This window comes from Peromyscus leucopus, chromosome 4, assembly GCF_004664715.2.
Source record: "Peromyscus leucopus breed LL Stock chromosome 4, UCI_PerLeu_2.1, whole genome shotgun sequence".
In the NCBI taxonomy this organism is placed as follows: Eukaryota; Metazoa; Chordata; class Mammalia; order Rodentia; family Cricetidae; genus Peromyscus; species Peromyscus leucopus.
The window spans coordinates 145,442,696-145,563,644 of NC_051066.1; the positions used below are offsets into that span (position 1 = coordinate 145,442,696).

Sequence of the window (120,949 nt, forward strand, 5' to 3'; positions counted from 1 at the left end):
CAGAATATCCCCCATCCTACCACACTTCAAAAAACACTCTCCCCCAGACCTCCCCCATAAAGAATAAAGGAAGCTGTGGACACCCAATTTGGGCCTTTGTGTGTGCGTCCATTCACACACCCATCCATTCATTAAGGCAGGCAGGGCTGACGCAACATGTGGGCTTATATCTGCTTCTTATAAGCAATGGGTGGGGGTCTTATCTCCTAAAGACTGAAGGGATCCTGGCCACCTCCCTGCCTACCTTCCCGAAGAGTGAAAAGTCCCTGCCCCCAGCACACACACCTGATGCCTTGGCCACCTCCCTGGCCACCTCCCTTACCCACCTCCCTTACCCACCTGCCAGGCTTCTCACTTGTTCTCAGCAGGCAGCTTGATGGACAGTTGAATGATGGCTGCTTTTAAATGCTGGTTAAATTTTAAAAAATAAAATTTTGGAATTTTAGACAACAGAATTCCCCTCAAAGTTAAGAAATCTACATCCAGAATGAGGGAAAAAATGAACAGTTCTTCCTGGCTTTCACTCAAATGTCAAGTGGCCCAAGCTGAGCAGAGCTGCACTCAGATGTTAGGCAACCGAACATCATGACAGCATGATGATAACAATGATGATGATGTCACCATGAACACTTTCCAGTCTTACCTCTAGAAAAGGAGACTCAACTCAAAGCCAACAGGACCCTTTTCCCCAGCCTCAGAAGCTGCCACCCTCCTGCCTACAGAGCTGACTCCCCAACCACCTGGCTCTTTGGACCCTCGGTACTGAGCTGCACTATCACTAACCTACCTAGACTCTCTCTCTCTCTGCCTTGGGATTATAATCTGTTTCAGTTAGGTTACTATTGTGTCATGAAACACCATGACCAAAAGCAACTTGGGGAGAAGAGGGTTTTCACTCACAGTTCCATATAACTGTTCATCATCAAAAGCAGTGAGGGCAGGAACTCACACAGGGCAGGGTCCTGGAGGCAGGAGCTGGTGCAGAGGCCATGGAGGAGTGCTGCTTACTGGTTTGCTCCACATAGCTTGCTCAGCCTGCTTTCTTATAGAACCCAGGGCCAACAGCCCAAGCATGGCACCACCCACAATGGATTGGATCCTCCCCCATCATCACTAATTAGGAAAATGCTCTATAGGCTGCCCACAGTACGATCTTATGAAGGTATTTTCTCAGTGGAGGTTTCCTCCTCTCAGATGACTCAAGATCGTGTCAAGTTGACATAAATCTAGCCAGCACATAATCCCACACAGTGTTTTCTGCCACACAGGTACAGCCAGATACTGCCTTTCACCTGTCCAGCTCCCTCCATCTTCCTGCTCCTTGAAGAGAGAGTAAAGTTGCCTGCTTTGCAGGTTGAACAGATTGGGAGAGTACCCAAAGACAGGTAGAGATGAGAATTGTGTCCATTTGCTTAAATATTGGATGGGGTAGGTAGTTATATGCATGTATGTCTGGGTACACACACTCTTTATATAAATTGAAGACCCAGGGCCACTGGCTTTGGAGCCACCCTGCCCAGCACCCACTTAGATGCTTTCTGGACTGGAGTATGACCTGCCTCATCCCTTTCCTACCCCACCTCTGCTCCTTCTACCACAGTCAGGGACTCACACTCCAGCACTGCCCAGGTCACCAGGGCAGAGGCAGGGTACTGTCTACTAAAAAGTTCTCCTGCCAGAATGAAGAAAGGTCTCCAACAGAGCCTCCAGGATCTCTTCCCCCTTCTCCCAGAGTCCTCAAAGGATTTCATACCCTCAGAAGCATGTAAACCTGCTGGCATCAGCCTCCCAAATCTGCCTCGCCTTGTGGAGCCAGGAGCCCAGATCTAGGAATCTGCACTCCTAACAACTGCTCTAATGGGATTCTTCCTAAAGTCCAAGAGTCACCATATCCTCCCCAGCCTCCCATTCATTCATTCATTCATTCATTCATTCATTCACTCATTCATCCTGTCTGGCTTCCTCAGGCTGACTCCATCCCCTTTCTGATGACGGTGTGAGACTCTCCCATACCACAGAGAAGTCCTTCAACTCCATCTCACAGGCTTGGGGAACTGGCTGGCATACAGATCCAAGAACTACATAGACAGAAACACCAAAGGAATGAAACACTATTGGTGGGATTCCAGGCTGGTCACAAAAGTGAGATTCAGAGACAACCAGCATGTAGCCTTGCCCCTCACTACTACTCGTTCCACTGAACCTACAATCCTAGCAAAGCCCCTCCCAGCTCTGATCATGTGAGTGTGTCTCCCATTCTGTGCCCTGGACAGAGGAGGAGACTGCCAGCTCCATCACTATTGCTAGGCAACAGGGCAGGGCTTGGGAGCGAATCCTATGTTCTAAACACATTTGAAAGAAGAAAGAATGCCAAGCTTCCTGTGTGTACGAAGCTTCCTTCCCCAACCCTCCCTTCCCCCACCACTCCCTGCAATTATGATCTGAATTCCAGTTTTTATCAAAACACCATGGAAACCATGTCCAGGCTGAGTTTATGAAAGAACGATGCTGCGTGGAAGGAGGGGGCTGGGCAGGGAACCCGAATCAGGGGAACAGGCAAGGAGCAAGCAAGAGGCAGACAGAAGCAGAGAGGGCAAAGGTGGGCTGCCCTGGGATGCAGGAGGCTGTTGTCACCCGCTGAGTAGAGTGAAAAAGCCTCTTCAGCACAGGCATTTGTACGTACACACACACACATACACCCACACACAACCATGTACACTCATACACACACCATGCACACTCATACACACATAGAAACATTCACACACACCAGCTATACATACTGTGTGAGAATACATACTTACCTGAAAACCTAACCACACCATATGCAGATGAGAGTGCACATAATGCAGACATAAATGAATGAACCATACACACCAAAACGGGTGTAGACCTGATGTACACATATGCACACATGTATGCACACCTATTCTGTGCATGGCCTTCTGTGCACCTCATTCCTTAGTTTGGGATACCTGCTGTCTCTGGTCTTGCTGGTCCACTAATGAGATAAGCAGAAGTTCTGGGGTGCATGGGAAACCCCTAGCCAGGCCCAGAAGCACCAGATTTCAAGGGCCTGAAGCAAGAACCCCCTTAGCTTAGCCCTCAGTCTTGCTGAGGACCAGATGACAGCTAGGTCGGGTCCTTGCTAAGAGGGAAGAAGCTCAGCTCCTGACACATGACCTCCACTGCAGCCCTCACTTACACCCATTTGCAGATGGTGTCTGGAGGAGACCTACTACTTCCCTGAAAACAGTCACTCAGTACAGACCACTGGCCAGCTGTCCAGTGAGGCTGTATAGTGTACCCTGTATAAGGTACCTCCCTTCCCATGCTCTTTCCCACTTCTTTCTTCCTGAGGTCATCTCTTGAATAAATAAATCACTAATATTCAAACCTTGGTCTCAGAGCTACTTGCTGCAGGAAAATGAGACAAATACTCTACACAGCCACAAATGCATCTGTGTGAGGACGGGGTGAGGGTGGGGGACAAGTTTCAGGACCCCACCTCCCCCTACCTAGACACTGGCCTGAGGTAAAAGCAGAGAGAGAGAGATGGGAAGTGAAGAAAAAGACAGGAGGGAGCAAGAAGAGGTTAAGGCAGAAGAGAAAGCGAGAATCCAGCAAGGAGGAGAGTAAGAAAAGCTATCTGGGGATGACCTGGGAGGGCTTCATAGAGGGCTTCACGGAGGCCAGCAGGAGGAATGTTCTAGGTAGAGGGAGGGCTCCTATAATCACCCAAGAGTCTTCTGCCTCCAAGACCAGCCTCTCCGGCAGGGTCTCAAAGGCTTGGCCTCTCCTGTAGAGCTCTCACAGTCTGGGCTCAACCTTCAGGGCCTCCAGTAATCAACTCTCCTCCATATTAGAAAAGCACAAGATGGTGAGGCTTTCAGCCCTGTGTAGAATCTCTCATAATGCAAAGACTCTCTTCTACCTCTTGTGAGCATTTTACTAATAGGGAAATTGAGGCCTAGGAAGGGGAAATGGCTGGCCTAGGGTGCCAGAGATGTCAGTACTAGATCAAGGACTAAAGCCAGGGTCCTTTTCTCTACCTCGACAGGAGCTGGGTCTGAATATGCATACCTCTCTGGATGGGGCAGAGATTCTCCGCTTTCACAAACCACAGTGCTGGAGTCCCAGCAATCCAGACCCAGACAGTACACAAGAATTTGAGATGCCTGGGGCAAGAAGCCAGGCAGAAGCCAGACAGACAGACACAGAGAAGCATCGAAAGTAAGACGGACAGAAGAAAGGCAGTAAGCCCCGAGGCAATAGGTAGATAAAGAGAAACAGGCTAATTTAAGTTAAAAGAGCTGGCCGGAAACGTGCCTAAGCTACGCCGAGCATTCAAAACTAATAAGTTTCTGTCACGATTTGGGAGCTGGTTGGTGGCTTAAAAAAAAAAAAGCCTGGTCCGCAGAGGGAAGGAGGATGCCCTGGAGATCTTAAGCAAGGAAGGCCTTCTGTCCTCAGGTTCTTGGCATGTGCTCCTTAGCTCCTCATCACTCTCCTCGGGCCGGTTTAAACATGGACCCTAGGACCCAGGCTGGCCTTGGAAATGGACAGTCCCTTTCCAGAGCAATTCAGAGCACCCAGATGCCAGCAGGATATCCTATAGATAAGCTAAGCCACAAAGCTCTGAGCAGGCGGGACTGGCTGTACATAGTGGGCTTCCAGGAAATGTCCCCCAGGAACACTCAGGAACACAGACACACTCTCCTCAGACTTTATTTCCTGACATGCAAGGCCACTGGACCTCCACCTGAGATTTTAGCTCTTCACTCCCTCCTGCTCCCCACAGCCTACCCCATTTTCATGTGGTCTCAAGGGGTGCCCAAGTGGGTGGAAGGTTAACTGAAAGGGATTCTCCATTATGCAGCATTGAAGAGGTTGCCATCCACACTGCAAATAATCCCTCATCCATTCTTCTGTAAGTAAGCCCAAACAATAAACTCAATTATTTACAAGCTGGGTAAACTTGGGTGGAATCATTACTTGGTCTGTCATTGGTACGCATAGGTATGTTTTTTCTCATCTCCCCAGGAAAAGTTAATGAAACACTGCCCACAGGTAGTGACCCAGGATTTGAAGCCAGGATAGATATCATCACAGGGTCCTCAGCAGTCCATGTTGGACTAAAAAACTCCCAACTGCAGAGGCCTCTGGTGGTCTTGTCACAGTCTCTGCTGTATGCCTTGGCATTGCACTACTTAAAGAAAATTACCCTGGCCCAGGCCAAGAGCACCCACACTCAGTAGCTAATCTCAACCACAGGAAACTATTCTTAGCCTCTGTCCCACTTGAGCACTCTGCCCCATCAGCCCAGAGATTCTGCTTTCCTCTAAAGTTGACTCCCAGCACATTGCTTTGTCATTTATGTAGCATCTACAACATGCCTTCCTCCAGGGACAGAGGTACAAAGCTCAGCCCCTGACACAGAAGAGTAGCATCCCCTGAAGAGATGAACCAGGGTGCACAGAGCAGCTAGCCTCCACATCTCTGACTCCTTCTTCCCAGCTAGGCAACCAGGAAGCCCCGGGTAAGAAGCTAATAAGCTCACAGACTTCTGCCACCTAAGGCTGAGACTATGAGCAGGTATGTGGGCTTCCAGAAGCCTGTGCGGGCTCTGACCCTGACCTCAGGGCAAGGGGCCCCCAGGTATGTGGTGTAGCAGGAATCTTAAAAGTTCTTATTAATAAAATCAAATCTGAGGCGAGTTATTGGGGTCCATGCTGGTAGATCAGAGAGACAGAACAAGCCACAGCTATCTCACCTCGCCAGATCCTCAGCTGGTCTTGTCTCCTCAGACTGGAGGCCTCTGAGTCCTCATCCGGAATGGGTCTCAGCTGAATTACTGCTCAAATGCCTGAAGCTTAACCAGGCCAAATGCTTAACCAGCCAAAAACTTCTAGTTTCTGGTCCTCATGCCTTATATATCTTCCTGCTTTCTACCACCACTCCCTGGGATTAAAGGCTGGCTTTCTGGGATTAAAGGTGTGTGTCACCATGCTTGGCTATTTCCAGTGTGGCCTTGAACTCACAGAGATCCAGAGGGATTTCTATCTCTGGAATGCTAGGATTAAAGGTATGAGTGCCACCATTTTCTAGCCTTTGTATCTAGTGGCTGTCTGTTCTCTGACCCCAGATAAATTTAATAGAGTACACAATATTTTGGGGAACACAATACCACCACAATGTGGGGTGCTCTGTCAAATCCCACACGGAGGGGCTGGTACATGGGCCCTTAGTGTCCGATATCCTAAGTCCTGTCACCCTGAAGTGGAGAAGACCTGTGACCCATTGCAATAGGACCAGGTGATATTCCCAGCCCGGCACATAGTACCTGGGGGCAAGTTCAGGTTCATAGGCCTGTTCTGCATTGGACTTGTTGCCTCAGGTCAGACTGAGGGCCAACCTAGATGGAAGGAGGACACAGGAGGAAGATTTGGAGGAGGTGGCTGCAGTCCAGCAAGCCTGGCAAGGGAATGGAAACATCAGTGCCTGCGGCTTCCAGATCAGTTAGGAGGAGAGCTGGTGAGGGACATTGTAGGTGAAGTTCCAGGTCCCTTTTCTCTGTTGACCTCTTTAGGGCCCTCGATATCCCATCTCTGCGTGGATGCTCATTCCCACCCATTACATGAAGGACCTTGAAGATAAAACTGATCAACAAGGACCAGGTCCTTCCTTCCTCTGAAGCCTGCAAGAGTATGGGATGGTGTGTAAGCCAATTTCATGCAGACTAGAACAAGGCCTAGAGGAATTCCAGGAGAAAGTGGCTCAGAGCTGGGCCTCAACGGGCTGTTAAATAAGGAAATGGAAGGTCCTGGGTGGATCTTTGAGGATCCTGCTGGACTGTGGTGGCATTCAGAAAAAGAGAAATTTGGGAATGGGCTGGTGTGGGAGTCTGAGAGCTTACGGGAAAGAAGCAAAAGCAGAGAACTTGTTATACAGCAGCTCCATGGGCAGGATTTGAGAAGTCACTGCGACCCTACCCCGTGGAACAGCCTCAGTCTCTGGGTGGTGTGATGAAGGTGACAAGGTTTGGGACTGGGCTAGGGAAGGAATGAGCAGGCAGGGCAGAAACACCCCTAAGTGCCGTCCACTTCTCTGCCTGGCCAGATACTGGAGGCCAAGCCCACGCATCCACCCCTTACTTGACTTTCCAAATGAGAAGTAATACAAACATACGTGCTTAGTATATTGGCCTCCTCATCCCCGGCCACTAACCCTAGTTGAAGGATCCTCCACCTTGGAGGTCACTGTGGTATGTGTGGCTAAGGGACAAAGGCAACAGTTCACTCTTCCAAATCCTAGTTTTTTTTTTGTTTTTTGTTTGTTTTTGTTTGTTTCGGTTTTTCGAGACAGGGTTTCTCTGTGTAGCATTTGGTGGCTGTCCTGGATCTCACTCTGTAGCCCAGGCTGGCCTCGAACACCCAGAGATCCGCCTGGCTCTGCCTCCCGAGTGCTGGGATCAGAGGCGTGCGCCACCACTGCCCGGCCCAAATCCTAGTTTTGCTCTTTCATACATAGCCACCAGGTATAGCAGTGCCCTAGGGAGGTGGAGGCTTAGGAGTTCCAGGCCAGTCTTGGCTACACAGGAAGCTTGGGGCCAGCCTGGGCTACTTGAGATCCATCCTGTCTCTAAGCAAATGAAAGGTGAGGATCTGTGAGTAAAGCGACACACAAGCACAAGGACAGGAGTGGATCCCTAACACCCACTTTTTGCCAGAAGCAATGTGGCACGTGTGCGTAAGCCCAGCACTGAAGTCAGCAGAGACAGGGATCCCAGAGGCTTGCTGGCCAGCCAGCCTAGACAAAATACTGAGCTCCAGGTTCAGTGAGAGACCTTGCTACCAAAACATAGGGTGGAACGAGGTGTGCTGCATACCTTTAATCCTAGCACTCAGGAGATGAGGGTAGGTGGATCTCCATGAGTTGGAGGCCAGCCTATTCCCCACAGAGTTCAGACCAGCTAGGGCTATCCAGTAAGATCTGGTCTCAAAAAAATGCACACACATGCACACACACACACACACACACACACACACACACACACACGATGGAGGACTGGAGAGATGGTCCAGTGGTTAGAGGTATGGACTACTTTTGCAGAGGATCTAAATGCAACTCACATCATCTCCGTCAGGCGACTTACAGCCACCCGTAACTCCAGCTCCTGGAGGACCCGATGCCTCCAGCCTAGTGAGCACAGTCACTCATGCACAGACCCGCACACATACACATAAATAAAAATAATAAATCTTTTTAAAAATAAGGTGGAGACCTCTCAAGGAAGATAACACACATGAGAGAGAGAGAGAGAGAGAGAGAGAGAGAGAGAGAGAGAGAGAGAATAAAGAATTTCTCTTCTCAAGGCTGAAAGGCGGAGGCTGAAATTTGCTCCCAAATCTGCAATCTGCACAAGCGAGGTACCCTTTCATAGTCTGGGTGACAGGACGGACGATCACTCACCAAGCAGGCTGTGCTTCCTGGCTCAAGTGGCATTGGACCGGAGACAAACATGTTTCCATTACCTCTGGCTCACCTGACTTCTGAAGAGCTTGTGTAAGGAGGAGCTGAATCGAGGCAAACTTAGCCCCATTGTTGAGTGCAGCCCAGCAAAACAGCCAAGCTCCAGCTGTGATTGCTTGCAAGCAGACCAAGCAGTGCCTGATGGTACTTAATGGATACTCAGGCCTATTGATCAAATGAATGGAAGAAAGGCCACTTCCTTTGCCAGTGCTGGAGATGGAAAGGTTGGTCAGCTTAATCAATAGCTATGCCCATGCACAGCCTCGAGGTGTGTGCCTAATGTGGAATCAGCAACCAGGGAATCATAGTTCTGCTTCTGTCCCTGACATTTCCTAGGACAGGAGACAGTGGGATGCCTGGCATATGATAGAGATGAATGCAAAGCCTCCACAATGATCTCTGGATAGAGGCTTGTGTCTTTAAACGGCAGCCACCTGCACAATTCTGAGCAGAGCGGACAGCAAGGCCACGGTCAGCTACACGCTTGGATCTGGTGGCACCTGCAAAAAACCTTCTGCATGCATTCCTGCTGGGCAGCCATGCTATAGACATCTATGGACAGATCCCCAGGGCAGCAGCTGGTCTAGGTGTTCCAGTTTGGGACTAGTGGAAATAGGGGAGCAGGTAAGAGCTTAAGTTTTCTGCCCTTGGTAGTCTCTCCCCAAAGCACTGCTATACCTCAGGACACACGTTTTACCGGTTACTGCACTCGAGCCCTCCCAGTCCCCAGTTCTCAGGGACGTCAGAAGTTCCATGGCTCCTGAGCTGCTGTCTCTCAGGCTGGACAGATGCCCAGATCTCGGCTTCCTGATGTCCTCCATGACATTTTACCAGCTGTCTACTGTCTACCCCATTTCACTGAAGGCAACACTGTGCCTCATTTGTCCCCAAGGCCCATGGCTCTTCTGCAAGCTGTTGATTCTGTGGCTGTCTGTGCCAGATGCAGATACCATGGCAGAGTTTGTACTGGAGTGCCAAGTCCTTGGGATAGACTCAGACCCTCATATCCCGAAATTAAGCAGAGCAGAGAAGTTACCTGGAAATATGTGATTTCCACAGCAGCCCACAAGCAAATGTGGGATCAGAGAGAGGATCAGCAGCCCAGCTCCCTCCCCAGTGTCAACATCATAGGGGTAACTGAGGTTCAGGGCCCCAAGTCAGGGAAGGTTCCAGCTGCCCTTAAGCTATTGGTGGACTTCTCTGTGGTACGACCATACTTAAGTCATCATGTTCCTGGTAGTAACAACAAGAGACTCATTGTTCACCAAAGCAGACTTGGATAGAGGCCTGTCTTTAGTTTGTTAGTGTCTTCTCTAATATCAGTAGACATTCTTTATTTCCCTGGGCATACAACATCCCAAATATCCACTGCAGAATTATGTGCATGTGCCTGTCAGAGTCTGTAGTGAGACTCTGTAGCTCCCCTTTGAAGTTGCCAGCAGAACATTCCACCATGTTTCCTTCCCTTCCTTTTCTAGTCATCAGGAGCTCAGGAGAAACCTTGACACCTCAGACTGAGGGTTGCCTTTCCTAACATGTGTGGAGTGACCTGACACAGCACGCTTACCATGGCTGTCACGGGAGGTCAATCACATCCGCCTTCTACTGCTCAGTGGATTCCAGTCATAGATCTTCTCTCAGCCCACCCACACTGCACTGGGGACCAGAAGGGAACTAGATCATGTGTGTCACTTACTTCTTGGAAGACCCACAGTTCTGTTTGAAATAATTCCTATGCCTTCTGACTTTCAGCTCTAGGCTCTCCACCCGACCATCCAGCAAAGCCTGATGCCCTGAGGACCAGGCAGAATTGCTTCCAGTCCTTGCCCCAGAGTATCCTAGTGGGGACCCACGACTTTGAGCAGGCATTGTGGAAATACTCTGACCTGACATGGGGGAGGTCCCAGGAGGGATGAGGGCTCCAGGTGCATGGTTTGGGGCTTGGCCATGAGTTGCTATCACTGTTCCTCACAAATGGCTCCACATAGCTGCCCACCCACCACCCTCAGGCCACTCGCAGGCCTCTTCACTCTTCCTTTGGCTCACCTGCTGAGGGGTGCCCGAGTCTGTTTCCCCACCCCAGTCTTCCTCTGGCCTCCTATCTTGCTGCGTACTTTCTTGGTATCTCATAAAAGCAGTCATTCTCTGGTGAAAATGCTAAATATGCAGGAGTAAACCACACAACCAAGTCTTACTAACCCCACCCAGAGATAATCACCACTAACAGATGGGCGAGCATGCTGCCTGGCATTCTGTGCAGCTGCAGAAATGTATATATATACACACACACACATAATATCCAACTTGGGAGCAGCTCACACACTTGCTTGCCGAGGCTCAGACTGTTCCTGCCAACAGCCCCATCACAGCACAGAACACGCCTTTGTGGTGTGCACAATCATAAACCCTCATTCAGATTCTAAGGTAAAATGACTTGGTGAAGTCTGAAAGCAGAAGAACCTGTCTGGCCAGGCGTGGCAGCCACACCTTTAAGCCTGGTGCTTAGGAGGCAGGGTGGGTGGATTTCTGTGAGTTTGAGGCCATCCTGGTTCACATAGTGAGTTCCAGGTTACATAGTGAGACTCTTGTCTAAAAACACAACAAAACAAAAAGCCTGACTCAGAGGCCTCTGCAATAGAGAGAGGCCTCCTGTCCCCACGGCACCCAAGCAGAGAACTACACCTCTTTATCAGGGACATAATTTGGGGACACAGTTGAGAAGAAGGGGCACTCCATCGTGGTAGTTGGTGCATTAAGGAACAATAGGGAGGGCTGAGAAGATAGCTGTGTGGGAGGAAAACACTTGCTATGTAAGTGTGAGGACCTGAGTCCCAAACCCGGAACCCGCATAAATCTGGGTGAAAATCTGTAATCTCAGGGCTCCTAGGGTGAGATAGGAAGTGGGATTCCGAGAGGATCCCCAGAAACTTGTGGGCCAGCGAGGTGGCCAAACACAATGGTTGAGCATCAAGGTGAAGGTGAGGACTACAGTACCTGAGATTGTCCTGTGACCTCCACAGGTGCACTATGGCATGCATACATCTACATTCATATACAAACACACACACATGCACGCACATACACCACACACACCACCACCACCAAATAAAAAGGAGGTAAATCAGGAGGGGCCACCGAGATGGCTCTGTGAGACTCGTCTCTACCCGGACAACCTGAGTTCAATCCCTAGGATCCACATGACAGGAGAGAACCAGACCCAGCTGTTTCCTGACCTCCACATGCATCATGGCATGTGCACACATACAAATAAATAAGTAAATAAATAGTGGACAAATAAATAAACGTAGGCTCACCAACTGATTATCACCAAGTGTTTAGCTCTGAGATCATATACATACAAGTAACATTATACAGATTGAGCAAGTTATATTTATGTATTTAAAAATATGTATTATATATGCGTGTGTAACAATAATTAAAGAAAAGAGGACATGAGTTTGAGGGGTGCTGCATGAAAGGGGTTGGAAGGAGGGAAGGGAAGAGGTAAAATGATGTAATTATATTTAATCTCAAGAAGTATTATAGGGGGCTGGAGAGACGGCTCAGCTGTTAAGAGCACTGGCTGCTCTTCCAGAGGACCTGGGTTCAATTCCCAGCACCCACATAGCAGCTCACAACTGTCTGCAACTCCAGTTCCAGGGGATCCGACGCCCTCACACAGACAAACATGCACACAAAACACCAATGCACATAAAATAAAAATAAACTAATTATTTTTTTAAAGTATCATAATAAATATTTTTTTAAAAAAGCTTGGAGAAGGAAGAAAAGGAGACAAAGGAAGGGAAGAAACAAGCAGCTGGGCATGGGTGGCCCACACCTGTCATCCCGGGACTGGGGAGCCAAGGCACGTGATTGCCATGAATGTGAGGCCATCCCAAGCCACAAAGCAAGCAAGATCATGTCTCAAAAAAAAAAAAAAAAAAAAAAAAAAAGAAAAAAAAAGAAAAAAAAGAAAAGAAAAGAAAAGAAAAGAAAAATTAAGTAGGCTGAGTATGTGCATGTGTCTCAATTGATAGAGTAATTGACTAGCATGATCATGAACCAGGCATGGTGGCCTGTGCCTTGGGAGGTGGAGCAGGAGGAGCAGAAGCTGGAGGTCACGTTCAGTTGTAAAGGGAATTGGAGGCCAGCCTGGACTATAAGAAACTCTGTTCCCTATGTTTTTTACTTTTTAAAAATATTTTATTTACTTATTTTTACTTTATGTGTACAATTGTCTGTGTGAGGGTGTCAGATCCCCTGGAACTAGAGTTACAGACAGTTGTGAGCTGCCATGTGGGTGCTTAGAATTGAACCTGGGACCTCTGGAAGGACAGCCAGTGAGCTTAACCGCTGAGCCATCTCTCCAGCCCTGTTTTTCACTTTTTTAAAATAGCAAATGTAGCTGGGTGTAGCGGTGTATCCGTTTAACCCCAGGACTCAGGAGGCAGAGACAAGCAGATCTCTAAACTATTGGCCAGCTAGTCTGCAGAACAAGTTCCAGGACAGCCAGAGAAACCCTGTCTTGAAAAACCAAAAATAAATAACTAAATAAAAATAAAGTAACAAATGTAACTACCCACTCAGCAGGGGGAGCCAGACCTTCCATTCTTTACCCTCCCCCTCTGACAACTCTGAAAGAAAGGACTTGGGGTCAGTGTGAGGTCACTGTCTGGGTCCTATACCACGTTTCTTTTGTATGTGTTGTTTGTTTGTTGAGATTTTGAGACAAGGTTTCACTCTGTAGCCCAGACCTGCCAGGAGCATGCCATTTGGCCCAGACTGGTCTCAGACTCATGATTATCCTTATTCTTTAAGCTCCCTGAGTTCCAGGGTTACTGGTGTGAGTGACCATGCCCAGCTCACTCTATTTTTATTTTAACTTTTGTTTCATTAGTGAGACTTTGCAAATGCTGGGAAGTACCTGGTTCCGACTCACTGGCTCAGTCATCTGCTCCCCTCAGTCCTGTTACTTAGACCACAACTTCCTCTTCCTGTCAGTTGAAGAGACTTATTCACTGAACTGCTAGGCACTAGACCCTATGGGTCATGAATGAGTCAGCACAGTTCCTGCCTTGCATTTCTAAAGTGCCACAGTCTGATGGTGTCCTCTGAAGTCCAGGTCCTACCCCACACACCTGAGACTGGGATCTCATTAGAGAAAAGGCTTTGCAGATGAAAAGGGCTAGGATCTCAAGAGGACGCAGACTTCAGGGAAGTGGGGACAGCAACAGGAGAGATGACCCAGCAGCCCAGAAGCAAGGATCATGGCACCTGAAGTAGAGAGAGAAGAAGAGACACCGTATTCCTTCCCCTGCTTCCCAAAGACACTGACCCCACCAGAACCTTGATAGGGATCGCTTGCCTTCTGAACTTTAAAACTACAGTATCAGGGCCTGTAGAGGCAGCTCAGTTATTAAGAGAACTTATTGCTCTTTCAGAGGACTCGGGTTGGGTTCTCAGGACCCACATGGTTCACAACCATCCTTAACTCCAAGTCAGGGGATTAGGATCTGATGACCTCCTCTGACTTCCATAGGCCTGCATGTGATGTATGTACATGCATGCAGACAAAACACTTACATATAAAATAAAATAATGTTTTTTTAAAAAGGAAAAATAATATATTCCTGTTGTTTTAAGGCTCCCTCATCCTAGGGTCAAAAGTTCATGAATTCACTGCACCATCAAGGTGTACATAATCTACACTGCTGCCAGGGCCTGGCCATAACTGCTTCAAGAGCTCATGAGACCCAGCCCAGGTCACTGCTGACATTCAATAGTCTCTACCAGGCTGGGGCCACAGTCTCTGTGAGACAAGCCAGGCACCTCCTTGTTTGGTTCACACTGGCTTCATTTGTCATTCAAGAGCCAACCCCTCAGGCTTCCATGGCCCATGATGTCCTCCATAGCTCTGTAGACACTAGCCCTCTAGTCAGCCATGCCTCTTCCTAGTCACAGGCTACATCAGCCACCAAAGTAAAGTCCTGCTTGTGTGTTCTGGTAGCAACTCTGGGGCTCCCCTGGGCTCATCCTAGTGTATCACAGGGGCCTCTTTCCTCCATTTACAAAGCACCTTGTAGGTGTTGAAGAGATAAAGTGTATCTGACTGGTATGACCCTTTGAGCCTGGCATTCCTACTGTTCTTCGCTCAGCAAATCCCATGCTCGTCTGTAGCTAGCATTGGCACAGCATGATGCCACATCCACACCTTGGCCAGCAGATGCCAGGCAGACAGCATTCTCCAGGATGCTGGAGCAGGAGTCAGAAGGACAGTGCCAGACACATCCTCTCCTCAGAACTATGGAAGATGTCAGAAAGCTTTCAGACCGAAGGCAGGTTTGCCTAGCTAGCATCATGGCACACGCCTGTCATCCCAACACTCAGAAGTCTGAATCAAGAAGACTGCAGGTTTGAGGCCAGCCAGGGCTACATGAGACCCTGTCTGGGAGTAGAGGACTGTCTTTGTGTCCCTCTCCCGTGCCTCCCCCATTATGTATCCCAGGCTGGTCTCGAACTCAGGAGCCAAAGAGACCCTTTGCCCTGGCTTCCTGGATGCTGAGATGTCAGGCATGCACTACCTATAGTCTTTGTTCTTATTTTAGTCTTCTTTTGGGTTATATCCCTACAGGTGAAATACTCCCAGATGTGCATTGAGCAAACAGCCTTTAAATCACGTGTATAATTTATATGTTTCCATTTGGGGCCAGCAAGATGGCTCAGTGGGTAAAAGCACCTGGTGACTGCTGATAAGACAATCTGAGTTGTAATTTTAAAAAATTTTTTAAAAAGGCTCAATAATAATAGACAAAGAGTAAAAAGACACTGGTAGAATTCCATTGATCCCTTTATTATTTTAACCATTTTTGATTAATTTTCTAGGGTTGTTTTTTTTTTTTTGCTTACAAAATAATGGGTTTCATTTTGACTTTTTAAAAAAATATTTTATTTTTGTGTATTTGTATAAATGTATGTGCACCATATATATGCAGTGCCCATGGAGGCCAGAAGAGAGCATCATGTCTCTGGAACTGGAGTTACAGGTAGTTGTGAGACACCCAATATGGATGCTAGAAGCCAAACTCTGGTCCTCTAAACCACTGAGCCATCACTCCAGACTCCACATTATGACATTTTTGTTTGTTTGAGATTAAAGTTGTGTTGTATGGTATTTTGTTTGTGTTCTGACAAATAAAGCTTGCCTAAACATCAGAGGGCAGAGCTAGCCACTAGTTAACCATGGAGCCCAGGCAGTGGTGGCACACACCTTTAATCCCAGCACTTGGAAGGAGGAAGCAGGAAGATCAGGAGTTCAAGGCCACCCTGGGCTACACGAGACTGATCTAGTCTAAAAGAGAAACAGAGCCAGGCAGTGGTGGTGCACACCTTTGATCCCAGCACATGGGAGGTGGAGATAGGAATACAAGGTGGGTGGAGACAGGATCCCCCCATCATTCAGTCTGAGGATTCATAGAGGTGAGAAGTTATGCCTGCTGCCCTGCTTCTCTGATCTTTCAGCTTTCACCCTTGATATCCGACTGTGAGTTTTTATTGTTAAGGCTAATTAGGATCATACTTTTAAAGGTGTGCACTACCTTTGGCATTTTCATACACACTTTTGATAATATATTTAATTTAGCCTGATGCATCCAAAGTGTTAGTCCTTTGACATAGACTCAGTATAAGAAATGGTTATTTTTCTACTGAATCTGAAATCCATCATGTATCTTATATTTCCACACACTCAGTTTAGACACAAAATTTGCATTGGTAATACTTGATCCATATTTAGATTTTGTAAACTGCATAGCTCAGAAGATAAACTCACATATGTTGTTCCAAACAACAGTAGTTTACTGAAGTTTTCAATTACTGGATGAAGTATGGAATTTTTTTTTAATTTAAATTTTTATTATTATTTAGTATTTTATGTGTATTTCTGTTTTGCTTGGTAATTTGGTAATTTGTGGTAATTTGAATGTAATTGGTCCCCATAATCTCACAGAGAGTGGCACTATTAGGATGTGTGGCTTTGTTGGAGTGGATATGGCCTTGTTGGAGGAAGTGTGTCACTGTGGGGGTGAGCTTTGGGATTTCCTAAACCCAGGATACCTCCCAGTGTCTTAGTCAACTTCCTGTTGCCTGCAAGATGTAAGACTCTCAGCTACTACTCCAGCACCATGTCTGCCTGCATGCCACCATGCTCTCTGCATGACAATAATGTACTAAACTTCTGAAACTGTAAGTGAGCCACCCCAATTAAATGTTTTCCTTTAAAGAGTTGTGGTCATGGTGTCTCTTCACAGCAATAGAAACCCTAACTAAGACATCTGTATATATGCCCATGTACCTTGTTCATGCACTGTCCACAGAGGCAAGAAGAGGGTGTTGGATCCCTGAGACTAGGGTTACAGATGGTTGCAAGCTACTGTATAAGTGCTGGGAATCAAACCTTGGTCCTCTGGAAGAGCAGCCAGTACTTTTAAGCACTAAGTCATCGCTGCAGACCTGGCTTTTTTGTTTTTTATTTGTTTGTTTATTTGTTTGTTTACGTTTTTCTTGAGACAGGGTTTTACTCTGTGGCTGTCCCACAACTCGCTCTGTAGAGCAGGCTGGCCTCGAATTCACAGAGATCCCCTTGCCTCTGCCTCCCAAGTGCTGGGATTAAAGGCGTGTGCAACACTGCCCAGCTTTGTTCTTCTTTTAAGTTAATTTATTTAAAATAATGGTTTAGGGCCAGGCATGGTGGTACACACCATTAATCTTGGCACTTGGGAAGCAGAGGCAGGTAAATCTCTGTGAGTTCCAGGCCAGCCAGAGCTACACAGTAAGACTCTGTCTCAAAGAAAGAATAAAATCTGGAGAGGTGGCCCAGAGGTTAAGAGCACTTTCTGCTCTGAAGAGGACTCAGATTTGATTTCAAGTGGTTCACAGTTGTCTGTAACTCCAGTTCTGGGGGATCTGGTGCCCTCTCCTGGCCTCTACAGGCACTGCATACACATGGTGCCCATACAGACAAGCAGGCGCACACACACACATATGCATAAATAAAAATAATTTTTTAAATTTAAAGAATAAGGGATTCACCACACTCAGGCTGACCAACTCGGCTATTCCCTGGGCCCAGACCTGAGCTCTGAGTCGGTCCACCCCAACATCTACTCCGTCTGCAAGCTGTTGGAGTGAGGGGAGGAGCTGGTGCTACAGAACCAGATCCAGGAACAAGTTTGTCGCCATGTGAACAAAGCTCCGAAGAGCTGAGATATCCAGAGGCTCCAAGGGGAGATGCAGCGGTGACAGAGGAGTCTGTTGAGCCCACACTGTCCCTGGAAAAATGAGGGAAAGGCAGATCCATGGGAAGTCGCTTTTAAAAAGTGGACTCATGAAACTGGAAGGAAAGATGGCTGAAAAGAGCCGGATGTTCAGGGTCTGAGAATGGTGAAACTACAGACAGTGATGCTAGTGATCTTTGCTGTGTCCAGAAAACACGTGGTTGTCCATGATCCATGCTGCTGCTGACTACTAAGCAAGCAAGCTTCTTTAGCAGTGGTATGGTTGGCTGCAGACTCACACTTGAGAATGAGAGACATGGAAAGCTTTTGTGAAAAGCCTTCCCCCTTCCCTCTTCTAGACAGGAATCCATTGAAGAGAACTCTTAAAAATTGTGATAAGGATGCTGAAGTGTAGCTCTTCACAGTTGATGGCTTCTGGCGTGGGTTGGTAGGGGAAGGTCTCAGTTATCATTAAGGGGCTGGCCACTGGGAGGTTGACCATGCTGCAGTGAGTATGTGGGTAACACAAATTGGACTTGATTTTTTTTCTAAATTCTTTTCTTTGGGGGGAGGTCGTAAGGGTGGCGAGTGGACCTAGGAGGATTGGGAAGTGAATGGGATCAAGTGCATTATGTGAAATTTCTAAATAATCAATAAGAACATTAAGTTAAATTTTTAAAAAATTAAAGAATAAAGTAAAAAGTTAAAGCCAAGTTCCTCAGTTGCACAGGCCCCATTTCGAATAATCTTCATGAGGCTGGTGGACTGGCAATGCATGTGGCGTAGGATCTGGCCTGATGACGAGGCCTGTCATCCTAGCTTCTTGGGAAGCGGAGGCAGGAGAATGGCAAGGCCACAACCAGTCTGGGCAATTTAGCAAGATCTTATCTCACAACAAACAACAACGACAAAACAAAGCAACTTGTAAAAGGTGAAAAGGAGGATGGGGATATAGATCAGTGCAACAGTCTTGGCCTAGCATTTGTAAAGCCCTAGTTTTGATTCCCAATACTGTCACAAAAATCTAAATAAGACAAAGAAAGAAACAAACAACCCACAACCAAACAGATTGCCTTTAATCCCTCTCTCCTCTGGATGTCCTCTCTCTGATATGTAAAATCAAACTTTCTCTTGCCAGGTGTGGGCTCAGACCTTTAATCCCAGCACTCAGGAGGTAGAAGTAGGTGGATTTCTGTGAGTTCAAGGCCAGCCTGGTCTACAGAGTGAGTTCCAGGACAACTAGGGCTACCCAGTGAGCCCCTGTCTCGAGGGGAAACAAAAACAAAAACAAAAACATTTCCTTCCCCTTAACCATACCATGGAGTGATCTTGTCCGTTTATATACTAGGCACATGTGGGCAAGGGGGTGAAAGCATAACTTACCCCAAAAGCCACCTCTATCCCCAGTTACCCCAGACCCCGATATCACACAGGGAGCTAGCTAGTCAGTGTGGCAGCCTGTGCCACTGGCTGTTTGTCCGAGCCAGTCATTTCTCTTAAGCCCAAATTGTCCTTAATCACCTCATTCTCTGTCCGGCAGTCTGGCTCCTCCAAGTGGCCTAGTCATCCGTCTGCATTAGAGAACCATGCTTCCAGCAGCCCAAGAGAATGGAGAAAAGCACCCACTCGTCAGCTTGCTGCCACTGCAAGGCCACACTTAACTGGGATACAGAAACCTGATGCTATCCCGTAGTGTGGTCCCCAGACTGACTATTTTTGTAAACTCTAGTCTGTCTGATGATGTAGACCATGACCTGTCTGACAGACCCTGGCCAGTCTGATGGACCTTATGATAGCACACCTGCCTGTCTAATAGTATGGATTCTAGCATGTCTGATGGTATGTACTACAACCTGCCAGGGTGACCATAGTGCTGAAGAGAACAGCATGGCCCCTCCTCTAGCCACCATGAGTCCATGTATACCTGTTTCTGACTACAATCTCCTGGGTCTCTATACCTGTCCCCACAGCCATCCTATGTCTACATATCTGCTCACATCCTATGTCTACATATCTCAGTACACATTTAATGAGTACCTACCACGTGTGCAGTCAGGCAATGGACAAATGAAGAAGTCACAGAGGGTAGGCAGCAGATACCCTCAGTGCCCGTCTATGCCATGTGTCAGACTATCTCTCTGGGAGGTGGCCTACCAGCCTTCATACACAAGAGGCTCTGGCAGCTCTGGGAACTACATCCCCTGCCATCCCTTTGTAGATGGAAGGGCGGACTCACATGCCATGAGCACTTGTTCCCCAGGACCAAACTGGTAGAAGAAAGGAGACTCAGCCAGGGTCTGGGAACTGGCCCACCTCCACCCTCATGTTCTCACCTTCTGCCTTGACTCCAGACAGAGCAGCTGGGGCCACAAAAGGCCTGATCTTTTGTGAGGCAGCAACTGTGGCCAGGAGAAATGGTCACATGCAGTCACGTCATGGAGCTCCTTATGTTGACCCTGGCCTTGCCTTGCATGCTCTCCTGCCCCTAAAGACTGCCTCTACCTGGAGCCCCACTCAGTACACTCACTATGTTTAGAAATGATGGGGTGTTAGCCCCAGTCGCCTTCCAGCCATAGCTAGCATCCCCTGTGGTTGTCAGCTTCCATGGGTTCAGGGAGATCTGGTGTTGGCATTCTGCAAATGTTACCAGGAAGTATGATAAATGCACAACAGACATCAGAAAGAGAGAAATTAACTTCCCTGCTTCAGAAAGGGAGAGGCTTGCTTTCTTCTTCAGCTTTTACTCTGAATTTGTAATTGAGATGTGCTTGACATGTGTGTAAACCTTCTTAAAAGCTAAATGAGCCTCTAGTGGACGTTCAAGCTGGGAATCTTTCAGGACGATGGGGAGCCATCTATCTCTGTGAAATCAACACCAGGGAAGACGGCGCCTGCCCCACAGTCGCTGCCCGAGGAGGGGGGCCTAACTGCCTCCTGTCTGAGAAACACCCGGAAGTTTTGCTTCCCAATTAGCAAGCACAGATGGGCCCCGCAATCTCCAGGTGGGCTTGGGGTGACATGCATGTGACAAATGGTGCTGTCAAGTCCTCCCACTAGAGAAGCTGGTAACTGTTTACTCTGAAAGTATGAATGTGTTGCCTTGCCTGCCTGGATGAAGGCAGTAAGATGCTGTCATTACAGGCCGTCAGCAGTCGCCTGGGATGCACTTCGCAGCCTGGGCTAATGGTCATCAGTCATCACATGTTGTAACCATTTTTTTCTTCTGCCTTCGAGGGCAAGGGTCTCTGTGGGGCTGGAGGGCTTGTTTTTAACTATACTCACCTAATGTGCACAAGGCCCCCTCAGCTCCACATGACTTGGAAGAGGGAGGGGGAGCCCTGTAGAGACTATCAGATACTGTGTCCCTTCTGACATGTTTTCTAGCTTTTACGTGACTTTCATGCCATAGACAAAGCCACTGAGCAAGGGGAGCATGCTGGATCCAAAACACCTGTGCTTGCCCAAAAGGCAGTAGGCCCTTCTAGTGTCCACATCCCTGGCACACCCATCCCAATCCTTCTAGTGTCCACATCCCTGGCACACCCATCCCAGCCCTCCTAGTGTCCACACCCCTGGTACATGCCCATCCCAGCAGCCAGACACCCTGCCTTCTATCCACCAACCAAACATGTCTGTGATGCTGCTCCCATCCAATCAGAAGACCAGATTGATCTGTAATTTAGTGAGCAACTATTGGGGCTCAGTGATTGAGTATGTCGTGCTCTTCTGGAGATCCTGAGTTCAGTTTCTAGTACCCACAGTGGATGTCAGGTTCAAAGGAAACTCCAGTTACCCAAACTCCAAAAGCAGTCCATATATGCAGAAATTAGTTCAAACTGGACTACAGGAGGATTTATGGCAGTTAGATAAAAGCCAGCATTGCTCAGGAACTTGTGAAACTGGTTCCCATATGCCAAAAGGAGTCATTCCCCTTACTTCTGGCAGAAGGGACACATGGCTCCATTGACATGTACCTGTGGCTGCATATCAAAGCCCATGCCAGCCTCCAGGCTCCCTCAGTACTTGTTATACATTTCAAAGTCCATGTCAGCCTCCCCAGGCTCCCCTCCTCCCACATTCCCTGTGTGTGTGTGTGGGTGGGGTGGGCGTGCGCACACGTGTGTTCTCTATAACGGCAAGGTTTTCCTCTGCCCCCACCATCTCTTGCTCTCCCTGTTCTCCCTTCTCTTACAGGTATCCCTGGCCATGTGCAGTCTGCTTTCTTTTCTCTCTATTCTGGACCCTTCCAGATGCCTCTAGATATATTTTCTTTCTTATGCACAATAAAAACTTTCCATTAACCATACTTACTTATTTTTATTTTGTGTGTGTGTGTACTTGTACTGTGGGTGGCCTGTGTATGCCACAGCATGTGTGTGGAGGTCAGAAGACAATTTTCTCTCCTACTGTGTTGAACCAGGCTCTCTCTGTTGTTTCTGTCATGTTGCATACTCCAAGCTAACCAGCCCCAAACACCTGTGTCCACTTTTCATCTCACCTTAGGTATGCTGGAATGGCATATGGGTGTTACTGCATCTGGATTTTTAAATTTTTATGTGTATGGGTGCTTGGCTTGTATGTATGTCTGTGTACTGCATGTGCCCCAGGAGGGCAGAAAAAGGCCCTGGAGAGTCTCTGGGACTGGAGTTACAGAATGTTATGAGCCGCCATGTGTGTGCTGGGAATGAACCTGGGTCCTCTGGAAGAACAGCCAGTGCTCTTGACTACTGAGCCATCATTCCAGCCCCCCACCTCTAGCTTTTAAAAATACATTCTGTTTCCAAATTCAAATTCTCAGGCTTGCTACCTTTTCTATCTAGCATCCTAATTTTGAGATCCAAAAACTGATCCAGACCTCTGATTCTGGTACTCATTGACCTAGTCTATGGCCATTTGACCACATGATCTCATCCATTTGACCTAGTCCATGGCCAGGCCTTTGAAAAAGTGAGCTTGGCCTCCTGCTGTGGTTCTTTCAGACATCAGATACCGTTCTACCAGGAGACTAGACATTTTATACACAAAGTAGCTGGGAGAATCCAGAATGGAAAGAAACACCTTAAAAATTGAAAGTCAACTTGAGCATTACAGGGTCTTAGTTTTTTACTGAAGAAACACTCCAAACAGCCAAAGGTGATGCTGTCTGCAGAGCTGCTGATGTTTTTAGACATGCAGCCATATTGTGGGGACAGACAGGCTTCTGGATGGGGCATCAGGGACTCCTCCATCACATTGCCCAGGACTTAAGGAAGCTGTCCTTGGGATCCGTAAAGACCTGGACAATCACTATGAGTTTGTTGGTGATGCCCACCAACATGATGCTGTCTTCTGTTGAGACCTGCTTTACTTGAGTGTTGAATATCTGACTTTGAGATTTTAGGGTTTGAATCCCCAATAGTTACTGGTGAACCACTACTGGTCTCTGGGGGCTCTGGGAGCAGTGGAAGTGGCTGAAGTCAACATTAGCCCAGGGGTGTTGTATCTAAAATAGGTGATGTCAAAACTGCTTGTATCTCAGAGATTTTCCTACCTGTGATTGCAGCTCCAGAGGATCCAACATCCTCTTCTGGCCTCTGCAGGCATCCACACACATAGACTGAAGTTCTTCCCCTCTCACAGGCTCCCTACTGAGACCTTATCTGCATCTCTAACAGACTGCAGGGTTTCTCACTGAGAGAAGTGAGTTTACATCAAAGAGGATATTTGTGGCCACACATCCAGCTCCCCACCCTCTTCCCTGATTCCTACCTGAGAATCAGAGAGTCTGGCTACAGGTTTGTGCTGTAAACCCCATCATCATCAAAAAAGATATAAAAAGAGACCCCACTTCTGCCACAAACGCCCTGATTTCCTCTTTTCAGAGCCCACGTTATGCCTCCTCTCTCTGGTGCTGAGACCTGAACTCCCCAGAACCTCTTCCCTGCTGGTGTCTGTCAGTCTGTCCATGATGTTAATAACTCTTCTAATAAACTGCTTACCCCCAACAATCCATTCAGTGTCCTCTTGAACCCACATCAAAGACCTTTAGCTATGGCTGAGCTGGGAACCCAGGCATCCAGAATCGAACTTTGTTCCTGACCCTCCATGTCTGGAGAGTTTCTGCTCAGTGATCAACAGAAGACTAGAAATGGGAGATGTTAGGAACTGGAGGTGGGCTTCTGTTCCTAGTCAGAGTTCACAAGAACTCTGTCCAAAGTTTCCTTGAGGCTTCATTACCCCACATGTGGTCTCCACAGAGAGAGTGTCTGCTGCCTAGAAAGCCACTGGTATACAGGTGGGAACAGGTTTGATGATCTGCAGGATAAGAATGGGGAAGCAGTGGGCAGTGGCCTTGGTATCTACCGTGAGTGCACTGAGGCAGGAGGCAGGAGCCAGTGGCTGGCTTCCAGGGTGGTCTACTCTCTCTTCTGGGGCCCAGGCTGGCCCCGCACTCACACTTGCTGCTGGCTCTGCCCTGACAACGCTCTTATAAGAGGCGGTGAAGGAGATCCGTATTTGCCAGCCTCCTCTCACCCCCAGTCTGCTCAGCCTCAGGGAACAGAGGATATGTCAGCTGTCTGTTGAGATTTCATAAGCAATTGCAATGTGTGAAGCTTTGAAGGAAAACATGATAAATACTTGTAATTTTCTTCAACCAAAGAGGGAAAGCATACACCCAGGGAAGAAAAGGAAGGGGCGCAAGTCTCCTGCACCCACACTCCACAAGCTTGGGAATCTAGAGAGCATGAGAGGATCTCTTGCCCTAGATCCCAAAGCTTGGCAAAAGGCCAAGCCCTAAGAAGGCAGCCAGTGAGGTACAACCAACCAAGCAGAGAGACCTGGGATATCCCAGCTGACTGCCAAGAACAAAAGAAATTCCTGGGGGCTCTCAGTGACCCAGCTAGCCAGTCCCACTTCCCCATCTTCACTACAGCCCTGAGAGAACCAAGCGACACCAGCCTCAGTGACCAGAAACTTCATGGAAAGAAAAGCCCACCAAGGGGCCCAGCCTCGAGTCCCTGGACAAGCCAGATGGAGACAGTGCCTTTCTCAAAGCTCACAGCAGGCATTGTTCTCTAACCATCGCGTGGCTGGGAGCTATGAGAGCCCTGTGGCTCTTGGAATTAGTTTGGCCACAGTTGCAGTACCCAACAGGCATGTTTGAGCTTTTTCAGACACATCTTTGCTCCAGTTACCAACAGACCGAAGAGCTGCCTGTGTCACATGGGTTGGACAAGTGAGTAGGGCCCCTCCTTCCTGTAGGAGCCCAGGTGACTGGGGATTGTTTGTATGTATGTATGTGTGTATGTATGTATGTGTGTATGTATGTATGTGTGTATGTATGTGTGTATGTATGTATGTGTGTATGTATGTATGTGTATATGTATGCATGTGTATATGTATGTATGTGTGTATGTATGTATATCTGCTATGGGATGTCTTTCTGCATGCTGTGAATATGTGTGGCTCCCATTGGGTAATAAATAGAGCCGCATTGGCCTATGGCAGGGCAGGATAAGGTTAGGTGGTACATTCAAACTGAAGACAAGATGAAGAAGGGTGGAGTTGAGAGAGACACCAGCCCACGGAGCAACAAGATGCCCACAGACCAGTAACACCTCGACCACGTGGCAACATATAGATTAATAGGAATGGGTTAATTTAAGATGAAAGAGCTAGCTAGCAAGAAGCTTGAGCCATAGGCCATAGAGTTTGTGTTAATATAAGCCTTTTAGTGATTATTTTATAAGCAGCTGTGGGACAGTGGTGGGAGAGATTCGTCTGGACCTCGGGGCCTGGCAGGACCAGAGAAATTTCAGTCTGTATATATCCTACACCCTGAGACCCAGATGATCTGTGGTTCTGAGAGCAGAGCTCTGAGCCCCTGGCTCTCAGCCCAGGAGGGAGGGAAGGGTTTATAAGGCTGGCTGTAACTAGCTGGATCAAGGACAAGAGGTCCCTCACTCTGGAGATAGTGCTAGCTTACATCCCTGGCTTCAGGTTTGTCTGTCTATCCTTTCTCAGCCTGCTGTGCAGGGGTCACCATAGCCTGACCATGCAGATCCTAGGAAGATAAATTAATGGAGCACTTATCCCAACAGATGGCAGAGTATCTCTGCTCCAGGTCCACATGGGTCACTCTGACGACCCAAGACAAGGTGAGAGGGTAGTGCACAGTGACCAAACAGGACCGTAACTTCCAGAGCTGGAAGTCACAATCCCCATGCATAGTCAAGGGCAAGGGAATCTCAGATAGACACTCCAGAGAGTTGAGCCAGGGATATCTGCTCCTAAAAATCTGGTATTGACAGGGGTCAATTAGGGAGCCCCAGCTACAGGCCAGCCTGCCACCAGCTCACAGCTCCTAGGCTCTCAGTATTTGCAATCCACATCCCATTTTCACCAGACAGTATATCTGTCCTATGAGCCAGTGTGGCACCAAACAGGTAAGACTCAGGTCCACATCTTCCGTGGGGTTTATAGCACCATTTATAGCACCATAGCTCCTTCTTCTCCCTAGAAGCACCTCAGCTTACTTGATAAATGATTCCTTCCCCCCTGAGAACCATTGGCTGGAGTGACGGCCCCCTTATGGAGATGACAGATTTACACCTGGGCCAAAGGAACAGCTTCCAAGCCACAGGGATATGGTCCACTCCAGCCCCCTGGGGCCCCTGACGGCAGTCTCAATTCCACACACTCCACAGCCCCAGCACCCTCCAGTTGCTCCCCATTCCTCAAAGGAAGCTGGGTCTGCTTTTCTGTTTAACCACCTCAGAAACCAGAGGACTTGGTGTAGGAAGGCAAGGTATGGATGCCTCTCCAGTCAGCAGCAGCCAGCTGCCTGCATAGTCACTGTCATTGTCTGTAAGAACAGAGGGTCAAGATCTGATCTGCCCTTTAGGGCCATTGAGGAAGAACACCTGTGCTCCTTCCACCCACAACCCTGAAGAAGCAGCAACATGTCTCTACCCTAGCTCCTGGGATCCCAGAGCCACTTCCACCCAAAGGCTTCATCTCCCTGTGAACAAAGGCATCCTACAGCTAGGCAGCCCTGGGGGAGACCCCTGCTTGAGGACAACCAGATGTGATCCCTTGGAGGTGGGCTAAGGAAGGGGGTCAGCCCCATTGGGCAGATCTTCCTATATTCCTCTCTACCTTCTGCACCCCAATAGTCATAGTCTCTGCCTACAGATATTATTGGCTCAAAGTGAGAAGAAACTATTCTATTTAAGAAGCATCAGGAGACACTGGCTTCATCAGAAATTCTACTCTGTATGGTGAGAAAACCAGGGCTCAGGCTAGCCATGTATGACATTATACATGTGCCTGTTTCTTAAGAAGAAGGGACAACACCACTAGAGTGGGCTTCCATCCAATATCTCCTTTCCTTCCCACACCACACTTTTTCAATAGCTGTGTTTGTACACATGGGTACACATGTGTGAGGAATGCTCTCAGGTGCACATGCTTGATGAGCATGTGTACACCTGTGTGTGGAGGCCAGCAGACAACCTCAAGTGTCTTTCTGTAGATGCTGTATCAATGACTTTTCCTTGCCATGATAAAATACAACAATCAAGGCAACCTGCAGAGGAAGAGGTTATTTGGGCTTCTGGTTCCAGAAGGAGAGTCTATAGTGGTGGTAGAGGCATGGCAGCAAGTATCTGGAACAGGAAGCAGAGCAATCACATTTCCAACTACACACAGGAAGCAGAAATGGCAACCTAGAAGGTCACTTCCAATGATGTGACTCCTCCAGCAAGGTCACACCTCATACACGTTCTGTAACCTCCCCAAACAGCGCCACCCAAACATTTCAGCAACAGTGGGGGGGTGGGGGGGTGTGGACTACTCCAAGGAAACTACTACTCCAGGCACAACAAGGCTGATGCACATATGATGCACAGAGACTGGGACAGCACACACACACACACACACACACACACACACACACACACACACACACACACACACAAGACCTGGACAAAGTCAAGCCAGAGAATGGGAAATGGGCACAAAGTATCACGGCTTTACAATTGATAGGTGGTTGGAGAGGGGAAATCAGGTTATTTTCATGGAAGTGATGTTGGGTGTATCAATCACACTCCAGGGCAGGCCTAATGCTCAGGTGTAGTTGGCCAACACAAAACATACTCCATTTTGGTGTGTGTGTGCATTTTCTTTGTTGTATGTGTGTTTTCTTTGTTTTGTTTTCATTTTTTATAGACAGAGAACATGAAGTTGGGTGGGGGAGGAAATCTGAGAAGAGCTGAGGGAAGCAAAAGAATATGAAATATATTGCATGAAAAGCATTTTAAATAATATTTTAATTATTTTACATGATAACCCTGTACCTACAGTTTTAGATGACAAAAGACATTTACTAGGATAGAGAGGAGCATGCAGGCCCAAAGTTGACCCAGAAGAGCAATTTCTTTTCTCTCTGATCCCTTCCTTAAATATACCAAGGGTTCCCAGTGGGAATCGCTAAAAAGAAACCTTTGATTCCCTGAATCCTTATCAAAAGACGTGGACAAATAGTTTTTATTTTCTGTTCTCTTTTCATGAGACTATTCCTTTTTAAATGTCGCTCCCCCCCCACACACACACTTGTATAACACTTGCCCTCTCCGTTCTCTCTGGAATCTTTCTCCTGCACTGACCTCACTGGGAACCCTCCACTGACTTGGACCTGGTTTACCCTCATCACTTGGTTTAGAGTTGTCAACATTATCTTTGGAGAGACATCGGATCCCCTAGAACTGGAGTTACAGGCAGTTGTGAACTGCCTGGCCTGGGTGCTGGGAACTGAATCGGGCCCTTTGGACAAGCAGTCTGTCCTCTTAACCGCTGGGCCATTCCCCCGGCCCTTCTGCTTTGTTTTCTTCATCCATTTTAATATAGACCTTTGGGCCTCTCTCAATAACTCTCCTAAATTTCTGTCCTTCCAGCCTTCAGTCACAGAAGATCCTTTCTCACTATGTTTGTCCAGCTGTTAGCTACAAAATATAACTTGAGCATCCCTCCTCTTCAGGGCTCTTCTTCACCTACTCCGGGGTACTTTCTCATCTGATCCTTCAACCTTTCCAGGAACCCTACAGGCCCTTCTTCCCTTCCTTGTTGTATATCAAAGGCTCTATTCATATTCTGGGACCAGGGTACTGATTCTCTGATTCCCCCCACCCCCTTGATTGAGTCTCAAAGATCCTGAATATAGCCTCAATGAGATCTGCCTCATTATCATCCCATGTGGGTTGTGGGGTGGAGAATTTTTCATCTGCTGTCATTACACCCTACCAGGTGTTCGTTCTTCTCCTCTCTACCAGAGAAAAGAATACTCAATATAGACATCAACTTGGACCAGGAATAGAGTTGTGGTCCAAGGAATTGATCCAATTGATCAGGCTTAGGGCTGGAGAGATGGCTCAGCAATTAAGAGCGCCTGCTGTTCTTCCAGAGGTCCCGGGTTCAATTCCTAGAATCCACGTGCAGCTCATAACTGTCTAACTCCACTTCCAGAGGATCTGGCACAGACATGCATGCTGTCAATTGATTAGCCTCTCTATGTGGCTCTTCTCTCAGAGGTCTCAGAATCTGGTTAAAATTTTGGACCTGTGAATTGGAAGGATGTGGTTGACAGATCCTATCCCTCCCCACATAAGGAAATTCCCTGACTGGGAACATAAATTGAGTAAGTTCCTTTGTTGGGAAAGGAAGATTTTTAATATCCTTCTGATGTTGTTCAAATCCATATATTTTTGTTGTTGTTGTTTTTGGTTTTTCAAAACAGAGTTTTTCTTTGTAGCCCTGACTGTCCTGGAATTTGCTCTGTAAACCAAGCTGTCCTTGAACTCACAGAGATGTGCCTGCCTCTGCCTCCCAAGTTCTGGGATTAAAGGCGTGAGCCACCACCTGGCTTCCAAATTCATTTTTTAATTTTGAAAATGAGGGCTGAACAGGGGCCGGGGGCTTCAGTGGTGTCCCAGTTAGGGTTTCTATTGCTTGCTGTGGATATTGCTCTATATAAATAAAACACTGATGGCCAGTGACCAGGCAGGAAGTAGGTTGCCAGGCAGGAAGTAGGTGGGACAAGGAGAGAGGAGAAATCTGGGAAGCGGGAAGGCTGAGGGAGACACTGCAGCCACCGCCAGGACAAGCAGCATGTAAAGACTCTGGTAAGCCACCAGCCACGTGGCAAGGTATAGATTTATAAAAATGGGTTAATTTAAGATAAAAGAACAGTTAGCTTGCCACGTCCATACAGTTTATTTTTTTTATTTTTATTTTTATTTTTTTTGGTTTTTCGAGACAGGGTTTCTCTTGTGTAGCTTTGCGCCTTTCCTGGCACTCACTTGGTAGCCCAGGCTGGCCTCGAACTCACAGAGATCTGCCTGCCTCTGCCTCCCGAGTGCTGGGATTAAAGGCGTGCACCACCACCGCCCGGCTGCCATACAGTTTATAAGTGATATAAGCGTCTGAGTGATTATTTTATAAGTGGATTGTGGGACTGCGGGGCTTGGGGAACCTGGAGAGAAGCCCTCCAGCAACAGTTGCTGCTATGAAACACCGTGGCCATAAAGCAAGTTGGGGAGGAAAGGATTATTTGGCTTACACTTCAGCACTGCTGTTCATCACTGAAGGAAGTCAGGACAGGAACTCAAACAGGACAGGATCCCAGGCACAGGCCATGGAGGGAAGCTACTTACTGCTGCTTCCCATGGCTTGCTCAGCCATCTTCTTTCTCTCTTTCTTTCTTTCTTCCTTCCTTTCTTTCTTTCTTTCTTTCTTTCTTTCTTTCTTTCTTTATTTATTTATTTATTTATTTATTTATTTATTTTATTTTACAATACTATTCAGTTCTATATAACAGCCACAGATTTCCTTGTTCTCCCCCTTCCTGCCCCCCTCCCCTTCCCCCCAGTCCGCCCCCCTTTCCCACCACCTCCAGATCAAGGCCACCCCCGAGGACTGAGATCGACCTGATAGACTCAGTCCAGGCAGGTCCAGTCCCCTCCTCCCAGATTGAGCCAAGCGTTCCTGCATAAGCCCAGGTTTCAAACAGCTATCTCATGCAGCGAGCCCAGGACCTGGTACCACTGCCTAGATGCCTCCCAAACAGATCAAGCCAATCAACTGTCTCACCTATTCAGAGGGCCTGATCCAGTTGGGGGCCCCTCAGCCTTTGGTTCATAGTTCATGTGTTTCCATTCGTTTGGCTATTTATCCCTGTGCTTTATCCAACCTTGATTTCAACAATTCTCACTCATATAAACCCTCCTCTTTCTTGCTAATTAGACCCCAGCACTCCACCTGGGGCCTAGCCGTGGATGTCTGCATCCAGATTCCTCAGTACTTGGATGGGGTTTCTGGCACAACTATTAAGGTGTTTGGCCATCCCATCACCAGAGTAGGTCAGTCCCGGCTGTCTCTCGTCAGCCATCTTCTTATAGAACCCAGGACCAACAGCCCAGGGATGGCTGGGCCCTCCCCCATTGATTACTAAATGATAAAATGTCTTACAGCTGGATCTCGAGGAGGCATTTCCTCAACTACTGAGGCTCCTTTCTCTCTAATGACTCTAATTTGTGTCAAGTTGACGCACAAAACCAGCCAGTACAAGGGGAAAGAGGGAGACCCTTAGCAGGAAGGAGAGAAGCAGAGTAAATCAGAGCTGGCTTCAAATTCTTTGGGGACTGATGGTTACTTTACTTTAATCAGAACACTCATGATGTGTAGCTAGAGTTTTCCTGTCTTGCCCACAGTCAGGACAAATCTTTGTCACCAGCCAGTCCCACAGCCGCTCAGACCCAACCAAGTAAACACAGAGACTTATATTGCTTACAAACTGTATGGCGTGGCAGTTAGCTTCTTGCTAACTGTTCTTATAGCTTAAATTAATCCATTTCTATAAATCTATACCTTGCCAAGTGGCTCGTGGCTTACCGGCATTTTCACATGCGGCTTGTCATGGCGGTGGCTGGCAGTGACTCCCTCTGCCTTCCTGTTCTTTCTTTTCTCCTCTCTGTTAGTCCCGCCTATACTTCCTGCCTAACCACTGGTCAATCAGTGTTTTATTTATTGACCAATCAGAGTAATTTGACATACAGACCATCCCACAGCAATGATGCCTTTCTCCCATGTGAGATGTCAGCCTTTGGCCACAATGCCACATGGGGAGGCTGGTGACACTTCCTCATCTCCCATTCATCTCCACTTGAGTGCAGTTTGTATCCACCAAGTCAACCTATGGTCCTTAATCCTCAGATTTGCATAGGACTCACAGCAAAGCTGTGATGTCCCAGGGCTGCCTCAAGGATTTTGGGGACAGAAGAAACTTTGTTTCAGGGTGCTTCTTCTTGTAAAAAGAATGGCTCCTTCTGCAAAGAGAACACTGCCACTCTCCATGCTTGTTCTGGGAAAGAACAGAGCTAGTCTCCAGAAGCTGGATTGAGAAGAATGTGTGTGCGCACACACACCTGTTTATAAGAGAAAAAGTGTCAAGGCCAGAGGACAACCTGAGGTATTATTCCTCAGAAACCATCCAACTTGTTCTTGAAACAGGGTCTCTCACAGGTGGCCTGGAGGTCCACCACTTAGCTGAGGCTTCACCACAAAGCCCTAGGAATTTGCCTGACTCAACTTTTCCAGCCCTGGGATTACTGATCCATACCATCATTAACTTATTTATTTATTTGTTTGTTTTCAGTTATTTATTTTGAGACAGGGTTTCTCTATGTAACAACCTTGGCTGTCCTAGAACTCTCTTTGTAGACCAGGCTGTCCTCGAACTCACACAGATCCACCTGCCTCTGTGTCCTGAGTGCTGGGATTTTTTAAAATGTGGATCCTAAAGTCAAACTCAGGTCCTCACACTTGCATGGCAAGCACTGTACTGACCGAACTATCTCAGAATGATTCCTCATGTCTGTGAAGAGAATTGCTTCTACAAAGAGAACACTGGTTGTTATCTTTGTCGGTTCATAGAGAGCAGAACTGCCCTCTGAAAGCTAGATTAATGGGGACCATGTTAATCCTTTTATAGATACATTGAACCCTTCTTGGTCACACTGGATCTATTTGATATTGAAATGATTAGTAACATAGGCATAGCTCCCACAGCAGGAGTGACAGATGCATCACCGTCTTCTAGTGCTGTGGAAGTCATAATTGCTCAGGGCCCCAGGGATCTGAGATGAAAATAAAGGCACTCTGCACCAGACAACAGAAAGCCTTAATGCTACAAAAATAGGAGGGGGAGGTGCCCCATGGGCAGAGTTATTGCTGACATTTGGCTGAGTCATGAGTAATGTTCAAAGCTGACGTCAATAAACATTCTAAGATCAACGACCAGAGACCCTGAATGGCCAAAAGGAAGGCCCTTGAGACCACGAGCAGCTGCCTGCACACTGTGCTATGGTCTAATCCCAAGCTACTAGCTCCATCCCAGGCAGAACATCTTCCTGTGCGTGCTCTCTCCAGTGTAGGATACAAACCTCAATCAGCTCCCCATTGCCTTTGGCTATCCTACACCTCTCCATCCACAGGAAACCAGCAGGGCTTACTGGGGACAGAGAAAAAGGTGAGTCATCCAGACAGGAGACATGGAGAACAATTCTGACCAGGCCACTTCCAGAGTAGGGAACAGCTGGTGTTTGGGGGCACATTGTGAAACCTGCCTCCCTCACCCATTTACCCAACATTCCTGTGCCTCAGCTTCCCCATCTTCCAGAGGCCAAAGTTTAGTGACACAATACTCATTGAAAGATGCCACTGCTGGCCATGTGAGCAAAGACCCTCTTCCACATCCCTCAGCTGGCCAGGACAAAGCTGCTTGACTCCCTAAGTCACTCCTTAGCATCAGAAGGAAGGTTCTGCCAGCCAGGTGTGGTTCATAATAATGAAGGGCTGTGACAGAGGAGTTGTTGGCACACATGAAGACAGCAGACAGACAGGAAGCTCTCATCCTTCCCAAGACTAGGAAACAAAGATGGTGAGCATCAGCTGAGTCTCAACCACACCCCCACTTGGCCTTCAAAACAACCCTGCCATGGGGTGGCATGTCTCAGAGTGGTCCTGGAATCTGATCCCCTAAAACAAGTCAAACCCCAGAAAGAACACTTGCCTTCGGGGTGTCATGGCAATCCTTCATAGGCCCCTTCTGAAGAGTTGGGTTCCATTAAAACACTTGAGTGGCTCAGGGGGTGCACCTTCCCTTGGGTCTTGCTGGCAGGTTTCAGAGCTAGAATGGAGGTTTGCATCCAAAGAGTTGGTGGGCAGTGCCCCCTACAGGCAAGACTTGGCAGCCTGTCTGCAGCAGGTCCTTGCCTGATCGCCTTTGTAGGTCCAGGGAAGTCCATGACTTTCAAAGACCACAAACAGCTTTGAAAAGAATAGAAATAATCACATAGGTCCTTAATCATATCAACTTACCATGAACAGGATGATAACAGAGATGGAGATAAGCTGTGATGATCAGGCCATGGGTTTCCTACCTGGCTGCAATCCCAGTAGGAAAAGACTGGGCCTGAACTGGAAAGTCCAGGTCCTATCTGATGGCTGCTTAGTTCTAGGCTCCTTACTTCCCCAATGCTCCACAGCCTGCAGAGGACAGCATAGCTGTTCTCAGTGTTGATATGTTCAGGCGGGGTCCAGAGGACACCCAGTGCCAGTGGCCATTAGGTGAACACTAATGTGAATAGGATCCACAGGCAGATTGACTCCAGAATTTGTCCTCCAGAGTCCTGGGTCTCCAGAATTCTGTAAGGGAGCAGAGTCGGGACAGCCATGCTGTGGAAAATTTTACTACTGCAGAGATGCAGTTTGCAGGGAGACAGTGTGACCAAAGGCAGGTGGACAAAAGGTTCCTTCTGACCAGATCTTTTACAAATATTCCTCCCATTGGATCCAGTTCTTGTGACCGAGAGCTAAATGTTCCTTTGGGAGCGGGGACAGGCTCCCTCTTATTAGCAATGACCACCACCTTCCAGAGACAACATCAGATCCTCAGACCAGAAATGCCATTTGGGAGGCTAGAGATGATGTCCATTTGTAGACTGTTTTCCTAGCATGCAAGAAGTCCTGAATTCAGTCCCCAGCATACATATCAGCACGTACCTGTTAGCCTAGACTTAGGAGGTGAAAGAATGAGGATCCAAGTTCATGGTAATCTTTGGCCATATAGTGAGTTTCAGGCCAGTCTGAGATACATGAGAAGGTGAATAAATAAATGGATAAATAGAAAGAGATGACACTTAGTTAAGACCTAAAGGTGGTCTGGGGAATAGTTCATACTGGTCAAACTTATACAAGACTGGCATATAAACTATAAGGCTTGTATATTCATTAAATAAGGGAGAGCCTTTCTAGGGCCTTTATTTCTTATCTGGGTGAGGTGTAAATCTAATTAATCTTATTAATAAAAAATAGGAATCACATATGGGGTAAAAACCTGAAAGATCAGAGAAGCAGAGGAGCAGCCACCAGTGGCTTCCTACCGCTCCAGTTCCTCTGACCAAAAGGGCCAAGATCCTGTCTCTGCCCCCATCTTATCATTTCCTATCTCCTCTCTGTATAGACCTCCAGACCTCTATGGTTAACTAGTGGCTAGCTCCACCTTCTGACTCCAAGTAAGCTTTATTTGTCAGAACAGAAACAAAATATCACACATTTCCCCCTTTTTGTCTAAATGAAAGCCCTTTCACTTTTAACTAACATAGAAAAACTATATACAATAAGTACAATAACTATATACAAATCTATACAGGCAATAATTACATTAATACTCAATAAGCATTTGACAAATTCAGAGAAAATACTCCATGGTCTATCCTATCCTGTTGAGTCCAAAGTGTTGTACCTAATTCACTTTCCATCCTAACTTGCGTTACCAACCCCAAACTATCATTCTTTGTCTCTCAACTTTATATACTTTACACCTCTTTGTGAGTTTCTTTTCTGAATTTGTTAACAAGGAAAACTATAAAACTACCTAGTCTTCAACTGCATCAGAGACCTGAAAAGGATATAATATTACCTGAGTAAACAGGAAGTGCAAAGCAAACAACCTCCAAAATTAAGGAATTACAGAAACAGCTAGCTGCCTGGACAGTCACCCAGGGTTCCTCTGTAAGGTTGTGGCATTCTTCTTCAGCCTACAGGCCTAGAATATCTGACAGACTTTTCTGTGAAGCAAGATTTTTGAAGGACTGTCCCACCTTGTCTTGGCAAGGTTTGGCAGTCATTTTCCTTTATGTCCTGCTTGTCCAATTTTGGACAGCATACTGTCAGCAGTTGAGGCAAGGGCACTTTCTTGCCCAGTGGCTAGGTTTTGCCACAAAGAAAGTAAACTCCATATGGAGTTTCTTTGATGCCCATCATCTTCTCTGAAGTAGATTGGTGCTGCCATGAACAGATATATCTCATTGTCAAAAAAAAAAAAACTTATGTTATTAAAACATTTAAATGCCATAGTCTGTAGGTCTCTGAAGTGTTTGAAGGCCACTTGTCTATCTAAACTATATCTCTGTTTGACCTTGAAAACGTACCTAACATGACTACAAATTTGATTGTAATAGGTGAGTAACTACTGACTTCATTTCTTTATTATCCTAAATAGTTTGTAATAATAACTTTCAAGGAGTAGAAATTTACATTACATTGTTAAATGAGCTGTATAGGTACAATACCTTGAATAAGAGTAGAAATGGTCTATGGGTCAGGCTTCTTACTAGCTGGCTCTTATAACTTAACTCAGTCCATTTCTATTAATCTTTTTTTTTTTTTTTGTTTTTTTTTTGTTTTTTTTTTTTTGTTTTTCGAAACAGGGTTTCTCTGCGTAGTTTTGCACCTTTCCTGGAGCTCACTTGGTAGCCCAGGCTGGCCTCGAACTCACAGCGATCCGCCTGGCTCTGCCTCCCGAGTGCTGGGATTAAAGGCGTGCGCCACCACCACCCGGCCCATTTCTATTAATCTTGTATAAGGTATTTTTATATATTGATACAAACTTAAGGTTATTTTTGTTAGAACATACCATATATACATTTCTGTATGCTGTGAATATGTGTTATTCCCACTGGCTAATAAATAAAGCTGCTTTGGCTTAATGGCAGGGCAGGATGGAGCCAGGCAGGAAAGTCCAGGAGAGACAGTGAGAGGAGAAAGGAGAGTAGGGGAGACGCCAACCCATCGTCCAAGGAGTCAGATATCGGGGTAAAAACCTGAAAGATCAGAGAGGCAGGAGAGCAGCCACAGTCACTTCCTGCCTCTCCAGTTCTTCTGACCAAAAGGGCCAAGGTCTATCTCTGGTCCGCCTTATCACTTCCTGTCTCCTCTCTGTACAGACCTACAGACTTCTATGGTTAACTAATGACTAGCTCAGCCCTCTGACTTCAGGCAAGCTCTATTTGTCAAAATACAAACAAAATATCACACAACATCTGGGCCCAATCTAAACCTTCCCCCACTTCCTGATCAAAAATTCCAGCACTCACCAGGTGGTGCTGACACATGACTTTAATCACAGCACTCGGGAGGCAGAGGCAGGAGAATCTCTGTGAGTTCGAGGCCAGCCTGGTCTACTGTAGCTTGAGTTTTCCTGCCTGGCCCACAGTCAGGACAAATCTCTGTCACCTGCCAATCCCACAGCCGCTCAGACCCAACTAAGTAAACACAGAGACTTATATTGTTTAAACTGTTTGGCCTACTGGCTTAGGCTTCTAGCTATCTAGTTCTTACATCTTAAATTAATCCATTTCTATAATCTATACCTTGCCACGTGGCTCATGGCTTACCAGCATTTTCACATGCTGCTTGTCCTGGTGGTGGCTGGCAGTGTCTCCCTCCGCCTTCCTGTTCTTTCTTTTCTCCTCTCTGTTAGTCCCACCTATACTTCCTGCCTGGCCACTGGTCAATCAGTGTTTTATTTATTGACCAATCAGAGCAATTTGACATACAGACCATGCCACAGCAGTCTACAGAGTGAGATCCAGGACAGGCACCAAAACTACACAGAGAAACCCTGTCTCAGAAGAAAAAAGAGTTCTAGCACTCATACACATCTTGTAAAAGAGATTTGAGCAGCAGGGATCTCAACAAATGAGGAAAGGGTTGACCAGTTGGCTAGTGGACCCATCAGCAGCTATCACTGTCCACTTTATATGCTAACCCCATCTGGGAAAAAGGGAGCCATGCTACAAAGCAGTCCTGGCACCCTGGAACTGCCTGAAGACCTCACAGAGAAGACAAATGTGAGCAAAGCTCACCAGTAATTTTCACAACAAGTGAGTGAAGTGCTCCCCAGACACCTGCTCCAGGCCAAAGGGACTCCTCTAGCAGACTTGAATGAGCCTCTCAGCTACCAATAGGTATGAATTCACTTTGAAGCTACTTATTGGGATGACTTGTTGGACACCAGGAACCCAGGCTGCAGGAGCACACATATGATCAAGGGCTAGTAGTTTCTCTACAGCTCCTTGTTAGAAAGTAATCTCAGAAGAGCTACAAAATGAACAAGCACAGCTTCCCCTTAAATATATGGGATTGGATTCCAGATCCTACACGTGTCTAGCTCTAGCTGTCTCTCCTGTTCATGAAAATAGGAAGTCAGCTGGGTCATGAGACAGTAGACAGAGTCCTAGTTGCTGATCTCAGTGCTCAATCTCTTCCTGTTCCCTGGCATGCAGTCTGTTCTGCAGAGACCTGCTGCAGCTTCACAGAAGGAAAGAATGAAGGCATTCTCTTTCTAAAACGTTCAACCTGTCTACAGGCATCAAGTCTGATTCCCCGTCACACATTCCAGGATATGTCCAGAATGACAGTCAGGTGTCTGCAGATGTCAGGTCTGGTGGGATATCATCTGAGTGCAGTGGTACACAAAGGCCACACAGAACAGAGGATCAGCTAGGAAGGGGAGGCTGGGGGTGACACAAGGGAATTGAAAAAGGAATTGAAAGGGGTAAGAATAAGGTAAATCAGAGCCAGAAGCTGTCGGCAGCAGGGTCCCCCATGCCCCGGGTGTCCAGAGAACAACCATATTATTCTGAACACCTGTTCCTGGGTACTTAATGTGTGGTAGGTCTCAGGCTGGGAACTTGCTTTATGGCAGGTCCCAGGTGGCAGATTATGCTTCACCCCAGCTTTATAGTAATTAAGGCAAGTTCTGCATGCCAGACAGAGGCAAGGGCACAGTCTCTGTGGTATCATAACTCCCAGGTGTATTATAACTCCATATGACAGCGGTGACCTCAGCCCCCTTATGAAGTTTCATTGGGCTGCATCTTTCTTCCCATGGCACTGGAGGGGCTCTTCTCACCAGCCACACCTCCACAGTGGGAAAACTGAGGCCTGGCCACAGGCTGCTGACTGGCTCTGAGCCCTGAGTTGTCCCAGACAATGAATCTGGCCAGAGCCTGCACCCTCCATGGTGCCCTGCTCACTATTGTGAGCATTGTCTGGTTACAGGCCTGAATGAGGGGGAGGTACAGAGCCAGGACTGGCAACCAGCAGACAATTCTTATCAGTACCGAGGGTATGGGAGTAACAGTGGCTCCATGGCACACAGGGAAACACAGTCTTACAGAGGCTCTCAACCTCTCAGTCACACAGCTGAAAGAGATTCTGAAACCTAGACATGGAGGGCATAGCTGAGGGGAGAGTGAGTAGAGTAGCCTTTATGAGTGACAGGTAGAGCTCATGCACAGCTGACTGGGGTGACTGAGACTTCAAAGAGGGATCACTTTTTTTTTTTTTTTTTTTTGGCTTTTCAAGACAGGGTTTCTCTGTGTAGCTTCATGCCTTTCCTGAAACTCACTAGCCCAGGCTGGCCTTGAACTCACAGACATCTGCCTGCTTCTGCCTCCTGAGTGCTGGGTGGGATTAAAGGTGTGTGCCACCACCACCCAGCTGAGGGTTCACATGCTTAAGGCTGATAGTCTGTGTTAATCACCAACCCACTTCTGGAGGGGCTTAACTGTGGGCACAGGACGGAAGTAGAAGTAGATGCCAAGGCCGGAAGGACCCAGATTTCTGTCTTCCAATGCCAAGGAAGCCCTGGACTCTGGGTCTGTCATGAGCACCCAGGCCAAGACCACTCAAAGATAAGCAGAGTCTCGCTGCTACAAAAGCAGGCTTTTATTTTTATTTATTTATTTATGGTGTGTGTGTGTGTGTGTGTGTGTGTGTGTGTGTGTGTGTGTGCAAGCGCGCGCAAGTGTGCACATATCATGGTATGGATATAGAGGTTAGAGTCCAACTCTCAAGAGTTGGTTCTCTCCTGCCCCCTCCAGGACCCAGGAGTGGAGCTCCAGTTATCAGGCCTGTGCACAAGCATCTCTAATGGACGAGCCATCTCACTAGCCACTGGCTTTTTTTTAAACAGCTTTATTGAGATGTAATTTACATACTGTATGATTTATCACTGGCAGGGGGAGACACAGCCTGTCACTTCTGGCTATGCATCATGAGTTCTTTTCCATCAACTCAGGTGAAGCCGGGATCTTTTTTAACACATTTAACTTTGGGGCGTGTGTATCATACTATGTAGCTTTGGCTGGCTTGGAAGTCTTCAGAGATCCTCTTGCCTCTGCCTCCAGAGTGCTAAGATTAAAGGAGCATGCCACCACGCCCAGCTGGTGTTCTTTTAAAGATTTGTGCCAGCTTCCTCTCTGGACAGAGCCAGAGGCAGGGAAAGGATTGACCACCAGGGGGCGCTGCCGGCACCGGAAGCCAGTCTCTGTTGCGCCTGCGCGGACGCGGGTAAGCCGCGTTCCCGAGCCCAGCGAGCGCGCGCCCTCCACGCCGATTGCGCCTGCGCAGAGCCCGTAGCTACCCTTCTCTTGCCGGGCGCTTGTCGCTCGCCGGCGGCCATGGGGGAGGCCGAGGTGGGCGGCACGGGCGCCCCAGGCGACAAGGGCCCAGGCGAGGCAGCCCCGAGCCCTGCTGAGGAAACGGTAGTGTGGAGCCCTGAGGTGGAGGTGTGCCTCTTCCACGCCATGCTGGGCCACAAGCCTGTCGGTGAGCGCCGCACCGCGCACCCGCGTGGGGGTGGGGCGGGCTAAACCGTCGGGCGGGCGGGCGGGCGGAGCCTGCTACCTCTCCCGAGACGGGACCTCCCACTTCGGAGTAGCCTGTTAGTCCAAGACCCCATGACTTTCCTGCCCGGGAAGCCCTCTCCCTGGGCTTACCCCTGGCCTTCCTGCCCTTGAGACACTCCTACCCTAGGGAACGCCTCCACTCTCCCCGCCTCTGCAGCCCCCTTGCCCTGGACCCGCCTACTATACACCCTTGCTCCTGAAACACCCACTTGCCTTGACACCTCCACCCCTTTGACGCCTGACTCCTACGACACCCCCACCTGCCATTTCATCCTCCTGCCCCTCAACATCCATGCTCTCTGCACAGAGGTGTGCCCTAACCCTTAACCCACTGTCCTGCCTCTCAGGGGTGAATCGACACTTCCACATGATTTGTATTCGAGACAAGTTCAGCCAGAATATTGGGCGCCAGGTCCCATCCAAGGTCATCTGGGACCATCTGAGCACTATGTATGACATGCAGGCGCTGGTGAGTTGGACCGTGGCACACCCATCGTGGGCTGAAGGTGGAGACAAGTCCCGCATCCTGTCTTCCTAGGACCAGCTGTAGTACAGGACAGAGCCCACTGCTCATTGGGGTTTGCTGTGCAGAGAGCAGAGGTGATCTCAGTAGATGAGGCCCCTTCCTCAGGAAAGCTCAAGTCCTACTATGAAAAGCACAAACTAGTAATGGTCTCTGACCACTTTTCAGGGAACCTACTTTAGATTTTGGGTGGTCACAAAAAGTCTCCAGGGAAATAGTTGGGTGCTGAGATGCAGAGAGAAGTATCAGCCACAGTAGAGGTCCAGAGTGCTTTAGGTGGAAGCTGACCTTATCTGAGGTATCGAGGTGAATTTGAACACCTCTGGGAGCTTAGAGATAGCTGTGTCTGGGTGATAGATGGATAACCAGTTTGGAGAGCTGGCAGTGTCTGACAGGTATGCAGGGTAACTTAGTAACCAGGCTGGTCAGATTTGTCTATGGTGTCTGACAGGCAGTGTAGCTAGGTACCAGGACGGGTGGGGCTGTAGATGCCTGTGGTCATGTGTGCATGAGGAACATCGTCCTGGTGGGAATGCCACAGTGGTGAGCCAGGTCAGGTCCTAGTGTGGATATCGTCAGGGCTGCCATGTCTTCAGGATCCTCTCGGTGGCACAAACCTGGTCCTTTTCTCTGGCTTTGTTGGGCTGGTGCTAGCCTAGCTCTCCCTAATCATTTGAAAAGCCCAGCTGAGGTAGACTCTGCAAGCTAGAGGAAGGAGCCCCAACAGCTGGCAGCCTCCAGCCTGCTCCTGTACATCTTGGTCATCCTGTTTTCTGTTTCTTGAAAATATAAAATGCTTTGTGCCGGCAGCACGAGTCTGAGATTCTGCCATTCCCAAATCCAGAGAGGAACTTTGTCCTTCCAGATGAGATCATTCAGGAGGTCCGAGAAGGTGAGACTCGGCCACCGTCAGGGCTGGGAATAAAAAAAGCCGGACCAGGCCAAAGGTGGGGAGGTCTGGGGCCTCCAGGGAGGTGTAAGGATCCTGCTCAGACCCCGCCTCCAGTGGCACCTGGGAGGTTTTGGGAACCAAGGGCTGGGGAGAGCGGTGCTCAGAGGCAGTCTCCTGATGGATGCCATCTCGTGATGGACGCCGAGGCCTGTGTGGGCAGCGAGAATCGGAAGCAGTCATGGCCAGACCGTCCCCCAGCGCTGGCCACCACCGTGGGTTTCCAGTGAACGGCAGCTGTCTCCTCCACAGGAAAAGTGGTCATTGAAGAGGAAATGAAGGAGGAGATGAAGGAGGATGTGGACCCCCACAATGGGGCTGATGATGGTAAGTGTGGAATGCCCTTGGAGCATAGCCCCCCATCTCCTCACTCCTGAAACCATCCTCAGGCACAGTGAGATCAGGAAGCCATGGAGTCAGAGGGAGAGAGGATATACGTAAAGATGAACTCAGGGCAGATCACCTTAGGCAGGAGGGTCCCTGAAGGCCCATGCAAGGGGCCAACATTCAGCTGTGCCTTTGCCTGAGACCAAGGCCAAGCCTGAAAGCATCAAGGTGTGCTCAGACAGAGGACCCCTAGGGAGACTAGGTTTCTCTTCTAGCCCAGCTGTACAGGAGCCCTACTCAGGGGAACGTTAGGAAAATGGAATGAGTTTCTGTATGTTCTGTTTTCAGCCAAATGATTTTGTTTCTCAGTTTTTTCATCTTCAGGGAGCTTGGGGAAAGCATTAGAAAAATCCAGCAAAGACAAAGAGAAGAACTCCTCAGACTTGGGGTGCAAAGAAGGGGCAGACAAGAGGAAGCGCAGCCGGGTCACTGACAAGGTCCTGACTGCCAACAGCAATCCCTCCAGCCCCAGCGCTGCCAAGAGGCGCCGGACATAGACCCTCAGCCCGGGTGGCCCCAGACACCCCAGTGCTGCGAGCCTCGCTGCCTGTCCTCAGGTTCCTGAGAATGTGACCATCCAGCAGAGATGCTAAGTGGGGCTGCTGTGTCACCATCAGAGCGCCTGACTGGTCTAGAAGATCAGCATCCACTGCTTGGATGGTGAAGCCTCTGAGCCAGCCTCTTGCTTCTCCTGGTTGGTTCCCTCTATGCCCACAGTGTGAGGAGAGGAGCAGGTGCATGGGACCAGAGGACCGAGAGTCTCAAGCAATAAGACGCCACCCTCACTGTCCTCCGAAGGAGGGAGCCACTCATTGTGGATGCCCACTCTTTGCATCTGCTTGTCCTGTGAAGCTCCAGCGTGCACTGGCCTCAGGAAAGGTGTCTTTGGAGTTCACACAGCATAAACTGCGCACAGAAGGCCTCCCCCATCTGGGAAACGGAACTGGATATTTTGCCTCATTCACTTGTACTGTAACTATGTATATAATTTGGTTGGTATTTCACTATTTAATTTTTAAGAAGCCTATTTTACTAGTGTTTTGTATGAAGAAAAATACTGCAGAAGTTAAACCTGTGATGTGTTTTTTTTTTTGAGATGTTTTGTGTTAAGGTAACTACTGAGATACCTCTGGCTTTGTTTTTATATGCCAGATACAGAGAATTTTTAGCGGTTATTTTTGTAATTTTAATAACTTGGAAGAGACCAATTAAGGACGTGGAATAAAGGCAGAACTATCAGGCTGAAGAGCCACTGGCCTGATGGTTGAAGTACACTTTCATTTGCAGAACATTAAAGCATTTAAAAAATCATCTTGGCAGTTGTGTGATTTGCTACTAAAATAGGTGTTTTTAAAAACTTGTTTTTCTACAAAGGAAAGGATCCGCTACCCCAGGATTCATAACTGTCAAGTGCATTTAGACAACTTTCTGGCATCACTGGACATAGTAAGGTGCTGAGCCTTCATCACAGACTAGCAGGATACCCAACCCTAACTCCCAGCCCCTACCTCTGCCTGCCCAGCTGCTGTCTGGCATTAGATTGAAGCTGCTGCCTGTTGTCCTTCCATACCAAGCTCAGCTGTTGAATGGGATGAGCACATGGTACTGATGAGACTGTTGCCTGTGACTGAAACCGCCCCTGCCTTCTGCAGGGTCCCAGGCAATGAGAACTGGCCCAGTGTTGGGCTCCGAGCTGTGTGGTGATACTGTGTTCTCCAAAATATTGTGCACCCTAATAAACTTACCTGGGGTCAAAGAACAGAACAGCCACTAGATATAGAGGCCAGAAAATGGTGGCACACACACCTTTAATCCTATCACTTGGGAGGCAGAGATCCATCCGGATCTCTGTGAGTTCAAAGCCACACTGGAAACAGCCAGGCATGGTGACACACACCTTTTAATCCATGAAGTGATAGCAGAAAGGTGAAAAACAGGAACTAGTGCTGGTTAAGCTTTTAGGCTTTAGAGCAGCAGTTCAGCTGAGATCCATTCGGATGAGGACACAGAGGCTTCCAGTCTGAGGAAACAGGATCAGCTGAAGAATTGGCAAGGTGAGGTAGCTGTGGCTTATTCTGCCTCTCTGATCTCCCAGCATTCACCCCAATACCTGGCTCCAGGTTTGTTTTTATTAATAAGACCTTCTAAGATTTGTGCTACAGAGCTGGCCTATACCAGCCCACTGCCATTTCTAGTCAGGACAGTTTAGTCACCATGAACATATCACTAGACCCTCCCTGCCACAGAAAGCATCTTAAGTAGACACAGATGAGCGCATCTAGTCTCCTGGCCTATCCTCTTGGGAAAAACCAGCTCTGTGTCCTTTTCTGTAGGGCCTTGACAAGGTCCTGGAATGGGGCGGAAGATAGAGGCCTGCAATGACTGAGATGAAGACTGTGTGCTCAGACCTGGAGTAATGCCGTGTCCCAGTGTAAGAGCCAGGGAAAGCAGTGTTACAGCATATTTTGGGAACTGGCTTGGGGGTTACTCCATCCTGTCTTTGCCCATTGTTCACAGGTAGAGGCTTATTTGGTGGGAGAAGGCTAGCCATTGAGTCTACCACCAGCAGGAGAGATTGGGGAGCAGATAGTGCCCCTGAGGAGCAGTATATGATGATCAGGAAGGCAGTCCTCTCTCCAACCAGGTCCACTCTTCTAAACCCATCTCAAAGAACAATCTAGGGGCATGAGACCATGCAGGAGGGCCTGGTCAAGACATCTGTCGGGTCCATTATTGTTAGTTTGTTCTAGAAGCAGGCTTCACCCAATAGCCCAATGTCCCATTCTGGTCACATTGCCTCACAAGTCTCATGTGGATGAACTCAAACCTGCTGTTCTCCTGAGTTCTTCAGACCTTGTGACTCACAGGACTGTCCCTATGTCCTTTAAGAGATATCTAGGTAGCTGGGTGGTGGCAGCGCATGTCTTTAATCCCAGCACTCAGGAGGCAGAGGCAGGCAGATCTCTGAGTTCAAGGCCAGCCTGGTCTACAAAGTGAGTTCCAGGACAGCCAAAGCTGTTACACAGAGAAAACCTGTCTCAAAAAATCAGAGGGGGGTGGAGGATCTAGGCCATGCTGCTGGCATGAAAGTGTGTCCCAGCCTGGCAGTATGACCTGGAGTACTGCTAGGACCCATGCTTACCCTCTCCCAGCCTAGGGTGAGATCTGTGCACCCACAACCAGTAATGTTTAAGTTAACAAGAGCTGAGAAGGAAACCAGAGTACAAAGGAGGCAAGAATGCCAAGTACAGATACAAAAATGCTACTAGCCATAAAACCAAAGGAAATGGCTGTTGTAGCTCCCAATTTTATTAACTGAAAGGCCACGCTGGTCCTGAGACTGACAACCTCCACCACAGAGGCACCCTGTGCTGAGGACACCAGGGACATCTATTCTGTAAAGTATAGGCATTTCTTTCTTGTAGGCTCTGGTGAGAATTCAGTATGGATCATTCAAGTAGGTGTGGTCTTCCAATCTGTTTCATGGGTGGTCAAGAAGGGAACTGGGAGTGGATTCTGCCCAGAAAACAATAGAGAATACTGAGTATCAGCAGCAAGCTACAAAGTATATTTGTGATGGGGGTGGGGAATCAGAAAGGGCAAACTTGGGCCAGACAACAGGGCTGTAACTTGTTATCCCTGAAGGAAGTGTTAACACTGTTGTAACCTGAGCTCCCCCAGCCAGACACCTGCAAAGCTCAACTATAAGCAGCACTACCTCCTATGCGGACAGAAGACTCCTTTTCTGCATGACTTGGAAATATTTTGACCTTCCTTCTAGATGAGGCAGCACTGAGCCACACTGGGCATCATCAGACCAAAGACACTCAAGGAAGGAGCAGCATGTGGCAAACTCTCGAAAGCAGCTAACAGGCAACTCAATGTGGCTGTAACTGAAACACAAGTGTCAGTATCTTTAACACTGACGGCATGGGTCTGCAGCTGCTCCACTAGCACCCAGCACATGGCACACCACCTCGCCTCTTGCAGATACTATTATCAGCCCATGGCATGTCCATCTTTTCACCTTCTTGGGGTAGTTAGGGGTGATGGTTGTCCATCCAAGGGACGGCCAAACCTTGAGATATCCCCAGCACCCACTAACACTCCACCTATGGCTTCCCTATCTAATGGCACATTTAACCAGGTCCCAGCCTGAGCATGGTTGGTGTCAGAAGCAATGGAGCAGAGGTCAGACTCAGAGCTCCACACCTATGGCACCTGAGCTGTGGTTTTTGTTTTATTACATTTTTGTAAATTTAATGTGCATATATATCAGTGTGGATACATATGTGGAGGTCAGAGACAACTTTCAGAAGTCAGTTCTTGTCTTCTACCATGTGGGTCCCTGGGATTGAGTTCCAGTTGCCAGGTCTGATGGCAAGTGCCTTTACCACTGAGCCATTCTGCTGGCCCAAGTTCTCTCAAGAGATCGCTCAGGGGAAACCAGAATTCTTGACTTCACAGGGTGGGTCAGTATGAGGCACAGTTGGAGTTTGGAAAGATATTCTAGGCATGGATTTAAATACATGGGATTAGAAAAAGCACACCTAGCCGGTCGGTGGTGGCGCACGCCTTTAATCCCAGCACTCGGGAGGCAGAGCCAGGCGGATCTCTGTGAGTTCGAGGCCAGCCTGGGCTACCAAGTGAGTTCCAGGAAAGGCGCAAAGCTACACAGAGAAACCCTGTCTCGAAAAACCAAAAAAAAAAAAAAAAAAGAAAAGAAAAAGAAAAAGCACACCTAAGTGCGGCTGCTGGCTTCTCAAGGGAAAAGGGCATATGAGTCTCTACAGAAGCCCACCAGTCTGATTTGGGTGGTTTCTAAAGTTTCAACTCAAGGAGTTGCTAGGGAACTTTAACAGATCATACCATAGTCTCTGTTGTGTACTGGACAGTTGCTAGAGACAATGTATTTTTACTGTGAGATTCCCAGATAATTACAGGTTCACATCTGGTCAAGGAGTAAGGCCACACTCAAAGGTCATATACACATAAGCCTGAAGTACAATCATTAATATTTTAATATTATTTGGGATATGGTTATATAAAACAAATATTTTCTTTATGTAGGTAGTCTTCGAGCAAATTTTGTCATCTGTCCTAGAATCCATAACTCGCAACTCGTGAGAAGCTTCAACCCATACTGGGACGACGGTCCTTTCCCCTGCTACCCACCCATGTCCCCCTAACTTTCCCTTTCTATCTTGCCTCAAACAGTGTGTCACATAACAAGGAAAGGCTTGTGGCCACAGTCCGCAGTGGAATATTCCAGCCAACACCCAAGGGTTACCTATCCATATGATCCCAGGAAATTGTCAGTGGATAGAAGTGGATGTCCAGAACTCCCATGGCTTCAGGAATTCACTATTGTTCTTTCAGAAAGCAGAGGGGAGTACAGAGATGGCTTAACTTTAAAAAAAAATTGTCTTGTCTTACAAGCCTAAGAACCTGAGTTTGAGCCAGGCAGTGGTGGTGGTGCACACCTTTAATCCCAGCACTCGGGAGGCAGAGGCAGGCGGATCTCTGAGTTCAAGGCCAGCCTGGTCTACAGAGTGAGTTCCAGGACAGGCTCCAAAGCTAAACCCTGTCTCAAGAAACAAAGCAACAACAACAAAAAACAAACCTGAGTTTGATCACAGCCTAGAAGCTGGGGTTGGTGTGTGTACCTGTATTTCCAGTGCTGGGAGGCAGACAGTAGCGTCCCTGGGATTTGCTGGATAGCCAGCCTCACGGAATCTGTGACCTCCAGGTGAAAAAGAGCCCCTGTCTCAAAATAATAGGGTGGACGACGCTACTGAGGAACTACACTCAACATCGACCTCTGGTGTCTCCCCAAACACCTACACAAAGGTACGTACAAAGTGAGCTAGTATGGACACAGAAGTCAGGCAGGAGAGACTGCAGTTAGACAGGTCAACCAAGATTAGAGACCAGCACCCAGCAGCCCTCAGAGCTGGCAGGAAGAGGCACCTCCCGGAGGGCTGGGAAGAAGCCTCCCTACCCTCCCTGGAGGGAAGGGAGTCTCCAGGGAAGTGAAATCTCTAGGGGAAGGCCCTGAGTCTGTGGAGGTGCGTCTTCCGGGAGAGGATGGGGGGCAGGAATCCCTGGTGCACAGCCTCCAGGGGCTGTGCTTCACCGGGACTGCCTTCTCCTGGGCACCGCTTCGTGCCTGGCTCCAAGGATAGCTGCTCTGCTGGGTACCCCGCGTAAAGGCGGAAACTGAGCGGTGGGCGGGACCTGGCGCCGCCCCGCCCCCGCGCTTCCTCCTCTTTCACTTTCCTTTCCGCGGAAAGCGGGTCGAGTCCTGCCTCTCGAGTATGGACGACCTGGACTGTGATTCCACCTGGGAGGACGAGAGCGAGGAGGATGGCGAGGACGGCCAGGCGGATGATACGGGCGATGAGGACACGGGCGACGAGGACGGCGACGCGGAGGAGACACGGCCAGGCGTGTTCCAGGTGCAAGACGGCGGGAGGGCGACAGAGCGACACCAGGCCATGGGCGCCTGGCCCAGGCCGCTGTCCCGAGGGGGCGCCGGGCCCAGGCCGTGTCGGACCGAGTGCCGGTGACGTCAGGGCAGCGACTGATTGGGGGGGGGTGTCCGTGCGTGGGTGACGTCAGAGCGCGCCCCAGATCCTCGTCCTGCATGGGTGGCCTTCCCTTGGTTTGCCCTTCCTCCGCCCCACATTCGGTCCCCAACTGCAGACGGCCTCCACCGGCTCGGAAGCAACACCCGCCTGGGAGACCTGGGCCAGGGGGCTGGCTGGCTGCCACTAGCTCTGGTAACTTTTGTTGCCACCAAGAGCCTGTCTCCGGGTATACTTTTGTAGCAAGCAGCATATAAGTCGCAGTGCCATTCTGTAAGACTCACTGCCCTGGTTATAGCTGTAGTTTCAGGGTTGATGGAAAGCCTGGAAATGAGAGTGATGACTATGACCATTCTTCCCATTCACTCCATACAGTCTCTGCTTGTCTGCTATGTTTGGGAAAGTGGCTCAGAATCTGGAGAGGCTCTCAGGCCGACCTATCCCTGACCACATTGGAACAAAGCTGAGGCTGGGTAGAGTCCAAAAGCTCTGATGAGAATTGTTTCCCTAGAAGAGCTTTTGGATCATGCCTGAAGTAGTAGCCACTTAAAAGCCAGCCCCAGACCTGGAGGCACAGTGACTTCCATCACGTTAGGCCAGGGAGGAGCAGGGGTTTGCAGGGAAGGAGCCTCATTCATCCCACGCATCAGACCCATCCAGAGACATTTAGGTTTTCTCTTGAGACAGTGGCTGGCAAAGTATCTGCCCTTGGGGATACAGCCTAGTGACCATTCAGAGCATAATGTGGGGGGAAATACTATAGTACTCAGAGAAGGGGGACACAAAGGGCTTGGACCAGCAGACCAGAGTGGAGATGAAGTTGGGGCTTGGGGACAGAAGAGCACCAGCCATATACACCTTGCTAGTATGCAGGCTAGGCTGGGCCAAAGCACCCTAAAAAGAAAAAGGGAGAGTACTAAGATAGGCAGGACTGGTAGCTGAGGCTACTCCAGTCCCTCGTCTGTGTTCACATGGAGACGTGTTTCTCTAGTGTCTAGATGAGCCTTCTCAGAACCCCTGACACAAGGTGTGTGGAGACCAGAAAAAACAGAAATACCCATTCCTCTTGCATAGAGCTCAGAGATGGCTGGCCAAGCCATGCTGCCTTTGGCCTGCACTTTCCAGGTACCTTATTCCCTTTATTCTCTCTCCAGTCTAGGATGACAGGGTACCGAAACTGGCGAGCTATGCAGGACATGCGAAGGTACCGACACCACTACCCGGTAGGTACACATGGCCCCTACCTTGAGACACAGTCCTCTTCCCAAATAATGTATCCCCTGGCCTGCCTGAAAATCAAGTTTTGGGTTCTGAGGTGTGTTCTTCACTGTCGGTTCAGACCCATGACCTTCCCCTAGTCATGGGGTGATAGAGCATATTGTCCTACATGAGCCTCAGAGCATAGCTTTAAAATGAGGGACCAGCTTCCTGGCAGAACATGTGACTCAGGACTTCACACAGGGCTCCCTGGATGGTACATGGGATCACCTTCAGTCTCTCTCCTCTACCCATGAGTTACTGGCAACCCCTGTAGTACTTTTGAGGTACAGAGTACCATCGATGGCCTCTGCTGGTAGGGAGATGGAGGTGGTACTGTCCTCCAAACCTACCCTTGTTCACAGAGAGGATTTCAGACTGACCTTTGGGGTCTTGAACAGCTGTCTCTACCCCTGACTATGTGAGTCTGAAGGGCCCTCAAAGATAGCTTGTTTCTCATGAGTCCTCAGCCGTCCTTTCTCTGGCTCTTTTCAGGATTTGGCAGATCAAGACTGCAATGGCGACATGTCCAACCTGAGTTTCTACAAAAATGAGATCTGCTTCCAGCCAAACGGTACCTGCCACTCAGCCTCACTGCCCTTGACCAGTTGTCCATTCTGCTAGGCTGCCTGTTCTCCTCAGTCCAGTTATGGCTTTCAAATGACCCTGCACTGCCCCCTTGAGGCTGCCAAGGGGATTGGAGCTTAGGTTGAAGGGCCAGAGAGAAGCTTTTGGGGTTTTAAAATGGTCTTTCTGTGTATTCCAGGCTGGCCTCAAACTCAAGCTCTTCCCGTCTAAGCCTCCCAAGTGTGGAAATTATAGGCCCGAGGTACCATATCTGCTCTGTGACACAAACATTTGAAACTAAACAGTGTAGTTTTGTTGGTGCCCGCTCACAGCCATCTGTGTATGCAGTTACTTTGCTGCTGTCGCATGGAAAGGCCATGCGACTACACAGCTAAGGTATTTGATGTCTGGCCCTCCAAAGGCATGTTCCAGGTTTGGTTTCTATGGGGATTTCTTGTGAGTACAGAGCTTCCTGGCTGACCCAGAGAGGAAGTAGTGTACCCCTCACATAGAAAAGTAGGCCTAGTTACCTAAAACTAGTACAGTTTATATTTGATGAGCTATGGATAACTCTTCTGAGTCCTAAGAACTCTAAAGAAATTGAGGCGAAGCAGTGATTCTGGCCGAGCTCTGCACCCTGAGCTGTGTCAAGGAGGCCTCTGTAGCTGACTTTTCCCCTTGGGATTTCCAGGTTTTCTCATTGAGGACATTCTTCAGAATTGGAAAGACAACTATGACCTCCTTGAAGAGAATCACTCCTACATCCAGTGGTGAGTGGAACTGAACAGGCAGATCTTAGGGAAAGGGAGGGCCTGGTCATCTAGGTGGGGGCTGCCATTGCTATGTCTGTGGTTAGGTATTTGACGCACCCCTTTCTTTCCACGAGCCTCTATGTACGTGACAGGCGTTGGCTGCACATCTCTAGTTAGTGTCCCCGTTGTTGGACTCCGCGGGGTGTTGTGTACAGCTCCATTGACAGGCCTATCTGTCTTGGGGGGCGGCTGGAGCTGGACTACCTCTGACTTGGTTTTAGCAGGGCTTGAGTGAGGTGTCACACAGCAACTTCAGAAGCTATACCATTTCCTGGCAAGTACAACACCCCTTACTTGAGGACGGCCCTGGCTGTTCCCAGGGTCCTCTTGGCATGGCGTACATTGTGGCTGAAATTCTGCAGGATTAATGACAAGAAAGAACAAAATATGAAAGCATAGGAAAGAAAACTCTGCCTCCCAAAGGTGACAGACATACTGACAGACAGACTTACACCACAGCCCACTGAGCACATAGGCCAAGGCTCCAAGCAGCCATCTTACCTGCTCTCGGCTGACTGCCATCCTTACCTAGTTCCTTGGGTAAGAGAGGCCAGCCGGTCCCTCCGGGGTGAGAGGGAGGCAGTGAAGTGAAGGAGCTGCTGCCCAACGCTCACGTGCCTCCACCTCACCGTCTCTGCAGGCTGTTTCCTCTGAGGGAACCAGGAGTCAACTGGCACGCCAAGCCCCTCACACTCAAAGAGGTCGAGGTAAGCTGCCTTCCTGGGCCAAACTGGGGACGTTGGGAGAGCTACGCCTGTCTGCAGAGAGGTGGGGCCAGAAGAGCCCCATGGTGCCCCTGTGGCATCTACAAGTCTGCCTGCTGGGAGTAATGCCACCTGTTGGGGACATCAGAGAGAGGGGGCCAGCCCTTAGAGAGTAGAGTAGTAGAGATGAGGGGTTAGAGGGCCCTGGACAAGGACAGCAAGGAATGCCTTGTGGCAGTGGATTCCGGTTAATAGAGGTGACAGCTTTCCCAGGCCTCACAGAGAAGAAAGCTGGAGATGTGTTGATATCATCTCATCCTCAGAGGCTGAGTCAGGGCCTAAGGGAAGGCATTGGCCTACCTGGTATCCAGTGGCCCCACCCAGTGTTCCTTGGGAGCAGTGATCAGTGAGGACCACCTGAGCCCCCAGGGGATTGTTTTCTAGGCATTTAAAAGCTCCAAGGAGGTCAGAGAGCGTCTTGTCCGGGCCTATGAGCTCATGCTGGGCTTTTATGGAATCCAACTCGAAGACCGGGATACAGGCACTGTCTGCCGTGCACAGAACTTCCAGCAGCGCTTCCACAACTTGAACAGGTGAGGACAGGGCCCTGCTGGCATCCTCCCATCTCTGATGCTCCCCTTTAGGATCTGGAGCCTGGTTTCCAGCAGAGAAGTCCAATACAGGCCACAGGGTGTAGGTGCTGCCATGTGGCAGGAGTTATGAGGTCCCCTTGGCTGGGGAATTTTCATCCCCTCCACCCACCCAGGAAGCAGAAGCAAGGGAGGACTATAGACACCTCAGTCACTCTGGATCTGCCAAGATGCCAGCCCTTCTAGCTTTCAGCAGTGTTTTCCAGACAGGAGTCCATGGGCTGGGGCATCTCCCAGGACTTGCAGATCCTGTCCACAGGTCCAGGGTACACAGGCCATTTTCCCAGGTGGGGACCTAAGAAGACCTTGGAAATTTGAGGTGGAGCCAGCTGGGGATGCTTTGGCCAGATGTGCATCCCCAGGGCCAGGTCCATCTAACCTCCTGTCACCTACCTTCACAGTCACAGCCACAACAACCTGCGTATCACGCGTATCCTCAAGTCGCTGGGTGAGCTGGGCTTAGAGCACTACCAGGCGCCGCTGGTCCGCTTCTTCCTGGAGGAGACACTAGTGCGGCACAAATTGCCCAGCGTGCGCCAGAGCGCCCTGGACTACTTCCTCTTTGCCGTGCGCTGCCGGCACCAGCGCCGGGAGCTCGTGCACTTTGCATGGGAGCACTTCAAGCCTCGCTGCCAGTTTGTCTGGGGGCCCCGGGACAAGCTTCGGAAATTCAGGCCCCAGGCTACACCCCAGCCACTGATGGTGCTAGGGCAGGCAGATAAGGACGAGGGCTCCAGGAACCCCTTCCAAGAGGCTGGCACCCAGGGTCGGACCTATGGATCTGGAAGGGACCTGAGTGGGGACACTGGAACTGAGGATCCCTCACTGCTGAGCACAAAGCCCCAGGATGTGGGAACCTTGGATGGGGACAAGAGGGATGAGGCTGAGTCACTGAGCCCCAAAGAGAGCAAGAAGAGGAAGTTGGAGGGGAACAGGCAGGAGCAGACCCCAGGGGAGTCAGATCCCCAGGGTGTCTCTGAGGTAGAGAAAATTGCCCTCAACCTTGAGGGGTGTGCCCTCAGCCCTGTCAGCCAGGAACCCAGGGAGGCTGAACAGCCCTGCCCTGTTACCCATGAGGCCAGGATGGCTGATGAGGTAAGAAAACGGAGGAAGGTGGAGGAGGGGGCTGAGGGTGATGGAGCTGCCAGTAACCATAACACTGAAACGCAGGCCCATGCCCCGCCTCCGACACCTTCAGAGTGTCCTGAGGCCCAAAAAGATGGGAACAGGCCAGAGGACCCAGAAAGCCAGGTGGGGCCAGAGCAAGGTGTCTCTGTGAATTGCCTGGTGGAGGACCCTGGCCCTGACACCACAGGAATCTCAGTGGATGAGTCAGAGGAGTTGGCAAGGGTGGGGGCCTCTGCTGAGCCCCCGCAGCCTTAGAGGTGCATCTCAGTCCCACGAGCCCACTGCAGGGGTTCTCGTGAGTTCCAGAGCCCTGCTCTTGGCTCTTCTCGGTGCCCCACAGTGCTGGCCTCTCCCTGGTGGTCCCTGAAACATCCACCAGAGGGACTGAGGCCCTGCCCTCAGGGAAGGCCACTGCCTTCAGAACCCTCCTTACCTCACTGTGTCCTCCCCCACTGCCCTCTGAGCCCCATGTTTGTGAACAGACCCTAAGGGTCGGGGGAGGGGGGAGGGGCCTCTTTTCTTAGTCTGGTGCCAAGTGAGGCCTTTTCTGAATAAACTCTTCAGACTTTGTTTTTTGGTGTGGATCAAGGTCCTGTTTGGTTGCCTGTGGATTCTCTGGGTTGGTTCCTATAGACTTCCCTCTTGCCCCCAGTTGAGAATAGCCTGGCCTGTGCCACATCATGGTGCTTTGCCCATACAGAGCCTGGCAGACACTGGTTGCACAGCTCTCTGGGCACTGGCACCCTATGCAGACTATTGTAATATATACAGCCTTCCTGAATACAAGGGTCATCACCACCTTAGCTGCTACCTGTCACCTGTTCAGGAACTCAGAAACTGGTACACAGGCCCTTTGGATGGGCTGGGGACAGTTCTGCGTTTACATGTCTAGACCCATCCTGTCTTGCCCCTCTCTGCTGATAGGCCTCCCCAGGTGCTGTCTTCCAATGCCCTCCCTATGTGGCCTATCAGACTGGCATCTCACTGTAGCTTCCCTCTGCTGAGACTTTGCCCTCTTCTAATTCCCCAGTGCCTATCTGTCAGGTAAGGAGTTTTATGGACCGTGGAGAGGAGGGATTCACACACATCTTGGTGTAGATGAGGTGGCAATCAAGCACCATCCTGGGTGTTCTGAGGGAGATCACAGTTCTCCCCGAGTTGAACCTAGGGGTCAGTGCCATCTCTTGACAAGGTCATAGTACTATGCTGTGGACAGCGCCCTCCCAGGGTTATCTTGAGGCTGTGGACCCTGGGAACCTTAGCTGTGGTTTGGCTTATTGGTAAGGCTTTGAAATGAAAATGGATGCTCAGAGGTGGATAGAAGGCATTTAGTAGTTAACTACAATTGGGGTCCCTCTTGGAGTGTGCAGGCATCTTCAAGTAGATGGCTGGGACTCAGGTCGGATGGGAAATATTGACTTTTGAAAGTGAGGAGGGACTCTAGGGATGGCTGGCCACTCTGACTCACTTGACCCCCTGCCAGACTTTCAGGAAGAATGGCATACCGAAACAGGTAAATCTTCAGTTCTCTACAGCTCAAAGGCAAGTACTGGGAGGCCTGGACCTAACAGGCCTAGGATGTGAGGCTGACCTCACTTCAAAGGTCTACAGATACTGGGGATGTGAGGGAGTTGAAGATAAAAGTCTGCTTCAAGTGCCAAAAATGTTCCCCAGACCCAAGCTAAAGGCCAGCTGTGCCTCCGATTGGCGTCCAGTCGCTGCTTTATATGCCGCATGTTAGGTGCTGAGGTGGCAGAAAGGGCTGGAACCTGGTCAGGTGGGAGGTACTTCACAGTTCCGTGTGGTATGGGCTGTTCAGAGCCCCCAGCTGCAGCTACTGCTGCCACAGTACCTTTTTCTGAAGAGGTGCTTTGGTACGTCTCAGACTGCTGGAGGGCAAGGCTTCCTGAGCTCCCTCTTGCTTCACTCCCATGGACATTCACAAGCACCTGTTGCAGAGCTGAGCAGGCAGTGGGGTGCTTGGTAGTGGAACAGGAATCTCCTGTTACCTCACTTGGCAGGTGAGAGCCACAGCTTCACATTGGGGCCATTTTGTGCTCGCGCGCGCGCGCTCTCTGTCTCTCTCTGTCTCTCTGTGTCTCTGTCTGTCTGTCTCTCTCTCTCTCTCACACACACACCCTTACTCACTCTATTCTTGCTGGTTTCTGTCACATGATCCCTGCCTGCAGATGGAGCTGCTGCCATGCCCTGTAAACCAGGACAGTGTTACTTGGGACATTCAGATTCTCAAAAAGGACAGACTGGGATTCTGCAGTTTTGGCAAGCCCCATAGGCGATTTAGATGTCTGTAAGATTAAGGGAAGGAGCTGGAGAGTTAGCCCAGCAGTTAAGAGCACTTGTTGCTTTTGTAGAGGACCCAGGTTTCATTCCCAGCATCCACATGGAGGCTTAACAACCATCTGGACACCAGGCATGCACATACATTCAGGCAAAACACTCATATACATAATTTAGTAAAAATAATCTGAAGAAGGAGGGTTAAAGGAGAAACTACTACTGTGGAGACCTGCTTCCAGGTATGTCCTAACACTGGGTCCTTCTCTCCAGCAGCCTTGACCTTCAGGCTGCTGCTTTTCTCTCCCAATTCACCATCTTGCTCCCTCCTGGGGAACAGGGTGCAATATAATAACGAGTCTTTCCAGTGGTGGCTGAAATGAACCTGTCCACCCCTACCCCCACTAGAGCCAGGTTCCAAGCTTAAAAGAGGGCTGGGATGGCTAGCCAGAAGTTCTGGACTGTCACTACACAGGATCCTTGCCATGGTAGGCATCCATCCTAAAGGGAGATTTACCGTGATCCTCTTGGTATTTGGGCATCTTGGGTATGTCCTTCGCAGCTTTTAAAAGGTGCCCTTTACTGCAGGGGTTCTTCCTGGCTACGATCTGGCAGAGGAGCGGGAGAGAAAAGAGTCTTTCTTGTGTGCTGAAAGGTGCGTGTGTGTAACGCGCTCTCCCTCAGATAATTTTAACTCGGAGTAGGGCCGGAAAATGCTGCTGGGTTTTTCTTTCCAGCCCACGCGGCGCCCCGCCGGCCCAGGTGGGCCCGTCTGAATGGGGGGCTTGTGCGCGGGCGGGGCGGGGCAGGGCGGGGCACCCAGCCTTGCGCCGCCCCCAGCCCCTCTCCCCACCCTGCTGCCTGGCGCCAGTCGCTCAGAGCGCCAGCCAGCCAGCCATGATCGGAGCTCCTGTTCTAGCCCTGCTGCTGCTGGGGCAGCTTCTGACGGCCACCTCCGCTCAGGTGAGAGCGAGCCTGCGGGTGCCAACCGGGTTGGGGATAGGGCTGGACTTCGAACCTCACAGCCTGGTACAACTCGAGCCTCCTGGGCCAAACTCTGAGTTTCACCGCCGCCGTGGACCTTTGAGGACTTCTATGGCAGCCTCCTCGCCGCCTTCCTCCGACGAGCAAGTTCTAGTGATGCAGCTGAACCCCGTGGACACCAGGACAAGTCGACCATGATCCTGGGCTCCCACTTGTCTTCGCCCAACCGGGTCAGGCTGCTGCCGGCTCTGCCACCACGCTCAGAACACACAATGTTGCCTTTGTTCCTGGAGACTCCCTGCGGGGCCGCGGCACAGCCACTCCCGGCGCAAGCTGGGATAAACCGTGCCTCCAAGCCAGGCTCCAGCACAGGAGACTTTGGGGTTTTCTAGCGGGCAGGAAGGGGGGTCATGGGCCACTATCACAGGCCCTAGAATTACTTGGGCTGGGGAAGATGGAACAGGGGGGCTGACAGGGTGGAAAGGAGGGCTACCTAATAACTTACCTTTTTGGTTTTTTGAGACAGGGTTTCTCTGTGTACCTTTGGAGCCTGTCTGGATCTCGCTCTGTAGACCAGGCTGGCCTCGAACTCACAGATCCGCCTGGCTCTGCCTCCTGAGTGCTGGGATCAAAGGCGTGCGCCACTACTGCCCAGACTAATAACTTATCTTAATTTCAGAAAGTGGGACCTCGAGGCCCCCCTGGTCCCCAGGGACCTCCTGGGAAGCCCGGCAAGGATGGCATCGATGTGAGTTGGGAGAGGAACAGGGAAGATGCCCTGAGACTCCTGGCCTTGTAACCACAAATGCAAGCCCCTCCCCTGAGAGCTAGGGTGAAATGGTATCCCCCATTGGAGCTGGAAAGACCTTGTTGTGGGGGTAGATCTTGGGATACAGATAACAGGGTGGTTCTTGGCTAGAAATGTGGGCCCAGAGGTGCGTGTGCTCCTGTATTCTAGAGGTTACTCTGGGGACCTGGGGGGTCTTGTTAGGGCTGAGAATAGAGCCAGTCTTGGATGGGGCTGGGGGACAGCTTAGCCTCAGAGATGGTGTCTTATCATCCAGTTATAGCCCAAACAATTTGGGGAGACAACTGAAATCTTGCAGCTCTACCTCACCCCCTCCCATCATCTGAAGTGGAAACCTTCTCATAGGGTCTTCTCCAGAAAAGACAGCCTCCAGTCACTCATGTTATGCCCCTTGGGATGCCGTAGAGGGCTATAGGAAGCTTCACCAAGAGTGTCCTGGGTTCTTCTCAGTATCCCCAAGAATTATACCCAGTACCTCGTTCAGCCATAATGGCCTCAGGTTCCCTCACATCCTTCATGATCCATCATGTTGGACCTAGGTTGCCCAGGCTCTTACCTCTGAACCCCCACTACTGTAGCTGAGCATCCAGGCTTCTAAGGCTCCTACTTAAAATATCTTAGTAGCTGAGCATCCAGGCTTTAAGGCTCCTACTTAAAATATCTTAAAGTCTCAGTTGAAAGATTCAGCCACCCTAGTATGTATCTATGGAGGATACAGCTGCTGGGACACCTTTCTGGACAATAGGGGAGGAACTGCCATCTCCCAAACGGAGTCAAGATGCTCAGCTAGCCACAACCACTTTCTATAAAGTTCTTGGGTCAGTGCAGAGGAGCTATATGGAGTATTTCCTGGAGGCTGTTGTATCCCTGTGTTCCCAAGTGATCCCAAATGCTGTGTGACTGAGCCTATTTATAGCTCACCCCATCCCTGCCTAGCCTGCAGAGGAGAAGCCCCAGATATAGATGAGAGGTTCTGGGGACCCCCATAATGTCCCCATGGGCTAAGCTTCCAGGCCTGGATTAGAGAATGGCCCAGCTCTAGAGTGGGTTTCCCATTTTCAGGGGTTACAGGTGGTCATTTTCGTTTTTTGCAGGGAGAAGCCGGCCTCCAGGTCTGCCTGGCCCTCCAGTAAGTGTCCCTGGTTGGAAAAGGGAGGCTTTTCCAGTTTGTACAGGAGAGAGATGGACACAGAAAACAAAAGGTCCTTGATGCCCTGTCCTCACCTATGGGTCTGTGTTGCCCCAGGAGAAGCCTGAGGGCAGAGACTGGAAGTGGGTGGGAGGAGAGCATTTGGGACTCTGTGCTGGGTCTGGCTAGAAGCTTACTTTGTGCCAGTGTTCAGATAAACCAGAGAAGGGAGACAGTACAGCTCTATAGATCTCTTCCCACTGTGCCTGGGTAGGCCCCCTCACCTTGGTTGAAGATCCTGAGCCCACTGGCATTCCTGTATAGTGACCTGCTGGTTTTTTGCTGGGGAGGCTGGATCCATTTGGTGAATATCCAAGAGATGCAATGGGAGGTGGGGCAGTCTTCCAGGGTCCGGCAGAGCAGCAGGGAGATGAGCCCATCACCACCACTGGGCAGTAGCCAACACGGAGAGGACTTGACTTCCTTGATGGAGGCTAGAGCTTACAGCCAGGTACTTGTATAACTCTGTCCTTTCTCCTACCAGGGACCCAAAGGGACCTCAGGGAAGCCAGGGAAGCCAGGAGAGGCAGGACTGCCAGGACTGCCTGGTGTGGATGTGAGTGTGCCCTCCTACTGCATCCCTACCTCACCTCACCCCTGTCCCAGCCCAGCCAAGGGTTAGGCTTTCATTGCTATTCTGCAGCTGGGCTTATTCAGGCAGGAAACCTTGTCCCAATGGGGGTCCCTGGCCTTCATCCCAGACGCTGCCAGCTCCTGGCGGGGACAGAACCAGCTTCCAGTAGTTGGAAGTCTCATTAGCTCTTACTGACCAAGAACAAGTACCCATTGTCAGGCTTCCTGCCCCATGCTGACCACACGGGTATTCCTCCCAGGCCCCTGATGTCTTGGTGGATAGTGATGTGCTCAAGGCCCTGGCTCTGGGACTAGCCAGGCAGGACTGGACCTATTTGTTTTGTAGCAAATTTTCCATCTACTAGCCCCACCCCCTCCTGGGTGCACCACGTACACTGGGAGCCATTAAAAGTGGTCCCTGCCTCTGGATTCATAGTTAAGAAGGTTTCTGTGGTGCACGCCCTCAGAATTCCAGCCCTCAGGAGGCATAGGCAGGTGAATTTCTGTGAGTTCAAGGTCAACCTGATCTACAGAGTGTGTTCCAAAACAGCCAGGGCTACACAGAAACCCTGTCTTGAAAAACCAAAAAATAATCCCAGCACTTGGGAGACAGAGGCAGAGGCAGGCAGAGCCCTATGAGTTCAAGGTCAGCCTGGTTCATAGAGTGAGTTCCAGGACAGCCAGGGCTGTTAAACAGAGAAACCCTGTCACACACACAAAAAAAAGTCTGTGCCTCATTCTTCCTGGGGCATGGCATGTGCTTCTCATTTAGTGGTTTCTTGAGCCCACCCTCTACCTATCTCTCCAGGGTCTGACTGGGAGGGATGGACCCCCAGGACCCAAAGGGGCCCCTGGAGAACGGGTAAGTGCTTCAATTCCAGTGGCTGCAGTCCAGAGGTAAGGTTTCCAGGTGGTCCACAAGGCCATCAGGATGGAAGTTCTATGGATGATGTCCATGACTGCACTGGCTGGGCCCTATCCCGTTATTCCACTTCAGGGGAGGATGCTGAGTGGACGGCCCCTAGGTCTCACTCTCAAGCAATCCCACAGCACCTGGTCAGTCATCTTGGCTGGAAGACCACGGCAGGAAGAGCTGGAGGGGTGATGGGGGCCCAGGTGGGGATGAGCTCCAGGTGTCCCTCCTCTCAGTGTCTCTGGATCCCAGGGCCCTGGGTGAATCAGTACAAGAGTAGCCACTACACATCCCCTGGGTCAGACTACCTTCACTGAATCCCCCCATTTACTAGCAAATTGGCTCTCTTTTTCCCACTGCTTCTGAGGGCAGATCTGTCCACCCAAGTTCTTCACCTCAGGAGAGGTGACCATGAGCACAAAACACCTCTGAGAGCAAGAGGGGTGGGTAGGACACAAGACCATAACTAGCATGGGGTACTCAGATGTGTGGGCACCTGAATGAAAGTAAGTAGCTGGTGGCCACCTGGGCTGCTACTGCTCAGCCTGGGGTGGGCTGGTCCCAGGCCATCTGGGGGACACTTTGAGTACAGTGTAAGGACCAGACTGTACCCCCTTCTTGACAAACCAGTCATTTTAGACCCTGTCTGCCAAGCTGGTGGTTCCCTGAGGTCTTAGTAACTTTTGCAAACTAATGTTGGTACAGCTTCCCGGAAGACTGTCTTGGGTCCCTGACTGTGGCTCACACCTACTCTAGTGTCTTGCCCACCTGTTGGTTCAGCCCACCCACTAGCAGCTTTCTTGGCCATGCTTTTCCTCCATACTCACCCAGGTTTCTAGGAGAGCAGAACCTCTCATGGCCTCAGTTTTCCATACAGGTTTCCATCCCTGCTCCCCTCCTCGACTGAGTTATGACTTAGGCTCCAGAGGGGGAAAATGAGTTTGCAAAGGCCAGAGTTTCTTCACTGTGTACTCTGACCTCTATTTTCTTCTTCAGGGAAGTCTAGGACCCCCAGGGCCACCAGGACTTGGGGTAAGTACCAACCGCTCTTCCCCATGGGGTTTTGAAAACCACTATTCATTGTGGGGTGGCATCCTTGGGGTCCCTTGCAGTCTGGCCTGGGGCCTGGGTTCTGGCCTGGAGGCCCTGGAGCCTTATCTAGGCTATGACCTCTGTTAGTGAGTGTGGTTCTCCTAAATTAGGCACCTCACTCTCCCTGGACCCCAAAATTGCCTTGGGGGTGGCAGGGCCAACCTATACTCTGATCTTATTTTTGGCTTTGCAGGGCAAAGGCCTCCCTGGACCTCCTGTGAGTATTTATGCCCCCTTGGCCCCTCCCAAGAATCTAAGTTTCCAGAGCAGCCCTCACTGAAGCCCACCTTGTATGGGATATCCCAGATCATGGCATAGTGGTCTTCTTAGTGCACCACCTGACTACTTCACACTTGGAGTCCTGACCCTCACTCAGGGTCACAGGCTGCCCATCTACCTCTTCTTTACCTTCTCCAGGGAGAGGCAGGAGTGAGTGGCCTCCCAGGTGGTATTGGTCTACGAGGCCCCCCGGTGAGTGACTGTTCTCTGTGTGGCCACTGCATGGATACATGTAGCCTTGGTACCCACACTTAACCAGAGGCTCCCTGTTCCTCCTCCTCCTATTTACCTTCTCCTGTCCCCTCCCTCCTCCCTGTCCCCTCTCTCCTCTCTGTCCCCTTCTCCTCCCCACCCACCCCACCCCCACCCCACCCTACCCTGTACTTGGTGGGCACTGACTGAAGCCCAGGCAGAGAGGCACCCATGACTCAGGGTGACAGACAGATGGTGCCAACACAGGATTCATCCAGGGAGGATAAAGGGAGCTGTAGTATCCTCTACTTTGGGTGAAGCTGGTGCCCTCACTCAGTGGAGTAGGGGCTCTGCTCTGAGTCATGAATCCTCTGTAGGGACCCTCTGGACTCCCAGGCCTGCCTGGCCCTCCAGGACCTCCTGGACCTCCTGTAAGTATTGAGGAGGGGTCTCTGCCAGACAGCCTAGACTAACTAGGCTGGACCCCACCTTACTCCCTGCCCAGGCTCTGTGCCTCTCCCCAGAAGCAGGTGGGAGACAGGGGCTGGTATAGCATTCAAGGTACTGCCCCAAGGACAGATGATTTCTATTGTTACCTACTCTGCAGATGGGTTATCAGCGCCTTGCACTTGCTACTGAGGAGATAGGGTTAAGGGTTTTAAGCCCCCTGTTAGATAAACCAAGGACAGAGTGTTTAGGGGATGGATGGGTACCAACTGCTTCTTTGTATGTTCAAGGGAAACCCAGGAGTCCTCCCTGAAGGTGCTACTGATCTGCAGGTATGCTTTGTGGTGATTATGGAGAGGTTATGAGGGATGTTCCTGCTTTGAAGTCAGAGTCTTGCCCAAGGCCACTTCTGGGGGTTCCAAAACAGCATTCCTACCCATAGAGGGACCCGCTTCCCCGGCAGGAAGGCCACAGAGGGAGTTCCTTGGGGACTGAGCTCTGCAGATGGCTCCAGGCACAAGCCTGGCCTCATCTTCTCTGCTCACTATCCTCACCTGATTGTCCCACACAAAGCTACTAGTCGCAGGGAAGTGACACCCAATCAATACAGCTCACCAGGTGACAACCCTGCCTCCTGCAGAGCCCCCTCTCACTAAGGCCACTGCGCTGGGTGACTAACAGGCCTAGTCTGTTGCAGTGGGTTTCTAGTTCCTAGGAGAGGGTTTGTGTCTGGTTTCATCCCCTCTGGATGACTGGGAGTCATCTGCCTACTGTTCTTCAACCTTACTCAACATCCCCAGGAAGGGAAAGGACGGTTCTTCCAAATGAGGACAGTGTTGAGCCTCTGGAACGGGCCGGTGAGCAGAAGTCAGAACCACTATGTACCCGGGCTTGACCTGGCCAGTTCAGCATGAAGTGAGCTAGAAATCTCCATCAGTTTCTTGGTATCTGGCACAGGATATGCTGTCAAACCAGAGCACCGGTATTATTGGTTGAGTTCACATAGCATCCCTCAGAACAGCCACCAGGTGCTTGGTCACATGAAGGCCCCTTTGTGGAGCCTGCAGCCAGTATGTAAATAGCTGCTTTGAGGCTGAGTCTGTCTGTAGAGAGCGAGGGAGGGTGACTGGCTACAATCCAGCTCTCTACAGTCACTCACCACACCTCATGCCCAGCACTGAATGGGGCCCTGTTTCAGTGTCCACTGTCCCCTTCATTGGTGAAATGGTCCTTTTCAGTTCCCCCACCCCCTGCCGCTGGTTCTCTCTTGGTATCCTGCCCCAGTTGTCTTGGAAAGGTCTGACCCTTCTGTTTTTCAACAGTGTCCTGCCATCTGCCCTCCAGGCCCTCCTGGACCCCCAGGAATGCCAGGGTTCAAGGTAAGTGGGCAGCTACAGGTGATAGGCTGAGCACACATCTTCACTGACAGAGGCCACTGGGTCCCCTCATACTATGGAGTTTGGGGTTTTAGAAAGTCTGAGCCTAGACTCAGCCTTGTTGTGGGGGGAATATAATTGCCCATCAATCATCCCATCTTCTCTACCCAAATAACACACTGGAGGCTGGTGTGACCAGGCTAGGCCTGGCCTAAGAGGTCAGAGGAGGCAGAGAGAGATGAGCTAATCCTAACCCTACTCCTCTTGGGGTCCATGGGAAGCATAGTCACAAACCTTCTTGGGCCTCAATTTCCCTCTCTGGTTTGGGCCTTAGATTCTGAATGTCATGCCTGACTGGCTTCATAGCCCTTGATTCTGCTTAGGCAGATGGGGGGCATCCATGGGTCTAGGGTTGTGACTTCCATGTCTGTTTTCAGGGGCCTACTGGCTACAAAGGGGAACAAGGAGAAGTTGGCAAAGATGGTGAGAAGGTAAGATGCTGTCCACACAGATTTACTGATCTAGAAGTGGCAGCCATCAGGCTGAGGAAGGGAGTTGGTAGCTGGTTGTCCTGATAATCATAGGGAAGATACTGGACCTCTGGGTAGGTACCTGCTGCTGGTACTTCTTCAGTGGGGCCTGGCTAGTCAGAACTGAGTGACCTGGAAGAGTCCTTTCATGTAAACAAACTCCTTCTGACCTCATGTGGAAGCTCCTGGCGCGCTGAGAGTCCCTGAGGACACTTAGCTCTGGGCCTAAAGTGTTCATAGAAGCCTCTGCCACTCTGACACAGTGGCCGCTGTCCCAGGAGGCCCTTGCCTGTCTTATTGCATGCTGGAAAGAGGTCTGGGATACCCTTCTGACGGCAGGAGTGGCTGAGTACAGACTGCTGGGTGTACAGTGGGCACTTCCGCCCCCACACCTGACCAGGAGGGAGGTGCCTGAGGAGGCATGGAGGCTTTGCGTGAACAGAGAGACCTCTGGTCCTGCCCAGGGAGTGGTGAAGTCACCATGATTTAGGTGGCCTTTGTCCAGCTGTAGGCAAGTTCTCCCACCTCACTCCACCTCCATGGCTCAACTGTGAAATAGGAGCGGTGTCCCTGATGGCTCAGGCTCATGGAGGGGACCAGTGGGAAATGAGATGCTAGAAGAGCTTGTGGAACAATGACTACTGCTTTCTCTGTTGTAGGGTAATCCTGGGCCCCCTGGGCCTCCTGGCATTCCAGGCACCGTGGGGCTACAGGTGAGGCTAGGGAGGGATCAGGGTGGGGAGGTGGAAGCCCCTTTGATGGTCACCAAGGGAATTTAGTTTAGACCTCAGGTACAGTTAACCAGCTCTTGAGAGAGGGTCCCATCCAGGCTGACACCAAGGCTAGTGTTGTTCCCTTCGGGGCTTCAGTGGAAGTCAAGTACTTCTAGGGAAGATGGCCAAGGCCTTGGGGGACTCAGAGGCAAGGCCTATGGTGGGAGTTCAGGTAGATGTGCCATCTGGCCACTGTAGCTCTGGTTCTGTTCTCTCAGGGCCCACGAGGATTACAAGGACTTCCAGGGCCACTTGGGCCCCCTGGGGACCGGGTAAGTGCTGCTGGCTCCATGGAGGGCTGTGGGTCAACTGAGGTCAGTCCTGGTAGTTGAGTGCCTGGGATTGTCCCTACCCAGACTCTACTTGGGTTCAAGATGAAAGAGCCTTAGCAGCCAGCATCTCAGGGCTCTTGCGGGCTGGCAGCTTGAGGCTGGGCTGGAGCCTCCTAGGTATGTTTTTCTGTGGGAGGACTCAAATGTCTTCTCTCCTCTACAGGGTCCCATTGGGTTTCGGGGCCCCCCTGGGATCCCAGGAGCACCTGGGAAAGTGGTATGTATCTGTCTGGGTTGGAGGGTGGACCTCACACCAACCCAGACCCTTTGGCCCTCAGCCCCACTATCCTGCTGCTGATTCACACAAATGCTACCCTCTGTGCCACTGGCTTTCCCCTAGCCCTGTCCCGGGATGAGCTGTCCGTAGATTTGTGGGTCACTCAGAGCATACCAAGAGGTGGTGTGTCTGTGAGGTCCAGGGCACATGAGAAGTAGCATAGGGCATGTGGCTTGACTGCACAGCTGGAGCATGGGGCATCTGACCTTCATGGGAGATCTGCCTCCTTTGTTGTCTGCATGTGAGCTGGGCATGGGGGTGTGTCACTGGCCCGTGTGACCTTCTGCAGCAGCAGGCTGCCTCTGACTAGGTCTAGAGGGCTAAACCAGGCAAAACCTGGAAGGGGCCTCAGCTGGGATCCACAGCTTTCCTGCCTTCTCTGTGCTGTTAACACTGTCCCTACCCCTTCATTATTTTTTTAGGGTGACAGAGGCGAAAGGGGTCCAGAAGGGTTCCGCGGCCCTAAGGGTGAGCTGGTAAGTGAGAAGGAGCTTAGTTCTCTGGACCTGTCTGTGAAAGAGCCTGATCTAATTCCTGACTAGAGTTGGGGTGGAGGACACTTAGAGGGCCCTGCTGGGGAATGGGGGCTCTTCATGCTATACCCTATTCTGAAAGGGGTATAATGCTAGAGGTGAGGCCTGGACCTGAGGGTCCCAGCCCTTTCCCTGCCCCCAACAAACACCCACAGCCCATATGGGAGACTCCAGAGCAGCCAGCAGTGAGAAGCTCTTGGCAGAGGCTGGGGCATGGGCCACTGAACTCAGATCCTGGCTCCAGCCCTAGGAGCTAAACAGGTAGCTTCCTCCCCCCACTTCACTAACCTCAGACCGCCCAGCTACAGACAGGGACTCGGTAGCGAGGCATGTGGGCAGGCGCTACGTAGTCACCCAGGCTTCTTCTGAAAAGAAGCGGCTATCAACAAATATTTGCCTCTGTCAGCCTCCGAACCTCTTCTTCCCACCCAAGACCCATGGCTGAGCAGTGCTACAGTGTCCACAAATCCTAAGGGTGCCTCATGCCTCAAGAAGCCCTGGTAATGGAGCCTGTTTTCAGTGATTGGGGTTAACCATGGACACTTGTCTCCAATTGATGTCCCCAAAGCTGGGCATGTGTAGCTGAGCCCGTGGGGACAGAGTGAGGCAGGATGGGATATTCCTCAGGGTCCCAACTTCAGCTGTGTCTGTCCCATGTTTCCTTTAGGGCAGACCTGGTCCCAAAGGAATCCCTGGAGTGGCCGGACCAGGTGGAGAGCCAGTGAGTATCTCAGGTATTCGTGGCATCAAGACAGGGTCCTGCTTCACATAGGTCACACAAGTCAGGGACCCCACTCAAAAGTGCTGTACTATATGTAGTTTATCCTGCCAGTACCTCCTTGTCATTTGAACCATGGTGGTTCAGCAATTCCCAGAAGCTCCCAGAAACCCACAGCAGCACCTAGCAGCTCCCAATAGCCATGGCACCTGCCAACTGCTAGAGCAGCCCCAGAAATCCATAGCCTCCCAGAAGACCCCAATATTTCCAGCAGCCCCAACAGCTCCCAGAAACCCACAGCAGCCTGAAGCACCTCCCCACAGCAGCCCACACCTCCCCACACCTCCCCACAGCAGCCCACACCTCCCCACACCTCCCCACACCTCCCCACAGCAGCCCACACCTCCCCACAGCAGCCCACACCTCCCTTTTGCTGGAGTCTGTAGTTCTGCAGTTACCATAACCCTACAGAAACTGGTAGTCAAGGGTCAAGCTTATCTGACACCCGAGGAGGAAGGTGGTAGAACAGAGCCAGTGAACACAGACGGGTGTGCTGAGGGCCTGGGCACCCTGTCTACACGCTCCCTTGCAAGGTCTCTGAGGGTAACAGATAGCCACCTAGCCAGGAAAACACAGCCACTCTCAGGGACTCCAGAGACATGTTTAGTTTAGAGAGTAAGGAAGGGGTTTCTCCGAGGGACAAAGTGGCTCTGTCTGAAGGACCTAACACTGTCGTTTGTCCTTAGGGCATGCCAGGCAAGGATGGCCAGGATGGCAGACAGGGGCTTGATGGCGAGAAGGTTGGTGCCTGGCAGGATGCTTGCTGGGAGGAGGTGGGAGAGGAGTTCAGCTGCCTAGGCCTCCGCATCATTTTTCTTCATACCCTAATCACTGTCCTTGCAGGGAGAGGCTGGTCGCAACGGTGCCCCGGGAGAGAAGGGCCCCAATGGGCTGCCGGTGAGTGCCCAAGCTAGGTAGCTTAGTTGCTCTGGGATTAGCTCCTAGATGTCCTAGGAATGACTCTGTTGGGGTCTGGCACAGCCCTGGTGTGGGGGACAAGTGCAAACGAGCCTGTATTCATCCTGGGTATTGTGGGGTTGCCCTTGTGGGCCCTGCCTGGGAGTACTAGCAGGGGCCCTGCATCAGGCCGGGGAGGCTGTGAGAGTCCCGCGTGGGTCAGCTTTACCCTTTGGGGCACTTTGTCTGGCTTATGCACAAGGCCTTTGCGCATGCTGTGCAGCCGCACTGTGAACATTCTTTGCATGCATGCCCTCCATGGGTTCTGCAGTCTTAGCTCTGATCCTGGCTTCCAGCTCTGAACCTATTCCTAGTGCTATCCCTAATCCAAATTCCAGCCTTGACCTAGACTGTTATCTTGACTTCAACCCTGACCCTGATCCCTGTCCTGGCAGGGGCTCCCTGGACGAGCCGGGTCCAAAGGCGAGAAAGGAGAACTGGTAAGTGGCTGCTTTCCCCCAGAGAGGGGAGGCACAGCAGGCAGAACTCTGGCGATGGATGGAGGGAACACAGCATTCTCTTGTCTCCTCACTTCTCCAGGGTAGAGCTGGGGAGTTGGGTGAGGCTGGCCCCTCTGGAGAGCCAGGTATCCCTGTGAGTATCCATAACCCTTCCCTATGTGTACATAGGAGGACGATGCCCCTCCCCCACCCCTTTCCCTCTCTGGTAATGGAGCCTTTCTTGCCAAGGGCTCTACCCCTCCAGTGTGCGTACAGGGGAACCCTGCCCTCTCTACATGTGCACAGGAGTACCTTGCTCCTTCCCCATGTGGACACAGGGACTCTGCTCTTCCCCTGTATGTATATGGAGATTCTGCCTTGTCTGTTCATGCGGGGACCTGCCCCTCCCATGGTGTGCACACATGGGCTCTGCCCCTTTCCTATGTATACACAGGGACTCTACTCCTCCCTCCATGTGTACACAGGGACCCTGTCCCTTCTCACATTCGTCAAAGGGATCCTGCCCTTACCTTTTCTTCCCTTCCAGGGAGATGTTGGTGTTCCGGGGGAGCGTGGTGAGGCTGGTCACAGGGGCTCAGTGGTGAGTGGGAGGACAGCTCACTGATAATGGGCACAGAGGCTTAGTTTATGGGCAAGAAGGGGTAGCACTTTGGGTATACAAATGGCCAAGTCCGTGAAACCTGGGAATTGTATGAGATAGGGGAATCTCACCTTCTTTATCCCTCACTCTCTGGAATAATGGTGCCATGCTGGGCTACCTTAGCCTTAGATTCTTCATGTCACTGTGCAGCTGAGACCCTGGCAAGATTAGGTGGAAATTCCCAAGCCTTGTACTATAACCTGTGGACTCAACCTTCTCTAGGGCCCTGTGGAAGGCCCGGGGCGTTGGTACTTGACACTGAGCCAGGCTGACAATCTGTATAGGGACTATAGGTACACCCTGAGATCTGCTCCCCACACTTAATTGCCCCAGAAGGTGTCTGTGCTTGTGCCTCCAAACCTAGTACCTTAGTGACATGGCTCAAGATCATTTACTGTCCACCCAGCATCCTAGGGAGGCATAACTGGGTTTCCTGGGTCACAAACACTGCTAGGGCCTCCATGGACCTCTCAATATCAACTTATACCTTTGTCTTTTAGGGAGCCCTTGGCCCACAAGGCCCTCCTGGGGCCCCTGGCGTCCGTGGCTTCCAGGTGGGTAAAGGTAGAGTAAGGGTTTGAGCCAGGGCAGCAAGCCCTGGTTGACTGGGCAGAGGAAGGATCCTGGCTGGGTTCTTACAGATGCTGACTAGCTGGGATGTTATCCAATCCACAGGGCCATAAAGGCAATGTAGGAGACCCTGGCCTTCCAGGCCCCCAAGGCCTACGGGGTGATGTGGGTGACCGGGTAAGTGTCTCTCCTGTGTCTCCCTGCTCTAACCAGTCTACATAGACCCAAATCCACAGCAGTCCACTCCTTTCCACATGAGTGGCAGGAACAGTAGTATCAGCTCTGGGAATAGGTGCCCTTGGTCCTTTATTGCTCATTCTTTTGGTGTTCTTAGGCAAGAGGGGATCTAGAATACGCACTGCTCTATCGCAAGCTCCACATGCAAGTCTAGAAGAACCAGTAACTGGGGCAAGGGTAGAGGCAGTGACTTGAGGCTCTAGGCCCTGGGCTATCTGTTGGGTGTGAGCTAAGACCTGAATGGCCCCAATGTTTCAAACATGTAACTTTCCAAGACTCTTTGCTGCTGGTCCTAAGGCAGCCAGTGACAACAGTGTTCTACAGGGCCAGGGCCTTAGGGGAGTTGTGGCTTACTGAGGTCCTCACTGGTTAGTAGGTAAGACTTGGGATCTCCTGGGAGGAGGTTAGAGGTCTGGTCTAGGGCCTGGGCCAATACACTTTAGGGGCTATGTGATTGCTTTCTTGGTCCTCACTGGGCAGGGACAAGCACTCTAAAGATGTGTGCATTCAGGCATTGGAGGCTCCAGGGCACCTCTACAGACACAGGGAGCCACAGAAACCACCACCACACAGCAGGGACAAGAGGTGCTTTATTAACCTCCAGGCAGGAAATTCCAAGGGTTAGGGAGCTTGCCAACAACTCCAAGGACCCAAAGCTAATGGAGGGGAAGGTGGTGGTAGCAGTGTGAGTGCCTGCTCCAGTCTCGGGCTGGGGCGCATTTTTCTGGCTTTCTCTTCCTTGGATAACTCTTGCCTTTACTTTCACATTTGAATTCTCTTTTTAAAAAAGATTTATTTTTATTTGATGTGTATGGGTATGTTTGCTCACATGTATGTATGTGTATTGTGTGCATGCAGGAGCCCAAGGATATCAGGTGGTGTCTGATTCCCTGGAACTGGAGTTACAGATGTGTGCTACCTGATGTGGTTCTGGGAACTAAGCCCAGGTTCTCTATAAGAGCAGCCAGTGCTCTTAACGGCTGAGCCATTGCTCCAGGCTTCACCTTTAGATCTTGAGGAAGCCTCATACTTTTTGCCCTCTAAACATATACTTCACCATTTAAGCAAATAGCTCCGTGTGTGTGTGTGTGTGTGTGTGTGTGTGTGTGTGTGTGTGTGTGTGTGAGAGAGAGAGAGAGAGAGAGAGAGAGAGAGAGAGAGAGAGAGAGATACCTATATAAGTCACAGACGTTAATAGCTGATTTAAAGAATCCATTGCCCACTGGGAGTGACAGGCAGCAAGCAGGGCCTGTGGGGCATGGAGGGCTGTGTGTTGCTCTTACCTATAGACTTAGGTTTGGCAGCTGGAGCTGGGGTCTGGTTCTGAGCCCCCGCCTTAGGAGAAATTTTTATGCCTACTCTGTGTGGGATTCCTGCCTCTGCTGTGCAGGGCAGTGACACCCTGTGGGGATCCCCAGGATTCCTCTAATCCAGATCCTTCTCTCTGCCCAGGGTCCAGGTGGTGCCATAGGCCCTAAAGGAGACCAGGTGAGCAGAAGCCCCAGGCATGGTCAGGTCAGCTCTAAGCCATCTGGCTGTGGATTTACTTTCAAAACTCTTGGGAGGCTCCTCCAATTCTTTCTCTCTCCATATTGCTTCTGTTTTCTTCCATCCCTGCTTAGCACAGCCCTAGGCATCAGAAGGGACAGAGTCAGCTGCTTTACTGGGTACAGTAGTTATCTAAATGATCACTATATAGCCCTTGGGTGAAAAAAAAAAAAAGCTACCTCTGATTAGGGAAACTGGCTTTGCCAAAGGAGTGAAGAGAAGCAAACCTGGGCTCTAAGGCTTGTGTTGCAAAAGCAGGTTAGAGCTGTGTGGCTTCACTCTGAAGCCCTTTCCTTCCTGAAACAGGTGGGCTGTGATAGCTGCTCCGGTCTATCCTCAAAGCAACTGCTTCCTCTTTTCTGGGTGTTCCAGAACTTCTCTGTATAATACCTAGAATAACACATGGAGGTGTGCTACCCAGCAGGAAAGCCTCACTGTGCAAATAAGTGACTTCAGCTTTGTGATCCTCTTGGGCTGTGGCTTTTGGTTTCTTGTGTTGCTTTGGGAGCTCCTTCAAGTACAGGATCTTGGCCTGGACTCTGGTCTCAGTATTAGGATCAGTAATAATAGACTAGTGACTTCAGGTGGGCAGGAGCCAATGGTAACTTTAGTGTGTCGTCCTCAGGGCATTGCAGGTTCTGATGGTCTTCCAGGGGACAAAGGAGAGCTGGTGAGTATGTCTGAACCCCTTACTGCCAACTGAGAGCCACCTGGTCAGTTTGGGTGGGAACTGTCCTGTTGACGAGGTATCTGAAGATGGCAGGTAAGGTATGAATAGCATCCACCAAGTACCCAGGCCTTGCTGTCCTGTATGAGTGTATGTGGTGGGGGAGAGTGGGGTCCAGAAGACACAGGCAGGGTGATTCCCTGCTGAGGTTAGGGCTCTCCGAGAGCCTTGTTACATTCTGCCTAGGAAAGTCACCCTTGCCTGAATCAGCCACTGTTAAGGTCTGAGTGGAGAAAGCCCCACTTTCAGAGCTGGAACTTGGGCCTATTATAAAGTAGAAGCTTTCACCAGGTCACTCACAGCTTTCCTGGAGGCACCAGGAATAGAACTGCCTTGGAATTCAAATGGAAAGGCCTTTCTGGTTTCAAGGTGGCCAGGGATTTCAATTCTATAGTGATGTCTTTCCTTTTTGTCCAAGTGACACAGAGAAAGCCCAGCTATAGGGATCCTGCCTTCAGGTAGCAACCACTGGCCACTGTGAACTTCTTAGGCCTTTTGCAAATAATCCTAGTTGATTGTACTTTATTTTGGCAAATTCTTGACAGAGCCTTAGAATCAGCCCCACCTAGCCGGGCGGTGGTGGCGCACGCCTTTAATCCCAGCACTCGGGAGGCAGAGGCAGGCGAATCTCTGTGAGTTTGAGGCCAGCCTGGGCTACCAAGTGAGTTCCAGGAAAGGCGCAAAGCTACACAGAGAAACCCTGTCTCGAAAAACCAAAAAAAAAAAAAAAAAGAATCAGCCCCACCTGATCACTCTTAAACTGATGGAGTGGTAGTACGCAGTGGCTGTGTGGGACAGTCCCTGCCTGCCAGCTAGCAACCTCTGCGTGGTGCCAGCTACCATAATGGTGAGCCAAGTGGGGACCTCACCCTCTGTCCTTTCCTGCTTTAGCTGTGGACAGTCAGCTCACAGTTGTGAGCAGAGCCAATAGATGGGCCCAATCAGTCCACTTACACACTTGGGGCCAATCATTTCTAAGGCCCCGGCTAGGGAAAGGCCCAGAATTCCAGGGAGGAGAAATTCAGCTCAGCACTTATAATACTGTAGTGAAAAGACTGGGAGGAAGCAAGCCAGACAGGTGTAAGAGCAGATACCATGCAGCCACTAGAATCAAATTTCAGGGGAAAGAGGTGTTAAAATAGCATCAGTAGGTGAAAGGGAAGAGCCTTGCCAGTGTGTGCGTGTGGGGGAGGGCGGCTTGAGTGGTAGCTTGAGTGCTGTCCTCCACTGATCACGTGCTAGGTCAGTTTTTGCAGCCGCTCCACACACACCCTAGTTAAAGCATATACTTACTTCCTCTTCACAGGGTCCCAGTGGCCCCGTTGGACAAAAAGGAGAGGTGAGTATCTGGCAGACAACAAATCCAAGGAGCCCACAGGCTCCCATCCACCTCTGGGTGGGCAGTTGCCCTATAAGGTACTGCCTAGTTCTAAGATCTGGTGGCTACTCACTCCTGAGGTTCAAGCCTTCCCAAGGAGGGCTCACTCTGATCCCCTTCCTCTTGTTTTTCTGCAGTCTGGAAGCCGAGGGGAACTGGGCCCCAAAGGTATCCAGGGCCCCAATGGCACCAGTGGAGTCCAGGGTGTACCTGGTCCCCCAGGTCCACTGGGCCTCCAAGGCGTGCAGGGTGTCCCAGGCATCACAGGGAAGCCTGGAGTTCCGGTTCGTGGCTTTTCCTTTCTCTTGTGTTGTGGGTGTTGGACTTGTACTGGGTTTGGATCATGTTTTTTTGTGAACTATCAGTTCTTTTGGGAGTGAGGTGTTGGGTATGTCAGGGCTACTGGTGCACTGACCCACCTGCTGATGAACCTGGGTGAATTTCAGGGAAAGGAAGCCAGTGAACAGCGCATCAGGGAGCTGTGTGGGGGGATGATCAGCGGTGAGTCTCCGGTACACCCCTCCACCCCTCACACAGCTTCTTCCCCTTGGCCACTGTCCTGCCCACCCTGCCTGTACTCTGACTTCAAGGAGGGCTACCCCTCTTCCCAGGGCTTACCACAATGCAGGGTACTCAGAGAAGCCCCAACTAACTATTGAGTGCAACAGTTACAAGGAAGAAGTCGGGTGGTAGTGGCGCACACCTTTAATCCCAGCACTTGGGAGGCAGAGGCTGTCAGATCTCTCTGAGTTTGAGGCCAGCCTGGTCTAAAAGAGTTCCAGCACAGCCAGGGGCACACAGAGAAACTCTGTCTCAAAAAACAAAAAACAATTAGAAGGAAGAAACAAACCACTGTGCCCTTTGGCTGGGAGGGATGCTTCCTTCCGTGTATGACTTTGAACTTCTCATCTAGCATGTGAGGTGTTCTGAGAGAAGGGGGACTCTCATTTCCCCCAGCATACCCTAGAGCAGTTAATAACCATTTTTGGTCAGTCATTGAAAATTCCCTTCTGAAAGATAGCTGGCTATGTTATACTTTGCATGAAAATATTTTGATAATCCTCTCTGAAGTACATTCTTGGCACCCTGTTTTCCAAAAGAGCAAATCGCACAGTTGGCTGCACACCTGAGGAAGCCCTTAGCACCAGGCTCCATCGGCAGGCCTGGTCCAGCTGGCCCCCCAGGCCCCCCAGGCCCCCCAGGATCCATTGGCCACCCTGGTGCTCGGGGTCCCCCTGGATACAGAGGTCCCACTGGGGAGCTGGGAGATCCTGGACCTAGAGGTAAGTATTTGACCCGAGCAAGACATGGTCATGCCATTGTGATGGCACTGTCTCAGCCACATGAGGAAACTCTCACTTCCTACAGTGCTGAACAGCACAGTCCTGCCCTCCCATGCTGAGATGCCTTCCTCCTGAGGTCCAGGGAGGAGAGCACTCAAGGGATATTCAGGTCCACGTCACCTAAATGAGAGATTGCCATTTCTGCGCTTGATTGGCCTCATGGTCATGAGACCTGAGAACAACACACATTTAGGATGGCCTAGTGCCCCCCAGTGCTACTGTCTACATAGCTCACCTAGAAATGCTATAAAGATGCAATCAACGACCTGGCTGTACCATATACACAGCAGGACTCATTCAGGGAGACTCTGAGAGGGCTGGGTCTTTGTGCTTCTGAGGGCACCACAGGTAATTTCTTACCATTCTGTAGAAAGCACAGTAATCCGAAATGTGATATTTTCCCCAAATACCACCAGGACAAAATTTGTTGGAGATGTGAGCAATAAGTAAAAGGAACCCATTTTCACTCAAGAGCTCAGACTTTAATGAGGACTGGTAGTACATGACAATGTCAGTTGCAAAAGTTAAAAACAACTCATTCAAACTGTATTTAAGATGATATAAATCAAGAAGCCTTTGAAAGGAAGAGAGAGGCCAGACCTCATGACTTGTCTGTTGGTATCATAGCTACCAGCACATACTGTGGACAGCTTGCTTGAAGAAAGCTGGGGTATCAGAGACAAACTAGGGGTTCTGATGACACACTGAACTGATGGACACTAGCCTTTCCCAAAAACCTTTGCAATTTGTATATTTTAAAATGCAGACCTCTCAAGCCTCATGTTACCCTGGTGACAAATTTTAAGCCCCTGATTCCACCAATCTGATTGATTGGCCAAGAGCTCCCTGCTCCCCAAAAGTAGCTTAAGAAAATAATCTGTATGGGAAGTTATTCTCTGAGTCCTTCGTCTTCTCCAAGGTTACACATAAAACTTTGGTAGGTTGATAGACTCGGTATAATTTGCATATCATTTTTTTTTTTTACCTGTTTTTAAAATCCTTGGAGATTGAGGAATTTCAACACTGGAGGGCAAACGTGGAGAATTCATCTCTTCTCAGTGCGGTGTCTGTCCCAAATCAACTTTCAAATGACTGTTTTCTTGGTCACATCTCCAGAGTGTGGTCTTCTCAGGCAGTCTGTGCCATCTGTGACTGCCATCTTTAAAAACATAGGATTTTCTCCAAACGGGTATCTGAATTCCTTCTAGACTGAAAATAAAATTTAGAGCATTATGTGCCTGTATAGATGATGAGAAAAACAGTTGGACACTAAAGGCCATGACAGAGACACCCAAGGTCTCAGGAAGCCTGCTGGGATGGCAACACAAACCTGATTTCTGTTTGAAAGTGGATATGCCACATTGTCCACTTTGTGTGAGGTACTAGGCACTTTTAAGTTTGAGTGTGCATCAGGATGCCATGAGCCCACTGTAGAGAATGTACATATCTGATTAGGCCTTCTCAGACATCAAGCTCAGGCCATGGTCATTGCTGTATCTGTTCTCCCCTCCCTGAAAGCACAATGCTGAGTCCTCTGTTGAGGTTCACCACATGGAACCAGTGGGTGTCTGAAGGCATCAAACCCCCAGTAGTGGGGCAGCCTTTGCAGACCACTGGCAACTGCAGACCACAGCACCACTCCTAACAGCAGGAGTGTAAAATAGTCCAGCAAGTAGCAATAGCCTTAGACTTGCACCATGATCACACCCACACGTGTCTGATGCTCTAGAACTCAAGCCAGAAGACCAATGCTGCTGTATCTGTGCCACTGGAAGTTGTTTGCTGTTTACTTTTGTTGTTCTTGAGGTGCTGGGAATTTAATATAGGGTCGTGTGCATGCTGGGTAAGTGATCTATTATGGCATTGTCACTTCTGCCCTGTGTGACCATGACCAGACCAAAACAGATGAAAGCTTTGAAGAACACTTAGGGGATATTTTAAAACATGCTAATGCCAGATGTGATCCCAGCAGTTGAAAAAATGAGGCAGGAGGATCACTGTGAGTTGGAAGCCAGCATGGGCTGCATAGTGTGCTCCAGGCCTGGATCACAGACTAAAATCTTGTCTCAATTAAAAAAAAATTAAAACAAAGTATCCTTTGATAAGCTGTGGGTCAAAACTCATATTGAAAACATGAACATCAAATAACACAATTGTTTCAGAGGCATACATTTTTCAAACAAAAGTAAAATTCCATCAGTGATTTTGGAGGTAAGGATGGTGTCAGCTGCTGTGTTGGGGATGTAGGTGTGCTACTCCGGTCAGACTTCTGCTAAGCTGCACCTTGGTGAACAGCCTCGCTTCAGGGAATACTTAAAAGCAGCTAGCTCTGTGGAAACAAGATAGATAAGGCCATCATTGTGGATGGGCAGCCATTCTGACTTGTCTATGTCTTTCCTCACTGCAGGAAGCCAGGGTGACAGAGGAGACAAGGGTACAGCGGGTGCAGGAGTGGATGGACCTGCTGGGGACCAGGGGCCCCAAGGTAGGCCACTGTCCTCACACAGCTCTTCTCAGGGAGGGCTGGAAATGTTTTTCACTTAGTAAAGCATTAAGGAACTACTTTTATAATCTCTTTGGTATATAGAAATAATGGATAATCAGTAATATAAGTGATCAATAATTTTTCTGTATCTAATTTTAGCTAAGTAGGTTTGGTTAATTTCTATCTTACTAAATATAATGTCTATTCCAGAAAATTATCTCCCTCTATTCTTTTCATTTTGTTTTTGTTTTTTTGAGACACGATTTCTCTGTGTAACATCCCTAGCTGTCCTGGATCTCACTCTGTAGACCAGGCTGGCCTCAAACTCACAGAGATCCATCTGCCTCTGCTTCCCAAGTGCTGGGATTAAAGGCGTGCGCCACCACTGCCCAGCTAATTATCTCTCTTAATTGACTATATTTACATTGAATGATTTTTTTTCTTTTTACTTTGTGTGTGTATGCATGTGCCGGTGCACACATGTGTGCACATACATGCATATGTACTACAACACACATGTGGATGTGGATTCTATTGTTGGATTTTTCTTTTACTCTTTTGGGGGGCCCACCACCCAGCTCCCAAATAAATCACACATGGAGGCTTATTATTAATTACGAATTTCCAGCCTTAGCTTGGCTTGTTTCTTTCCAGCTTTTCTTAACTTTAACCCCTCTGTCTTTTGCCTCTGGGCTTTTGCCTTTCTCTATTTTTATATTCCATTCTCTCTTACTCCATTGCTGGGTGTGTAGTTGGGTGGCTGGCCCCTGATGTCCTCTTCCTTCTCTCGCTCCTAGATCTCTCCTCTCCCAGATTTCTCCTTCTTTTAATTCTTTCTGCCTGCCAGCTCCACCTATCCTCTCTCCTGCCTTGCTATTGGCCATTCAACTCTTTATTAGACCATCAGGTGTTTTAGACAGGCACAGTAACGCAGCCTCAGAGTTAAACAAATGCAACATAAACAAAAGTAACACACCTTAAAGCAATATTCTACAACAGATGTCAAACAACAATTTTGTGGAGTCAGTTCTCCTCTACTTTTAAATGAGTTTTGGACATTAAATTCAAGTTACTGGCTTCATAGGCAAATACTTCTACCGGCTGAGTCATTCTGCCTGCCATGCTTCAGTGTCTTAACATAAAAAACCTGAATGCTGGGGGTGTGGTGGCATACTTGTGATCTCAGTACCCTAGAGGCTGAAGTGGGAGGATGAATTCACACCATCTGCAGGCCTCCTGAGGAATTTCATCTGCAACTATGTATCCCAGGGAATGCTCCTCTCTGGGTTCCTCTAGCCATATGTGCTTGGGTGACTCTCGCTGCCTCCTCTGTGAGGCACAACCCCTCTCCTTTGAAAGGTGCCCCCACCTCATAAGGCTCATTCTCCCTGAGGTATAGCCCCTCTCCCTGAGGTACAACCTCCCTTCTCTTTGTAGCACCCCTGCCACAACTGTTTGCCGTCCTGACTATCCTGTCGGCCACCCCAGGCTACAATGCCACCTATGTTGCCTTAAGCTGCCACTCCCAACTGTGCCCTCACATTTGGGTCATATCATGTTGGTAAATGGCTATGGCCTACCACCCCTAGCTAAAGCTCCCCAACTTCCTCCCAGGCTGCCTGCCAACCTCAAATATGCTTTTTTATTTTTAAGGTTTATTTATGTATTTTATGTACAGAACTGTTTTTGTCTGCATGTACAGCTTCATACAAGGAAAGGGCATCAAATTCCATGAGACTACAGTTATAGACAGCTGTGAGCTATCATGTGAGTGTTGGGATTTGAATTCAGGACTTCAGGAAGAAGAGCCAGTGATTTTTAACTGCCGAGCCATCTCTCCAGCTCCTCCAAATAGGCTTGACATGCACCCCACAAGCCCTTCTGGGACCAGAATGCACTGTGTCTTCAGGACACGAGACTATCTGGCTAGCCTGGCCTCAGCTGTACCTGCTTACCTTCTGCCCAGCCACTTGTCTTTGCCTCTGCTCTTCTGGACTCTGTGCCCAAGTGCCCCATCTCTGACCTTTTGAAGGGTTCAGAAGTAAGCCAATTAGAGAATCTTCCAAATAGATTGTGAATGGCTGCTGCTTTGGAATTCTCATGGTCTCTAACTGCACTCTTCTGGTTTCTAGGGCCTCAAGGTGTACCTGGTATCAGCAAAGATGGTCAAGATGGTGCTCATGGTGAGCCTGGCCTTCCTGGTGATCCTGGCCTTCCTGGAGCTGTTGGTGCTCAGGGAACCCCAGGGATTTGTGACACTTCAGCCTGCCAAGGAGCTGTGTTAGGAGGGGGTGGGGAAAAGTCAGGTCCTCGGAACTCATAAACAACGTTAGGAAATGACGGGTAACGAACTCCAGCAGGCAGCAGGTACCAGTCGTGTGGTTACTAGAAATGAACAGTATAGCTGGTTACAGTCAGCTAGTCCTTCCTGGCCTGCTGCCTGGGCCCTCAAGAGCATCTACTGGCACCACTGCCACTGTCCCATCTGCAGGATTAATGGCAGTCAATTCATCTGTGACAGCATACCTCAGGCACAGGCCCTAGAGATGGAGACTTTAAACCAAGCATCTGGAAGGGATGGTGTATCTTTTTTGTATGTGTGTACAATTTCATGAGATAAAAACACTCAGAGACTTGTTTACATAACATTTATATAAAGCCTATAATAGACTACCAATAAAGCAATCTGCTAACCCTTCAGATTAGCACTGGCTACAGTGTGATGAAGGTGAGGAACTTAATATCTACTTCACCTGCTTTCTATTACAAACTTACTATCTCTGGCTCCCAGTATTTATTGAAGGAACTACACTGCACCATCTGTACAATAAATAAAGCTACTCACTGGAAACCTCTGTTCCAAACATACAATTTATTACACATAAAGCAATGACTCACAATATGGAAATGTGGGCATTGAAGCAATCTACTGAGAAAATGTTTATGGGCAAAAGGAGCTTTAAAGGAAGTCTCTGGAAAATTCTTAGCAAAAAGTTTTAAAATGGCACTGCATTTTCCAATACAGAGTACCATGAGACTGGAATATAGGGGGTGATAGAACAAATGAAATAAAGTTTCCAAACCTCTTCTAGTTAAGAACAATTTATCTTCTTCCAATTGCTAAAGGGGCATATTTAAAAAGTAAACAAAATAAGTAAACGGCAATGTTTTCTTTAGTCTTGAGACTCAAGAAATTACCAAGGATGTTAATTTTTTTAAGTTATCATGTTAAGAACACATGATGGTGTCGGACAGGTAATTGAAAAATTACTAATTATCAAGATGTCTTCATCCTCAAATGGTCATCTGGACATTAGTGGGTAAGTATTTTGTTTAGATAAATACTTTCACAAAATGTGCTCTCAAAGTCCTTACTGGAGTCCCACCAACTGGAGCTGCATCCCTCTTGAGGACTCAGAGCTGAGCTCTGGGATGGCAGGCATGTGTATGATGCCGAAAGAACGGCAGTTCTCTCCCAGGTCCTGGGTCAGTCCAGTCACTTGATCTCCATGGCGGGGCTGCTCTGCAGACTGCCCTGTGCAGGGCAGGTCACCAGGGATTCGGGTCTGGTCAGCTTTAGCCTTCTGCCAGTCTTACCGCAAAACACGCTCTCAAATTCCTAAAGTCAAGAAGTGATCATTAATGCACTGAGTTCAAAGATGTGAACGCTGCTAGTTTCAAAAGCACAAGAGGCTGAAATTAGGAGCCATGTAAAGTATCTCAAAGTATGAGCTAAGGTATCACAAATGTCACACCTTGGTGAGCAGGTATGTGAGAAAACAGGAAAAAACAAAAATTTCCCTCAACAGCGGTTACACTACTATTTTAAAAAGATTTTCCAATAAATTCTCAGTCTGAGTATATGTCAAAATGGCCATTTTTATGGTTAAAAAACATAAAATATACCATTTTCATAATTTGTTAAGTATCCAGGTTGGTGGCTGTCCCTTCACACACACTGGTGAGGATCCTTGGTCAGCCAAGGACTAGGTACAGTCCCTGCACACAGTGAGACCAAGAGCAACTCCCTGCAAGCTGCTAGTCTCTGCTTATTCACCCGGCTTCCCCTGCCTTTAAAAAGGCCTTAGGTCTAAAGTCTCCATACGGCTGGCCCCCTAAACACAGGGTTTGCCTCAATGTTACCAGATAGCTACACCAAGTCTGATGGCCCAAGTATTGGGAGGGTGGGGGAGACACTCAAGAAGGCTAGTCTAGAAGATGCAGGAAACAAGTAGTTAACCATTTCTATGAATTTGTGAAATGCAGAATGTGGGAATTCCTACAAGATAAGTGACCCTGAGAGGAAAGAGATCAGTATTTGGATTTCAATTCAAATACACAAATGAGTGCAGACGCAGACATCGGAATAGCTGTCTACAAATGAAAGAAAATAGCAGGAAGTGCTCGAATTCACTAAAGTGGGAGGAGGTTGGGTTCATGGATGTGGGCCTTCACTGTTCTATTGTTTTTGTTCAAGTTTAGAATTTTTTTCTTTTTTTATGTATAGTGTTCTAGACTCATAAATCTAGGTTTGTATGTTCCTGCTTTGGCAAATATGTATAGTAAAATTTGGTGTTTTCACCACTTCCAAGTTTACAATTCCAGGGCATAAGAACACAGTACAGTGTCCATCACCAGAGCTTCTTCCAAAATGTCTCTTATCATTCCAAACAGAAACTGTCCTCATTAACCATGGCATCCCATTGCCTGCCCTGACACACACCAGTAAGTTTCCATCTCTGAGTCAGATCTATTCCAGGGACCTCACATTGGTGACTAGCTTATCTCACCCAGTTTGTCAAGGAGTGTCCGTACAGCAGGTGCCAGACCGTCAATCCTTCTCATGGCTGAACATTGCCATGGGTGTCCACAAAATATTCTGCTTGTCCACTCTCTGTTGATAAGCACTGCTGCTGTGAATGCTCAGAGACAAATGTCAGTTTGATTCTTGTTTTCAATCTCCTGGATTTACACTGTGTGGAATTGCTGGGTCTTTTGGCAGTTCTGTTCTGAGAACTACCATAACTGTTCTCCACAGTAGCTGCACTACTTCACATTTCACCATCAAGGCACACACAAGGGTTAGAATTCCTCCAGATCTTTCCTAACTCTGGTTATTTTCAGATTTTGTTTTGTTCTCCTGATATTTGATCAATATTGAAGTGGTATCTCATTGTCTTGTTTTTGTTTTCCAGCACTGGAGATCAAACCCAGGGCCTTGCAAGTGCTCTACCACTGAGTCACATCCTTGGCCCCAAGAGGGTGATGTCCTAGAAACCAGTGCAGAAAGCCAAGGGATGTCTTGAGGGCCCACCTGGGCCCATCTCTGGCTGAACAGTATGGGAACAGTAACTAAATGCTTCTGGGAGTAGACCTGAGAGGAAGGTGGAGTTGAGAGGGTATTCATGCCCTGGGTCCAATCCCCAGCATAAACTGCCTGTAATTCTGGCACTTGAGAAGAAAAGGCAGGAAGACCAGAAGTTCAAGGTCAGCCTCAGCTACACAGAGTCTGAGGCCAGCCTGGGCTACATGAGCTATGAGGTCTTGTTTCCTAACACTAATACAAAGAAAAAAAGAAATGTTTGCTTTAAATGCACTAGATAGGAAGAGACTAAAGAACATAAATTTTTAATTTGGGAAGGACAGAGGAAGGATGGGTATTTAATTAATAAAAGCAAACTTTTGACAAAAAATATTAATGCATACAGAATAAATCAAGGAAGCTGGAGCACAGCCCTCAGCAAGGAGGGACCCAGAATAAGTCCATGGGCAAGATAGGCACAGAGCAGGACAAGGAGTACAGGGTTATTTTGTGCAAGACACTTTATTTTTTAGAATAGAGCACTGCATAATTTTGGCCACTTAGTGACATATAAGTTATATGTACTTGCTGGGTGGCCGACAGGTACTTCTGGTGGCATGTTCTAGAGAGGGAAAAAAATCCTGTAACAGCAGTTTCCTGAGAATTCGAGAGTATCTGAGAAGTATGACTCTATCTCTTGGCTTCCTACTGCTCCATCTGTGCCAACCATGCTCTTATGAGGACATTTAGAAACTTGTAGTCATCAAGATACATGTCCCAACCCTGAGCCCTTGAACACAGGCTGTGCTGTGGCAAATGGCACTATATCAGCCTCAGCAAAAGCTCTAGTTCTGGGTTCTTCATCCACACTGCAGAGCCCATCCAATGCTAGTGGCAGTCTTTTCTTCTTCTCTGGGAAGCTGTGTTTATTACCTGCTGTATCAACTCCACATTGGACCTCAGCATCTGGTGAAGTCAGTGGTAGAGAGAGTTCAGCTCCCCAGTGCACCCAGGCAGGGCCACCCCACAGGCTGTATAAATGATACTTACCTGGTGTGGGTCTGTTTTGCAGCAGGGGCTGTACTTGGATGAGATCATAAAGGATGAAGTTTAATGGACCACATTCTCCATCATATACACAAAACAACTTCTGGTTTATGCATATCAGAGCATGGGACACAGCAGTACTGGAAGGCAAACAGGCCAGGGGCTGCTAGCTGTCAATGGTAGGCATAGACCCTCAAGAGTCTTGCCATGAGGGCCTCAGAACCTCTGCAAGGAAGATGGTACTCAAAAAGACTGGGTGCAGTCTCTACAAGGGGCATCTTCCCTACCCTGAGAGCAAAAGGTTGAGTCTAGACTAGAAAGGATGATGGAGGGGCTCTAGACTCAGGAAGGCACACCACTGTCTACCCAAACAGTGGACACTGCACAGCAAAGGGCAGACATTTTACCTGCCTTGGCTGCTCAGGTCCAGGCTCCCAGATTAAGCCAGGGACGGTCCATAATTAAAAAGCTAAGGAAAAGACAGACTCAGAGGAGTGGACCCCCAGGAAGGTGATGACCTAGAAGCCAGTGCAGAAAGCCAAGGGATGTCTTCAGGACCCCTCTGGACCCCTCTCTGGCTGAACACTGTGGGGGCAGTGATAAAAGGCTTGTAGGAGGAGACCTCAGAGAAGGGTGAGGTTTAGAAGCACATAGTGTGGTTTTGAGTTATCAGTCAGGAGGGCAAAGAACAAGGCAGTGCTAGCAGGGAACAATGGACCTAAAGAGTTCCCTAGAACACTAGGAAAAATAGCGTCGGTTTTCATTAATTAGGGGGAAATGCTTGGGGTCAGGACCTGTGTGTCAGGACAGGGTCTGGGAATAACCAAGTGAAGGTATGACTTCATAGCAAGGAGGACCCCTCCCTTGGTGACAAGAGGAAGGCAAAGCAGATGAGTCATGGCAATGGGGCTCAGCAGCCTTGAACACCTTGCTGAGGTTCATAGCCACAAATCCCTAATAGCCTTTCACACCACAATAAAATGTTACCTACCAGTGGCCCTGGACTAGATCCCAACCAGGGAAACAAATGGGCATTATTGGGACAAGGAACAAAATGTAAACATTAACAGTGCTAGGTAACAGTGCCCACCAATGCTCTACATGCTACTGTTCTGCTTATGTAAGACAACGTACAAAAGGCAAACAATGGAGAACTAAGGTATAAGATGGCATCCATAATTCTATGAGATCATTCAGACACACAAGCAACCTGGTACACTGTGCAAGCCTAGATGGGTTCTTGTGATATTTATGTCTGAAATTACTTTATAATTAAAAAAATCACCAGTAACCCAAATCAAGAAGGGGACATTTCAGACCACTGGCCAGATCTCTTCAAACCTCAATGCCACTATAAACAGGGATGATGGAATTTTAGTTGCTTAGACTGAAGGGCAGAATCAAATACAGTTCATAAGTCATGGTTGAATAGTGAGGGAGAAACAGGATGAGCAAAACAAAAACTCTAAGCCAGGCAGTGATGGTGCACACCTTTAATCCCAGCATTTGGGAGGCAGAGGCAGGCAGATCTCTGAGTTTGAGGCCAGCCTGGTCTACAAAGCAAGTTCCAGGATAGCCAGGGATACACAGAGAAACCTTGTCCTCAAAAACAAAAAAACAAAGACAAAAATAAAAAAACCAAACAACTAAAAACTTCAACAGAGGTCACTGGAAGAATCCTTACAGAGGGGCTGGAGAGATGGCTCAGGAGTTAAGAGCACTGGCTGCTCTTTCAGAGGACTGGGGTTCAATGCTCAGCACCCACATGGCAGTGTACAACTGTAGCTTCAGGTCCAAGGGATCTGGCACCCTCTCACAGATTCAGGCAAAAAGACCAATGCACACACCTTTGATCCCAGCACTCAGGAAGCAGAGCCAGGCAGATCTCTGTGAGTTTGAGGCCAGCCTAGTCTACAGAGTGAGTTCCAGGACAGCCAGGGTTACACAGAGAAACCCTGTCTTGAACAACCTAAAAGAATCCTTACAGAAATGTAAGACTGGGTATTAGACATTGCCACCAGCTTTGTGAGGCTGATATGAGTAGAGATCAGTCTTTTAGAGGCCTGTGTGGAAACCTTTCTAAATGAAGATCCAAACCTATAATTGTCTGTGTGTGGGTGGGTGAGGGGTGGCTCAGTGGTTAAGAGCACTGAGCTGCTCTTCCAGAGGACCCAGGTTCAATTCTTAGCACCAACATGGCCGGTCTCAACCATATTAACTCCAGTTCCAGGGGATCCAACGCCCTCTTCTGGCCTCCATGGCACCATGCTCACACGTGGTTTACAGACATACATGCAGGCAAAACACTCCTACACATAAAATTAAAAATGTTTTAAATTAAATGTGTGCATGGATGAAGTAATAGCACATCAGCTGAGGGGTTAGGTGATGGGCACACAGGTATTCATGGTTCTAAACATGCTTGTTAGAACATTGTCATGCAGTGGTCATCTACCTATATCATACTTTCATCTGCCAATACCTCTGCATCTCCATTAGGAGCTGGCCAGACCCAAAAGTACAGCATGTCCAGTCAAAGATGGGCTGCAAGCCATCCCTAAACCTTTCCATGGTGTCCCACACTCAGTATACCACAGCAATGCTGATCTGGGGCCATTCTCTCCACTGCCTTTTGGCTGAGTCTGTTTCCAGAGCTATAGCTGCAGCCTCCTACCAGCTCACCAATATCAAGTAATGAATATAAAATGTACTCTGACCATGTATCTCTCTGCCAAAATCTGTTCAGGGGTTCTGGTTCTTAGGAAGACCCCAGAATCACTGCACTCTGGATTGACAATCCTGTGCCCCCTTCACAACCCCAGAAGTGAGGCTTTGTAGACACTGCTCTCCTCAGCCATAACATTCAGCACCTCCACTTGAAAATCTTTGCAACTTCAACTCCCTTTCCCCAGCCTCTGTACATCCTGACTCAAATCCAAAGCTCCTCTGCAGTCCTATTGGCCCTAGATTCTACTCTATGGCAGAATCTGACTGCCACTCACTATTGTTTCCTGTCTCCTTCTGAACCAGCAGGGTCTATCATCTCCACCAGGTCCCTAGAATCTGGAGTAGGTGCCTGATACATTAGGAAAGAGCTGAGCAAAATGGGTACTAACAAAACTTGGGGGAAAAAAGAACACTTAAAACTCTCATTACTGAATCCTAAAGAATAAGAATATATATGCAAATAAGAAGGGGAAAGTTACTATGGAAACAATCAAGCCTGAATATGTTCATACCAATGATGGCCCAATAATCTGATCCAGAAATCATCTACAAGTTCAGTGAGACAAAATTCAAAAATAGCCTAGAAATATAATAGTCTTCTCAGGGAAGAGGATATCAATTGGTTATCCAATACCAAATGGCCAGCCCTAAAAACATATATACAAATAACATTATACAGATTAAGCTAGTTATATACTTAGAAATTTATGCATCATACACACATATATACTTATATGCATGTAACAATAAAAAAAAGAGACCATGAATTTGAAAGAGAGCAAGGAGGGATATATAGGGGGGTCTGGAAGGAAAGGTAAGGGGAAAATGATGCAGTTATATTGTAATCTCAAAAGGATAAGAAAATCCTTAGTTTTAAAAGCCTGATCTTTTGAGTATATTCTTAAGATTTTATTTCAAAAATTATAAATACTTTTTTGGACTGGATTAAATCAACAATTTACCACAAATAGGTACACAAAGCCAAAGACTAAATCTTTTTAACAAATAGTAAAGCTTTATTTTAAGACAGACCAGCAGTCTATTCTAGCAAACAGTGTTACCAATAACCACAGAGACCCAATCAGAGTAAGCAGCAGTGTGCGAAGTGTGCTCCAGGTGGACTTAAAAATAGCTCACAAGGCTGCATTATACAGATGTAAACACCACTCAGGCACAGAGGATAGAAAGGGACAAAGACAAAGATTGCAAGGTCCAGTTCAGTGTGGCTGGGTCCCTGGCAGGCCTCTCACTGGGCCCTTGTCAAGGCTCCAGGTCTGCTGTACCATCTGAACCCATTCTCCAGCACACTCCTGCTGGGCTCTGCAGAACATGAGTCCAAAATCAGTACCCAGGTATGACAGCTATTCTTGACTGTCAACTTGACTACATCTGGAATTAACTAAACCGAAGCTGCTGGGTACACCTGTGAGGGGCTTTTTTCTTAAATCATTCAAAGTAGGAAGACCCACTTTTAATCTGGCTCTTTTGAGATGAGAAGGTATACCTTTAATCTAGACCACACCGTCTGCTGGCAGCCTATATAAAGGACATTGAAGAAGGAAGCTTGATCTCTTTGCCTGCTTGCTCTCACTCTTGTTGGCAAGTCCATTTCTTCACTGGCATTACAGCCTACTTCTTCGGGATTCCAGTGTGTACTGAAGACCAGCTGAGACCTCATGGACTGAACGACTACTGGATTCTTGGACCTTCCACTGGTAGACAGTTATTGTTGTACTAGCTGGACCAAAGACTGTAAGCCATTCTAATAAACCCCCTTTACATATATCTATCTATAGAATATAATATATATGTAGACTCATTCTATCAATTCTGTTCCTCTAGAAAACCCTGACTAATACAGATTTTGGTGCCAAAAGTGTTCTAGAGCAGCAGAAGTATAAGGATGAATTTTCAAAGTACCTGGAATAGGCTTTCCAACTTGCCAAAACCTACAGTTACTCAAGTCTCTCCAGTTACTAAAAGCCTCTTCTGGAAACTTGAAGAGTACTTGGAGTGAACTATTTTTCAAACTTAAGTGGACAAATGCATTTGATTGTCTTGATTCATCAATTGTGAGAGGCAATGGGTTTGTGGAAAAATAAGGAAACTGATGATGCTGGTTGGTTGCTCCTATCATCTCTGGATAAATTGACAAAGGAAAAGAATGAGCTTCATGATAAAATTAACCAATTTCTAGCATCTCAGAATACGGTGAAAGATAACAATGGACTCAGTGATAAAATTGACCAGCTCCAGATGTGCATAAACAGTCTAAAGGTTTCTAAGTGACCTAGAAGAGAAACCTCTCTCTAGGAGCCACAGAGCTCAAGATGTGAAAAATCAAACTTAAGCCCTCATTACAAGGTTGACTGAATTACAGAGAAAATTCAAGTCCCAGCCTTAGAGAGTGTCAGCAATTAAATTAAGGGCATTAATTGGTAAAGAATGGACTCCCGTAACTTGGAATGGGGATTGTGGGAAGGACCCTATTGAAACTGAGAACTTTGAACCCTCAGATTCTCAAGGGTTTATCTTACCTGAGGAAGTAATCTCTCCACCCTCCACAGAAGATGAACTATTACCCCCAACCCCTGAAATATTGCCTTTTCCACCTTTGACTAAGGAAATTAATCATCATCTGCTAAACCAGCAGTGACTTTCTATGAAGGAAATGACTGTAGTAGAATATTATTTTAAGGTGTGCTACTTTTGTTTATGTTATATTTGTTTACCTCTGTGAAACGGTGTTACTGTGCCTGTCTAAAACACTTGATGGGCTAATAAAGAACTGAACAGCCAACAGCAAGGCAGGAGAGAGAAATAGGTGGGGCTGGCAAGCAGAGCAGATATACAGGAGAAATCTGAGAGGAAAAAAAAAGAAGTAGCCAGAGAAGGAGGAAGACATCACAGGTCAGCCACCCAGCTACACATCAAGCTATGGAGTAAGAGTAAGATTTACAGAAGTAAGAGAACAGGAAAAGCCCAGAGGCAAAAGATAGATGGGATAATTTATGTTAAGTAAAGCTGGCTAGAAACAAGCCAAGCATAGGCCAGGTATTCATAATTAAGAATAAGCCTCCATGTGTGATTTATTTGGGAGCTGGGTGTTGGGCCCCCCAAAAGAAGCAAAAACAAACAACAACAAATGCCAGGCAAGACAACACTGATGTCCCTCAGGACTTGCCAATAGATGCCTTTAGACCTATAACCAGACTGAAGGCTAAGCAGGCCCCTAAAGGGGAAATAGAAAGTGTAGTCCAGCCGGGCGGTGGTGGCGCATGCCTTTAATCCCAGCACTTGGGAGGCAGAGGCAGGCGGATCTCTGGGAGTTCAAGGCCAGCCTGGGCTACAGAGCGAGTTCCGGCCTGGGCTACAGAGCGAGTTCCAGGACAGGCTCCAAAACTACACAGAGAAACCCTGTCTTGAAAAGCCAAAAAAAAAAAAAAAAAAAAAAAAAAAAGAAAAGAAAAGAAAAAAGAAAAAGAAAGTGTAGTCCATGAGAAGGAACACTACACTACAATACTAACGAGCTTCATGAGTTGGCTAGTTCAAGCAGAAGTCTGGGGAATATATGTGGGAATGGATTTTAAGGGTGTGGGATACTGGTGGAAGGATCATAAAACTGGATCAGGCTGAGTTGACTGATAGAGGCCCTCTGAGTGGAGGTTCTAGGTTTAATAGGGAAGCTCACACAGTTTTTAAAAAAAGTGTCAAGTTTGCGTGAATCGTTGGCTGAAGCATTTGTCAAAAGATGCCTTTTGAAAAGGAGTTGGAGATGCCTGATATCCCTTGGCTCAGTGTTGATGAAGGGATTCTAACATCCAGGGAAACTGCAGTGCCAGTGTGGGCATGCTGTGTAAAATCTGATCCTCCACGATGGGCAGGCCCAGAAGGCATGCTTTCACTAATCCTACAAGACACAAAATAGTGAGAGGGGCACCAGCACATCTGAAGAGCTTTGTTTTCACCCTTTTCCTTGTGCAACAGTGTCTTAGGGTTGGAGATGTTGCTACTCGGTTGGATGAATTAAACGCAATGGGTATCAGGGGCCTGATGGCAGCACTGAATCACCAAAGGCAAGGTTATCTCAGTTATCATAATGGGCAGCATAGACAAAGCGACATCCATAATGGCCTGACCTGTAATGGTCAGAACAAAGTGACTTTTATGTTGTCATGAATATAGACCTTTGGTACTGGCTAATCAATCATGGTGTTTCCAAGAATGAAATAGGTAAGCCTACTGCTTTTTTGTTTGATCTGTATAAGCGAAAAAATTCTCTAACAATGAAAAAAGGCTACAATTGGGTTGTGGCAAATGGAATCTCTGCCCAGACCCAGAATCCCTTGAATGAAGGGATGGCCAGGTCCCCAAGGAAGGAACTTGATAAATTACCTAGGAGTTTTACTGTTAGCCTTTCTTCGGTCCTTCCCCAGAGAAACTTACAGCCTTTTACAAGGGTAACTATATACCAGAGGAAATACAGAATGGGTAGTAGAGAAAGCTAGCTATAAATATCAGCTAAGGCCATGAGAACAGTTGAAGAAACGATGATTATAGTTGACATGAATATTTTTGTCATATTTTGTTAATGTGTTTGTACAGATATTTGTGTTTTCTTTCCTTGGTATCTTTACTATATAATGTAACAACAATTAACAGAGTATCAGTTGTTATCATATTTGAGATACTAAAAAGATGTCCCTCAAGGGGCATTGCCACCTATTCTAAATTTATAATGCATTTGTGGTTATATGAGGAATAGTTATGTCATGTTAGGCATACTTATGACCTGGTTAAATATATGATACATTTGCAATTGTATTTGGGAATAGTTCTATCATGTTAGCTGTAATTATGACTTGGTTATTGTTTTCATTTAGAAATTAAGCATGACATAAGGAGATATGATTATGTGTCAAGTTGACAAGAGGTGGACTTGTGATGGCTATTCTTGGTTGTCAATCTGACTGCATTTGGAATTAACTAAAACCCAAGCAGATGGTACATGTGTGAGGGATTTTTTTTTTCTTAATTAAATCATTCAAACTGGAAAACCCACTTTGAATCTAAATCTTTTGAGGTGGAAAGATCCAACTTTAATGTGGACCACAGCTGCTGGCAGCCTACAAAAAGGACAGGAAAAAGGAAGTGTGCTCTCTTTGCCTGCTTACTCTTGCTGTCAAGTCCATCTCTTCCCTGGCATTAGAGCCTACTTCTTCAGGATTCCAGTGTGTACTGAAGATTCTTGGACCTTCCACTGGTAGACAGCCATTGCTGGATTAGCTGGACCATGGCCTGTGTGGTGGTTTGAAAGAAAATGGCCCCCAAAGGGAGAGGCACTATTAGGAGGTGTGGCCTTGTTGAAGGAAGTGTGTCACTGTGAGGGCGGGCTTTATGGTCTCTTTTGCTCAAGCTTCCCTCAGTGTGACCGTCAGTTGACATTCTGTTGCCTGCAAGATGTAGGACTCTCAGCTATTCCTCCAGTACCACATCTGCCTACATGTCACCATGCTCCCTGCCATGAAATGGACTGGATCTGTGAAACTGTAAGTGAGCCCCCACAATTAAATGTTTTCCTTATAAGAGTTGCTGTGGTCAGAGCCGGGCGGTGGTGGCGCACGCCTTTAATCCTAGCACTCGGGAGGCAGAGGCAGGTGGATCTCTGTGAGTTCGAGGCCAGCCTGGGCTACCAAGTGAGTTCCAGGAAAGGCACAAAGCTACACAGAGAAACCCTGTCTCCAAAAAACCAAAAAAAAAAAAAAAAAAGGGGGGGGCTGGAGAGATGGCTCAGAGGTTAAGAGCACTGGTTGCTCTTCCAGAGGTCCTGAGTTCAATTCCCAGCAACCACATGGTGGCTGACAACCATCTGTAATGAGATCTGGTGCCCTCTTCTGGCCTGCAGGGATACATGCCAGCAGGATACTGTATACATAATAAATAAATAAATAATACATTAAAAAAAAAAAAAAAAAAGAGTTGCTGTGGTCAAAGAAATGAAAACTCTAAGACAAAAGTTGGTACCAGGGACTGGGGTATTGCTGTGATAGGCCTGACCATGTTTGTTTGGAGGAATTTAGACTTTGGTACTTTGGGTTAGGAAAGCAGTGGAATGCTTTAAGCACTGCGTAATGGGTCACACCAGTAGGAGCAATGAAGACAGGGTGCTAAGAGTTATTTGACTGTCAGGGGCTCAGGAGGAGAAGAATTTTCGTATGTTGCCTAGAGATTTGTTCTTGTGATATTTTGGTGAAGAAAGTTGCTGCCTTTTGCCCTTGTTCAAAGGGTCTGCCTGAGGCTAAAGTGAAGAGTTTTGGATTAATTCCATTGGCAGAAGAAAGCTCAAAACAGCCTAGTATAGATTTTGTCATGTGGTTATTACTGGTAACTCTAATGAAGATTTATAATGAAAAAAAGCAAGCTGAGCAGGGTAAATTACAAAAGGTAAATTTTGAGGAGAAAAAGAGCAACAGAAAGTAGAATAGAGCTAAATCCTATGTTCAAGGAGATATTCGAATTAAGAGATGGAGTAAAGGGAGTGGTGACCTCAGGGCAAGATCCCACCCAGCTACATTTCCAACTTGTGAAAAGGAACTAAAAAAAAGCTTAGAGCCAGATGTGGTGGGGCACACCTTAATCCCAGCACTGGGAAGGCAGAGGCCAGATTGGTCTAAAGAGCAAGTTCAGGGACAGCCAATCTTAGGTAGTGAAGGAAACAGAAAGCTGATGAAGGGGGCCATGTTCCAGTGCCAGCAAGCAGCAGACCTTGGCAGCTTTGGCCACATGGTTCTGGCTTTAGAGTTAAGGATAGAAGAAAGGAGTCATGGAATAAAGCTGCTGAGGCCATTTAGGACTCCCTAAATGGAGGCCTAGAGAGGCCATTATGTGAAGTTGTGAAGCTGAAGCCCAGATTGCCTTGCAGAACCCAAGATGTTAGAGATGTCAGAGTTGTGGAATACCTGTCAAGGACAGCTGCTAACAGGAAGTGAAAACAGCCCAAGAGAGAAGCTGAACAGAGTAGAAGATCTGAAGAGCATTTCAACATGAGACATGAAGATGCATAATCTGGAGTTTGCCCAGCTCATTTTCAGTCTTGCTTTGGTCCAATATTTCTTCATTATGCTCTGTTCCCTGCATTTTGGAATGGTAATGTATATCCCGTGCCATTATAGGTTGGAAGTATGTAATCTGCTTTTTGATTTTGATTTTTATAGGAGGATTACAGTTAAGAGAGTGGCATGCATCTCAGAAGAGACTTTAAACTTTGAAACAAGTTTGAGACTGTTATAGACTGTGGGGACTTTTGAAGTTGGACTGGATGAATTTTTCGCATTATGATATGGCTATACGCTTTTGGAGGCCAGAAAGTGGAATGTGATGGTTTGAAAGAAAATGGCTGCCAAAGGGAGAGGCACTGTTAGCAAGTGTGGACTTGTGGGAGGATGTGTCACTGTGGGGTGGGCTTTGTAGTCTTTTGCTCAAGCTTCCCTCAGTGTGACAGTCAGCTGACATCCTGTTGCCTGCAAGATATAGGACTCTCAGCTATTCCTCCAGCATCACATCTGCCTGCATGCTGCCATGCTCCCCGACATGATGATGATGGACTGAACTTCTGAAACTGTAAGCGAGCCCCCTCAATTAAATGTTTTCCTTATAAGAGTTGCTGTGGTCACGGTGTCTTTCACAGTAATAAAAACCCTAAGACAACCTATAAGCCATTCTAATAAATCTCCCTTTCATTCTATCAGTTCTGTTCCTATAGAGACCCCTAATATATCAGGACTTCACTTACTTCTCTAAGGCCATAGGCTGTGACCACCAGAATTCTGAGGCCAAAACGTAGCACAGGTGTCTCCCAAGGACAGCAGAGAACCAACCCACAATTGTTCCCTTTCTTCTACCAGTCCATCCCAGGGCTAAGCCAACTCCCAAACCAAGCATCAGTCCTTGCAGAACCAAGAGGGCTGGCCAGCTATTACAGCCCACGGGTGGAAAGAAAGAAATAGAGTGCCAGCAGTCCCCAAGGAACAAGAAGTGTGTGGGCATCTAAGGCTCAGCCTGTACTGGTTATATACATCACAGAAATCTAATAATTGCCTCTGAACCCACCTGAAGGCAGAAGTCCAGACTACTGGTTCAGCATTTATCTGCTCCTCATAGACCCGCCCCCACTTTTGCTATTCTTACTTTCATTTCTTTCAAAGCTTTCATTTTTCCCCCTCCCCAGGGCTTCACAAACACTAGGCTAATACCCTGCCACTAAACTATATCTGTTGTCCTTATCAGAGAAAAAAATCATGTCCTGAATACCATTTAGACCCAACATAATATACTGCACACAACAGGTACTAAATTTGGTATCTGACAATTGATATTTGACAGTCATCTATATTTCATAAGAAAATCTCAGCTGTGACTATGACTTTAGTAAGTGACATCAACAGACAGAACTCCCTTCATATTAGACTTCATATCTGACCTCAGAGTCCAGGATACCCAAGGCAGTCTAGGAAGAAGGGATCAGAGGCAACACTGACAACTACAACAGAAAATTCTCAAGTTTCTGCCCGCCTTTTCAGTCACCACATCAAGAAAAAATCCCCATCTTCACTGAACACAATTCAGGAACACTGAAGTCCACTTCATGAATACTCACCTTTTTAAGGGAATCCCCATGTCTTTCCTGAATGTACTTCAGGAATGCTGTGGTCCACTGAAGGGTTGTTGCTTTATCTGTCTCCGCATTGCAGAATGGAACTAAAAGATTCAGCTCATCACAGCAAATGCGGATTCTGCGCCTGCAGTCAAAATCCACAGTAATCACACAGGACAGCTGGTGAAGTACAGGAGCAACAGAGGTCATTATTCATTCAAAGAAAGCAGAATGCATGGAGCTGACCTCTGAAGGCTAGGAGGTGTGTACCACCTGGAAGCCTCACGTAAGCCAGTGGGCACTTTGCCACTGAATACCTGTCTATAGAGGCCATCACTATCCATGGTCACCAGACAACCTGTAGTGGCCCAGTAGCCTCCAAGTCCCTACACTTTCTCACATATTTACTTCTCATGGGCCAGCTCTCTATACCAGGGATGACTGCAAATCCCTCAACTCAAGAACAAAATTTCTGGGCAAGTAATTTTTTTTCATTGTTTTTATTTTCTTGCAGTTCTGCGCACTGACCTCCAGAGCCAGCCCCACATTGTTATTCAGGAATCATGACTTGCTTCCCATGTATAGAAATATGTACTCAGGCACATGCATAGCTTCCAGACTGAGTGGGGCATGATGATACACATCTATAATAAAGCACCTCAGATGCTGAGGCAGAATAATCATAAATTCAAGGTCAACCTGGGCTATGTAATGAGACCCTGTCTCATAAAAATAAACTTGTCCTTTTTTAGAGAATTTAGGGCAAGCCTGAGGATGAAGCTAAGTGGTAGAATGCTAGCCTATTATTCCATGGGGCCCTGGCGTCCATCACCAACATTGAGAAAAAGCTTCTTGAGAGAATTAAGTCACACCTTGTTTTAAGCTTTACATATCACATCCAGTAATAAGCAAAGCCCTCACTGTGCTGACACAAGCAGTTACACGGTACAGTCCACTACCCATCTTCACACCCACACACCTAAAGTCAAATGGCAGCTAGCACACTCTGGATGCACTCTAATTTCTAGTAGAAGGCCCAACTCCTTCCCTATCAGCTCAAGTAGTTCTGACCTCAAGTGTGTGTGGTACATTAACAACCCTATCCTACAGATGAGATAGATATTCAAGCACAGAACTCACTGGAAACCATTAAACCAGGGGGTGTCAAGATTTCCACAGAGCAGCTATCCCACACGTGCTCATTAAACACACATCAGGGTGAGCAGTACTTGATTTACAATGCACGGTAAGCTAAAGGAAGTCCCTCAGGTATAACATGACCTGTGTACAGGTATAATAAGAAAAATGCCTGAGCTATAGAGGGAAACCCTGTCTCAAAAAAAGAGAATGCAATGGGGCTGGTAAGATGGCTCAGCAGTTAAGAGTATGTTTTGCTCTTGCAGAGGACGCCAATTTGATCACCAGCACCTACATGGTGGCTCCCAACCATCTGTAACTCCAGTTCCAGGGATCTTCTGACCATTGCAGCAGTCACCAGGCACATACATACATGTAAGTAAAACACTCATAAAGAATAACACAGCTAGAGAGAAGGCCCAGTGGCTAGCTGCTCTTCCAGAGGACCCAGGTTCAATCCCCAGCACCTACATAGTGGCTCACAACCTGTAATTCTAGACTCAGAATCCAGTGCCCTCTTCTGGCCTCTACAGTCACACAAGTAGTATACAAATATACATGCAGGCAAAACATCTCATACATTAAAAAAAATTTTTTTTAACTAAAAATGAAGAAATCCTAGCACTTGGGAGGCAGAGGCAGGCAGATCTCTGTGAGTTCGAAGCCAGCCTTGTTTAAAAAAAAAAATAGAGAAAAAAGGTATCTATCTAGTTTTAACACATCCTCTAAAAAGCAATAAATCACCTTGGGTTATTCAATAATTAAACTTCAATGCACAATAATATCTTGTTAAATACTATTATTACTGAGCTGAAAATATAAACGCAATACTCATAAATGACCAAATTGATTATTATTATTAAACACTGTAATAAAAACCCAACTTCAATAGAGGAAAATTAACCTTTTATACTACCTAGAGTAGCACATATAAAATCCACAGGTAAACTCACTTTTATAACTCACTTCATTAACAGTTTTAACCTCCTCTTTTCCAACATTTTTTTTTTCTTTTTTTTCTTTTGGATGTAGGGTCTTGCTATTCAAGACTAACCTATAGTTCACTATATATCCCAGATTGTCCTCAAACTTGAAGCAATCCTCCTACCTTAGCCTCTTGAACACTGCAATCACAAATGTGTACAACTATATCTGGCTTCCCCAAATAAAACACAAAGGTACAATGTTACCTACTGTGTATTTACCTTGAAGGCCCAATACTCTCCTTAAGGACCTGCTGACAAAACTGGCCTTCTCCTAGTGTCTGGGAACTTGGGCTTGGGGATATTAGTGAAGAACAGCCCACAAGACCACAACTCTGCAAGCAACATGGCTCACACTGAGAGCCTGGTATTCAGAGTGTGCCAGATAGGAACTATCGTGTGATGGGCACCAACACAGTCTCTGAGCCTCTAACGAGCCCTCCTGTTTGGTGGCACCTTGTTGGTGCCCTTGGAGCACAACATTGAAGTCATCAATTAGGAGGTCCTACGTAACCTTCCAGAGAAGACTCCTGGGAATGTGCTCCCTAGCTCTTCCCACATACCTTGGATCATTGTGCCTTGTATTCTGCCACTGTAGTCAGTCAGAGATGAGTCCACCAGAGATGACTGAGTCTTGAAGACTCCTCAGCCTCCATACAGAGGGTGGACTATCATACAAAAAGCCAGCACATCTAAGACAACTGTATGAACTGAGCCCATAGTCCGTGCTATATTACCTTCTATCTCTTTCCATTCGGTTATGCCTCTCCCGACGCTGAGACCTTCCTCCCTGGGGTCCGCTCTGCGTCTGCTCCCCCAGGTTTGACTGTGAGGACTCAGAAGACTGCCAGGTACCCTGTGAAGCTGTAGAGCCTTCGCCCACATTCTGAATCTCTCCAAGGGCTCTTCGCTCCACACTTGTATCCAACTGGCGGATTCTACTCCGATTCCTCTTATTGATTGCTTGTTTACATAGCGCTTCTTCTTTGCAAAAGAAGAAAAAAAGCCGTCATTTAGTTTTTTATTCTTAACTCATTCCCATCAATGTAGACTATCTTTGCTGAGCATCTTGTTTTTTTTCTGAGAAAGAGCCTCACAAAGTCCAGTACTGCCTTAACTCACAATGTAGCCAAGAATGTCTGAATTCCTGAGCCTCCTAAGTGCTGGGACTACAAGTGTGCACCACTATTTTTTGTTTTTTGTTTTTCCTTTTCTTTCTTGACTGTATGTGCCTGTGCACTCACCCATGCATAGACAAGCTTTGCATTTCAATCCAAGATTCTAACACTATCAAGTACGAATTAAAGAAACAAGGAGCTATGATGGCAGAGACTCTGAGCACTAAGCACTGAGCTCTAATCCTACAGCACAATCAAATCACCCCTTCTGACTGGGTGGTAGTGGGGCATGCCTTTAATCCCAGTAGAAGCAGGTGGATCTCTGAGCCTGGCCTACAGAGTAAGTTCCAGGACAGACAGGGAGTACACAGAGAAGGCTTGTCTCATTCAATCAATCAATCAAACAAACAAACAAACCCACAAACCAAACCAAATGAATGCTATGCAACCAACACAACTATGTCAGATCCTCCCTCTTTTTCATAGAGCTGAACCACTGACCTACCACTGAACTAAATCCCCCACTCCTCCCTTTCATTTAACAGCTGTTATTACCCATGAATACAGAAACCAAAACACTGTTTTCTTTTTTCTAGAATTTAGGATGGAAAGAATGTTTCAAATATTTTCACTAAAAATTTTTCTTCACATCCAATTATTCTAATATGAAAATTGATACTTTACCTCAGGATAAAACTTAACTGATTCAGTTAAATATGTTTTCATGTTCAAGTGATTCCACAAAAAAGCAAAGAAAAAAATCAGCTTTTGCACTTACATATTGTGCACATAGTATAGAAATAAGTCAAATTCAATCAGATAAAAGAAAGTAAGCAGGTGATATGCTCTCCCACTTGTCACAAAAAGCCTTAACACTAATTCTGGATCACATTTTAATAGAGACAGAGAAACAAATTCAGAAGTTCTGATGTTTTCTTTCTTAGCCTTAGCAATAGGCACAGTCCCACATTAGTGCTCATCTATATTTCACAGAAGGATTTTCAAATAAAAAGTATTGACAAACAAAACTGAGGGCTGACAGGAAGAAGCAGTTCCCATCTCATCCTGCCTCAGCAGCTCTAAGCGCTTCAGGGAGTAGTAGTTCCTATCTCTTGAAAGAAAACCTTCCCAAGGAGGGAGGGGCTGAAGTGACTATCAAGAAACTGATCTGTTGGTGGAGCTTCTTTACACTCCAGACCTTGTGATCATCCAGTGGCCTCTGCCAAGCCCAACCACTGCCACGACAGTGTTATTTCTACCTCTTTGGAGCTTTCAGCTGATTTCAGACTCCATCATCACTCACAAAGTATGAAATAAACTACAAAGTACTTCCAGTGGCTATGGCACCTGAAGATGTCTGTGAGTCTGTTGTCATTTTACTGTTAAGGAAAAGTTCCCGCTGAGCGGTGGTGGCACAAGCCTTTAATCCCAGAATTTAGGAGGCAGAGGCAGGCAATCTCTGTGAATTCAAGGCCAGCCTGTTCTACAGAGCGAGTTCCAGGATAGCCGCCAGGACTGTTACAAAGAAAAACCCTGTCTCAAAAATAAAATAAAATAAAATAAATAAATAAATAATAAAAATAAAGAAAAGAAAAAGCTCCCAAATTCAAAATAACCAAAATTTGAGTTAACTATGATGTTCAGAAAAAAGTTCAAAGATGAGGATGAGGAGTACGGGGCATACCTAACACTTCTTACACATGTGTATATAAAAGTCCTCTCCTGTCCCCACCCACCACAGCCTAAATTCTGCAGCTACAGCTTGTCAAGAGCACACACACAGCCACGACCTGCTGATTTATCACTTACCTCCCACCTTAATCCAAACCTGCTCGGGCAAGGCTTTGTTTCTACTACCTCCTGTCTGTTTGGTGGACTCAATCTCTTGCTGGTAACAGAAAGAAAATGCTCTAGGCAGTCCAATATCCTGGTGCTTGGCAGCTTCCAGTATAGAACATGAGTTACTAGAACTCTGGAAAAAAGTTAAGTAACAGAAATTGTATCAATATGTGGCTATGTCAGCTCTACAGCACAAGTAAACTGCACTCAATACAATTACGCTCAAACCTTCTGAAAAACTTTCATTTTTAAAAAAGATTTTAACTATGTGTATGTGTGGATTTGTGCACATGACTACAGGTTCTGGATGCCAGAAGGATCCCCTCCTAAAGCTGGAATTAACAGGCAGTTGTGAGATGGGAACCAACCTAGGATCCAATACAAGAACAGTATGCATTCTTAATCACTGAATCATCTCTCCAGCCCTTTTACTAGGTTTTTTAATAATGCCTAACAATATAAATATTACAACTTACAAAGGTCACCAGTTCCATTAAAAAAAAAAAAAAAATCCTGGGACAAGATCAAACTAAGTTACCAGCCCTGAATTTGACACAGATGAAAAAGCTTTACCTGTGTCTGTGCAAGGCTGGCATTCCCACCAGTGGGACAGGCACTTGTAAACAGCGGGTAGGTGAACTGCAAAGCAGTAGTGGCAGCAGCAGTTTTATTTTTCACTAAGGTCGTACATTTGTTTTGTTGCTGGTGAAGAGGAACATTCATTAATTCAGATGGATGTCGAATAAGAGTTACCAAACTGCCAAGACAAAAGAAAACCCAGAAACCTGAGGAATATGTGGCGGAGAGGCTCCCGAAACATTGCCATCACCCATTCCACCACTAACAGGTCATGCTAGACTCCGCCCTGCTTCTCAAGCAGTCCTGGACATGGCCTGCATGATCCACTGGCCAGTGGTGCTGGTGAAGTTCACTTTGTCTCCTCCCTGCCTGCAGCACTCCCTGATAACCAATCTCTGTCATCCTCCAAATCTGGCAAGGATGGAAAAGACCAGGACAGCTGGGTGAGTGGAAAACTGTGGAGTCAGTGTCTTCAACAGCTACCTGGGAGAGCATTAAGTGGGCCAGGAACTACCACAGGTTTCAGCTTAATCTTAAAACTCCTGCCTTTCCACTCCAGAGGTCCAAGTCTGCACTGGAGGCCAAAGCAGCCCCCCATGGCACTCAGGGGGGAGACAGAAGCAAAGGGTACAGTCCTCAGAACTCTTCCTCTCCTCTTTTGGGGGTGTAGAAGACAGCCCGAAGGTCCACAAGCCCCAAGGTACTCCTTAGAATTGCCACGCAGCACTTGTATAGTGTGCAGCTTCCAGAATCATCCTCAGGTTAATTCAGAGCAGGCCGGCATGAGACCTCCTATATCTAGTATCCAGACTGCCTGCCCCTTTACACTGAACTTCCCGAAGATCTTTGGGAAAGGCTGGTGTCCATGCAGCCATGGAAGTAGCCCTGCTGACCACGTTCAGGTATCCACCAAGAGGTGGCCCCGCCGGAGCCCTTCCAGGTATCCACCCAGACCCAACAGGTGCCCAGAATGATCCCTCAGACGGCAACAGCGCTATGAGAAGACCCCTCCTCCCCGACGCCCCCGCGCCCCGCACGCACTTGTTGAGCGCCACGCCCGACTCGCCGGGCTCAGCACCGCGAGGCGCAGGCGGCTCGGCCGGCATGCTGTTGAAGCGGTCCTCCAGACGGACGCGTACGGTCGGCTTGGCCCGGGCCTCGGGCGCGCCGTCGGGCCCCGCGCCGCCCGCGCCCTCCTTGGCCGCGCCGTCCGCCCGCGTCCGCGTCCCGTCCGCGCCGCCAGGCGTCTTCTCGGCTGCGCCCGCCTCGCCCAGCAGCATCATACGCAGCTCCTGGAAGTCGACGTGGCCCAGACACGGCGCGTCGGCCGCCAGCGGCGGGCACAGCACTGGGTACACGGGCGGCGCCGGCGCCAGCGAGCCCGCCGCGCCCGAGCCCGCGCCCGGGCCGGCCAGCAGCGCGGAGCCCAGGCGTGCCTCGAGCTCGCCGTCCGCCGCCTCCATGTGCGAGTAGAGGATGTGCTGCAGCTGCGTATACTCCACTTCCGTCATCTCCACCAGACTCAGGTCGGTGGTCGTGAAGCTCAGTCCCGGCTCGCCCAGCGCCGCGTCCCCGCCGCCCGCGCCCTCGGGGCCCGCCTCGCCGCCCGTCGCGCCTGCCTCAGGCGGCGGCTCCCGCGGCCCGGGGCCCGACATGCCGGCGCGGCGCGGCCCAACGGCGGGGCGCGGGCGCGGGGACGGCGACGCAGACGCGGGCGGGCGGCGAGGCGGGGTCGCGGCCTCCGCAGACGACGCGCCGGCCACCGCGGGCGCGCCGTTGGGGGAGGGAAACCGCTTAACACCGCAGGGACAGTGCGCCTGCGCAGTCCCGCCCACAACGGTAACCCCACCCCTTTTGGGCCACGCCCCTCCGTTACCCGCCGCCCCCCGCCAACTGCCCTCCCGCTTGCCCCGCCCCCCTCCCTGTGGCCTGGGTCCACTGCACCTTTGTGCTCAAACCCGGGACAGGCCACGCCCCGTGTGGCCACGCCCACTTTAGACCACACCCTCTTAAAGCTCTCCCATTGGCCCGATGTCTGTCTCTGGCTTCCCACTCCCCACCCCACCAGTCCCTGGTTAACCAACCACTCATTGCCAGGGAGCCCGCTACTTGCCCCTGCTCCTGCGTGGGTGCCCCAGTTAACCCTGTGGACCCAGCCACACCCCTTTCTACCCATGCTTCTGTAGTGCTACCATGCTCTTTACTGGCCATGTCCAGCTTCCTCCTGTGTCAGGCCAGGCCTTGGAGTCACCTACTTTGGGTGCTTTATGGGGAGTACCGTGCAACATACACTCCAGTTTTTCATTCTCTTTTAGTCAAGCTGAGGATTAGACCTCGGGTCTCTCACATGCTGGGCTACTCTTTTATACCCAGCAAAGATAGCATCACTATATTTTATACCCAGTGTCTTAGAGTTTCTATTGCTGTGGTAAAACAGCATGACCAAAATCAGCTTAAGGAAAGGGTTTATTTCATCTTATACTTCTAGGTAACAATTCATCACTAAGGGAAATCAGAGCAGTAACTTAAGGGAGCTGGGACCACCCACATCAACTGTCAATCAAGAAACTGCACCACAGGCTTGCCCATAAAGTTAGTGTCACAATTGTATACATAATGGAGATAGCACCACCTCATAATCCTATGCCTAGCAAAGCTATCTTTTGAAAAGCAAAGATAAAGTAGTCCTTTTCTATTTTTTGTTTCACTTTTTAAAACAAGATTCAAATTGTAGCCAGACTGGCCTCAAACTGGGTATGATCCCCCTGCCTCATCCACTGGATACTGAGATTGGAGGCATGTGCTACACTTGACACAATGATGACTTTTTCTAATGTTAAAAAAAATGTAAATAGGACCAGAATAGAGTTCAATGATAGATGTATGAGGGCCCAGGTTTGGTCTCCAGCACTGGAAGAAAAAGGTTAAATGATGATCTATTACTAGTAGACTTGTACTAAAGGAGCAGTTAAGGCAATCCATCATATCATATACAGAGAAGGTATAAATTGGGATGTACACAACCCAAGGAAGACCTGGATAGATTAAAAATGTTCACCAAAAACCTTAAAGCAACCACTGACAAGAAAATGAAGATGACAACATGGGATTGCAGTGTAAAGAGGCAGAAGAGAAAACAGTAGAAAGGTAGGCACAGGGGACAAATGGGGAATAAACAGATGGAAGGTTTAAGTCCAACAAGATCACATAAAATAGAAATGATTTAAATGTAGAAAAGTAGGCTGGAAAGATGGCTCAGGAATTAAGAGCACTTGCTCTTGCAGAGGACCTGGGTTTGGTTCCCAGCACCTAAGTGGTGGTTCATGCCATCCATAACTTGAGTTCCAGACAATCCAATGCCCTCTTTAGATCCTCACAGACACCAGGTATGCACATGGTGCATGTACTTAACATACAGGTAAAACACTTACACAAATAAATCTAAAAAACACTAAATATGGAAAAACAGTGGTTACCAAGATGAACACAAAGCAAGCCCTAGGGTGCCTATATATAAAATCCTCTAGGCTGTTGTGTGAGGCACAAGCCTTTAATCCTAGCACTTAGGTGCAGAGGCAGATGGATCTCTGAGTATGAGGCCCCCTAATCCACATAATGAGGTCCAGGCCAGTAGGGCTACACAGTGAGACTCTGTGTCAAAAGCAACCCCTCTAGTGACAAATATGGCTTACATCTGTAATCTCAGCACTTAGGGTTGCAGCAAGGTGAACTTGAAGACAGCCTGGGTTACAGATAGAGTTCCAGGTATCCTGGGCTACAGAGTTAACTTTTTCTCAAAAACAAAACAAATAAAGTAAATGTTTGTTCACTCCAATTAGAGAGACATCAACAACAGACCTGTGAAACCACCCCTCTCTCCATGAGGGAATGCCCAATTTTGGTTGAATCTCATGTGGTGGTCATAGCTGCTCTGCATTTGGACAGGAATGGTCATGTCAAGCTTAGAGAAAATAGTTAAACTACACATTAAGATACAGGGTGGTAACAGTACCCTGATCTATATAAACAATTCCATGGAATCTGTTAAAGAAAAATATCCAGGAAATTCAACCAGGTTGCAGAATTCAAGACCATGGAAATGTCAACATATTTCTATATACCAACAACAAACTTGTAGACATTTGCAACTATTCAAAACTGCACTTAGTATAAATCTAAAAATATGCATTAGGAATATGGATGCTAGAAGTTATACTCTGTAGAAATTGAAGATCTAGACATTTACTGCTGGAAAACCCAAGAGTAACCATACAGTCTCCCCAAAATGATAGGTTTGATGAAATTTTTATTAAAATCCAGGAAATTTTTATTGTAGATACAAATACAAACTTAATCTACACTCAATGGAAAGACAAACTTGAATAGCTATGAGTTTGATAAGAGACTGTCAGCAGTAAGGTACCTGCCATCTAGCCTGATGACCTAAATTCAATCTCTAGCTTCCACCTGGTGGAAGGAGAAAACTGATTCCCACAAGTGTTCCTCTGTCCTCCATACATGCCCATGGTACATGCATGTTGACATACACTCACACTAAATAAATATATTTTATTAGTTTGATAAGAGACTAAAATGGAAAGAATGTAGTATTAGAGGAGAAATAATCATATAGATTAATGAAACAGAGCAGAGAGCTAAGAGCAGTTCCACAAGCAGGGTCAGTTAACTACACAAAGGTGCAAAACCACCTCAGTGGAGGTGATCCTTCCAACAACGGGCAGTGGAAGGGAACCACAACATAAACCTGGAGTCTTACATGAAGCTTCATTTATAGGAGAGTGAAGGTAAGTCAGATGTAGTGTCACATGCCTTTTGGAGGAGGAGGAGGAGAAAGAAGGAGAAGAAGAAGAGAAAGAAGAGAAGAAAAGAAGAGGAGGAAGAGGAGGAGGAAGAAGAAGAGGAAGAAGAGAAAGAAGAAATAACAATAATAGTTTGAGGCCAGCCTGGTCTACAGAGCGAGATCCAGGACAGGCACAAAAACTACACAGAGAAACCCTGTCTCTAAAAAACCAAATAATAATAATAATAATAAGAGAAGGCAAAACTCTTCAGAATCCAGGGTTAGGTTCTTAGGCATGATACTGATATCCAGACTTACTTTTAAAAATGGTGAGCTGGGTGGTAGCTGGGTTTGTTGAAGGACATCAGCTATGAAATTTGTGATTTGGGCAGAGATTGAAGTAATGGCTGGTCCAGAAACTGATGGCCAGTTACAATTCACTGATATTAAAAAGTATTTCAACTCTTAGAGTCTCACAGGTAGGATGAATTGTGTGCCAGCCACTTACGGAGACACTGCTTTGTTGGTCTTATACTTCAAGTTAAGGCCTAAAAAACTCCAGCTGTGAAAGCAACATAAATGGACTTTGAAATGTCTGACTTCATGTTAAGTCCCATGCCTGAAGAAGCTGATGTCAACTCATCATGTAATACTGTTTGTACAATAAATTATGAAGCTGGAAAAAATGGTGAACTGGGGGACTTGAAGATATGGCTCAGTGGTTAAGAGCACATATTGCTCTTCCACAGGACCTGAGTTTGGATCCCAGTGTCTATGTCAGGTGGCTCCCAACCACCTGTAACTTCAGCCTCAGGGGATCTGATGTCCTCTGGCCTCTACAGGCAGGTGCCACCATGTCTGGCTTTCTACTAAAATGAGATGCGCCAAGAGCAGTGGCTTTATTCTCAATGTGAGATGACTTTGAGAAGGGTGAACTGCACCCAGAACAGCAGGATAGAAGGACAGGGAAATCATCTGGCATGAGAAGAAAACCTCACAGCTGGGCTTCCTGTCACAGTCCTTTAGTCTCAGCACTTGGGAAGCAAGTGGATCTCTGTGAATGTGAAGCTAGCCTGGTGTACACAGGGTGTTCCAGGCCATCCATAGCTACATAGTGAAACCCTGTCTAAAAAAAAATAACAAAACTAATGACTGAGAATCAATAATTTCAGCATGATAAGTCACATTTGCCATGAAAGCAGCCAACATAGGGTTAACACTTCTTTCAGATAAATACTGTATGTTAAAGTAGCAATAACCCAGGCTTGAGGCCTAACTGTGTGTGACCTTGGGCAGCTCCTCATTCCTTTCCAGAGAATCTCAAACAAAACCTTCCTGTAGCTGAAGTTTTCCTGTGTCCCACCTGGCAAACCTCTCTCACCCACCAGTCCCGCAGCCGCTTGGACCCAATCAAACACACAAAGACTTATATTACTTATAAACTGTATGGCCATGGCAGGCTGCTTGCTATCTGTTATTATATCTTAAGTTAGCCCATTTCTATAAAACTATACCTTGCCACATGGCTTGTGGCTTACCGGTATCTTATATCATGCTTCTCCTCATGGCAGCTGGCAGCGTCTCTCCGACTCAGCCTTTTTCCACCCAGCATTTTCCTCTCTCCTTGTCCTGTCTACACTATACTTTCTGCCTGGCTACTGGCCAATCAGTGTTTTATTTATCAATCAATCATAGCAACATATATTCACAGCATACAGGACATCCCACAGCACCTTCCTATATCCCTGTGGGGCTAGACTTTTACCTTATCAAATGTAATCCTGACAGGTACCCCTCAGAACCACCCAGCAATCTCACTTAGGTTTCCTAGCAACCCTCAAAAACAGTAACTTCAAATCTAACAAAATCTTACGAATGGCTATTGTAAAAACAATGAGCTGCAACTCTTCTTTTGATCACACCACACTCTCCCATGTGTCTTTCTTCTGCGCCTCTCCTTTTCTCCTAACTAGCCTGCTGAAGCCTATATTAAAACACTTTTTTGTTTTGTTTTGGATACATCCTGACCAAAGTTTCTCCTCCCTCCACTCCTCCCAGAACACCCCCCAATTCATTTCTCCTCTGTTTCCCTTCAGAAAAGAACAGGCATCCTAGGGATATCCACTGAACATGACATAACAATATACAATTAATTAAGACTAGGTACAAACCCTCATATCAAGGTTGGGCAAGGCAACTTAGGAGGAGGAAGAAGGTCCCATGAGCAGATGAAAGGGTCAGAGACACCCCATTCCCACTGTTAGGAGTCCCACAAAAACTCCAAGCTAACAACCATAACATATGCAGAGGACCTAGCTCAGACCCATGTAGGCTCCAGGATTGCCGCTTCATTCTTTGTGAGCCCCTATGAGCCCCTGCTTAGTTGATATCTATAGGCCTGTTCTGGTGTCCTCAACTCTTCTGGATCCTATACTTCTTCCTTCCCCTCTTCTGTGGGGTTCCCCAAGCTCCAAGGGGAAGGATCTGATGGAGATCTCCAATTTGGTCTCTCTCTCTGCCTAATGTTTGGCTGTGGGTCTTTGTATCTGCTCCCATCCAACAGCTGCTGGCAGAAGCCTCTCTGATGACGATTGTGCTAGCCACTGATCTATAAGTCTAGAAGAATATCACTAGGAATCATTTTATTGTTTCTTTTTTTCTATTATAGGTCTCTGGGCTATCCAGCCTCCTGTTCCTGGTTATCCAGGCAGTGTAGGGCATGGGCTCCCTCTTTTGGTGTAGGCCTCAAATTAGACCAGGCATTGCTTGATCACTCCTTTAAGTTCTGCACCTCCATTGCCCCAGCACATCTTGCATGTGGGATAGATTGTAGGTTTGTAAGTTGAACCTGATAGAAGAGAAAGTGGGGAATAGCCAGCCTTTAACACGTTGGCACAGGAGACAACTTTCTGAACAGAACACTGATAACACAGACACTAAGATCAACAACTAATAAATGGAACCTCATAAAACTGAAAAGCTTCTGAAGCCAGGCGTTGGTGGCGCACGACTTTAATCCCAGCACTAGGGAGGCAGAGGCAGGTGGATCTCTGTGAGTTCGAGGCCAGCCTGGGCTACCAAGTGAGCTCCAGGAGAGGCACAAAGCTACACAGAGAAACCCTGTCTCGAAAAAACAAACAAACAAACAAAAAAAAAAACAAAAAACGAAAAGCTTCTGTAAGATAAAGTACTCAGTCAAAAGGACAAAATGGAAGCCTGAACAATGGGGAACGATTTTCATCAACTCCACATCTGACAGATGGCTAATATCCAAACTATATAAAGAACTCCAGGAACTAGATATCAAGAAAACAAATAATGCAGTTTTAAAAATGAGGTACAGATCTAAACAGAATTCTCAGTAGAGGAAACTCAAGTCGCTGAGAAACACTTAAATGTTCAACATCCTCAGCCATTATAGAAATGCAAATCAAAACTACTTTAAAACACCTTTTAAGGGCCAGTGAGATGGCTCATCAGATAACAGCCACAAGCATAACAACCTCAGTTTGATTCCCAGTACCCACACATGGGAGAAGAGGAGAATCATTTCCCACAAGTTGTCCTTTGACCCTTCATAGATATAATCTGGCACATATATTCCTGCAACACAAATGTTCATCAGTGTGTGAGTGAGTAGATAAGTAAGTACAATAAAAAATTTTTAGGAAATATATACAACCAGTCCTGAAATCCTTTTTAGCATTGAAGCCATCAATCCCAGTCTAGCCTCAGTTGAGGTCCCTGAAAATCTAGAACTCCTTACACTGCTGTGAAGAGCAGTGGGAGATAAATCTGCTGACAAGTCAAATGGGCTACTTCCTGTGTTGGGAGAATGGGCTGTGTTTCTAGGGTATCTATGTTGCATTAGTTCTGATTTGTTGCTTCCTGTGAAGGTTTGGCTCTGCCTTCCCTGAATGTGCTCAGTTTCTCTGCTTGAGTGTATATGCCTATGTGTGAACATGTGTGGGTGTGTGTGCCCTTGTTTGCATATACATGTGTATAGGAGTTAGGACTCTACTCTGACATGGACTGCATGGCAACCATGGCTGCTTGACAAAGTTCTAGCATTTTGGCTTTGTGGATCACAATTCTCCAGCACCCTTTTATTTTCATTTTTTAAATTAGTCTCACTAATAGGTTTTCTGTCTCCTGAAAATAGGTTTCTCTGCCAATGCAGTAAGCCAGATCAAGCTGAATTGAAAAAGAAAAGGAACAGGTTTATCTGAGCAAAGCAACTCCCGGGTGTAGATGGAGGCCGGAGAAGCCACACGCCCAAACTAAAGCAGGGAGATTATATAGGTTGTAGGTGAGGGGTAATGACATGTCCACCACAAGCTGGGTTTGTGCCCAAGTATGGTCAAAAGCTGAATGCTTTAGTTGGGGACTTGGGTGGCTGGCAACTTCAGGGGATGAAGAATGAAGCCACCAAGAATGTGGAACTGGGCTTTTTGGTTGTTGTAATTTAACAGCAGTGAGAATGAATCACACTGTGCAACAAACCCACATTGAAAGTTTATTGAAAGGGTGGGAAGAGAGGAGGGGTTGCTGGAGGCCTGCCTCTGAAAGGGAAGTGGCAGAGAAGAGGGGGGATGGGTGAAGCTTGCTTTTAAAGGGGGCCTAGCACATGCTTATAGAGACTGAGCAGCACATGCACATAGATTACATAATGACGTACAGCCACAAGACCCTGGGATAGCTAGGCATCTGCCTGAATACTGACAACACATCTGTGCAGGAGGTGTTCTTAGTGGCTACAGCTCAGCGTAGGCCTTGTAATGCCAGGAAGTGCTAACATTTCTGCTGTGGGATGGTCTATATGTCAAATTACTCTGATTGGTCAATAAATAAAACACTAATTGGCCAGTGGTTAGGCAGGAAGTATAGGCGGGACTCACAGAGGAGATAAGAAAGAACAGGAAGGCAGAAGGAGTCACTGCCAGCCGCCGCCATGACAAACAGCATGTGAAGATGCCAGTAAGCCACGAGCCACGTGGCAAGGTATAGATTTATAGAAATGGATTAATTTAAGCTATAAAAACAGTTAGCAAAAAGCCTGCCACGGCCATACAGTTTGTAAGCAATATAAGTCTCTGTGTTTACTTGGTTGGGTCTGAGTGGCTGTGGGACTGGTGGGTGACAAAGATTTGTCCTGACTGTGGGCCAGGCAGGAAAACTCTAGTTACACGTTTCTCCTTTTGTTTACTATAAAAAAAAAAAAAGTGAGTTAGGGATAACAAGTGGGGCAGGAAATGAGGGTGCTGGGTTCTTGAGACTGTTTCCTGTTGACTTCATGGGCATCAATCATCTTTGGGGGACTTGAGAAAGCTGGGGTGCTGCCCATGTCCTGGGTTGTTACACTGCTGTCTGGACTCTATGGAACCAGTGTTGCTTGGACCTGGCAAGATGCTGTTCCAGGTGAATCCAAGATGACTCCCTGGAGCTCACAAGAATTCTTAAGTTTACAAAAAGAGGTAAGTTTTAGACACATTAAAAAACAACCAAAGGGAATTTAAAATCCTGAGCTGAGGCTGTGATAAAATAGTGGTGTAGTATATGGTAGTACTCTGCCAGAGCTCGATTAACAAACATTTTGTCAGAGTTCTATCAGTTTGTTAGTGTTAAAGTTATGGACAGTAACATAGCAAGAATGAGGAATCTGGAACATGTTTCATTCTTTTATATATCTTAAAACACTTTTTCCTTATCACCAATTAAGCTTTCCCATCTTCACATAAACAAACCTTAAAGCACCTGTTCCTTTCCCATCACCACGGCATCACCTTGACACCAAGAAGACACAGGTGGTCGATTGCTGAGGGCAGTCAGTAGTAAAAAATTACATTGAAATCTGTTCTGTGAGTCTCCTTTTTGAGTCTGGGGTGTGGGGTGTTTCTTACCACTTGAGCACATTTGATAGTCTTTATGCTTCCAGCTCTGTGGCTAATGATTGATAGTCCTGTAACAACAGCTAATTAGTTTAATTAGAGGTTTTAAATATGTCATTGGAGATACATAGAGAGGAGATTGAAGAAACAGAGTATGATTAGTAGAGACAAGAGAACAAAGAGAGGGGTCAGGAAGGAAAGTATATGAGGTTCCCAATCTGGTCAAGTTGAGTATGGTTGTAGTGTGAAGCCTCATTCTTCTGGAATTGGAGACAAGGTAGTTGATCTCTGGGTCCTCTGCAACTTAAGGGAGCAGGGCCCAGTTGGGGTTGCTCTGTATGAAGAAAAATTATCTTGAGGTGGAGGGGAGGGTTTGAGGTGGAATAAGTGAATCCAGTGAGGAAGGCCCTCAAGCGTAGCAGCTGTGGGGGTTAGGAGAATTATCTTGAAGGGCCCTGCCATTTACAGGAAAGGGGTGAGGAGCATTGGTCTGGAGGGTAGAGAAGGACCCGATCCCCAATGTTAATTGGGGATGGACAGGGCTTGGCGAATGGCTGGGGTAGGGAGTGGTCAGTAAAGTTCCACAGGAAAGAATGGAGGTGATAGAGTAAGGGGATGAGTAGGTGATCAGAGAGAGGTGAGGGTTTGGATGGGAGGCCAGGGGTTAGAACTGGACTCCCATACATAAGTTCAAATGGTGCAATTGAAAGAGGTTGCTTGGGGAGAAAGAACTAGAGACGAGCTTTACCCAGTCAAGGTGAAGTTCCTCTGACATTTTGCATTCTATCTTTCCTGAGGACTGAAGGTGATATGGAATATGAAAATACCAAGGGATGCTGAGAGCTTTAGATAAGGTTTGGGAAATATGGGAGGTGAATTCAGGACCATTGTCTGACTGGAGGAAGGCAGGGATTCCAAATCAGGGAATAATCTCCTGGAGAAGGAAGTCAAAGATTGTCTGAGCCTTTTTGTTAGTGATTGGGAATACCTCTACCCAACCTGAGAATATGTCCACTAAGACTTATGTACTTGACGCATCTGACTGTGGGCACATGGGTAAAGTAAGGTTGCTGCAAGTCAGTTCCTGGGAGGAAGCCCCTGGCCTGGTGGGTAGGAAAGGGAGGGCTGTGATATCTGGAGTTAGGGTCTGACATTTGGCAAATGTTATAAGAGGCAGTAATAGTTCTTAAGAAATGCAAGTGCTCAGGGATGGGCTGCAGGAGAGCCTTGACAAAGGGAGACAGGGCTTGGCTATTAGGATGAAAGAGCTGGTGTAGACAGGACAGAACTTGTTGAGTGTCAGGGGGTGATGGTGGAGAAGTGGATTGCAGTGTATGGATTCCCTGCAGTGGGTGAGGTGAGTCTGGGCCTTGGAGGGCTGCTGCTCTAGCTGCCTCATTGACTCAGTTATTTCCCTTAGAGATGATGGAGCTGTCAGTCTGATGGGACCAGCAGTGAACAATCCCTGTAGCTTCGGGGAGATTGAAGGCTTTTGCATGCCCATAATTTGACCTGAGTTAGTTATGGATCCTCATTTTGTTGTAAGAAGCCCATGCTCTTTCCAGATGGCAGTGTTGGACAGGAGGATATAAAAAGCATATTTGGAGTCTGTGTAAACGTTTAGGGATTGTCCTTGTGCCAATTGGAAGGCACGGATGAGGGCCATTAGTTCAGCCTGTTGGTTAGTGGTGTGTGCAGGTAATGCCTGCGCTTCAACCATCCTAGTATCTGACGCTATGGCATAGCCTGCTTTATGGGTCCCCTCATGTAAAAAGGATCTGTGTACCAGGTATAGATGGCCTGGGCAATGTGCCCTCCTGTATGTGTGCAGGATGGGGCAGTAGTTCCTCTAGGGTTTCAATGCAAGAATGAGATGGGGAGTGGTCAGTGTTTGATTGAGGAAGAAGATTTGAGATACTGAGGGTATGCAAGATTGGAAAGTAAGTGTGGCATCTTCTAGTAGTGCCACCTGGAGAGAAAGAACCCGGGAAGGAGGTGCAGTTTCTAAGCCTTTACAAGTTAGGAAATGGGACAGGTTGTGGGAGGAGAAGACAGTGGTGGGTGACCCAAAGTTTAGTTTATTTTTTTTTCACAAATGAGGAGCTCAGCAGCTGCTGAAGCACATACACAGGGTGCCCATCTCTGGGTGGTGAGCTGTGGTGGTATTGTGTTCCCTAAAATATTGTGCACCCTAATAAACTTATTTGGGGTCAAGACAGAACAACCACTAGATACAAAGGCTAGAAAATGGTGGCACTCACACCTTTAATCCTAGCATTCCAGAGGAGAAATCCCTCTGGATCTCTGTGAGTTCAAGGCCACATTGGAAACAGCCAGGCATGGTGACACACGCCTTTAATCCCAGAAAGCAAGCCTTTAATCCCAGGGAGTGATGGCAGAAAGGAAAGATATATAAGGCATGAAGACCAGGAACTAGAAGCATTTGGCTGGTTAAGCTTTTAGGTTTTGAGCAGCACAGTTCAGCTGAGACCCATTCTGGATGAGGACTCAGAGGCATCCAGTCGGAGGAAACAGGACCAGCAGAGGAACTGGCAAGGTGAGGTGGCTGTGGCTTGTTCTATCTCTCTGATCTTCTAGTGTTCACCCCCAATAACTGGCCTCAGGTTTGATTTTATTAAGGCCTTCTAAGATTCCCTCAACTGTGAGCTCTAGTTTCTTTGACACGTATGCTACAGGTGCAAAGGAAGGTCCCAGCTGGTGGCCTAAGAACCCAAGGGCAAATCCCTTGTTCTGTTACACAAAGGGAGAAGGGACGAGTTGGGTCTGGGAGATGAAGTGCTGGGGTCTGGAGGAGAGTCTGTTGGAGCTTCTGGAAGGGCTTAGTAATGGGATTGATGAGGGGCTCATGTCAGGGGCCAAGGGCTGCCTCGTATAAGTAGTGGGCAAGGAGGGAAAAAGAGGATCCAGGAAAGTAAGACACCAGCTAGAAACAATAAATTCCCCTCTTTAGTAGAGGGGACTTCAAGAGACTAGATTTGTGAGTTGGGGTAATGGTTAGTCCCAAGTAGGTGACCTGAGGAGTGGACAGTTGGACCTTGGAAGGTGAAACTCTATAGCCCTGCTGGACAAGAAATTTAGAAGGGCAGAGGTGTTAGTTTGGCTAATTTGTAGGGACGGGCTACAAAGGAGAATGTCATCTACATACTGTGTAAGTTTAGATTTGGGGAGAGACAGAGAGTAGGTCAGAAGCTTGGGCCTGGCCAAATAGGTATGGAGAGGTGAGTGTCAGGGTCAGTCCAGGTGAAATCAAAGATATTTTGAGACTGAGTGCTGAGAGGGATAGAAAAGAAAGCATCCTTGAGATCCAGAACTGAGAAATGGGAGGTTCCTAAAGGGATAGTGAGGAGGTTAGGCACCACAGGATAGAGGGGACCACTGTAGAATTAATGAGCCAGAGGTCTTGAACCAGGCGGTAGGTCCCATTAGGTTTCTTAACTGCAAATATAGGGATGTTAAAAAGAGAAGATGTAGGGCAAAGTAATTTTTTTTTCTTAGAAGGTCAGAAATGATAAGTCCCCTAAGGCTCTGAGGTTAGAGTGGTACTGGGCTTGGGTAATGTACTGGGTAGTGTCCTGTGATTGGACGATAATGGAGGAATGGTGTCTAGCAACAGAGAAGTTTTAGGTGTCCCAGACTTGGAGGTCCACCTGGGAGGCTGGTAGAGGAAAAGACATGTTGGAACCAGTAGGGTGGGTGACTAGGAGGAGGAGGAGGAGGAGAAGAGTTGCTGGAGACTCTGGGGTCAGGCGAATGGGGGGAACAAAAGAAATAGAAGCTCCCACTTTGGCTAAAAGGTCCCTTCCCAGTAAGGGTTCAGGACAAGTTGACACAATCAAAAATAAATGGGTGAGAGGAATACTCCTGAAAATGCATTTGAGTGGTGGGGTCTGATGAGGTAGGTAAGGCTGTCCCCCTACCCTGACAGTAGGGAGATGAGAAGGAGAGGTGGGCCCCCAAAACTCCCTGAGGACCAAGTAAGTGGCCCCAGTGTCCAAGAGGAGGGAGATGGGCCGCCCTGATACTGTGATGACTACCCGGGGCTCCCTGTCAGAGATGAGCCCAGGTCCCCTCAGTCACCCATGGACAGCCCTAAAAGGTTGGCTGGAGGATGGTCTGCGTTTGATGTCCCCATGCCACGAGGTGTATAGGGGCAGTTAATAGACCAATGTCTCTCTTGGTGGCATTTTGGACATGGCCCAGGTGGCCTGTTGGGATTAGGGCAAGCCAGGCCCCAGTGACCCTCCAGGACCACATTTGAAGCAGGGAACCAATGGTCCTCAAGCCCCAGGGGGCAAGGGAGCCTGGGCAGTCACCAAGGCTGGTCAGATGGCCTTGGCTAGCATTTGGTATTTTTGTTTACGGGCTTTCTCATCTCTCCCATGGTACATGTTAAAGGCTAGCACTAAGACTTCTGCCTGTGGTGTTAGGGGACCTCTCTCCAGATGCTTAAGCTTGCCCCTAATGTTGGGGAAACTCTGGGAAAAGAAATAGGTCATAAAGAGTTGTCTGCCCTCTGGGTTTTCAGGGTCTAGATTAGTATACTGTAAGAGGGCCTTTGTAATGCATTCTAGGAAATGAGAAGGATTTTCCCGTCTGTCCTGAACAATTTCTTGGAGTTTCTCATAGTTAACTGGTTTGAGGGAAGCTTATGGAGACCCGCCAGGAGGCAGGTTGTAAACTGATCTAGCAAGAATACCCCCTTGGGGTATTATAGTCCCATTGGGGTCCCAGTCAGGGACCACCTTGGCCACATTAGTTTGATGTCTTTCATTTGTATGTGCTCTGGCTGTTCCCAAACTCACCTGCATTCCTCAGGAAGTAGATTGTTAGATAGAATCATGTATATATCATGAAAAGTGAGACTATATGATTGGGTGATATATTGAAATTCTTTTAATCGAAGAGGTAGAGTTAGATGTATAGGACCCCAATTATTTCTCTATTTGAGAAAGTTGAGGTAATGAGAAGGGGACATGTACCTTAAGCAGTCCATCCACTCCAGCAACCTCTCACAAAGGAGGACAATTGCTGGGTTGGGTTGGGTAGGGATGGGAGGGTTCCTCTAGTGGCAGGAGAACAAGTAACAGGAGGGGGTGTGTAGCTAGAGTTTTCCTGCCTGGCCCACGGTCAGGACAAATCTCTGTCACCTGCCAGTCCCACAGCTGCTCAGACCCAACCAAGTAAACACAGAGGCTTATATTGCATACAAACTGCATGGCCGTGGCAGGCTTTTTGCTAACTGTTCTTATATCTTAAATTAATCCATTTCCATAAATTGCCGCGTGGCTCGTGGCTTACCGGCATCTTCACATGCTGCTTGTCCTGGCGGTGGCTGGCAGTGACTCCTTCTGCCTTCCTGTTCTTTCTTTTCTCCTCTCTGTTAGTCCTGCCTATACTTCCTGCCTAGCCACTGGCCAATCAGTGTTTTATTTATTGACCAATCAGAGCAACTTGACATACAGACCATTCCCCCAGCACAGCCAAGTGCAGACCATCTCAGACACCTGCCCTTAGGCCCATGGTCCTAATCATCCTCTATGGGGACCTGCTGGGTAAAGCCACGAGGAACCCAAGAACAGGCTCCCACGGGACATACAGAACATCCCATGGGACATACAGAACATCCCATAGCAGGGGTGAAAGTAGGTGCGAGAGTGGGGTGCTGGGGTGGAGGAAGGGGCTAGGGAAGCTGAAGGGGCAGTTGTATGTTGAGGTCAGAATAATGGGGGTTCGTTAGTAGGATCCAGAGTAGCAGGGGGTTCGTCTAGTTCAGATTGCATAGCTAGGATGTGAGCGGGTGAATAGGAAATGCAGAGAGAGTGTTTGGAGCTGAGTTAAGAGAAATCCTGAACATAGGGCACCGCCTTCCATCTACCCCTCGGCAGGCAGAAGTTGCAAAGGTCCTGTAAAAATGGGGGTCTAAAGTGCCATTAGGCAGCCATTTTGACTGGTTATCTAATGGGCATTTGTGCCATGTCTGAGTGCAAAGTTGGATGAATTTAGAAGCCTTTAAATTGGGTGTTAAGTGCAGAGATTTTCCTAAAAGACATCCCAGAGGAGATGTTGGGCTTCTGTTGCTAGGTGCACTACCCATGAGTGAAGCAGGAAAAAATGAGATCCATGGCCTGGAAAATTTTTTAGTGTCCCAAAAAATTCAAGGAGGATTGATTGAGAAGGTGCAGGCTGAATTCTCAGTAATTCATCAAACACAGAGCAGGGGCCAGGGCTGAGCCTGAGAGACAGGTGGGTTATCTATTAACAGACAGAGCTTGCAAGTAGGGCCAAGAGGCGAGAAACCACAGTCGAGAGACAAGGCCTCCTCACTCGTGGGGAATGGCCGGGTGGTGGTTGGTGAAGGGGGCTAGCTGTAGCCTTGAAGATGGTGGCTGGGGGTTCCCCCACCTCCAAGGGTGCCAGTGGGTGCCAGACAACAATCAACAGTCAGTCCCGGGTCCAGGGAAGCGTTTAGACCGAGTGGGAGAAGGGAAACTCACCAATTTTAGCCAGTGTTGTATGGAGGGCCAGAGGATGTTAGTTGAAAAGCAGGCTGTGGACCGGGTCCAGGGCCCGCAGAGTCCTGCAGCACCAAATGTCGTAGTTTAGTGGCAGTGAGAACAAATCACGCTGTGCAACAAACCCACACTGAAGGTTTATTGAAAGTTAGAGGGGGTTTGAGGTCTCCCTCTGAAAGGGAAGTGGCAGAGAAGAGGGAATGGGCAGAGCTGGCTTTTAAAGGAGGATTAGCCACGGGCATAGAGACCGCACAGCCACACAGCGCATGCACATAGATTACACTTGACGTACGGCCATGGGACTCCGAGCTGGCTAGGCATCTGTCTGAATACTGACAACACATGTGTGGCCTTAAGACCCTGGGCTGACTAGGCATCAGCTGGCTACATTAGTGGCTACAGCTGGGGGCCCTGTGGGTAGGCCAGGTGATGCTGGAAATGTTAACACTGGTACCTTCCCTTTGTTCAGAGATACTGAGTGCCAGGGTTTAGAGAGACAGAAATGGGGCTTCTCAGACTGTGCAGGAGCAACCTGGAGGTTCCAACCAAACACTCACCATTATGCCTTTCCTATGGGCTTCAATAGAGGATGAGGATGTATACAATGGTAGCCTCTGCAAACAAAATGATTCTTTTGTTTATTGGAAAAAATCTCCACCACCATGGGACCATATAGCAAAACTCTTACTCCCACACACGTTAACACCAAGCTGCTAGAAAAGTTAGATAAGTAACATATGCTTGATAAATAAGGTTTATTTGATAATCAAGATTTATAAATTCCTAATGTCTACTCAGGTTCACAGTAATGTTCGTCTAGTTTTGTCTTTGCTCACTTTAAGCTTTAGCTATTAGTAAAACTAAGCCATATAAAAACCTGCAACATTCTACAATAGAGTGTCTGATTCCCCAAGACACCCCCCCCCCCCCCGTTCTCTCAGGGGCTTGAAGAAAGTTCCTGCTTGCTAAAAAGGGAGACATTCTTATCTCTGGCAAGAGGAACTTGTGGCCCTTCCATTATCATGACTGGTGCCCATTAGCTTGTCAAGGTCAATACTAGCTTCCTTAATTTCTGGTCACAAGCCACACACCTAGCTCACATGCCCTCCTTCTCCCATTTAATTCTTTGTGAAATTATAGAGTATAATTAGAATTTATAGAGTATAAAAAGATGTAGCCTTTTTTCAATAAAGGGGCAGTCATCCTAATTCACCCTCAGATTATGCTGAAGAGCCCAGGAATATGAAGAATTGTTTGCCTATAGCCTATCTGCATATTCTAGGGGTATTTGGGCTGATAGCTGCTTTAAACAAGCTACCTGACCCTTTGCCCTACATTCTCCCCAGATACGGGAAAAGCCATTAAAACAGACTCATGGCTATGTAAACATCTTGAACTAACACCCATCAGAGGTTGTAAATCCCAACTCCAATGGTGGGTGGAGGGGATGTACTCCCCAGTGATCATAAATCCTGACTCCAGGATGAACTTCCCAGAGGCTGTAAATCGACCCTGTTAGGGTCCACAAGTCACCCCACAAAAGACCACCACTTATGTCTGCAAAAGCAAGAATGTTTATTTCTTGATAATGAATTCCAGCATGCTGTGGTCAGCCACCAACAAAATGGCAGCAACCCTGAGAGAAGGTCTCGGGCTCCCTTTTTTATACACAGCTAGGGGAATTCTAGGGACAGTTAGGTCATCTCCAAGAAACCTGATTGGCTGAGCAGGCAGCAGTTAAATTTGATTGGCTGTGGCATCTTTGAACATGTCAGGGCAAGTCCAGACAAGCCCTGGCATATCTGGAGGTGGGAGGGAGGGCTATAGGATCTGCCCTTTTCTAATTGGCCAGCCTCAGCCTGTAGCCCCTTCCAGCCCACGGGCCAGTCACTGAGGCCGGCCATGGCACCAGTCAAGCCATGCATGGGATGCCGTCCCCCGTCCCCCCTCTAACCCCCAGCCATCTCAGAGCCAGGCCCAGGCAGGCTGTGAGCGAGCCAGGGCGAAGGCCATGGTCCCAGCCCCACTGGAGAATGATGAAGTGGCAACCGGAAGCAGGCCGGCGGGGGTGGGGTAGGGGGTGGGGTGGGGTGAGGTGGGGTTGAGGTGGGGGGGAGTGGAGTGGGGGGGGGGTTGGCGAGGCAAGCAGGAACGGGGCCGGGCTGCTGGACACTGTCCCCTT

At 48.2% G+C, this 120,949-nt stretch overlaps 4 protein-coding genes and 1 pseudogene across 11 annotated transcripts; 4 read left to right on the forward strand and 1 right to left on the reverse strand.

Annotated features, from left to right (window-relative positions):
• The first annotated feature begins 40,464 nt into the window (after window positions 1-40,464).
• On the forward strand, window positions 40,465-44,049 carry LOC114704199 (MRG domain binding protein). 2 transcript variants are annotated; one of them, XM_028885328.1, is made up of 5 exons: window positions 40,465-40,799; window positions 41,227-41,348; window positions 42,213-42,294; window positions 42,604-42,678; window positions 43,048-44,049. In XM_028885328.1, the coding sequence occupies exons 1-5, from the start codon at window positions 40,652-40,654 to the stop codon at window positions 43,233-43,235; spliced, it is 615 nt and encodes a 204-aa protein (XP_028741161.1). In that variant the 5' UTR covers window positions 40,465-40,651; the 3' UTR covers window positions 43,236-44,049. The 2 variants fall into 2 exon arrangements, with proteins under 2 accessions (XP_028741161.1, XP_028741160.1); XM_028885327.2 differs by lacking the exon at window positions 43,048-44,049 and having other exon boundaries at window positions 40,586-40,799; window positions 42,213-42,672.
• A 4,918-nt stretch (window positions 44,050-48,967) lies between these two features.
• Ogfr (opioid growth factor receptor) lies at window positions 48,968-55,015 on the forward strand. The gene is made up of 7 exons (XM_028885326.2): window positions 48,968-49,196; window positions 50,480-50,548; window positions 51,078-51,156; window positions 51,841-51,919; window positions 52,602-52,668; window positions 53,110-53,258; window positions 53,717-55,015. The coding sequence occupies exons 1-7, from the start codon at window positions 49,056-49,058 to the stop codon at window positions 54,696-54,698; spliced, it is 1,566 nt and encodes a 521-aa protein (XP_028741159.1). The 5' UTR covers window positions 48,968-49,055; the 3' UTR covers window positions 54,699-55,015.
• A 2,484-nt stretch (window positions 55,016-57,499) lies between these two features.
• Col9a3 (collagen type IX alpha 3 chain) lies at window positions 57,500-81,011 on the forward strand. Of its 3 annotated transcripts, XM_028885323.2 has the most exons (33): window positions 57,636-57,701; window positions 58,402-58,470; window position 58,554; window positions 59,625-59,659; window positions 60,204-60,275; window positions 61,101-61,154; window positions 62,202-62,237; window positions 62,491-62,514; window positions 62,715-62,768; window positions 63,146-63,199; window positions 63,506-63,547; window positions 64,538-64,594; window positions 65,029-65,082; window positions 65,781-65,834; window positions 66,113-66,166; window positions 66,390-66,443; window positions 66,926-66,979; window positions 67,704-67,757; window positions 68,501-68,554; window positions 68,658-68,711; window positions 69,167-69,211; window positions 69,312-69,365; window positions 69,759-69,812; window positions 70,373-70,426; window positions 70,548-70,619; window positions 72,132-72,167; window positions 72,853-72,897; window positions 74,261-74,293; window positions 74,470-74,616; window positions 74,779-74,833; window positions 75,433-75,615; window positions 78,083-78,160; window positions 80,293-81,011. In XM_028885323.2, exons 1-33 carry the CDS (start codon window positions 57,636-57,638, stop codon window positions 80,481-80,483), a joined length of 2,043 nt encoding a protein of 680 aa, XP_028741156.1. In that variant the 3' UTR covers window positions 80,484-81,011. The 3 variants fall into 3 exon arrangements, with proteins under 3 accessions (XP_028741154.1, XP_028741155.1, XP_028741156.1); XM_028885321.2 differs by lacking the exon at window position 58,554 and having other exon boundaries at window positions 57,500-57,701; XM_028885322.2 differs by lacking the exons at window position 58,554; window positions 62,715-62,768; window positions 63,146-63,199 and having other exon boundaries at window positions 57,500-57,701.
• On the reverse strand, window positions 76,141-103,296 carry Tcfl5 (transcription factor like 5). Of its 5 annotated transcripts, none has more exons than XM_037205463.1 (6): window positions 102,587-103,203; window positions 101,540-101,723; window positions 100,937-101,099; window positions 98,747-98,990; window positions 95,893-96,034; window positions 76,141-76,884 (listed from the first exon to the last, which is right to left on the reverse strand). In XM_037205463.1, exons 1-6 carry the CDS (start codon window positions 103,198-103,200, stop codon window positions 76,837-76,839), a joined length of 1,395 nt encoding a protein of 464 aa, XP_037061358.1. In that variant the 5' UTR covers window positions 103,201-103,203; the 3' UTR covers window positions 76,141-76,836. The 5 variants fall into 5 exon arrangements, with proteins under 5 accessions (XP_037061358.1, XP_028741158.1, XP_028741157.1 ...); XM_028885325.1 differs by lacking the exon at window positions 76,141-76,884 and adding an exon at window positions 81,016-81,779 and having other exon boundaries at window positions 102,587-103,296; XM_028885324.2 differs by lacking the exon at window positions 76,141-76,884 and adding an exon at window positions 81,018-81,779 and having other exon boundaries at window positions 98,747-98,993; window positions 102,587-103,296.
• Window positions 103,297-106,749: 3,453 nt separating this feature from the next.
• LOC114704226 lies at window positions 106,750-106,925 on the forward strand (annotated as a pseudogene).
• Window positions 106,926-120,949: the final 14,024 nt, after the last annotated feature.

Bases quoted from the DNA above. Each gene is read 5' to 3' on its own strand.
- LOC114704199 (XM_028885327.2), top strand. From the start codon at position 40,652: ATGGGGGAGGCCGAGGTGGGCGGCACGGGCGCCCCAGGCGACAAGGGC. The intron at 40,800-41,226 runs GTGAGCGCCGCA...CCTGCCTCTCAG, and splicing joins GCTGGGCCACAAGCCTGTCG to GGGTGAATCGACACTTCCAC. The intron at 41,349-42,212 runs GTGAGTTGGACC...TTGTGCCGGCAG, and splicing joins TGTATGACATGCAGGCGCTG to CACGAGTCTGAGATTCTGCC.
- Tcfl5 (XM_028885324.2), bottom strand. From the start codon at position 103,200: ATGTCGGGCCCCGGGCCGCGGGAGCCGCCGCCTGAGGCAGGCGCGACG. The intron at 101,100-101,539 runs GTAAAGCTTTTT...ACTTTTTTCCAG, and splicing joins CCAGCCTTGCACAGACACAG to AGTTCTAGTAACTCATGTTC. The intron at 98,994-100,936 runs GTAAGTGATAAA...TCTTTTGCAAAG, and splicing joins GGTTTGGATTAAGGTGGGAG to AAGAAGCGCTATGTAAACAA.
- Ogfr (XM_028885326.2), top strand. From the start codon at position 49,056: ATGGACGACCTGGACTGTGATTCCACCTGGGAGGACGAGAGCGAGGAG. The intron at 51,157-51,840 runs GTACCTGCCACT...TGGGATTTCCAG, and splicing joins GATCTGCTTCCAGCCAAACG to GTTTTCTCATTGAGGACATT. The intron at 53,259-53,716 runs GTGAGGACAGGG...CTACCTTCACAG, and splicing joins CGCTTCCACAACTTGAACAG to TCACAGCCACAACAACCTGC.
- Col9a3 (XM_028885321.2), top strand. From the start codon at position 57,515: ATGGGGGGCTTGTGCGCGGGCGGGGCGGGGCAGGGCGGGGCACCCAGC. The intron at 62,769-63,145 runs GTGAGTGACTGT...AATCCTCTGTAG, and splicing joins TTGGTCTACGAGGCCCCCCG to GGACCCTCTGGACTCCCAGG. The intron at 70,620-72,131 runs GTAAGTGTCTCT...CTCTCTGCCCAG, and splicing joins GGGGTGATGTGGGTGACCGG to GGTCCAGGTGGTGCCATAGG.